This window comes from Tiliqua scincoides, chromosome 1 (assembly GCF_035046505.1).
Source record: "Tiliqua scincoides isolate rTilSci1 chromosome 1, rTilSci1.hap2, whole genome shotgun sequence".
NCBI classification, from domain to species: domain Eukaryota; kingdom Metazoa; phylum Chordata; class Lepidosauria; order Squamata; family Scincidae; genus Tiliqua; species Tiliqua scincoides.
The window spans coordinates 200,084,483-200,228,661 of record NC_089821.1 but is presented as its reverse complement, the minus strand read 5'-3'; the positions used below and the strand labels follow the sequence as shown (position 1 = coordinate 200,228,661).

The window sequence follows — 144,179 nt, the reverse complement described above, 5'->3', positions numbered from 1 at the left end:
GGCAGGAATGAGAGCCCTTTCTTCCCTGTTTGCTGTGTTGCTGGATATTGCTGGGAGCTAATGTAACAATACCTGTTTTTATGGACTGTTAGACTACCTGGAGCCTTATAGGTTCTCAGATTATCATAGCCAGAGGCAACAGTACTCATAGTTAAACACTCTGGGTGCCTTCTCTTTCAAATCTTAAAGCATTGTGCATATATTCTGTTGCAGTCCTAAAACAAGACATTGTGCTTGCCATCAACAAGTCTTCTACATGTTTGATTACTGTTCTTGCGTTCTAAGAGGTGGCCTTTCTCACTGGGACATCATCTGAGAACCTCATTCAGTGATCATTCCTGATTAAATTCCTTTTTTTTTAATCTGCTTTTTTCATTTGAGATATGAAATAAGATCCAATAACATCTTGTCATGTGTATTATTTTTTATGATACATATAATGCCATCGATGTACATAGTACTTTGCTAAGCAATATAAACAACCCAAAAACCTCACCCTATTCTTTGAAGAACTTACAATCTAATTAACTAACTTTTGACAGGAGAGAAACAACCAGGGCTGGCTCATTCATGAGGTTGAATTAGGCAGTTACCTGGGGTGGAAGATTGTTGGGGTGCCCTTCTTGGGTGCCAGGGGTGATTCTGCACAAATATGTACTGATGCTTTGAAGCTTGAGGCTGTGTACTACAGAGTTAAGCCACAATCTTTGCAAAAGAAGTGGCAGGTGAGGAGAGCCAGCAGATTTCAATTACGTACACACACAGAGAGAGGGGGGCAATATCTGGTTCACAACATGTACCTCGCCTGCTTGTTACTGATGTCTCAGCTTGTGAGTCTTCTTGCTTCTCTCTGTGTTAATGAATAACATGTCATGATGTTGTTCACTCTTGTAGGATTACTGTCTGACCATAAGGTTGTTTTTTTCTCTCTGACAGCCTGAACTTTTGAAAGCTTCTCTCTCCACAAATTGGAAGTTTACACATAAAAGGCAAAAGCATTTTTGAGAGTCATGTTCCAAACAACAAATATCTCACTGTATAATTAAAAGGATCAGGATGGAATGCAATGTCTCAGTTTTGCTTGCATCCATTCAGTAAGTAAATAAGCTGTGAGATAGCTTTCCTGTCTGAAAATGTGGAAGACCTTCCTGCTAAAGCTTTGGAATTCTTTTACTTTCCCTAAAATTGCAGCAGGTATTTCACCTGGGCAAACTCCAATGCTCTGAGCTGATCTTTGGTAAATGTCTGCAATTAGCACCAACAGTGCACTAGGCAATGTGCCAATGCAAAATGACTAGCAACACAAGTAAGGTCCTTCAAGTGAACCATCATTTTTCACAGGTAAAACAAATGGTCATGCCCCAAAGAAAAATTGACTGTTTTCCTGAAGTCTCAGGCTCCCGTCAGACTTGCAGTTGTTCTATGGGAAAACACATCTGTGAGTCTTATCCATAAGCGTCACCTCAATTCGGGAGTTTCTTTGTGGCAAAAGGTCTGCTAGTCCCTCCTCCAGCACCGTCAATCATCATTCAGTGGACTTTCTGGGTTTACATGTATCCCAGCAGCACTCGCTTGCAAAAAGGGGCAGGAGTTTCCTCCTGAGCGCTTGTCCTTCCAGAAAAATTTCTGGTTCAGGCATATCATGGGATTTGTCCCTCCAACTTTCACAAGGAAATTTTTTCCCCTTTGTTGTTCTGTTCTTTAACCAAGAAAGCAGGGTTTGCTGTTGCGGGAACCATTTCCAAAAAATTTGACTCCCCCTCCATGCTAGTGAGCAAGGATTTCCCCCATAAATGAATTGGCAGCATCTGTCGGTTTTTTGCAGTCATCCAGGACAACCAACCCTAAAGGGATGCTTGCTTGCAGACAACACTACTGACAATCACTGGGTGCCCCGGCAAACACACAGTTCATTTTAGGCTGCAATCCTATCCACACTTTCCTGGGAGCAAGCCCCAGTGACTATAATGGGACTTACTTCTGAGTAGACATGGTTAGGATTGGGCTTGACTAGCAGCTGGTCAAGTATGCCCCTGTGTTTCTCCCCAAACTTAAAGTTCTGGCAACCATCACAACCTGAAGACTAATTTTCAATGCAGTACATGAGCAAAAGGAGGCGAGTGGGGTGGAAAACTCCCATTCCACATGTTTGAGATTTTTGTAAAAATAAAGGTTTTGAATGAAAAGCTATGCCCCAAGTCCACACATTCATATAAATAAAATACCTTAAGAAATTTCATTAGGCAACTAATTAACGTCAGATGTGTCACGTTCTTCCCAGTAACCAGTCTGTCAATTGATGGAAAATTACTACTATTGCCTGGCTTCAGTTTGGTGAATCCATCTAACAACAGACACTCCAGCCTCAGGCATAATACATGATTGGCCAGTCCAACTTTAACAGAGTAGTTCTTTTCCCATATTGTTCTTGGACCCTGAAATCCTCCCCAAGCAAATTGATTGCAGGTTGTCTAGGACAACTCATCCAAATGGAACCAAGGAAGGGAGTCTGCGAGTTGATAGGCAGGGTCTGGATTGGCTCACAGGGCCTTCATTTATCAGGTATTCACTAATAATTAATATTTGTGAAGCAGTCTCCAATGCAGGTGGGTGTTGCAGCACCTTGTACAGGCCATAGATGAACTGGCCTGTGGCTCTATCTCCAAGAACTGAGATAGAGCCACAAGCAATGGAAATTTCAAATGCCCCCAGAGGCTGCAAAGAGATAAGGGTCAAACTGGCTCATAAGGACAAGCACACAAGGAGCACAGGTCAGCAGGTGTTGCCAAATGTACACAACCTCCACTATCCAAAGGTGATTTGTTTATGTAATATGAGGCTGTCATATATTAAGCTAAATGTCAGCAAAGGGATTGACCTTCATAGCACACTGAGAACATCAAGTGCAGTGGAAGTGCTTTCGCGAGGTTCATTTAGCACAATTGCTTTTCTGAACTAAAAGTACAAAACAAGCTTCCTTCAGAAAGTGTAAAGAAATTTCTGGAAAGGGTCGATAATGGGCCCGGCATCCTGATCCAGAATGCTTCTGGCAATGGCAAATCCTGCATCCCATCAATGATTAACCATTATACAGCATAACCCCATTCTGTGGCAAAATGCAATGTGAAGCTGTCTTCAGTCTGTCTTCAGATATTCAGCTATCTTCCATCTCAGTACATGATTGGAGGACTCAGGGTCCAATCCTATCCAACTTTCCAGCATCAGTGCAGCCACATGCAGCCCCAAGGTAAGGCAACAAATGTTCCCATATCTTGAGGAGGCCTCTGTGACTGCCTTCCCAACAAAGGAAGCAGTGCATACCCCATTGGCACAGCAGCACCACCACTGCAAAATTGGATAGGATTGGGCCCTCATGGTGCAACCTAGATCTAGGTCTGCGCAGTGTCTGGATGGTAACTATCTGGGAACTTTATATAAGGTGTCTTGAGATCCATAACTGAAAAATGGCAGAGTATGCATGTAATCGCTTAATAAGATATGCCTGCTCAAGGTTCCCCCCCCCCCAGTAGTAACCCAGTTAAGCAGGAAAGCTAAAATTTAAAGCCCTATACTGCTCTGGGCCAGGGTATCTTAGAGATCGCCTACTTCCGTACAATCCGGCTCGTCCTCTTAGGACATCAGAGAAGGCCTTTTTACAAGTGCTGCTGCCTAAGGAGATACGTGGGGTGGCGGCAAGAAACAGAGCCTTCTCAGTAGTGGCACCAACGTTATGGAACTCCCTTCCCCTTGATTTGAGAATGGCTCCCTCTCTTGAGACTTTTCGGCCTGAAGACCCTTCTATTTAAACAAGCCTTCTGAGTTCATGGCCTTTTTAAAATCTTTTCTACATCTTTTAGTATGTTTTTACAGGCTTGATTCCTTTATGATCTGCTGCTCGATGCTCTTTTTACCTGACTTTTTACCTGACTACTGTTCTTATGATATCTGTCAATGTGGTAATATGTTTTTATCTGTTTGTTAAATTATGTTTTAATTCTGCTTTTAACCTATTGTAAGAAGCCTTGGGTCCCTTTGGGGAGAAGGACAGGGTACAAATAAAGTTGTTGTTGTTGTTGTTGTTGTTGTTGTTGTTGTTGTTGTTAAAATCGCAAGCATACTTCATTTAACTCAATGGGACTAAGAGCCTAATCCTATCTGGTCGTTCTACTGATGGATCTCATGTTCCGTTGACAGAAGTTCTGGGCAGCCTGGTGTTGCTACTGCAGCAATGACACAAGGAATACATCCTCCTGCATAAATGGCTGGCAACAGCATGTACCTGCACCACTGGAACGCCCAGCCACCACCAGTGCTGGTACATTGGTGACAGAAGTGGGTCATGGGCCGGAAGGGAGAGGATTGGGGCAGTGATCAGGGCTGGCCAGGTGCATGTCAGGAGAGGGTAGGGGGCAGATATTGGCAACAGCAGCTCCACCGATATTGTATGCCCCCTTTCAGCCTCAACATGCCCCTGTGGGCCCACCCGGTCTTGCCTTACCTCTCTCTCTGCTATGGCATAGTGTTCTGGCAGTCCGTGTTATGCAGCAGAGCCCAAATCAGTGCCACTGCATGCTACAGACAGGTTGAAGATAGAACTAGACCATTGCTAAACCATCTTGAAGGTTGCATTACATGTCCCACTGATGTTGCATCAGTGCAAGAGGATTGCGTATTCGCTCAGTTCTTAATCTCATTGAGATCCATAGGAGTTAGAAATGCTTCATTTTGGCTGGATTGTGCCCCAGAGGGTTTAAAAAAGAACAATAATTCAAATATTACGCATTTGATTCTTAGTTCTTTAATAGGATCCAGAATTCTTCTCTGCAGCTAGCACTTCTGTTACAGGCATTTTCCCAGCATACAAACAAAAATATTGTTGTCTCTCTGAAAGTACAATTCCACCCTCACCCCACCCGTTCCCACATCTGGCAAGTCGATTGCATAAGGCAGTTGCTGTATGGAATGCGGCCCCATGAGTATCACTGGCACATTCTAAAACGTGCCTATGATGCTAAAGATGAGTGACACCATCACGGCTGCGACTACCTCCTCTGATTAGTCTGAAAGTATTATTGTATTGTTAATTTTCAATGCAGAGGATGAGTGTGCTCCTGCTGAACACCCCGCATGCTTCAAGCCTGGGAATACTCGTGCTATGCTTTACAGAAATTAAATGTGGCAGATAACCAGCACGACTATCTTTTTCTGCACCAGCAAAAATCTGCCATTCTAAGAGCCTTGTTCTTTTGCTTAAAATAGGGGGAAGAGTCCCAGAAAATAGGTCAGTGTATGTATGTGAAACATTAATGACCTAGATCAGGGGTGCCCAAACCCCAGCCCTGGGGCCACTTGCAGCCCTCGAGGCCTCTCAATGCGGCTCTCAGGGAGCCCCCAGTCTCCAATGAGCCTCTGGCCCTCCAGTGATTTGTTAGAGCCCACACTGGCCCGATGCAACTGCTCTCAGCATGAGGGCAACTGTTTGACCTCTCGCATGAGCTGTGGGATGAGGGCTCCCTCCACTGCTTGCTGTTTCACATCTGTGATGCAGTAGCAGCAGAAAAGGAAAGGCCAGCCTTGCTTTGTGCAAGGCCTTTTATAGGCCTTGAGCTATTGCAAGACCTTCATTCATTCATATAAGTTCATCTTTAACATATTCATTTATGTAAACGTATGTAAATTTATTCAAATTTGAAATGTAAATTAATTCTTTTTTTTCTGACACAGTGTCAGAGAGATAATGTGGCCCTCCTGCCAAAAACTTTGGACATGCCTGACCTAGATCACTGATAACCATACTCATATGGGGGTGCATATACAATACTCCCAATAATTCACTGTAGATTTTTTAGTTGGCATTAGTGTGCACTAACAATAAGCATCTTTGAAAACCATTAGATAATAAATCAGAACATCAGAGATAGAACCATCAGTATCTACTAGCTATAAGGTCAGCAACTGAACCTCTAACTATTGGAACTATAAAAAGTGTTACATGTTGAGGTTTTAGCCTCAGATTTTGTGCAAATATTTCACCAGTTCCCACCTTGTATCTTCTAGAACTAAAACATAGCATACTAACCTTGAAAGGGACAGAAGAACCCAGCCACCTGAAATGGGCAAAATGCACTGACAGAACAATCCTATGCACATTTTCTTGGGAGTAGGCTTCAGTGGACACAGATGAACTGCCATCTCAGTAAACATACAAAGGATTGCACTGAACAAATTGCAGAATGCAGTCCATGCTGTTTGGGGAAAAAAGCTGAGGCAGTTTGTTCCATTGCTTGGTTCATGGTTCAGAAATGATCCTACTGTTTAAGCCCTCTGCTTCTTTTCCTTTTCTGTAGGACATGGATAACACTTGTATTCTCCACCCACATTACTTTTCTTTAGACTAAAATACAGTGGGCCCTCCGTATCTGTGGGGGTTTGGTTCTGGAAACCCACACATATATTAAAATCTGCGGATGTTCAATTCTGCAGATGTTACACTGACAAAATATTTGCAGTGGTATGAATTGGTATTTGTCAGTGGTGTGAATTTGCAGAAATTTCGTTAATTTGCAGAAATTGCATAAATTGGTGTAAATTGCATGAATTTGCACAAATTGCATACATGGCCTGAACTTGTGTAAACTGTTAAAACATGCGCAAATGAGGCAACTGCAGGTTTGGGGGTGTGCATCTCAGCCAACTAAAACAGTGCAAATTGGGAGTGAGGCGAACACGGCACGTGCTGTGAAATGGCAGGGTGTGAGGCAAATGAGGGTATGCACATTTTTTAAAACACATTTTCAATTTACAGTTGATTATATCCTCAGGCACAGCGCCCATGGATATGGTGGGCCCACTGTATATACTTTGTAGCTCTCACTTTTCCCCCAATAACTGTCTGTCCAAATCATTTATTATCCTTGTGTATCTCTCCAGAATCCTTTCTAATTTGTCAACAAATTATCATAGGACTCACAACTGGACACAGTCCGTGGGGCTTCTAAGCACACAGTGATAATCAAATAAGAAACAAGGATGATACTTGTTCTGTATTTCACTATCTCATTGACATGCGTGATACAGAGCCAAATGAAGCAGAATGGCCACAAAAGCAATTATTGTTATTGCAGAATGCAATTTTCATTGTGCTGAACAGAGGGGGGTGGAATAACAGCTAACTTTTGTATGAAAATGAAATTCTAAATCACAGGATGAACCACAAAGACGCTATGCTTTTGACACTTCTGAGATTAGATTTGAAATTGATTGCATTTTACCTGGGTTTAAACAAGCTAGTTTTGAATTCTGGCACCAGAATAGTTCAGAAGATAAAAGTTCATGGACCATTTATTCTGTTAACTGGAGCAAATATTCCAAAAGATTTTTTTATTTTGAACCAAACTGGCTGTGAGAGGGAGCTACTTAGACCTTTTAGATGATGCTGGCAAGAAAACCTTCGCTGGAGGGGAACAACATTTAAAGCTCTGGTTTCAATTTGTGGGTCGCGCAGAAAGTCTATTTGTTTTGCTGCTGGGCCAACTCTTGTCATAACTATTGCTCCAAAACAGAACTAAGCATGTGATTAAAGCAGTTATCCATTTATCATTCGTTTACACATCATGAGCCGAAAACTGAGTTGACTCCAGTTCAGGGTCACCTGAACTGTCTGATTGCATATCAGTCTAATAAAAGTCAGGTGAGCATTATAAATGTAGAATCAGATTTAAAAAATAATGAATATGTGGTTAAGTTTGCTGTCAATGATCGTCAAAAAAATTAATTACTCCTTCTTTTGTACTTCTGTCATTTTGTTCATTCTTGCTGAGTTCATAGGTATGAAAATGACAGAGAAAGAAGAGCTAATGTTAATTGTGTCTGTCCAGAATCTGTTTTTGTGATGCATGTAACATCCTTCAGAAAAAACCAGAGCAGTAGTCAAAGTATTTTGTTGAACAGCTCGGGTAGCAACAAATATGGAGAGTGAGGTCTACCACAGCATGACATTGTTCTCAGACCGTGACTAGCCTGCCTGGAGAGAGCTTGAGTCCTGAATAAAGTCTGGGTTGGAACCACTACAAATTCTGGTAATTTAGAGCCACTAGGAAAACCCGAAGTGGATTTCTAAACATTACAGTGCATAAACCCACCTCTGACATAGCTATTTCTTAAAAAGGGAAGTTTGGCTTTTCTCCTCTATGGAGGAGTGAGAAAATAGCCAGTACTGCCTGGGCTTTTAGAGCAACTAAGTGGAATACAATAAAATAAATTCCATTCCCATGTTATGGTCTAGCCCCAACATTTAATGAAATAGATCCATCCATTTCCTTCCTATTTGAATTGTTCTGCTACAGCTTTCCAACAGAAAATTTCTCTCGGCATTCACATCACCTTCTCAGCCAGAACTGAACACATTTGGGCAGTAGTTTCTTACAAGCTCTATCCCATACTATCATCTTCAGGTTTCCACTCTTGTTTCTTCAGCTGTTTGGTTTTTTTTTGTTTTGTTTTTACAAGTGCCACTAAAGCTGCTTTTTTGTATATCTCATTGTTACAATTAAAATATAAATACTGCATTGGTGAGAATTTACAGTGCATTCGGGAGGGAGGGGGAAACCACCAAACAACATGTGCCAGACTCCAGCTTTGTTTGCTTGTGACATGACCTGTAGACATGACCTTTGACAGCAAGGTATGGATGGATCTCTCTGTTTCAAAGGTCTTTTGGCTGTTTGCACAACCTGCTTTGCTTCACTATTCCCTTAGAGATAATGTTGCCAAGTGGCAATGTGATCAAAGTCATATCTCATTGGAAACGGCTAGAATACAATATCAGTGACCTGAGGCATGTTGTCAGTCTGTAATGTCTGAAGTACACAATTGTGTGCTTTTGAAATCTATCTATAATGCTGTGACATATTGCATGTTTCAAGTGTAGTATTTCTGAGTACCCTGAGTGATAACCAGGGGGTGGAATCCAAGCCAAACACTACCTTAAATGATGCCCACTTGCTGGCACCTTGGCACCCATCCACCACTGCTATGCCAGTGTACACCTCACCCTGCCAACAGGTGCCTCACCATCCTTCTCTCCTCAGCTGCCATGTTTTGTAATGCGGCTGGCATGGAGTGTCCTGGGAATGGAACCTCTTCATTCCTGCTTTACAAGAAACAACTGGAGAGCCCAAAAGGAGGAGGTGTTTTTTTTCCTGAGTGTACTCAGGAAACCATCACATCTGTGGCAGAGATGTAAGGGGATGAGGTAAGTCCCATCGCATACTTCAAGGAGAATGCATGAGAAGAGAATGGGGCATGAGGTAGAATTGCTGGACAACAGGCCGAGGGAGTTGGTGGGTTTCCCCTGCCAGCTTGCCATTTTCCTCAGCTTGCTGCCTGAAGCAAGGGGATCAGCTGGTCTCATGGCTCGGACATCTCAGCAAGTGTCTACAACTCCCAGTAAATGCTGATCCCTATACCATCATATGTCAACTACAAGCATATTCCAGGGCCTGTATTGTAAAGGTGTGTGATCAGGAGCTCTTTACATTATGTTGGCCCTTTTGTTCCTGAAAAATTCACATGGAAGGACTGACTTGCTTAATGTTTGGCCATGCTTTTCACCTATGCACAGCCAACATATTGTAATTCCTTGGCACTTTGTACAGATAAAATAGCTTTGCTCAAAGTGTTTAGGATAACAGTACGCGCCTCTTCTCCTGAACTCACATAACTACCCATACGCAGCAAAACAATCCCTTCCCTCTGGTTTATGTTCTGATTGCACTTGAGTCATCCTGAGGGATGAAGGTCATCAATGACTTCTTGAGGTTGCTTTCCACCCCTGACACATCTTATAGCTGTTGTCACTTCCTTTCTGATGTTCATCTGTGGGTTGCCACAGTTGCCCCAAATCCAATATCAGGGTGCTGGGAGCTCTGGGGCAAAGACATGCACTGGGCCACCTCGACACCACATTGGGCATTACCACTGCCAGCAGTACTGAAGGCTCAGGAGTCAGACTGATCAAATGGGCTCTCTGGGGGGAATAGGTCCTCAGCCAGGACCCAAATTGATCAATCCTTGACATCACCCCTGAATGCCTCACAGACTATCTTCTTGCAAAGACCCCAGATGATGGTGTGCTTGCTATAAGTTTCTTCCCAGTGTCAGATTCAGTGATTGGCTTAAACTGTGTTATGGCACAACCCTATTGTGCCTCTGCACTGGCGGAACATCGCCAGCCCGGACTGTCCAAAATGTGCCGTAAAGCATGTTGGAACAGTGCAGAAAGTAGCACTGGCAGGAAGGTCAGTACCATCCCTCCAGCACCAGCATAGGCCTCCACACATGCTGGAGCAGGTAAACTCCACACCAGGCAGAGAAGGGGTTGGGGAAGAGTGGGAGGAGGATGGGGAGGGATGTAATAGAGTGAGGGAAGGGCAGGGGGATTGGGCAAATTGGTCCAGGAGGGGCTGGGATCAGCAGTGCTGGTGTGCCCCATATCCTATCCCCTTCCCAGGCCAGATGCACCAACTCTGATCCACTGGGACTTCCAGTGATTTCGTAGGCGCAGGTCCAAGTAGACCCACTGCTGCAGCTGGAGCTTTCCCTGAGGCAAGGGGAAAGCCTGTAGAGTGCAACACAAACTGCTCTGGCCCCACTGCATCCATGCAGGGAAATTTCAATTGGATTGGGCTGCCCACCTTATCTAAGGGGGGTTACATCTCAAATATGTGTGGTCCAGTAACCCTTCTCATTATTCACATTAACCAGATGCTTGTGGTCATTTCTTAGCCTATAAGAATTCAAGCTGCTCAAACACTTTTATACATTCTCACACTCCCGTACACTCCCCAAACAGTCCTTCTCAGTTTGCGCCTATGCATACAGCCAACAAATGCAACTGCTTCCCACTCAGATTCAAGCTGCTGTCACAGAGCAGCCTTTAGGTGTAGCTCTTGGCATCTGCACTTGCTCGTCTGGGTCATAAAATTTCAGAATGTGGTGAGCTGAGATGATTTCTTTCTCTCTTTTAAAGGCAACCTCTCACTCTGGCCCCCAAAGCCAGGCAATATGTTTCTTCAATAACTCATTCAATGGTTTTTAGCACAGTAGATAAATCTACTGTGGTATCACCTCTAAAGTATTGTACCTTACCATTGCCAATATAAACTTAGTTTTAATGGGTTTTTCCACTTCTTGAATAGCATATGCATAACCTGGGTTTAGTATTATCTGTCCCCAAAACTCAATTTGATGACGGCAGAAACCGCATTTTTTTTTCTTTATTAACAGCCAGATCCTATTGAGGGCCTGCTCCAAGGCACGCTGTTGCAAAGTACCTTACTACACTTTTGCAGCACTGGCAGGGCATGTGCTCTGCTGGTTCATGTAATGGATAGGAAGATCTGGGGGGCACCAGCAATCCCCAACTGCAATATTTTAAAATAATATCATTCCAATAGAGTTATGAATACGATTTGTTTGGCACTTTCAGTTAGAAGAATTTTCCAGAAGCCACTAAACATGTGTCATTAGAATACCGTTGCAAAGGTAGGGAGAAAATCTTCCACTATTTGGACACTGATCTTTTCTCTAAAGCCCTTTTCAGTTATTTAAATGCTGTAGCTCCACCTTACAGCATTTGTTTGAACAGAGCTATAGAAGAGCTCCTCCCAATGATCTGGGATGCTGGCCTTCAGCATCCCAAATCACGGGAAGACCTCTCTCTCTCTCTCTCTCTCTCTGAATATAGCATCTGTCTATCCAAACATTGTAAGCAAGTGAGTAGGGAAGGGATGTTCAGCACATATCAGCATGGAGACGGTGCTTGATGGGGCATAATTAATCTGTAGAACTCCTTGTCACATGATGTGATGGCACCCGGCCTATGCCTTTAAAAGGGGATTGGGCAGATTTGTGGAGGAAAAATCCATCACAGGTTACAAGTGATGTGATGAATGTATGCAACCTCTGGTTTTAGAGGTAGCTTATCTCTGAATGTCAGATTCAAAGGAGTGGCAACAGGATACAGGTATCTTGTTGTCTTGAGTGGTTCCTGAGGCATCTGGTGGACCACTATGAGATACAGGAAGCTGGACTAGATGAGCCTTTGACCTGATACAGCAGGACATTTCTAATGTTATGAGACATACATCCATGAACCCGTGTGTAGCTTCCACTAAATGTGAGCACCTGCAAAAGGATCATCCTCTGCTTAAAAAAAAAAAAATCTAAGCAGATTATACGTCCATTTTTCATTACCACAGGAACCAAAGGTATGCACCAGACAATTGGTTCTGTTATTTCTCAGGGCCAAACAAGCCATGACATTGGAATTCTGTGACTGGCACTCCGAATGTCATTTTCCATTTTCAAAAAGCAGCTACCAGCAGCAGCTACCAGCAGCTACTTTACAATTAGGATCAAAGCTATAGCATAGAGGGAAAGAACTCACTCTTTTCCCCATTCCTGGATTTAAACATCTTTTCCAAATCTACTGTAAGCCACAGAGGGAAAAATGTACGATCATAATTTTTCAGACCTATAATGTCACAGGGAGGTGAAAATTGCAAGTCATCCAAATCCATATGTCCACATCAGGCACTAGGAATTTTGGGTGTATCACTCATCATGATGTAGTAGGGGATGCATGCATCAAACCCACACTAGGTTGCCATGAGACCAGTTTCCTTCCTTGGGAAGCAAGGAGCATTGGAAGCTGCCTTATGTGGAACCCGTCCACATAGCTTGTCCAAAGTTTCAGGCAGGAGTTTTACCCTGTTCTACCCAGAGATCCTGGGAGCTGAGCCTGGGATTTTCAGCATGCAAAGCAGGTGCTCTACCACTGAGCCATGCCCTTCCTCAGGTAAGAGAAGGGAGTTGGGTAGAGAGGAAGGAACTGGTGATTGAGGACTTTTTTTACATATGTGCCAACAGGGTGCCATGCCTTTGTTCCTAATTATAGGACAGTGATTTTCAACCTTTTTCATCTCGCGGCACACTAACAAGTCACTAAAATGGTCAAGGCACACCATCAGCTTTTTGACAATTGACAAGGCACATTGTGCTGTCAATGGGGTCTCACATCCCTCAATGGTCCTATTGATAAATGACCCTCTCCCAAATTCCTGCAGCACACCTGGGGACCGTTGACAGCACACCAGTGTGCCACAGCATAGTGGCTGAAAATGGCTGTAATAGGAGGACAATGTTGGAAAACAAGTACCTTTTGTTCTCTACTGTACTTCTTTCCGTCACGAAGTAACATAGAACAAACTTGTAAATAAAAAACCAAAGCAAAGTCTTTATTGAAAACTTTAAAAGAAATTGCCTGCAAATTTTGCATACACTGCATGTGCACATGCATGTGTGTGCTTTTTACGGGGATTAGGATTTTCAGTGGCTAGTGATATGATTTTGTTATTCACTTACCCAGATAGCAAATCACTTCATAAAATAGGGTGGTGCCCCCCCCCCTTCTACCAATAGTGCAAACTAAAGGATAATGCATTTGCTACCCTCTCCTCCAATACAATAAAATACGCAATGGCATTGTGCAGTAATTTGGATATTTTACTGAGTATATATCCCAGCAATATATTTCATGCCTCATTTGCTAGAAAACTCATTAGATTAGTGCAACACCAAGCTTTAATGCAATAAGTTCAGACTCTCTCCCTCTCTTCTCCACCCCTCCCACAAAGTTGAACCCTGCTTGTTTTCATCCATGCTTGAATGAATAAATGGCAAACCTTGACTCTTCTGCTTGCTCTCTTCTCATTTATGTACCATTTGGTGATGGATCTCTATTTTGAGAGAATGGGAGGAGCCATAAAAGTAAATTGTGCCCTTGGGCTGATGAGATAAAGTCCTCCTTTGCACACTTTATATTTGCAGGGCACAATCTCTTCATCTATTAAACTCAACAGGAGTTTGTCTTTGATGTGCATCTAGGATTATGCAATCGTTTTCTGAACTTTCAGCACAGGCCAACTGCACACTTTGCTAAAGCAACTGAAGTAAGCAATTGTTCGTACAGAGAAACAATGAACAGAGAAGTTGAACCGAAGCATAATTTTAATTTATCCACAATCACTACCTTGCTGGAACAATTACTATTTCCCCATTGGTTCCCCAGCAGAGAAGCTCTATGCACTGATATTCCTGGAGGGAACAACTCTTCCACTTAACTCTGCCTGCTCTGAATGGCTCTGCAGGGGAAGGGAGGAGTGCTTACACCAGTGTTCAGTTCCCTGAAAAACAGCATTTTGCCCCCCCCCCCCATGCCAATGGCTGTACATAACCATTTTTCATGCATAAAGGCAGTATGGAGATGAGAGACTGATGAACCAGTTAGCTGGAATCAAAAGCAATTACAGCGCAATCCTATGCATGTCTACTCAGAAATTCTGAGTTCAGTCAGACTTATAGCCCAATACTAACTGGGCTTTACAACAGAAGAACAACTGCAATCCTATCAGCACTTACTGGAGACTAAGACCCATTGACTATCATGGGACTTAATCCTGAGTAGACGTGCATAGGATTGGGCTCTAAATGTTGCTGGATCATTCCATTTTACTATTTTGATATACAGGTTCAACCTTGTTATACACGGATTTGACTCAACACAAATGGTCACTGCAAATAAGAAGGAATGTGCTGATCCCTGGAGAAGGGGTAAAATGCATCCCTTTAAAATCACAGTTTAAAAAACTGCTTTTTACTGTTGCAGAGAGACAGTCATGCAAGTGATTACAGGTATAACCTAATTTTCCACAGATTCCGCAGATTTTTCCATCTCAAAGCTGATGAGAAGGGCCCTTTAAATTAAAAGAAAACAGTTGTAATACAAGAGATGACAGCTGCCTGGTTGACAATCCATCAATATTCTCTCTCCAGCTTCACTCCTTTCTTCCCCCTGAGTAATCTTATGAAAGAAGGCTAAATGGCAGTGATTATCATCCATTCTTTCCCCCTTGCTGGGGCTCCTGGTGAAGGGAGGGATTGCTGCCTCCTAGTGAAGCCTAAGTGCCTGGAGAGACTGATTGCCTCTGTGTGCATTTCAAAAGGTCAGCAAGGCTGTTTTGAAATCAGTGGAGCAAAAGGACTTTGTTTTTTAAATTGATTTGTAGTGTGTTTTTTGTCATCCACTTCAGTTCTTGTCATCCACCAGTGAATAATGAGACTCAACCTGTATAGTACACCACCATCTTCCTGCCACTTCCTAAGTGGATCTAAGACTGTTTTTTTATGTCATGTCTGACAACAGTGTGCCAGGCATTCCTCTAAATGTTTTTCTATTGATATCAATAGCTTCAGCATGAGAAGCAGAAAAAGAGACACAAGGGCTTCATTATTATTTTAAAGAGTCTTTTCAGGATTAGATGAAAAGCTCAAGGCTCTAAAGGAAAGTTATAATGCCCCAATCCTTGGGGATCTAGTTGTATGGTGAGTAGCATTACAACAACAGCACATTATATGACCAGCAGCCCAATTCTAAGCCTGCCATGACATTGAGGTGCACGAAGCATGCTATGGTGGTGGGGGGGTATTCAGGGGGTCTGCAAGATGTAAGGGAAAATATTTTCCCTTTGTCTCTAAACTTCTTGATGGCCTGTGGGTCTCCTCAGACCTACACCAGCAGTATAACTGGTGTAAGTCCAAGGAGGAAAAAGGGAGAGAACAAGCAAAGAGAAGGAGATAGGATCCTGGTACACTGTGAACTCTCATTGTAGGAAAATAGAGGGAGGAAAGCTCAGTAAATCACCTGAGACGGCTGGCACAGCTGGCACTGAGGCTTTGTATTCCTGGAACTCTGAGATGCTGAAAGTCTTATACAATTAAAAGCCTTGAGTATAAAAATTTAACAAAATGGATTGTATAATTCTTTTCAATTCATCGGTCTTTTGAAATAAAGCAACAGAAAAATGTTTCTGTTGGGAGGTTCAAACACACTTTACAATGTCAAGCCTGTAAAAACCTCTGCTAATTGGGTAAGAAGCACTTTTTCAAGTGGGTGCTCCTTTTTTTAGCAGGGGGAGAGTAACTGGCCCATCTCACTCCAGTAGTGTCTGTTCTAGTGGCTGTCTGCTGGTATTCTTTTGCATCTTTTTAGATTGTGAACCCTTTTGGGACAGGGAGCCATTTAGTTATTTGATTTTTCTCTGTAAACCGCTTTGTGAACTTTTAGTTGAAAAGCGGTATATAAATACTGTTAATAAAATAAATACTGTTAATAATAAGAATCATTCATAAATGGCTAACTTGACCTAATGGAAACAGCAGGACCTTTATGTGGACCTGGGTGGGGAAAGGTTCAAATTCCCATTTTGGCATAGCTTCACTTGAGCAAAAACACCCAGTCTAATGGCCCAATCCTATGTGAACATGTTTAACTCTTGGAGGCTCAGTATTGGGGGAGGGGGTTGAGGCAGGAATAGAGACATGGGATAGAAATGCAGGATCAATACACTGTGGCAGGGGATTCCTTCCCCACCCTTCTTTATCTTGTTTTCTCTGCTGGGGTGGTGAGGCACAGGTTCCACTTGGGTCTTTGTGTATGAAGTCCTCCTGGGCAGAATACCTGCAGGAAGAATTTTGAGAAGACAGATGTTAACATCAAAAGGGCGCAATCCTAACCCCTTATGTCAGTGCTTCCCAGCACTGACATAAGGGCAATGCAGCTTCGAGGTAAGGGAACAAACATTCCCTGACTTTGAGGAGGCCTCTGTGAGTTACACCCAACTGCAGGATGCAGCACATGTCCCATTGGCACTGCTATGCCAGTGCTGGAAAGCACTGACATAAGGGGTTAGGATTGCGCTCAAACTGTGTCAAGAAGGCACATTTTCATCAGACCACATTTGTATGTATGTTTGTTTTAAAAAAGCGTTTGAGTTCCATTTGGCTTTCTCTCAAGTATACATGCAGTCCTAAACACACTTACCATGGAGTAAGCCCTATTGAACTCAGCGGGATATATTTCTAAGTAAACCAGATTACATTGTAAATTATTTTAACTTAAATCATATTTAATTACATCCAGATCCAAAGCTTACTTAATGAGGAAATAAGAACCATTGAAATCAGTGGGATTTACTTCCAAAGAAGTAGATTTAAGATTAGGGTGCAAGATATGAGAAAATGGGCAACCCAGACACTGGGTATACTAATGTAAAAAAATCTACATTAATAGAAGGAAGAAATTGAATTACTGGGGTAAAACTGAAATATTCTGTGGGAAGCTTGTATATGAGGAATAGCAGTCATGAGTGGAATAATGGTATTGAGAAGAATCTGTTATCTCTGGAGAAAAAAGGACAGAAGAGCATTATATATCAATATGATTGATAGCGAAGAAACAAAGAGTGACAATGTGGAGGAAACAGAATAGTCTGTGAGGTCTAAGTTCACCTTGGGCAAGAATAATAAAAGACACTCTGTTGGGGCAACATGGAAGTGGTCTACTATGGATACTTGCAGTTTAATCTGATCTTTTTTATGTACGATAATGGGTTTTCCAGACTATGGAAATGCTGATGATCTAGTCTATTTGGATTTCAGTAAATCATTTGATACAGCACCACATGGGAAATTAATAGTTATGCTGGAGAAGATGGGGATTAATACAGGTACTGGAAGATAAGCAAATGGATAGATAAAGGCAAGACAAAACACAGGTCTGAAAGGCAGGTGTTCAAGCTGGAGAGAGGATACTACTCAATGAGAAGAGCCCAATTTATTCAATATTTTCATCCATGTCTTTGGTGACAAAAAAAAGGAACATGTTAATGGAATATACCAGGGCCCGAGATTTGGACTGCATCATGAGTCCTATTGAGGACTAGGAAATTACACAGGGTGAATAGAATAAAATAATGAATTGCAATGCTAGAAAAGGTTGCAAATGTAATAGCATGCAAACTGTAAGGCAATGCACGAAAACATAAAATTGCTTTATGCTTTACGTTGCTATGTGCTCAGTTAGCACGTGTGCTTTGCTATGTGCTCAGTTAGCAAAGAAAAGACATAGAAGCTATTAGGGAATCATAGTGTAATCTTATGAATGTCTACTCAGAAGTAACTCTCATTGAATTCAGTGAATGTCTACTCAGAAGTAACTCTCATTAAATTCAGTATACTTTACTCCCAGACAAGTGTGTATAGGAATGCAGTCTTATGGCTCAATCAACAGTGCAATGTCAGTGGGATGACAGTCATCCCCTGGTCAGCACAAGGGGACACACACACACACCAGAGTCCAGGTAACACCATGCTGGCATCACCCTCCCAGTAACATTGCCATTGTCCATGGATACCGAGACACACCCAGCATCAGTGGATTGGGGCCTGATGCCTGTGTGATGTCAGCCCACCATGCATGAAACCAATCACCACATCCACTGATCCCCAATGCCAGTGTTCAAAGAAGAGCCACCAAGGTGAACCAAGTAGGGGTGGGGGCAGGCACAGATCTAATGAGCGGTCATCACTGGGATGGTGCCCCATGATGGCCCCTAGGAATAGGTACCAAGGCAACAGTCACCACCACCAAACATGGGGAGATGCCACAATAGCATGACCCCGAAACACACAAGAAACAAGGATGCCACAGCACCCCACTTGTTACCAAAAGGGCTGTTTTGTTTAGGGGAATTATTACACTGCCCTTATTGGAACATTAGGATCGTAAGCCGGATAACAAGATGGCGTAATGCAGAGAAATTTCCTTTTGCTTAAAGAGGAGACTCAGAGAAAGATAACTTTCAATAAAAGATTATGGTTTATTACAAAATAACAAAGGTAAACATAACGCACATGTAGAAATAATATTTCTTGGTCCTAATGCTTGAATCCAGTGTATCTAGCTTTCATGGTGGTTGCGTGCGAAGAGTATTTGGTGCATCCGAAGAAATCAGAAAAAGGAAGGGTTGTAGGGAAGGATTTTAGGGGTCCCTGCTATGTCAATCCCAGCTGATAACTAAAGATGGGGAGAGAAGGGGAGGAAGAAGGGAAAGAGTTCCAGGCACGAGATAGTTACCTGTCTTGTAGAGCAGTTGGAGTGGGGGGGGGAGAGAATCCTGTGGAGAGGACCCTCTGACACAACACAAATGTGTTGAGCCTTGGAGAGAGAGAGCGTGTGAGTGGAATCCCTCTCTTATAAGGGGTTGGGAGGCAGACTGAACTGGAAGGTAACTTGATTGCTAACACAAAGCTGGATACTTGGAATAATGCTTTCATATGTATACATTTGAATGGGGATCAGGATGTATGTATCAGTTATCAGCAAAATTCAATCGGGGGTCAAGTTCCTAGAAGGGGGAACTTAACAACGACTGTGGAAAAAAATACAGGATGTAGGTACAATACAAACAGAATTTCAACACCAAAATCATTGAAGTCAGTTCAAGTCTGCATACAGCAATGTAGGAGATGCTTAAACAGTGATTGGATTAAAACATAAGACTTCCTCGCATAATGTGTGACTATGGGGGGGGTGGTGATGGTGGTTGTGTAACCATGAGCTTGTGGCTTGACCAAAGTCCTGGAAATGTGGCCTGTATGCTGGGAAAACAGTTTAGTTTGCGTGATATTACAGTCCATAATAGCATAACCAGATATATAGAGATAAAATCACATCTAAAAGGCAAAAGGGGGGATTATCACAGAACACTATCCCTTGCCTAATGATCCCTAACATGGAATTTGCCTTCTTTAAAAGGGGAATTTTCACGTAACACCCTCCCCAGGCCCTGCAAGAGCTGCTATGGTATAAGCAGCCAGTGGGGAAAAGCAGAGAACTGCTAGGAATCCCAGCACCCAGTGTTCAAGACCCTTATGTAATTCACTCAGACATGAACATCTAAGAAAAATCTTTTTGACACAGTGGAGGGAAGGGTGGAAGGTAGCTCTCAAAGAAGCAGACAGCCATGTAAAATAAACACACAAGTACTTCTATGGCAAATATTTAAATGCCCCACCTGGAAAGAGTCCCTCTCCTTGTAACTGGGATCCATCATAAGATGGGCCTTGAAGGGACTTATGTAAGGCAGGGTGCTGGTAGCCCACTGCTCAAGGTGCAGGAGGGGAGACAGTTTCAAGCCAAAAAGCCTAGTTCACCCAGCAAAACATTCACTTGTTACATGACTGGTCAGACAAAGTTGTTCTCTAACCATTCAGTCACAGCAGGAAACAGGCAAAGAGCACCCTAGCATACTGCATCACAGCAAACAGGCACAGCTGGTTGGGAGGCTATAGCACATGGACAATCAGGCAGGACGTGTATAGAGGTGAGCATTCTTAGACACAGCACTGGACCAACCGCAATAAAAATGATAAGCAAAGATCACTGAAAATTGTTAGGCAGCAACTGTTACCCTGCACATGCCTGATCTTGGAAGCTAAGCAGGGTCAGGCTTGGTTAGTACTTGGATGGGAGACCACCTGGGAATACTGGGTCCTGTAGCCTTATACCATAGTCTTTCAAGACTGAAGGTTCCCAACCAACAACTGAAAATTGTTATACATATCTTCAAAACTGTTATTTGCAATCTGGAGCACAGAACTCTGCACAATTTTAGAAACATCTCGTGATGCATATGGTGTATTTTCAACTTGAACATGCTAATTTTTATCACAAAGTCTGAGAAAATTGTCATTGGGACATCCTGAATTTGATATGAGGCATTCACCAACATTTGAAATTCTAAATCTGTCAGATAAAACACAATTTTAAATATTTCAAGAGTGCCAGATCCATAGCTTGTATTTAAATTTTAATTGCTAGGAAAACAGCCAAGGAATTACATCTCCAGCTCAATTTCAACTTATTTGCACACGATCCCCCTCATTTGACAACATTCCCAGCCATCTAGAAAGAAACTCATTTAATTAGCTACTAAACTAGCACTTTTAGAAGACAAAAGTTGATATTTACTCATTTAAAACAGCAAATACTCATTGCAAAAAACTTGAATATATGCATGACCAGCCTAATTCAAGCAACAAAAACAGAAGGCTTAACCTAGCCATTCCATAACACTATAACAAAAATAAATGTGAAATAACAGAACAAATCTTGTAATCTTTTTGTGTGTTTACAGGGCACTCGATGCAAACCCTCTGGCTTTCCAAAATACAGCAAGCAAATCACCTGCTGGTGCAGGTCAGCAGGTTTGAGATTAACAGCAGTAACTTTTCTGAAAAATATATGGCTTCCGTGGTAGGGCTTCCTTTAAATTAAAGAAGATTAAGGATAATGCTTTCTCCATAACTGGCACCCTTCACAGCAGCCTCGGCATCCAAGTCAACAGCTGTATGGATGCAGAATATGAACTAACCATCTTGCACCTAGGGAATCACTTTCAAGTCAGAGCGCAGGCACATTTGCGAGGTAGGCCTAGGGAACCATGCAGCGTTAATAGCAGTGAAGAAGGCAAGAAGTACACTGGGAACTTTAGGCTGTAAGTCCTCATAAAAGCATTATTTTAAAAAAATTATCTGAACATCCCTTCAGTATGATTAACATAGGAAAAATAAATCACTCGATTTTTGTTTTCTTTAATGTACCACAGGATTTTTCTGCAGTCTAATTTCCCCTGTGAAAGTCACCATTGGGAAGGGGGGGGGGGAATTGTGCATGGAAAACTTCTGCCTTTCCTTCTGTCAAGTATTTTTAAGCATTTGTTCACAGCCATTGTTACCCCAGTCTGTTGCTACTATGCCATCAGATTATTCTGAAGTTGAAAAGGTTCCTTGACTGTGTGATCCTAGCCAGTCGAGAATTATGACAATGATGTCATGGCATTGCTAAGTCAATATGATTTGACTACATAATGATGTCACTGAAGGCAAATGAAAGCCTCTCATTACCCTCACTCTGCAGCTGGAGGAAGATAAAAAGCATCAATGTTACTTAGGTCATGTGGCACTCCTTCCTTTGCCATGCAATGGTAAGCTTTAAATAGGTTTTTAACACGTTTTAAAATGGTTGTACTATTGCCATTAGCGCTTTATGAAAAGAGGCCTACCCCTATTCAGCTCAATCGCACACAAGTCTAAAATCATACTGAACCATGGTTTGGCATAGTTCTGCACAATGTTCATGTGCCTCCACAAGTGTGAATAGAGAAAGTTTTAAACTTCTGGCCAGGGATTTGCTGTGATTTCTGAACTTGGCAAACCTTGATTTATGGCTCAATCCTACTCATGCCTCTAAAACATGCATTCCAGTGGATGGAAAGGAAACAGCGAGGGGGGAGAACACAGCAGGGAGGAGGAGGAACGGGGGGGGGAGATAGGGTAGGGAGGATTACGGCCAGGTAGGGGGCAGTAGCAGTGCATACCAATATCTATCCCCTTTCCCAGACTTGATCCCCTGACCCAGATCCATGAAGACTTGCACCAGCAGTATAAGAGGTGTAGGTTAAAGTAGACCCAGTGGGCCAGTGCAAGCTTACCCCAGGGCAAAGGAACAAATGTTCCCTTAACACAAGGAGGCCTCCAGAGCCCAAAATTCCCCCATGGGATACAGCATGCTGCACGTTGGAGCAGCTGTATCGCTGCATGGGGAGTTGAGTAGGTTTGGGCTATTACTCTAACTAGAGTTTGCAAGCAAGCCAGGATATGAAACTGGGATTCTGGCTTATTTGCAAACTCTGGTTAGATCAAGTTAGAATTTGCTGAGTTCAGACATCATAGAAAACCCCAATTTGTTACAATACAATACAATAGCACCTTTATTGGCATATAATATAAACAGGAGACCAACTACAACAGTAACTAATAAAATACTTAGGCATAAAAAGAAAAATAGGAATAATACAGGAAAAAGGGAAAAGAAAAAAGAGTTCAAGGAGGGGGGATATTTTAATAATATGGGATAAAAAACTGGCAACTGCTAAAGTAATATTTGCCTGATTATCACTTAGTAAAACAAAAATAGGATCGATAAATGGGCCAGAAGGATAGCTTAGAAAGGGGCCCAAATACAGCTTCCTGAGTAGACAATGTGCTGGACAGTGGATTAGAATATGCTCGAGAGTGTCTGGCTCGAGATGACAGAAAGAGCATAATCTGCAATTCCGAGGAATGCACGAAAATCTACCATGATGGTACGAGGAAGGAAAAATATTAAAACGCGCGAGCATAAAAGCCCTTCTAAGAGAGGGATTTGTTAAGGTATCAAAATATTTGGAAGGTTGACCTGATAGAGGGCAAAAACCAAAGGAAAGAGGGGAACATACTGGATTAAGATCAGCAGACAAAATGGTAAATTCAGCTTCCCAAAGCCTAGTTTGAATTCCCCAATTTGTTCTAAACTAGGGTATCCCAAATTTAAAACCTCCACTAGCATGCAAAAGAGGGAGGAGAGCATGCAAGCATCACAAGGCTCAATACACTTTCACATCCATGTTCTGCCTTAACTAATGAATAAAGCGGAACTTGAAAAGAACTAGGGAGAACCAGCCCAAGCTGGCTTGACAACAGGAATGTGTTCCCTCTTCCCCCTGACATCTTTCCTTTGCGAACAGTTTCAGACCCTTTTGTGAAATACTGAAGAAATCACTAAAAAGTGGAGTTCACTTCACAGGCTCTGAATACATACTTGAAATGCAGCCTGACCCCTACATTTGGTCACCATTCATTTTCTCTGGCCAGTTCAGACAATAAGCCCTCCCAAATGCATACAGGAAGAGTGTGGGTCACATGCCTTCTCCCTTCACATCTTCTCCCATCCTCCACCCCCACGCCCGCTTAAAGAAAGTGGGCACTGGAAGTCTGAGAAAGAAAACAAAAGGCAAGTTCAGGTGGCAATCCAAACTGCTCTGATCATCATGGGGGAAGGACTGCTCACCCAAACCACTCAAAATGCACAGTTTAAATACTAAAAAGATTTTTAAATCACCCATTGAAGGACAATGTGGATGAACCCCCACCCATGATTGGAAAATGGCACCCCAAAAGGGGGGAGACGTGTACACCCCTCTTCTTCCTCCGTGAGTTTTTCAGGAAATTTGGAACATCTCCCAAGTCAGTTTTTTGCTCTGTTTCTTCTATTTCCCCTGCCCACTTCCAACAGTGCCACAGAGGGCCCACCCACTGTTGACAGGAAACGAAACCCAGACTATGTTGGAATTCTGACAATGTAGCACAAAATATCATCAAGTTTTTCTCTGCAAGAAGAAAGACAAAAAGAAACTTTTTGCAGGAAAAAATAATCCCCTGAAAACAATCAAGATTTCACTAAGCTGAGAGAAAGGGCACTTTCCCTCCTCAGCTGTCCTCAATCTGTTGCTTCTGACTTCTATTTATTTTCGTTGCTCTTCCTCAAAGAAATTGCAAATTAATAAACATTTGCTTTCTTTGTGGGAAGGGACCATCTTCTGTTCTGTTTATTTGCAGCTGCCAGGCTATTGAGTCTGTGACAATGGCCTCTGGAAGCTCTCTGATTATTATACAAATTAATAATAATAGGCAAAGTAATGAGATTTTCAAAATGAATTTTAAGGGGGCACTTTTGCATAAAGCTACCAAGAAATGGATCTGGTGAAGGTCAGGGAACTGATCCATGAGAGTTGGCAGACAAGATGGAAGAAAAATACCCTTCTAATTTTAGTTCTGGTTTTTGTGTGTGGTTTCCCCTTAAAGTTCCCTCTCTCTCACATCCTTGCAGCCTTTGTTCCTCTAATGCTGTACATGCTCTCCTGTATTACCCCCTCACATTTTCAACTACAGTCAAGTTTGTCCTACTGATTCTTCTTAGGCTCTTGCCCCATCTCTTGTTTCTCTTTAATTGTACATTCCCCTCATAGCAGCTGAGGAAAAGGTTTGCCAGCCCAAATTGAGAAGTTAACGCAACTGTTTTTAAAGTGCATGGCAAGGAGGATTTAAGAAAATGTCCCTAGGTGTCTTGGTCACAGATCCAATATCCTAAAATTCACTCTTTACATTTAGCTGGCATAAGAAATATATTGACCACTTTTCTAATAAAAAGTTAAAGCAAGGACCAAAGTTCCTCTTTCCTCCAAAACAACTTCCACTATGTTCAGTGAATGAGATTCCTCCTGCTATCTCTCTGGGTCCCTCTCAAGCACCCCCAACCTGGTGGCAACCTATATTAAACTGGTCCTTTTTTGAATGTTGCTGGGTGCAATTCTAATCAAATTTCCATCCCTGAGGTAAAGGCAGTGCAGCTCCAAGGCAAGGGAACATTCCCTTACCTTGAGGAGGCCTCTGTGAGTGCAGCCCAACTGCAGGATGCAGCACATACCCCATTGGCACAGCTTTGAGTGTGCTGGAACGTTGGTAAGGATTTGGGCCATTGTATTTTGGTTTTGGCTGTGAACTACTTTAGGGGTAACTATGTGAAAGACATCATATAAATGTAAATATAAATAAATTATTCTAAGAAGGAAACCTTCTGAGCTGATTTCAAAAACTCACTGGACCACTTTAGTGCATAATAGCTGGGGGGGGGTGTGAGAAGGCCCTGGCTCTTTGGATTCCCAGCTGCATAGTCCAGCCAGTAACTTATGATTAACCACAGGCATTCACATGATTTGGCTTTTAGCATGCCACTGCTAATGTCTAACATGAACATTGCTCCATTGTATACAGGGCAGTGGCTACATGCAATCCCCTCTCAATAAGCCAAAGAGTCCGGGTGTGAACACAGGCAAGATAAGATTTTTCCTGTACCTACTATGGTTGGCAACCTTCAGTCTCGAAAGACTATGGTATAAGCCTACAGCACCTGGTATTCCCAAGAGGTCTCCCATCCAAGTACTAACCAGGCCTGACCCTGCTTAGCTTCCGAGATCAGACAAGATCAGGCATGTGCAGGGTAACAGTTGCTGCTCGATATGCTGCAACTTTTAACAAACTTCTTTTTATGTTTGCAGTTCTTCATTTGCCTGTTGTTGGTGGAACTCAGTCAGAGCTTTGCCTGAGTCCTCCTGAACCCTTCACTACATGCTACAATATAGGCTTGGGGGAATTTTCCATGTAACTGCGCAAGAGGCTTCCAAAGATGGTCTCTCTCTCTCTCTCTCTCTCTCTCTCTCTCTCTCTCTCTGCATAGCTTTGTTCTCATGTTGACAGCAGATTCTACTGATTTAGGGCCTGACAAGGGTCTGACTAGGGGAAAGGAGAGAGGCACTGGCACCAGGGCTCCCCTCCACACACCCCCATCACCGCAGGGCTCATTCTCAGCTACGTTCTGCAACATTCTTAAACGATAAACAAAATAAAAATCACAGCTGCTTTTTGCTGGTACGGAATTTTTAAGCATTTTGCAGAGAATGACCCCTCAAGATATGAATCAATTTGCATATTTAAATAGAGGCATTCAGCATGTTTGGCATACATACAAAGCAACTCTTGGTGGTTTACAAATGATTCATCTTCACGCTTGCCTCCTGCAGCAAAATAAAAATTTTATTATTTTAGCATCCACCACAAAGAAAGCTTACTCAACTGTGCTGTTTGTATGGAAGTAGAAAATAAGCGTCAGTCAATAGAGGAGGGGACACTTCCTTCTATAAGATTTGCAAACATTGAAATGCAGTCTTGTAAACATGACTGACAGAGGAAAGACTCAGGGCCCAATCCCGCCCAACTTTCCAGCACCTGTGGAGCTGCAATGCAGTCCCGAAGTAAGGCAACAAATGTCCCCTTACCTTGAGGAGGCCTCTGTGGCTGTCTCCCTACCAAAGGATGCAGTGTACGCCCCATTGGTATGAGCCCTAAGCCCCTAGAAACCAGGATATTCAGTTTACAAAGTTCACTGATCAACCTTGGACCTCACAGTAAGAATTGAATCTACCTGATGTGTTGCCATCCAGAAGCACCCTGAGTTCTTCCCATAGCTTATAAGTGTTGCATGCGCCATTTCCACTCAGTCCTCAGTTCTCCAGGTGTCCCTGCAGAAATGATTCAGATAATATCACAGCAATTCCTGTGGACCTAGAATCCTGGAAGCTAGTAAAATGAAGCAAAAGCAGGTTGCAAATGGTTCTCTTAACTTCCGCAGCCACAGGCAGGCAGTAACAGATTTCCATAAACGCTTATGCCACCCTCCAAAAATGGCTGTTATCTCTCTGCTGGGTAAACCTTGGTCATGGAGGATATCTGCTGTCTCTGATGCACCGAATGTAATAGGCTGATTTATCACTGTCATGGATTTTGTATTATTTTCTTTTAAATGACTATCATTATTAAGGCACCTTTGAGATTGCATACATATTTATAAGTACATTATGCAAGGTTGAGGAAATCACTCCTGGACTTGTAAGAGAGCACTATTAGGACCATGAAGTTTTTACGGCTTATTTGGTGTTCGTTAAGTGGTGCTGGAGCTTTCCCATTCCCCATGTATGGTAATTGCTGCCTGTAACTGAGAGCATCTGCTGCTTCTACTGCAAAGGGCATTGTTTTCATATTGATTTGTCATTTTCTCTGGGCCAAATAGAAGATTTTTATCGTGATGACTAGCAACTGTGATGTTTATTTGAATGTATCACAGCAAAGAGGGCTGTCAAGGTGCCCTACATTCATTTCTGTGCATGCAAGTAACTGGATTCACAAAACATTTAATCCATCACTGTTCTCTATCCATTCACTTCCATGCAAATTTTCTAGTATAGCGGTTCTCAAACTTTTAGCACCAGAACCCACTTTTTAGAATGAGAATCTGTCAGGACCCACCGGAAGTGATGTCATGACCAGAAATGACATCATCAAGCAGGAAAATTTTTAACAATCTTAGGCTGCAATCCTATCCACATGTACCCAAGAGTAATGAAATGAATGGGGACCCACCTGAAATTGGTTCCTGATCCACCTAGTGGGTCCCGATCCACAGTTTGAGAAACACTGCTCTAGTAACTCAGATGCATGAGCAAGTCTGATGCAAAACTTATGGTAGTGAGGAAGTACTACCCATTGGTGCTTCCTGGACTGGTGGCTGTTGAACATTCTGTGAAACAAGCTGCAACAGAGAAAAACTATTTGCAAAGGCAAACAAGGTAGCAGCAGAGACTAGGTCAAAACAGACAAGGACCAGAGGCTGGCCAAACACAGGTGGGCGGATACTAAGGTCAGTGCTATAGGTTAAGGTTGGACAAATCTGCATGGCTACTTGCTAAGGGCCCAATCCTTCAACTTTCCAGCGCTGATGCAGCCATGCCAAAGGGGCATGCACTGCAGGCAGTCACAAAGGCCTCCTCAAGGTAAGGGAATGTTTGTTCCCTTGCCTCAGGGCTGCATTATGGCTGCACTGATGCTGGAAAACTGGATAGGATTGGGCTCTAAGACAACTTGCTTGGAATACTGGGCTAGATGAAAGCCAAGGGCTTTATAGGACCTGATGCATCCTCATATTGTATTAAAAAGTCATCTGATCACATTCAAGTACGTCGTTAGCTGACAGTGCATGGTTCAACATTGACGCCTAAGCAGCACAACTGACCCCATAGTCTTAACCCACTTCTGCCCAGCCCACAGGTGTACACATTTGGTCCCTATTACATATATGCAATGTTGGCCTGAAATGGCTTAAGCTTCATGGCACTGAAGCATGAGGTAAGGTGCAAGATACTGGCTGTAGTAGGTTCCTATAGCTGGTCTGTAGTGGTACAAAAGTACAGTATATTGTACACAGTACATAGCACACAATAGTACTCAGGCATGCCCAATTCCTTATAGGCATTCTTTTAATTAGCCATTTTTCTGTGATCTCACTCCACCATTTAATACTTATTTTTAAAAGGACAGCAGACTGCAGTCATTGCATAACAATAGATCCTTGCCTTCTCTATATTATTATTTGAAATTAGGGCTGTTAAAGCTGCACACTGTTTTTTGTGTGTGTGAATGTTTTCAGCAATGCCAAATTATTCTCTCATTGATGATTTTGGCCCTCCTTGCTAAAATGTTGTCAAGTGTTTACATTGTCCTTAATTATCCTTAGTAACATCATCAAGCTGCCAAATCTGATCAGCCAAGAAGTGTCATGGTGTCATCCAGTTTATCTCTGATTGAGTCCATCCATTGAATTATGTGATCCTGTAAGAAGGATCCTCAGGAAATGATACTCTTGCATATTAGAACAATTGAAGTGTTTGGGGAGATAAATTTTTCCCTGCATAAATTGCTAGTTTCATCCCCATAGCAAAGTGGCAATTATTCAGTATAGATGTATTCAAATGCTTTATAAAATTCACAAAAATCTACCAACTACCTTGACTTGCCATTAACGTTAATCATTATCAAGCAGTCTTTAAGCTTTCCCAGTGAAATGTTTTAGTGCTATCAGTAAAACAGGTCATTATACCCTGACCATTATAAATTGTATTCAAGGTTCAACAATTACAGAAGTACTCAAGCATAAAGCTGTTGGGGCCAAAGTTTTTACCACTTCCCTAAATGCCTCACATTCACTGCTTATATCATACATTGCATGGACATATAAGAACTGCAGTGGTGATTACTTAGGGCCTCTTCGTTTGTTGTTCAGTGCACCAGCAAAGTAGCTGATGATCGGTAGTAGATGATCAGAGGACTGGAGGAAACCCTAAGAGGAAAGGTTGAGGGAATTTGGTATGATTAGCCTGAAGAGGAAGCTGAGAGGGGAATACGATAACACTCTCCAAATACCTGAGGGACTGCCATATGGAACAAATTTTTTCCCAACTGCACCTGAGAGTGGAACAAGATCACATGGGTACAAACTTCAAGAGAGGAGATTCTATTGGACCCCAGAAAGAAATTCTTAACAGTAAGGGCAAGGGCGGTTGAGCAGTAGAAGTGATTACCGAGCGTGATGGTTCATTCTCCCTCACTGGAGATCTTCAACCAGAGGCTCGACAGGAACCTACCAGAGATGCTGTAAGAGGATTTCCTGCTATTGACAGGGGGTTGGACTAGATGACTTTGTAGTTCCTTTCCAACTATGATTCAATGAAGGAGTCCAAGACATCTTCCTATTTTCTCATTCTAATAAAATGAACTTGAAAATAATTTACTTTGGCTCAATCAAACTGTCTTTGTTCAAGGTGTATTCAGTAATATAAAGAATGCATACAACAAACACTTCAACTTGTACCTAATTGAGGTATATGGGTGGCATGGTGTCAGGAACGGGTGCAGCTGCCAGTTATGCGTGGTGGATAACTCATTGGTTGTCATGTAACAAGTAAACTGGCTCTCAGTTTACTGACAAAAAGTGGATAGAAGAATGGATGCTGTGATTGGGGGCAATCACAGAGGAGATAGGTGGGTACTAGCATTAGCAATGCACAGTCTGTCTGAGCATTATGTTCCGTTTTTGTCCTCCTTCTGTACATCACCGTCATTAGCTAAGCCCCTGCAGACAAAGCCTGGTTCTTGTATACAACTCCTTGTGTGTCTGCATAAATGTGATTGAGGTTTAATCAACTTTATGGATGCAGAACTTCTAACACAATCTCGCGCATTCTGTTTGCTGTATCTGACTGCATCGCTCCCGGAATTAAAAAGCAATAATAGGTTTTTGCCACTAAAAAATCAGCAAACCTGACTCTTAATGTAAACAAGGAGTGGATATTATCACAGCAGGATAGTGACTATTCTTTTAATAGCCAACTTTTACAGAACGGCACTTTGAAAACATTACATTAACATTGCATTGAACTTGAGAATTAATGTAATTTCAGTGATTTTACATCAACCAAGAAAATGGTGGTTTGGTAGAATTCAGAGAAATCTGTATTAAAACTAGTGACTTAGAGGCTCTAGCTACAGGATGTTATACAGCTATTCTACTTACAGCACTACTGGTAGTATTAATGAGCATGCTAATGGGGAAGTTGATAACTTTTAACTACTGTTACCTGCTGCACACTATTAAGTAGGAAAAAAGAGTGCATTAGATGTGCTACTAATTACAATTGGCATTTTCAGGTTGGGAAAGCCTTTAAAATCTGCAATCTAGGATTTTGTTTCCACCTTCACTCATTACTACTTAGTATTTTACAGACTCAGCTGTTTGACTTTGTAATAGTGCTATGAAAAGGATCTTTATTTCCAACAGAAGCACCAACTCACCAACTGCAGATATCTGCACTGACCTCGTATATTCGGTCATGTATTGCTGATGATGGACCAATGTTTTATTGTTAATGATTAATATGGACTTTGTATTGGCTTGTTATGTTCCACAATAGAACATGGCTTTTGCTTAATGGCCTTCACTAATAAATGTGAAAATGCTCTAAAAGCCGAAATCCACTCAACAGCTATGAAATGCGCCATAAAGAAGATTAAGCAAACAGAAGGTTTCCTCCTCAGTGTCAGTCACTGAACCCATGATTAATATTACGTTTCTAAGCTTTAATATCACCACACCATCCAATGCTGAGCTTTTGAGTTTCCATTGTACCTACGCATACGTTTGTGAACAAAAGATAGCTTTTATGAAGACTTGGTCTCTGGTGTGAGAAAGTGCCAAGACACATCCTGCACACCTTTCAAAGGCTGATTCATATCTGCCTAAAAACACCCTAAACCCTATCTTCTGATTTTAGAAACTGCAGTCTATTGGGAAACCTACAACAAGTCTCCGCTATTCACCCCCACCTCTGCTTACCAATCTAATCTGATGAAGAAATCTATAGGATTCAAGAGCTTGTTGTCCGAGTCCTTGTTATTCTTTGGTTTGTCTTAAAAAGCCATGAATGAACTTTGAATTGTGTATTTCTTCTATTGGATCAATGCTGCACAGTTTTACTGTAACTCAAACATGCTTTATTGGCCTTTTCTAAAATTCATCCTAATTATACTGTTCTTCAGTAGCTCCTTTCTGAATCTCATTTCAGATGGGTCATCTGAATCTCATGGGTCAAATGCCCCAATCCTATTCCCCACCAGCCTACATGGTGCATCAGCGCTAGTGGAACACATGCTGCATCCTATGGTAGGGGAAGGGCAACCAGGAGAGGTAAATAAAAATATTATTTAATTGTTTCTCCATAAGTCACCTGGCCACCAATGGGTCTCCTCAAAGGAGCCTCAAGGGGTATGTTGGGCCAGGAAAAGGGAGATAGGATCCTGTCATGCCTGACTACCACCAAAACCCACCACTCCCACTGTTGAACCACAGCACCCATCTTGCTCCCTTCCCCAATTCTTTCCCTTCTGCCCCCAAACCGTCCCTGGCCTGGCCTACTCCTTGACCTGATCTGCCCCAATCCTCCCCCAAACCACAAGTGACACTGACCTAACTGCTCCCACAGAAGTTCTGTGGCCTGCCAATACGGGCCCGTGACTTACCAGCTCCCACGCAGTTGGTAGCAAGTTAAAGAACAGCATTCCTATGGCACTAACAGTACTGGCTTGATGCTGGCAGTTTGCAGTGTGAATATATTTTTTATATAGGGCAGCAACCATATTCACAATTTTAATTTAAAAATAACTTGCCTTCTCATTTAGTTTCTTCTTTATGATATTTGTCAAGCAGTACACAAGGATGTTTTTGAAAGACAGATCAAATGAAATCCAATAAAAAGATTTAGCATGGAAAGAGCCATAGTGTTCTGGAGTCACAGTAATGACTACATTACAAATGGCTTAATAATTTTGAAAAAACAACTGGAAACAGTAACGCAATTACTTCTCTACAGCGCAGTGAGATAGAAATGAACAATATCATTTCAAAGTTCCTTGGAACTAGGTTTGGGCTATCAGCTTTGTTTGCAATGCACCTGGCATATTATAGGCACAGCAGGAAACAAATGGTTTTACCTTGGTGAATTTGATTAATTATATAGTCAAACTTGTTTATTAAGCTACCTTGGCCATTTGCTAAGAAAAGGAAAATGTTACATCCCATAGAATCATTTCTTCATTTGCTTGGCAATAAAACAAATCACTTTGAATTCCTTCATGCAGGGTTATATCCTAAGTTGTATCCTGTCCTAAGCTGTATTCAAAATAAGTTCTGTTCACACAAGCGTGGTTTTTGCCAAAACTCCCCATCACATCCCACACACAGCATGCTATCCTGATCCTCAGCAGATGTGGAAGGGGTTGAAGAGGAAAGGAGGATCAGTGAAAATCACCCTTTCCGCTTTGAGCAAACAGACCTTTTGTTCATAGTACAACTTCAGACAGAAACCATTGTAATTCATTCTGAAATATGGGAGTCTTTCAAAGTGGGAACATGTACCAAAATCCACATTGCTTTTGGAAGCAAAATTCATTCATCCAGGAAGTGCTTCATTGCTTTCAGCACCACACCAGTGAGTGTTGTGTATTCACACAACAGTTCAATCTTCCACATCAGTGTTTTTCTAACTGTTGGTCGGGACCCACTAGGTGGGTTGCAAACCAATTTCATGTGGGTCCCCATTCATTTCAATATTTTAGTTTTAATATATTAGACTAGATGTTACCATAGTATGTGACTGCATTTGAGGAAATGTTACGTATCTGTACTTTTAACAGTTTACTATGAAGATGCTTTTACCAACGATAGTAAATGGGCCTTACTCCTGGGTAAGTAAGGGTAAGTAAGTGGGTCGTGAGCCAATTTCAGGTGGGTCCCCATTCATTTCAATATTCTTTTAGCGATGATAGTAAATGGGACTTACTCCTGGGTAAGCGTGGGTAGGATTGCAGCCTGGGATTGTTAAAAATTTTCCTGCTGGATGATGTCACTTCTGGTCATGACATCACTTCTGGTGGGTCCTGACAGATTCTCATTCTAAAAAGTGGGTTCCAGTGCTAAAGGACTGAGAACCACTGCTCCACATATATTAGCCTGGACCCTCCAAGAACCTTATATAAATACATACTCAAGAGCTTCTTTTTATGTAGCCTTAAGGCTACCTAACCCATGGCACATGTGATTATGTATGCACCTGTGATGATATCCAATAAACAAAGAAAGCATTTAATACTAAGTAGAACAAGCCAAACAGCTGAAATCTGAAAAGCTAGACAAATTTTCCACAGAAATCCAGTGAGAAAACCATTTTCAAAACAAAATTTCCTCCCAGGTTTTACACATTTCTATGCAAACTTCTGAAAGTGTGCTGAGCTGTGATCAATGATCTGGATGTGTGGTGAGGCCATCCAGTAATTGCTTTGGCGCAGATTCAATGTTCATAGTAGCATTACATCCTGGTTACATCCTGCAACCCTTAAAAGATCATAAATCAGACCAAATCTGTTTACTTTTCCCTTTCTCATGCAGCGATTCTGGTGTCCTTCCCCTGGTTTGTAACAACAGAGGCATTCAACTATGATTTTCAAATAGTGACTGACTGTTCTGTTTTGGGAGGCATCATGTTCCTGTTGATGGCCTTTTGCAACCTTCAAAGCAATAAACATCAGAGGGTGAAATGAATTTGTCCATAATATACTTTTAATGGGGATGTGGCAGCTTACTGACAGTCCAATCCTAAGAAAATCCCTGTGCGGCAACACAGCAGTACTGGCATGGCTTTTGCTGTATTCCTGCAGGGGATTTTTGCTCCTGCAGGAGTAAGGAGACATTTTTCTGCTTGCTGAGGAGTAAGCCCCAGCAGCTGCTATGGGACTACTTGGACCTGCACTAGTTCAAGTCCACGCTGACATGGGAAGGCAGATCAAGCCTGGAAAGGGGGTCAGGATTCAGCATGTTCCACGACCAAATCTGCCCCTGCCTGGACCTCACTCCCTGTCCCATCACTACAAAGTTCCACCCACGTCTGTCCCATTCAACCCTCTGCACCTCCCTCCAACCCCTGCACCTTTTTACCTGAGCCAGCTGATCTTCGGCCTTCCACCAGCATGCAGGAAGCCTCTCTGACCTCCCCATCAGTGGGCCTGCAGCACACACCAGTAGAGGCTGCTTTGCAATTGCCTTAAAGCAGCCTCCACCAATACAATGCAAGTTACATTGGCAGCCACGGGGGGATAGGTTAGGATCCAGAGATCCTTAATTCATGTTTCTTGGGTACTAAACAGAGAATTTCTCTCCTTTTTTAAACTAAAAATATGTTAGAAAAATGTTTCTTGAAGTGATTGTTCACTATAGCAAATGTTAAATCATTCAGAAAGTACAAGGATTCAGAAACATTATGTACCCACTCACTTTTGACAACTGTTGACTTGGAAAATAAAAAGAAGCAATTTGAAAAATATCTTCTTTATACATAGTGGTGACAAAGATATCTATAGGAGGAGTAATCCCCCTCCCATCCATCTCTTACATTTTACCAGATATATCTAGATAGAAGAATGTTATATCTTAATGAGAACCAAATAGTTGGATACCACAGAGTACGTTGTATCACTCTAGCGGCTTAACTGAGAGCCAGGATGGTGTAGTGGTTTGGGAGGTGGACTTAGACTTGGAAGATCCAGGTTTGAATCCCCCTTCAGCCATGAAGCTTCCTGGATGACCTTGAACCAGTCACTTTTTCTCTGCCTCACCTGCCTCACAGGGTTGTTGTGAGGACAAAAGAAGGGGAGCAGCTGGTAGTATAAAAATGTGAACAATAAATAAAATTAATTGGCAATAGCTGAACAAAAGGCCCTATGGTTATGTCATTGTCATCTGTCTCCACACAAGGTATACACCACATTAGGCGTACATTAAGGGCCCAATCCTATCCAATTTTCCAGTGCTGGTGCAGCTGTGCCAATGGAGCATGCACTGCATCTTGTAGTGGGGCAGCAGTCACAGAGCCGGGGCTGCATTGCGGCTGCACTGGTGCTGGAAAGTTGGATAGGATTGGGTCCTCAGTGTGCAAGTGAAAAGAGAGCATGCCTAAGCACCATGCCTTCAGCATCCCATGTTCAGTGTCCCTGTGTAGAGGGTGCCACATAAGTACAATTGTATAGGGGCTTTTTCATGCAATCAGGAAGAATTATATCCTAGGATTCCCAGTCATGGGTAGGAGATATGTGTATGTAAGGGCTACTTACACATACATACTGAAGGAAAGGACACAGAGAATGTGGCCAATGAGCACAATTCTACTCCTCACCTGTGTATGCAGAGGGGAGAGCATTTGTGTCAAGTGTTCCAGCTGGGTCAAACAGGGGCACCTCACTTATGAGGAAGGGCTACAGCGTTTGGGGCTCTTCAGACTAGAAAAAATGGCATCTGAGGGAGGGCATGATTGAAATGTACAAAATTATGAAGGGGATGGATAGAGTGGATAGAGGGATGTTCTTTTCCCTCTCATACAACACCAGAACCAGGGGACATCCACTAAAATTGAGTGTTGGGAGAGTTAGGACAGACAAAATAAAGAATTTCTTTACCCAGTCTGTGAAACTCCTTGCCACAGGATGTGGTGATGGCATCTGGCCTACATGCCTTCAAAAGAGGATTGAACAAATTTCTGGAGGAAAAGTCCATCACAGGTTACAAATCATGATGGGTATGTGCAACCTCCTGGTTTTAGAAGTGGGCTAACTCAAAATCTCAGATGCCAGGGAGGGCACCAGGATGCAGGTCTTTTGTTGTCTCACTGGCATAGCTAGAGGGGGGCGGGGCACTAGGTTTTGCAGGGAGCCTCCCCACAGCATGCAAGCAGCCCCCCTCCCCTTGGGAGCCATTCACTTCCATTTTGCCCCCCCCAAGTGGCTCCAAAGGGGAGGGAAGGAGCCGCTTGAAGTGAGGCTCCCTGCAAAACTTAGTACCCGCCCCCCCCCCAGCTACACCAGTGTGTTGTCTTTTATGTTCCCTGAAGCATCTGGTGGGCCACTGTGAGATACAGGAAGCTGGACTTGATGGACATTTGGCCTGATCCAGGGGGGCTCTTCTTCTGTTCTTATATTTTCTTATGTTGGCACCCATTCTTCCACGTCATTGCCATACATGTATGTAAAGGTATCTGAAAAAAAGCTGTGGATGCAGGTTGCTATTTTCACCAGTCCCAAGCAGTATAGGAATACATGAGAAGTGGGAGAAAAAGCTGGGCCATGAGGCGAGCAGAAGCTGGGTTTGCAGGGCTCAGCAAGGGAGCTGTCCTCGTACCAGTAGCTAGCTGGAAGAGAATGAAGAGCTTTGAGAAGCTGGCTGTTCTGCTACTTCTAAATCTCACTTGAGTCTGATCCAAAGCATATGCTTCTGCTTCCTCCTTCTTCCTGAGTAGACCTGATTGAGGGAAGGCCTCAGGATGCCAAATGGGCACTGTGTCACCAGTTCTCGACTTCTACATGAGTTGGTCTTCAGCACTGCTCCTGAGGCCTTGGAGGTGATGAAGAAGGATCCAAAGCTGGAATACAGTTCCAACCAGAGGGGTTAGATCCCTCAGTATTTCCATGTCCTTGTGCAGGGGGTCATCTGAAAGTAGGTTTCTGTTGGTTCTCAGTATGTTCCCTGAGTATCTTGGTCCACGTTGGTGAACACAGGTTAGATCTGCTACCCCTCTCCCTTTGGAAGAGGGAAGTTATCATTAGGTTTAAATTCTATGCACATGTGCGTCCTGACATACCATCTGCATTGAATAACTCTCTTGGTATTTTTACTGATGTGCCAGTTTCAGACTAGTGAACTTTGTATTTCTGGGAAGACCTTGAAAAGCTTTGTTCTATCACCAGCAAATGAAGGGGTGGCTTAAAACTTAATTTTTCTCAGTATAAATCTGTGATTCTAATGATTATTTCCAGAGACATCGCAAAGGTGGGTTTCACCAAGTGCAGCACTTACCTGCAGCAGTTCAGTGTTCTGGAAGTGTGGGGGTGATTTAATGAGTAATCATGTTGCCCCTGACCTTCTGTGCTATCAGCATTGCATTAAATGTGAAAAGCCCACCTCCAGACCTCTTCCATTCAGCGCTCCTGGCTTATTCCAGATCCAATTGCTTTGTGTTCTTGTTGATGAGTGGCAAAAACATGATCATAGGCAAAGTGCACGAGGTAGCTCTAGACCCAGAGTAGGTTGAAGATGTCCAAACAGAGGCTTGGGCAGTGTGGTGCCACCTGGTGCAGCCTGTACCAGCTGCACCCCCCAGTGTGATGCCACTGAGTTTTTCTTAGCTACCTCTGGGGACTTGCCAAAGCACATTTCGTAGCGTGGGTTCAGGTTATCATTTTTTTCACAATAAGCAATTAATTGTTTATTTCATAAAGGGAGTCAAAAAGTTCAGGGTATGCTGTCCAAAAGACAGTTATTTCATCATTTTTAGTAGTAATGGGAGAAGACTGCTTCACCGTCAGATGACTCTTATGGAAGCGACTGCTGTGATAATACTCCTTTCCCAGAAAAAAAAAAAAAAATTCCCAGAAATGAGGTTGCAGCTAAATGTATTCATGGCTTGACTAATAACAAGTTCACATTTTGGCCCATAACCGCTTAAGATGATGCTTTCCTTTATTATCACTAGGGGAAAAAATGAAGGCTTGAAATGGGATCCAATTAAATGCATTGGGTACATATACTTTTATGTAGTCAAGTTACAATGTTTTATGTTTAATCTTTTTAAAAAGTTTGTTAGAATTTTTTTTTACCCCTTAGACCTGAAAGTTATATGGAAACTCATAAGCTTTAGTAAACTGTATGAATCAGGCAGCTGCATGGTATGACTATGACATATCATCAAAAATCTAACACCTACAGTCCTCTCCATAGTCATAAATGACAAGCGTATTAACATTTCATCTAGCAAAAAGCTTCAGGTTTTACTGTCTGGAAAAGAAACACAAATGAAAGGATTTCTGTCTTAGTCCATCATATTTAATGGTGCATGTGTGCTTAATGTTTATGCCACCATTTTTATACATCTGTTTGAAAAGAAGCTGCTGCAACCTAATGAAATTATGGATACTGAGCCACTGAAGCTATAATTCTGAAACCATTTACACAAGCACGGTCATCCCCTGTGCAGCTAATACTTGGGATTTTTCATAAGCAATGCTAAAATGCCTATTTCTTTCCAACTCTGAGGAGATGTCTGTTTGAAAGATTTGTGAATACAGTCAAGATGGCAGGTAAGAAAAAAGCTATTATTCAGTGGTTACGAAAGCTTTAGAACTGTGTCTTATTTGGATGTCTAGTAGATGCAGATTTTTCCATGTTCCAGTAACATCTTGATTTAATTTTCTAGATCAGCATCTCTCAAAGTGTGCTCCCAGGAGCCCTGGGACTCCCAGAGACTCCTTCAGAGCTCCACAAGCATGCCATATGCAACCAACATTTGTCCCCTGGCTGGTTTGCTTGCCCATCCCTCTTCCTCCGTGGCTTTCCTTCCTCATTCCCATCCTGTGGTTCTTCACTGGTATTCAGCATTGGGCTTGGTGCTCCATTACTCGGTGCACGTGCCAGTGCTCTGGGGCTCCCCAAAACACCTTTTAGAAGTTTAAAGGACTCTAGAGATCAAAAAGTTTGAAAATTGCTGTTCTAGATTCATCAGAATGTCTTAGAGTTTAAGGGCCACTTCTGTGAGTGTTTTGAACCTGAGTATAAAATACGTGCATGTTATGATAGTTATGAAAGGTGCATATGGCCACAAACAAATTTTCCCTTACCATCATGGGATTTCTCATGCAGGATCTGAACCTTTCCTGATTGCCATTCACATGTTAATAATCATGTCCACCTGTATGTTCCATACATAACTTCTATACTGAGGTGTTCATAGTCCACTACATGGCATCTCATCAGAAGCATGAGATTTTTACCCCAACTGGCAAAGCAGATGTATATCAAAGGTTTTGATTCAAAGACATTTGAATGAATGGGAACTGATTGCTGCTCGCTGACTTAAACGGCACAATACATTGGCCTTAAACCAGTGTTTCTCAAACTGTGAGTCGGGACCCACTAGGTGGGTCGTGAGCCAATTTCAGGTGGGTCCCCATTCATTTCAATATTCTTTTAGCAATGATAGTAAATGGGACTTACTCCTGGGTAAACGTGGGTAGGATTGCAGCCTGGGATTGTTAAAAATTTTCCTGCTGGATGATGTCACTTCTGGTCATGACATCACTTCTGGTGGGTCCTGACAGATTCTCATTCTAAAAAGTGGATCCCAGTACTAAATGTGTGAGAACCACTGCCTTAAACATTTACAGCTAATATTCTCTGGAAACAATCACTCTGCCTACCTAGCCCAGACCTACCTAGCTCCCTGAGCAGTGATGCAGTCATGCCAACTGGGCATATGCTGGGGAAGAGTTTCAGAGCAGCAGCAGACCTGCCATAGACGAGATGGGGCAAAAGCCCCAGGCACCAGCCACTAGGACCACGTGGAAGTCTCTCTGAGACTCCCGACGGGGGTGGAAACTGTGCTTCCAGTTATCTGGAAGTACAGTTTAAAGCGTCAGGGAACCTCAGAGGTTTCTCCAACATAGCTAGAGGTCACACGAGGCTCCGTGAGCCTCAGGTGAGGGGGACGGCTTTTCGAACAAGAGGGGGCAGTGACAGCCCACAGGGGGGTGCCATCATGGACCTTTGCCCTGGGAGCAGGGCTGAGGAGGTCCGCTGCTGTTTCAGAGCCCAATCCTATCCAGCTTTCCTGCACCAATGCAACCACAATGCAGCCCTGAGATAAGGGAACAAACATTTCCTTACCTTGTGGAGGCTTCCATGATTGTCCCCCTCCACTACAGGATGCAGTGCGTATCCTGTTGGCACAGCTGCACAGGAGCTGGAAAGTTGGATAGGATTGGGGCTTTAGACCCCAAAGGTCCCCTCTGCATAAAGGAACATTTGTTCAATTGCCCAGGGGTAAGTCCTCACTGCCTGAATAGGTCTACTCAGACCTGCACCAGCTAAATAGCCAGCTCTTTGGCTGGCCTAAATCTAAGTGAGTTCAATGGGGTATGTCAATCCTGGGCTGGGGGTTTAGGATATTAGTGCCACCACTGCTGCTGATATCTGCCCCCAGCCCACTGTTGGGAGACACTCTAGCTAACCACACTTCCTTTTCCACTAAATGCTCTCCCACCTTTGAATCCAAGGAGAGAAAAGGAGCAGCAGTGGTAGGAGCATCACGTGATAAGGAGGACAGCATTTGGTGTGCCATGTCAGGTGCAGCCCTGAGCATTCTGAACATTTGAAAATTTGTGTGTATTTACTCAATGCTACCTGAGTAAACAAAAATGGGAGGGAGGTTGGAAGATCATAATCTATGGCCAGTGTGGTCTGAACGTTCAAGAGAATTGTTTTGCCCTAATTTTGGCCCTCAGTAACCTTAGAACAGAAATTAAAAATAGATGCCCTTGTATGAATACATAGCTATAATATCCGATGAAAGGCAGTAAAGATACAGAGGTGCAAACTAGTTTGTTTGCTTTGTTTTCCTTATATTGACTGCAGCGACACATTTGTCCCACAGTCAGGGAGTGGAACAAGAGGGCATGCATGAATGATGCCAGAGGAAAGCACTTTTGTGTGCAATTCTTCAGAGACATTGTTCAAGAACACTTCATCCGTGGAACAGATTACCTCTAATTCTTCAAGGTCAGTGTCTGCATGGGTTATCTGCCAAGTAATTGTCAGTCACTTATGCCAGAAAGGACTGGGGTCATTTCAACGTTCAGTAGAAAACACAAACTACATTTTGTGTCATTTTCAGCTTCTCATGTGACACCGTTACAAAATTGTTACTTTGACAAAACATATTAGGAAAATGTACTATGCTGTCATTTTAACCGTGGGGAAAGCCTAGTGGAAAGCAAAATGATGTGGTTAGCAGTTGATTATTTCTGCCACGTGGGAAAACAAAGTTGTATCCTTTGGCTCCTATAAAAATAAGCTCATACTTTCACTCATTTTTAACCACTTGGTGCTCCTTCAAACAGATTTCACTAATACCGGAACTTATTTGCCAGGAGCCGAGTACCGCACAACCAATGGAGCTTCCAGGCTCCCTTCCCCTGACAGAAATGCTGCCCACAAAGGGTGAGGCAAGCCTCTAAAACTCATCTGTGTACACTGCCCTGAGCTCTTTGGAGGAAGGGTGGTATAGAAATGTGAAAAATCAATCTTCAGTGGCAGGAGAGGGGAATAGCTTGGTGTGTCGTTGGATACAGTACTGGATACAGCTCCCAGTACTCTCGTGGTGTTCAGGAGAGTACCTACAGATGCAGGGGGCTTCACTGTAGGGGGAACATCTTCAATGCGCAGTCTTTTGCGAGGAAAGCCTGACTTCTCCATGGCTCAATCTCGATTCCCATCTCAATCATGAAAAAGAACAAGGCTAAATCACTCAGAACTCAATCCTTTTGTTCTTCCTCCCCTACCAATGCAGCTGCACCAAAAAGGCATGAGGGGCATCCCTCCAAAAAGGCATCCCCCAAAAAAGTGGGGGGGGGGAGAGATCAGGAAGCTTTGGAGGGGAAAGGGGAAATACCCCTCCATAAGCCTCCTGCTCCACAATGGGTCTCCTCAGACCTGTGTCAGCTGGTGCAAATCCAGAGAGAAGGGGTGGGGAGGTTTGGAAAAGATGGATAGGATCCAAGGTGCACCACTGCTTCCGAACCCACCCCTCCAGTCGCCTCCCTACCATGTTACTCCCACCTCCTTCACTGACTTACTTCCCTTACTCAAGGAGGTCTCAACATACTGAAACTCCCCTGTGGGATACAGCGAAGGCTGTGTTGGTGCCGTTGCATTGCCGTGTGGAGAATTAGTTTGGATTGTGCCACCTCTGTTACTTCTGCAGCGCACAGTCTACCAAGCTCTCTGAAAACAGGGAGAAATAAGGAACAAATTGCTGGAACACGGAAAGGTTATAAAATGATGGAGCCAATGGCCCTTATTGAGAAGGTTGTCAAATATTTTTTACATAGAAAGTCTTTGTGGGTCACAAAACCTCTTTTCAACAAATGATGTCAACTTAACAAATACCTGTTTGCTTCACTTTAGAAAGATCATGCTGGGTAAATATTTCTACAAGAAAAAGTTTTCTGTAGTTATTTGCCTCCTATGGGAGACATTTAGCGGAATTCATTGCTTCTGCCAGGTTGCACAGATGTTACAAGAGAGAAGTGCAAGCAACTGGCCAGCTGCAGTTTCAGGAGATGTTTATCTAGGATTCTAGAAAATGCATTAAAAATTATCCCACAAAAAGAATTTATTTCCAATTAAATGGTAATACTCATATGGAAAGAGTAGCAACACAGGCAGTCTTCTGCCTCCAAAAAGATGTTCTGAATGGCATAGACTATGACAACTGCCCTCAGACAACTGTGCCCCAAACAGCACAACAGAGCCCCAGCTCCACCAGTGTGAGTGACTCCACACCAGTGTATCTTTACCACTGGTGCAGTGGAAGTACCCAAAAGGAGCAGATATGTGAGCAGAAATGGGAGGAGCCAGTGGCCACCATATTCTATACCTTTTCTGGACAGGAGTGGACATGCCCTAAATGTTGGCGGAACGTCACACCAAAGTTGGAGCTGGTGTATGTCCGAAAGCATCCATAAAAATCAATGGGAAAGGAAAACACACCCCCAAAATTCCAACTCCCACTGCCCTTTCCACCCTGTCCACTTTCCTACAGAGGAATGTAGGTTACAGACTACACTCAACAGTCAATTACTTGTTCACTCAGGTGGCACCACTTGCATCCACAGAGGGCCAAATCCTATCCAGTTTTCCAGCCCTGATGCCAATGGGGTGTGTGCTGTATCTTGAGGTGGGAGGGTAGTTATGAAGGTTTCCACAAGGTAAGGGAACGTTTGTTCTCTTGCCTTGGGGCTGCTCAGCAGCTACTCCAGCACTGGAAAGTTGGATAGGATTGGGCCCTGCATCCTCACCTTGAGACCATAAACTGCTGCTGCTGTTTATTCCTTGCTACTCTCTGTGTTTCTCTTTGCACTCCATAGGCAGCTTTCCCACAAGGGAAAGAGGACATAGCTATTCAGACCTCAAGGGAAAGTTAGGCCGCAATCATATACATACTTACCTAGGAGAAAGTCCCATTGAAATAACTGGGACTTACTCTGAGTAGACATGCATAGGATGGTACTGATCATATACTTGGCAGAAGTGACTGGTGTGATTCCAACTCTGCCTCTGTGGAGTTGCTAATCTACTTGTTCCAGTCAGGCCCCTGTGGTTTTGCGAACTCCATGACAGTGATATAACTGGTGTGTCCTGCCCTCCCCAACACTTGCTACTCTGCTGTCTGTCATACAAGGTGCAACAGAACAAAGGCTCTGATGGGATAAGACAACTCCACACTTGTGTTTCTCTTTCAAGTGCACTCCAGCTCTGATGCTAGTCAACAAAAACATTGACATGATTACACTTCTTGTTCCTTTATTGTCAAGTTTTATCAGTGAGTTTAAGAGGGGAGCAGGTTCTGCATGGCCTAGAGAACAGCTACACTAGATGTCGAGCATCATGTTTTGGTAATGATGCAATTGGCCACTGTGTGTGTGGGGGGGTGCCTGTGGGTGTTGATACAAAGGCAAGCTGTGTCATGTGCTTACATGCTAGTCTCCCAGTTGTACCTGTTTGAGGTCTCTCCAAGCCTATTCCAGCGGGAGCGCACAGCACAGGTTGGAATCTGTGGTCGTCCATGCATTGCATACTCTTCCGCTGTCTCAGCATTTTACAGGCAGGCTCTGTGCTCCTGATGTCTATGGCTGTATGCAGGGGAGGGCAGTTTGCAGTGCTGTCTCCTGCCACGGCTGAGTGGATAGAAAGCTACTTGAACACTGTGCAGAGTGGGTTTGGGGCCTGTCTACTCCCCTTCTCTTTTGCCTCTATCATGGATGTTTCAGGCAAGGTATGTAAAAGGTGGGTTTGACCTTGGTTTTATTCTTTCCCTTGGCTAGTCTCAAACATAGTTTGCCATGGCCCACATCCTGGATCTCTGTGCAGTGTGCTTCCAGTCTGCTGGCTATACCAAGTGCAGTCGGAGTTCACCTTGTTGCTCATACCTTGGGGAAAAAGTATTATCATGCAGATGAGAGTTTTCCCCACCCACGTACTTCAACCCTCACTCTGAGAGACCGTGTATGACACAGACCTGCCTCCTCTGGGGGGTGGGGGGTTGCTATAGTTCTTCCCTCTGCCTGTTCCTGTCACAATGGCATTTTTTCTCAGTGTGTATGTCTGTGAGTGGCATAAGAGGTCTTGAACTCAGTGTCAGAGGTTCCTGACCTTTTTCTGTTTTGCCCCCTTGAGACACCAGGGTGCCTACTGCTGAGGACAATGCTATGGCTTTCTTGGGTGAGACTGGTTGTGGGGGTAGGTGTATTGTGCTTACATGCTGTGGGCATCTCCCAATCATTGTATGCTGAGCCACTCATTTCATTTCTTGCCCATATAAAACCATTGTTAGGACAACACCAGTGATTGGTTTGTGCTATTGGTGTTTTCATGGATGCTGCGGAAGTTGGTGAGGGAATGGCTCTGTCTCTCTGAAGTTGCTTAGGTTCTTGTCTGCCCCTCCTCCTTTCTGCTGAACAGGGTTAGGATTTAATGAATGTTGCTTGGACTTGTTGCCAGTGTTGTAGGGGTGCCACGTGGGCATCAAAGAGCACCATTAATAAGCTGGGTGCATGCTTTCTAGCCCTTTATAGTGTTGTTATTGTGTAACATTAGGGTCTTCCATTACGAATGCATTTCTCAGTCTTGAGTATTTATTTCTTTTAGAACTTGGGAATACCCCAAGTTCCCTAGTGTGGACACTGAGATTCCAGAGTTTATTCATTATCAACAGCTTATGTTAGATTCCTGAAGATCAGCTGAAATGAACTGAGAGTATTCAAGAAACGGTATTCAAGGAACTGTTCCATGGAGGATTAAAGGATGCAGGTTGGCAGTTTCCATTCAAAGATACAATGTTCATATCCTGTTTTAATATTTATAACTTTCCTGTTGAACAGCATTTCGGAATAACTGATTTTCCATTCCCAGATATAATGTATTGTGTTGGGTGGTTTTTCCTATCATTTTTTCCCTGTATTATCCCCTTTCCTATTTGTAACCATCTGTGGAAAAAACATCATCCAGTAGATGCAGTATCGTCCTTTATTTGCTTGATAATTTTGCTGTAAACACCTGAACACAAGGAAGAGTTTTAACTCAGATGGTTCCTTATGCATTTTCAAATTCATTGCTCCAACAAAGGGATCTTACATTTTGTGCCTTTTTCAGTTCTGTTACACAAGCCTTCCCAATTCACGTGTTGATTCTGATTCATTATAATTTTTCCTTCTAGCTTGTCACAAGTCATAGGGAAATATATTGTGCCATCAATTCCATTCCGTTCGGTTTTATACATCTTACACATTGTACTTCAGTTACTTTGTGAGTCATTTTGATGCATGCATTTTTCACTAAAATTTGTAAGGTGCCTATGCTCCTCTACAGTAATGGGAAACACCAGCAGAATGACAGATTGGAAAAAAACAGACAGAATTCAGAGAAAGAAATCAGAGATGTATGAGACAAAATACAGAGCAGCACATCTTTTTACCTTAGTTTCATAAAATGTTCTTGCAAACTATGAAAAATGGCATCCAGTTTTAATTCAAGTTATAGAGCAAGCAAGATCCAACAGATTCCTATTCATATGCATCAGGTACAATGGATTTATTGTTTCGGCCAGAAACTAAAAAAGACAACAAATGCCATATGGCCATTCATAAATACAGAGACTTAAAAAAAAACTCCACAAGAATACAAGATACTTTTATATCATGAACATTGCATTTATTCCACAGACAGAAACTAAGTACTCATGGATAACAAAGTAAATCCAGGATTTAATGCATATCCTTGTTAAGAGCAACAATTTATTCCCTGGTTATACTCCAGTTAAAACTGTCAGTTTGAGTCCTTGTACAATTTATGATTGACTTCCATTATGCATGCCGAGCAGAACTGCCTTATACATGCTGGAAAATGTTTAGCCTCTCATTCACAAGAGGAAGAAAAATAAGAGCATGCAGGGGGAAAGTTTCATCATGGACCCCAATGGTTTTCTTTGTTAAACCTTCATTCATCTTATTATGCATTTCATTTTCCTTACATTTGGTTAAAGACTCACCGGTGGTTTTTAGATTAATTTTGGATTCTTATTTATTTATTACTTATTTTACAACCACCTGTGAGAGTAACACTGAAGCTCTACAGTGCTGCTGCCCTCTAGCTGGTGCCACGTTGACGGCCCAATGCTATGCTGCTCGTCTGCCCTGTGGTACCGAAATGGCCAGTGCTATCTTTTGCAGGGCAGGAAAAGCCGCTGGAAGCCTCTTCAGGGTAAGGAAACACTGGTTCTCTTACCTCAGTGGTTCTCACACGTTTAGCACCAGGACCCACTTTTTAGAATGAGAATCTGTCAGGGCTCACCAGAAGTGATGTCATGACTGGAGGTGACATCATCAAGCAGGAAAATTTATAACAATCTTAGGCTGTAATCCTACCCACACTTGCCCATTGACTATCATTTTTTAAAGTATATACAGAGTATATGTTCAAAGTACAGATCTGTAACATTTCTCCAAATGCAGTCACATACCATGGTAGCATTAAGTCTAATAAAAATAAAATATTGAAATTAATGGGGACGCACCTGAAATTGGCTCCTGACCCATCTAGTGGGTCCCGACCCACAGTTTGAGAAACACTGCCTCCCCTTGTTAGTGCCCCCACAGCCCCAATGGGGCTACTCAGATTTGCGTCAATTCAATAGCTGCTGTAGAACCACCATATTGGGATCCAAGGCTTGGGATGAGGGGGTAGGATTTGGCAGCAGCTATACCTCTGCTGCTATCCCAGCCCCCCTCTTGGCTCTGATCCATTCTCCAGCCCTCTCTCTGCCCAGTTTTGCCTCCTCATCACCCCCTCTCCATCTAGAAAAGCCTCCCTGCCAAGCAGCAGTTTACTTACTGCCTGATGTTCCTCATCCTTCCAGCAGAGACGCCCAGCATCCACCTACACTGGCCTCCCCACTGCCCTCTGTCTTGTTCTGGCTGTTTCAGTGTGCCTTATAGTACATTATGATGGTCATTGCCTGGGCAGAACATGAGTTAGTAGTGCTGTCTGGGTGGAGGATCAGGTTGTGTTTATACTGCCCAAGAGTAAACTATTTGTGTTCTGTTCAATAATGTGATACAGTTATTTCTGTTTCTTCCATTGCACAGTTTTTGGGCTTCACTGTTTTTGGGGGGGAATCTGTATTTCTTATCGCTGTACACCAGTTTATATTATCCAACTTGTTGACAGTTCCATGCATCTGACAAAGTAAGCTCTGATCCATGAAAAACTGTGGTACAAGAAACTGGTTAGTCTTTGAGGTATGATAAGCCTCCTTGTTGTTTTTGCCTCAGCAGACAAACATGGCTACCCCTCTGGAATTTTTCTGATCTAAGATTTTCCAGATGATCCAGGAAAAAGACAAAACAAGCCAGGGTTGTTGTTCTCCATATAGCCCTCTCTTATGTAAAAAAGTAAGCCGCCACATCCATCAAGTAAGCATCCTTAGGCTGGAAAATTAGGACTAGAAAACTCAGTGAAAGTCCTTGATATGATTTCGAAAGAGACAAATATTTGCAATTGTGTGACCTGAACACAGTCATCCTAGCTGACATTAATCAAGCACAGAGGCAGCCAACCCCCTGAGAACTGCTTTCTCATGAGTGATGGTACTAACTGAATTCCCAGAACTAGACTGGGAGTTGCCAGACAAAAATGACCTGTTATGACAAAGCATCAAAAGAGAGTCAGACTTCAAGGCTGTTGCAAAAAATGTCTATTTGCAAAAGAATAGTCAGGCCTTTGAGAAACACTTTTATGGCATGGAATATGTTTAACTCTGCAGCAATGCCAGACTGGCAGCAGCAATTCTTTCAAGTACAGGGACTCCTCCCAATTTATACCAGAAAATCTTGCTCTCTACCATCGTATTTGGGGCCTATGAGAATTGTATGCATGCTCAGATGTGACACACAAGAAAGTGAAATGTCAGTGCAAGATTGAATGTATTCCTAGATAGATTAGGAGTGGTCAACTGGCAGCTTCTCAGATCTGGCTCCGGAGACCCTAGCAAATTTTCACTAAGGCCAAACATTTCCCAGCTTCACTTACAAGGCATAAAAACTATGTTTGAGAAAATGTAATATGTATGTATACACATTTATAGAAATTATATCCAAGCAAATGCAGGGTCAGCCCAAGACCAAGTGTCTGACGCAGAATGCTAAATGCTGCCCCTCCCAATATGGTTATGTGTCAGCTCTGCTCCTCCCACTCTCTGGACTGGAAAAAGAAAGGGGAGATGAAGTGGAAGAGGACGTTAGAGGAGAATAGAATGGTGGGCTAGAGTAACTGATACTCCATGCCACCGCTCTTGTCTCCACACTTCCTTTCTTGCTCTGTTCCACTCTTTGTTTTCTAATCCACAGAGGGGAATGGAGGGGCAGTATAGACAAGAAGGGGATGGAGTTGGGCATCCCCTGCTAAACTGCTGCCTGAGGCAATTGCCTTATTTATAGAGGTGTTTGAAAATGGTGTTATTTTCCTTACTCAGAAGTAAGCCCAGTGTGTTCAGTAAAACTTAGGGTGTAATCCTAACCAACTTTCCAGCAGCAAGGTAAGGGCAATGCAGTTCCAAGGTAAAGGAACAAACAGTTGCGGACCTACCATAAGGTCCGATGGGGCAAAAGCCTAGGCGTGAGGCATCAGGACCCTGCGGAAGGCTCTCTGAGGCTCCCAACGGGGGCGGAAACTGTGCTTCCGGTTTTCTGGAAGCACAGTTTATAGCACTGGGAAACCTTACAGAGGTTTCTCTGATGCGTTCCTGGGTCACACAAGGCTCTGTGATCCTCAAATGAGTGGGGGAGGGGGCAGATTTCTGCACAGGGGAGCAGTGATAGACCGCGGGGGGGGGGCACCACTGCAGACCTTTGCCCCAGGCATAGGGCTGGGAAGGTCTGCTGCTGGGAACAAACAGTCCCTTACTTTGAGGAGGCCTCCATGACTGCCACCAAACTGCAGGATACACCACATGCCCCCTTGGCACAGCTATGTCAGTGCTGGAAAGATGATTAGGATTTGGGCATTAGGCTGTAAACTTCTCTTACTCAACAGAAACAAACACCTCTGCTCTTTTGGTTTCATGGAAGAGCTGGCCCTAAGCTAATGAGGGGAATCAATTTGTGTGGCAAAATTCACTTACACCCCCAGACTACCATTTGGAGAATAGAGTCATCATCATTGCCTATGTTGTTCATCACTAAGTGACAGAAGATTTCAGGAAGCTGAAGTATGCAGTTTCATTTCTTTATATGTCTGTGTGTACACTGAAGTAGACAAACTGAATTAGGAAATAACTTCCAGTAGGAGATGATGACATTGGCAGAGATGAACGCCCTTATGTAAACTTTTGGAGTCAGTGAAATTTAGAGCTGCACCTAAACAAGTATTCAAATCTCTGCTCACCCAGGTATTCATTGGATATCATGGGAATGCTCATCTTCCTGTTACAAGCCAATCCTGCACCACCAGACCGTGCAATGCGCCATGTGGGGTGGGGGTAGAGAAGTCCTGGAGATCTCTTTGAGGTAAGGGAACATTTGTTCCATGCCCAGAAATGGGACATTGCCTTATTGCCCCACCAGGTCTATTTGCATCAGTGCTTCGTTTTGCTGATGCAAGCCCAAGTGAACCCAGGAAGGTGGATTGAGACTAGGAAGGGTCCTGTGTTCAGGTCACACAATTGCTGCTATCAATGCCACTATCTGCCCAGCCTCACCCCGTCCCTGCCCTAGTCTCCACCTTGTTCTTCCCCTCTGTGCCCAGTTCCACCCCTCTTCCGCCTTCCCCCCCCCACCCCCACACTGACTTACCAGTTCCAGGGATTGTTGTTAGGCTGCTGGGTGCATGGCCATAGCTGCTTGCTGCTTGCAATAGCATCCAGGCTGCGCTGAATGGCATGTTGCCTTTTGCGAGTCATAAAGCATGCTGCATCACAAGTTCTGGCAGTGCAGCACCCCATAGGATTGGGCCATGAAATATGTTATTATGATGTGCTTTGTTATAACTGAGCAACAGTTTGCACATTAATGAGTAATGCAGAAACATTTATTATTGCTTTGCCAAAAAAGGTTCTGCTTTGTCATTTTTCTTATGATATATTTATACAAAGAACCTTGTGAGCACAATCCTTGGGTTTTTGTTAGTGTCTTGGGGAGTATTCTGCATAAAGATAACTCTAATCAAGAAAAGGGGTTCTCCCATAGTGTCTGCTGTATGACTCTTGGGCACTAGTTTCACCATCATTGTAGAAGATTCACGGCATAAATCTCAAAATTCATATACTAATCCTCTTCTATCCAATTTGTTTTTGAGCTTCATAATGAGCATTTAGATTTAGTGCAAAAAATCTGCAAAAACTGAACATTCAGATCTGAAATCTATTTCTCCTTACATGAAGCGGATTTCCTAACAAGAGAGGAGAAAGAAAAAATCCCAGCAATTGCAAACTGGGACTCAAGAGATGCTGCTGCTGGGCACTCTCCATTAGTTTTCTGACTACAGAAACGGGTCCCTAGCTGGCTGAAGCTGTGCTCTCTAATCAAAGAGATGTTACAAACTCCTATTGTTTCACAGTGAGATAATGAAACAGATGGTTATAAACTGGCCATAAGAAACCATTTTCAAAGTATACACTAAGAACAGTAACAAGGAACAGCATTTGATGTACTGAAGCCTTTTTGTGAAAAGAAAAAAAAATACTGTAACTGTAAAAGGCCATACAGAACTTCTGTTCCATGGTCATGTAGAACATGCAGTGTATCCAAGGATGGTGGAGCCACCTGTCACTTCCAAGGCTCATGGCTGCTGTTTTATGGTTTTCTGCTTTAAGGCTACTGTTTCATGTTGTTTGTACCTCCTGTTGCCCACCAAATGGAAGAGCCCTACACTGGGCAACTCTCCCTTGCTCCTGCAGCAGGAGCTTGTCTGGGCAATTGGTACCCTCATTGTCCCTTCCCCAGGGGAGATGTCATGCATCCACGTTGACAACCATCCATAGCCGAGGCAACTGCAGGTGAAGAAACCTATCAAGGTCAAAAGACTACCCTGTCTTCTGCTGAGGGGATCAAACCCCACCATTTATTTATAATTTGCTGCCAAGGAAGACGGCTTCAAAGCATCACCCCTGAATCTAACTTCCTTACTGCCTGACCCAGAGCCATGTTCCACCATAACCCCTTTGAGGCTGGGTTGCCCCCCCCCCCCCGAGGGTGAGGGGAAGAAGACTTCTATGGTCACAATTATAAGCAGGACAGACAGCAGGAGTTAATCTTTGCATAGCACCAAAAAGCAATTTTAGCAGAAATGGAGGAAAGAGAGATTCGATTGCTTACTAAAGTGAGGCTGCAATCCTTTGCACACTCACTTCGGAGTAAGCATCACTGAACACAGTAATTTACTTTTGAGAACAAGAAGTATACTTTAAGTACAAGAAGATGAACACTGCTTGTAGAAAAGTTACTTAAACAAGATTGGGACTGCCTTCAGAAGGAGGCCAAGCAGAAATGGTCACCACATGACTTAGGAATCAGATTTCCTGCTAAATTTGCCTTGTCTATCTATTTCAACGTGTTGACAGTTCCCAAGCTAAGACGGGCATATATGGTCACATGCTGTGATGCACTACCAACCGCAAATGAAAGGTTGTTTTCATAAGATACCATCGGAACAGTGCTACTGTGATGGTCCTTTGACTGAATTAGACACATCATCACATGTTTTCTTTCACTGCCTAAAATACACAACAGCTAGGAGTAGATACTTGAATAAATGGTTGCAAAAATATTCAATGCTCCCAGACCCTCCAAGACTGAAACTACTTTTAATTAGTTTTTGTAAAGGATGTAAAGGGCTGCTGCTGCTGCTGCTGCTGCTACTACTACTACTACTATTGCTGCTGCTGCTGCTATTATTATTAATTAATAATAACATATATTATTAATATAATATAATAATATATTATTATTATTTATATACCACTTTTCAACAAAAAGTTCACAAAGTGGTTTACAGAAAAAAATCAAATAATGACTCCCTGTCCCAAAAGGGCTCACAATCTAAAAAGATGCAACACCAGCAGACAGCCACTAGAAAAGACACTGCTGAGGTAAGGCGGGCCAGTTATTCTCCCACTGCTAAATAAAAGAGGAGCACCCACTTGAAAAAGTGCCTAAACATTGTATAGGGTGGCGGGTTTCTTGCAAGGATTCCATTACTCCCCTGGTTGGTTTCTGTGGCTCACAGTTTCAGAACCGCTGGTGTATATGATTTCAGCCTTATAACCCAATCCTATGGTCCTGCACCAGTGGATCTTTTGATCCACTGATGTGAAAGACCCAGTGATTATGGAAACATCATGCACGCTGAAGTCACTACTAACAGAAACAGCCAGAGGTTCCAGGCATGTACCAGCTGGACCCTCTGCTGGTGCCAATAAGTTGGCAGCTGGGGTGCGAGGGAGAGGATCAGGGAATCTGGAGGTAGGAACCAGGGGGCATGTTGGGGAAAAGAATGGATCTGGCGGCACTCACACATGTCAGATCCTATCCTTGTAACTCCGCCCCAGAATACCTCTGGCTGTCCTCAGATTTACACAAGCATCACAACTGGTGTGGGTTCCAGGAAACCCATAGGCAGCCAGAAGGCCTATGCAGAGGTAAGTAAAAATGTGTTTTACTTGTGTCTGGTTGGCCTTCTGGTTCCATCCCCCACCACAGCAGACAGCTCAGCCTCTGTTGGCATACTACAGAGCTGAAGGGGATTGGGCTGTAAGTAACAAATGTTTTCTGTAAAAGCATCAGAGCTGAACTGTAGTATATTCTACATATCATGACGTTATATTTCTATAGTAGATTGAACAGATACATAACATTCCAGCAAGCCCAAGTTGTCTACCATTTGCTCTTATTAATCTTTTATTGCTCTTGTACTGACCTACAAAGCTGAATTTATTCCAAAACACTATACCAGGTCTCCATGAGAAATCTGAAAAATAACAATTAAAGGATGAAGAAAACAAGCAAATTGTGCCCAAAGATATCAAAGTCACAGAGATAGAAATACAGGTTGAGACTACTTATCTATGGATTTTATATCTGCCGCGGATCTGGCTCAACATGGGTTTCCCAGACCTGTATCTCGACATGATCTCAACACAGACCTCAATACGGGTCTCCTCATTTGACCCAACCTGAAGCCTCCAGAGGCAACTAGAGTTGTGCTTCTTCCAGAGGCTCTTCTGAGGCCCACAGAGGCCACACACAGTCTTTACGAGTTCGGAATGGCGTCTGGAGGTCACAGAAGGGCACTTCCAGTTTTTGGCCGAAAACTGGAACTGCCCTTGTAGGACCTCCACAGGCCATTCTGAGGCATGATTTTGGGTGCATGATTTTGGGTGACTTGTTGATATGTTGAGTGACACGCATGGAAGACTCTGAAAAACAGAGTCAGGGCCCCCCTGACTCAGCACTCGTCCTGATGCATGCAGACTCAAGTCTGCCTGTGTCTGGGTGTGCTTGCTTACTGTTTTCACGGCATGAAAAACCTTGTGGGGTCATCATTGCAACCGGGCAAGCAGCAGGAAAGTTTCAGCTCGAAGGCAGGAAAGGGTTAATGTAATGAAAGGGGGAGGTGGGACTAGGCTCTCTTTTCCTGTCTCTGATAGGAAGGAAGAAACGGATGATCATTGGATAAAGGATGGGCATGCTGGTATTTTCATTGACCAAGGGAGGGCAGGAGGAATAGCCAAGGGGGTTCTTGCCTTATGATTGGCTTGGAAAGTCCAGGGAGGGGAAGAAGGCAGGGAAGGGGGGGAGTTCATAGCTATCACACTTTACACCACATGGCAAGTGGGGAGGAGGAACCCAGGCTGCAGTGGTACTATTTCTGAATAGGGTTGCAAAGGATTGGGTCATCCTGGTAAGCCTTACAGCTGATGCACTTGACCCTCCTCCCTCTTGCTGCTTTTGTCCCCGCTCTCTCACTGTCCTCCTCCTTCTCCTGCCCTGTTTACAGATGGGACAGAGCAGCAGGGGACTAATTAAAGAGAACTCTGACACACACACACACACACACACACACCCTGGCAGCAGCTCCATTTTTTCCATGGCTGACTTTTTAAAGGGGACAATTCAACTCAAGTCCTTTAGAGTCACAAAAGGGTGACTCAGCAACTTGGAAAGTGCCCAGTTATTACTCTTTTTCGAGTCAAGTCGCAGGAGGGCGGTGACTCTAGACTCAACTTGAGTCAAGCCCCACTGGACATTCCCATCCCTGGAATTAGGTATAGACATTGACAGCATCTGCCTGGGAGCTACCATTTACAGTGGTGACCTCTAAATTCAGGCAGAGGAGGCAGATGAGGGATAGGCAGTTTTTAAAAGGGACATTTCTCCCCTTGCTCCACATAACCACTACTGTGTTTTAATAAATATCTTATGATTGCAAATAACTGGGACAAAAACTTGCCCATTATAGCCACTCACATCATGCCATCATTCAGCTTCACAGATTGCACAGGCAGGATGTGTGGGGAGCAGTGGAGAGACTGAATTCCTGTCACTTTTCACTCTTTTTTTCAACTGTAGGGCAAGACATTTCAATGCATGAAAAGAAAAACATGCAACTGCTGAGCATAAAACTGCTGCAGTAGCCACCAAACTTTGGCAACCGTGTTGTTTTCAGAAAGTGATGGTACTTGAACACCGCAAGCTGCTTCAGATGTTTTAAAAATAATGTATCTTAAATGAGCATTCTGTAACGTTTGCAGAGATGCATTCTACACAGCAGTTGTATTTGAATTTACAGCATTACTGTTAAGAGAATAGCAGTTTTCCAGCAAGTAAATACTGCAGTCAGAAGCAGAAGCTATCAGCTGGAAAGATCCTTATATCTGGCCAAGAGAAGAACTGGTAAGCAATTTCTGTAGTGTTTAATTGGTGAGGACATATTGGAGACTATCAGAAAGGAAAACAGCAAAAATAGACTCCTTATTGAGAGGATATGGTGACTAAGAGTAGGGAAATAAGATAACTAAAGAGAAATACTGAGGGTACAAGAGGACTTTTTTTTTTTTTAAAAGCTTGGGAGATATTATCCAAATGAGCTTCCACAAATGATGACATAGAAAGCTAGTTTAATTAACATAAGCTAAGCTGGCAGGATTGCAGCCTTCTGCTGTGATCTCTAGACTTCCTAAGAAGGCAGTGATGCCTAAACTGTGATCTGGGAACCACTTGTGGTACACAGGATTCTTTCAAGCAAACCACCAAGACTATGACGTATAATGATATAATACACAAAAATGCTGAAAGCCTTTTCTAGAGCAAACCATGGTGAACGTTGAATGAAAACTCAATTTCTTGTAGTGTCATTACTTAGAAATAGCATTTCAAAACAACAAGCAAGGACAAGCCTGGTACCACCTCCACTTTCCTGTCACCCCAGGTGCTTGTGACAGCTGTGTCAAAGTGGAAAAGGACTTGAGTTTTCATTCAGAAGTCTTTCAATCTGCCTCATATGTGATGGCTGCAACACAAGGAGTCCACAAAGAGCAAGCAAACTGAGTAGCAGGCAGCAATATCATATACTGAATACGGTATACTGACTGTACATTCACATGAATAATTGTGCTAAAGTTAATAAAGCTCTTCTGTAGTCCCAGAGTAAAACTCAAGTCTAATCTTCCATTGGAAACACTATATACTGTACCGCCCTTAAAAATTAGGGGGGGGGGGAAAGAGAGATTATCATAAGGTTCTACCTGCTTTCTCATTCCTCACCACATGCTTCCTTAGCCATCTGGTGAAGAGTAGCTGCATGAAGACACCAGAGATGCTCTAGTAACTGTACCATAAAAGTGGCTTTAATGTAAAATACTTTGCAGGCTATTGTTAAACCATTTTATAGCTGTTCCTTTCATTTCTATGTTCATTACCCCACCACCATATAATTTACTGCTCAGCAATAGGCTTTGGGCACAGAGCCACATCTAATAAATGTGCAGCTTTACATAATTTTTCACAGAAAAACTTATCTTTGTAAGTTTGGTAAAATGTTGATTCATTCTTCATTGCAAAGTTTTAATTTAAAAAAGGACTTCATTCCCTCCTACCTTCTATTTCTTTTTGACAACCTATCAGCTGATGCTTGTCCTTTTATTTCTGGTGCTTCTCAAATCTTTTTCACAGGAACTTGGGGATGCTTGAGCTGAATCCCACATTTGCAACCCCACCTCTTAACTACATCTTCCCGCCTCCATGCCTAGCATAAATCCCACCCAAAGCTTCCTAGTGTCTCTGGGAATTGGTGGGGGGGGGAGCGCCTTGGGTATACAGTACAATATAGCAAGGGTGTCCAAACTTTAGGGCCACATCATCTCTTTGACACTGTGTCAGGGGCCAGGAAAAAAGCAAAATAATTTGCATTTCAAATTTGAATAAATTTACATACATGAATATATTAGAGATGAAACTTATATGAATGAATGAAGGTCTTACAATAGCTCAAGGCCTATAAAAGGCCTTGCACAAAGCAAGCTCACCCTTTCCTTCACTGCTGCTGCTGCATCACAGACATGAAACAGCAAGCAATGGAGGAAGCCCTCATCCCACAGCTCATGTGAGAGGCTGAACAGTTGCCTTCATGCTGAGAGTAGTTTTGTCAGGCCAGCATGGGCTCCAGGAAGTCTCCAGAGTGCCAGAGGCTCATTGGAAACTGGGAGCTACCTGCAGGCCAGATTGGGAGTCCCCAAGGGCTGCAAATGGCCCCCAGACCAGGGTTTGAGCATCCCTGCAATATAGCATCATTAGAGCTCCGCTACAGAGTATAATGTAGAGATCTACAAAGGTTATTTGTGTGGCAATATTAGGTGACTCACAGCCGAATCCTAGCCACACTTTCCTGAGAGGAAGCCTCATTGACTCTAATGGGGCTTACTTCTGAGTAGATATGCATAGGATTGGGCTGTTAGGGCCCAATCCTATCCAATACTCCAGTGCCAGTGCAGTTGTGCCAATGGGGCATGCACTGCATCATGTGGTGGGGCAGCAGCCACAGAGGCCTCCTTAAGGTATGCAGACATTTGTTCCTTTACCTTGGGGCCTTATTGAGGTTGCACTGGTGCTGGAAAATTGGATAGGATTTGGCCTTCAGGCTTTCCAGCACTGACCTAGCCACAATGCAGCCCCAAGATAAAGTAACAAGCATGCCCTCACCTTGAGGATGCCCCTTGACTGCCTCCCACTGCAGGATGCAGTGCACACCACATTGGCACAGCTATGTCAGTACTGGAAAGTTGGTTAGGAATGTGCCCTTAGGGTCCAATCCTATCCAGCTTTCCAGCATCAGTACAGCTGCGTGCAGTCTCAAGGTATGGGAACAAATGTTCCCATACCTTGAGGACACCTCTGTGACTGCCTCCCCACCACAGGATGCAGCATATGCCCCATGGGCATGGTTGCACCAGCAGTGGAAAATTGGATAGGATTTGGCCCTCAACCTTTTATACCAGGCTGCCCCTGACAACAATTCAGAAGTATTACCCAGCTCCAAATACTGCTGATTGGGGGCCAAACCCTATCCAATTTTCCTGTGCCAATGTAGCCATGCTAATGAGGAGGGAACTGTATCCTGTGATGAAGGAGCAATCACAGAATCTGCCTCAAGGTATGAGAACATTTGTTCCCTTACCTCAGGGTTCCATTGCAGCTGCACCAGTGCTGGAAAGTTGGATAGGATTGGGCCCTGGGTCATCCAGAGCACATTACAGCAGTGTCTGCAGTACTTGCTCCCTACCGTCATCCAAGGTTAAGGCTTAAGCAATTTCTGCCCAATGTTGCATATATGCAACAGGCATCAAACGTGTACACCTGTGGGCTTGGCAAAAATGGGTTAAATCTAGATGCTGGTGATGATGTATAATGCCTTAATCACAATGGGCCCAACAGAGCTAAGAGATCATCTCCCCCCCCCCCCATGTAACACTGCAACCTTGAAGGTCAACTGGGGGAACATACTGAGAGTTGTTCTCAGTGGCTGCCCTTTAGCTTTTGAAATTCTTCCTGCCTCCCCCCCAACTTTGTTGCCCCCCCAACTTTGCTCCCCCCCACAACTTCCAGAAATGACATAAGCCTTTTTAATTCAAATTGGCTCTGGATGGCCAAGGATCTAGAGGACACTGTGGAATAATGTGTACTATCTGACCCAAGCTCTTAGGGTGGAGCAGGCTACCAGTTCGATGAACAAGTACTCAGGCAGTACAGTCTGGGCATCTGTACAATCATGTAGAAGAGGGGAAGTTTGGCGGATGCCAGCTTAGCAATGGTATAAAAATGCTGTTTGCTACACATCTGTGAAAGGCATTGGGGCCTCATCCCTCTTTGCCTTTGGTTATCTCATGCATTGCCATCATTCTTTGCTTGACACAAAGATTGCAAAATGTTTCAAGGGAAAAGGTTCAGTGGGGATATGTTTTCTCTGCCACTCACACGCCCACTTGAAGAGTCACTGTTTGGTCTGCAACCCACAACCACAACCACTCCATTGTATTCTGTAACTAGGCGAGGCAGAGAAGGTACAGTCTGTGCCAGCATCATTCCCAGAAAGATCACACAGGTTTCATCTGTTACCTCAAAAACTGTAGTAAGTTCTGTCAGGAAATAAAAGATTCTTGGTTGAGGGCTGTTGATTCCATGGCCCTTCCTCCAGCTCACCTGCACTACAAAGGGTAGAGGTGAGGCTGCAAATGCTGTGGTATGGTAGATATACAATTCAGGAATACATGAACATGGTTTTTGGAACACTGCAATCCAGTGCATGCTTACTCAGAAGTAACTTCCATATTGTCCAATGTGACTCAGGCATTAGCACTGTAGTCTAACTCTGTTTTATTACCTGTAAGTCTAATGAAAGATCATGTGAGACTAAGGGGCGGGGAGGTCAAAGGACAGCAAGGACACTTAATAGATGTCATGGCAATTGCTGTTCAAACAAACACACATGACAGAGCACATTTCAACCAATCCCAGCTTCATAGTTCAGTCCTATTGTGCTGACTCAGAAGTCCCACTGTGTTCAAGGAGATAAGGCAGTCAGGCTGTATAAAACTGTACTCAGATTTCCCACTTTCTTCTATGCATGTCTCATTGACTCCCAGGTAAAAGGGTGAACAGGGCATAATAAGCCATAATTGGACTTGTGCCCAAATAAATAGGTGTAGGATAGTGTTTTAGGGCCCAATCCTATCCAATTTTCCAGTGCTGGTGCAGCTGTGCCACTGGGGCATGCACTGCAGCCTGGGGTAGGGTGGGAGCAGTCACAGAGGCCTCCTCTAGGTATGGGAACATTTGTCCCCTTACCTCAGGGTTGCATTGCAGCTGCAGCATTGCTAGAAAGTTGGATAGGATTGGGTCCTTAGACAGCAATCCTATCCACCTGGGAGTAAGGTGGCAACAGTGGGGCTTACATCTGAGGAGACATGCCTAGGCTTGGGCTCTTAGGCTCACAGCCTCAGTCATACCCAAGCCAAAATCTCCAGTCCTTGTCCTACCACAACTGCTACATGGTATCTTCCCTCCCCGCTGCAATGTGTAATCAATGTGTAATCAATAAACTGTGTGACATCTAGTTTACATCATCAGTGCTTTCTGGGCAGCCCCAGCGAAAAAAACATCCCATGGTCTTCAGAGGTGATTATCAGCCAGCTGACTTGGACGCCCACACCCATTAGTTCATGGGGTCCAATTTCTCTGAACAGACTCACTGACACTGCAATCCTAAGCATGCTTTCCTGGGAAGAAACACCAGTGGCATAGCTAGAGGGGGTGCAGAGCACTAAGTTTTGCAGGGTGCCTCACCGCAGTGTGCAAGCGACCCCACCCCTTGCAAGACAGTGCTTTGCACCCCCTCTAGCTACGCCACTGCTTATTTGTTATGTCATTAATTGACATTTCCCTTTTTTTATTGTACTATTAGCTTTTTTCCCTCCCTCTGCTTTGAGCCTCTGCACATTATGAAAGGAGGGATGTGTAAATAATGTTCAAGAAGTAAACACTTCCTAATAAACTTTCATAGTCTCACACTGCACGAATTGAATACAACCTGGAAGGCGATTCCATGCTCATGAGGCCGGTGGAAGGAGGATTCAGAGTCCAAGCCTATACATGTCTACTCAGAAGCAAGTTTCATAATGCTCTCTGGAGCTTACTCCCAGGAAAGTTTGGAGAGGAATGCAGCCTTACAGCACAAGCCTACATGTGTCTACTCAGAAGTAAGTTCCATGGTGTTCAGTGGGGCTTACTCCCATGAAAGTGTGGAGAGGACTGCAGCCTTAGCCTTGCACGTGTGCTGGAGGGGGTATCACACAGAGCTGAGGGTCACGATACAGGCACGCGCCTTCCACGGATGGGGGGGCTGGGTGGGCGGAGCTTCCCTCCGCGAGCCCCGTTCGTTAGTTTTAACTACAAAATCCCTCCCTCCCCCTCTTGCCCCTCCCTAGTTAGGCCCCGCCCACCCCCATTTCCCGTAACACTCTACCCCCTCCCCTTCGGCCCCGCCCGCTCTGTGATTGGTCCAGTCGGCGCCTTCCCCGTCAAGCGAGCCCTCCCCTCCCCCGACTCCATACTAGCGAGGCTGCCTCAGTTCCGCACTCCGTGCTCTAGTAAGCGGTTCGGCGGGAGTGCAGCGCGGCGCCTCGGAGGAGACGGAGGGTCTGAAGCAGCCGGGCACCGACACCGCCTCCTCCTCAGTGGACCCATAACTGGCTACAGCAGCAGCAGCAGCAGCAGCAGCGGGGCACCAAAATGGGCAGGGGCGGCAGCAGCTGACAGAGCCGGTGCCCTCGCAGCCCACCTCGGCGAACTTCCCTCCTCGGGCGGCCGCCGCTCGGCTACGAGTCGCTGCCGCCGCCGCCTGCCTGGAGCGAAACCAGAGTTCCCGCAGGGGAGCCCGTCGGGGGCGGCGGCGGCAGCGTCGAGGAGAACAAGGAAAGTTTCCCGCCGCCGCCGGCCGGAGCCAGGAAGCGCCGGCTGGTCCTGCCGCTGCCGTGGAGAGCCGCCCCGCGGTCGCTGGCGCCGCTGCCCCGCGGCCGGCGCGGGCTGTAGGGGGCGCCTTGCGCGCGGGAGGCCATGCCCGCCGTCAACCTGTTGCCCCTCTTCGGTAGCCCGTCGGGCGCGGGCGCTTCGGGCGGCTCTCTGGGCGGGGGCGCCTCGGGCGGCCTCGGGGGCAGGAAGGCGCCCGGCCTGAGCGGTGGGTTCCGGCTGACGGAGAAGTTCGTGCTGCTGCTGGTGTTCAGCGCCTTCATCACGCTCTGCTTCGGGGCCATCTTCTTCTTGCCGGACTCCACCAAGCTGCTCAGCGGCGTCTTCTTCCACTCCGCCGCCCTCCAGCAGCCGCAGCAGCAACCGGCGCCGCCCGCGCAGTGGGACCAGCGCGCACACGCCGCCGGAGGGGGGAGCAGCAGCAGCAGCAGCTATGGAGCCGACGCCACCGGGGCCGCCGCGGAGAACTTGGCCAAGATCCGCGAGGACCACGAGCGAGCGCTGCGAGAGGCCAAGGAGACGCTGCAGAAGCTGCCCGAGGAGATCAGCAGGGACATCCACCAGGACAAGGACCGCTTCCTGCTCCAGGACAGGCTGGGCAGGAAGGAGGCGGGGGTCGCCGGCTTGCCCGACCTGCCCTTCCGCAAGCCCATCGGGACCGTGGGGGAGGAACCGGCCGACCCCGTCACCCGGCAGAGGAGGGCGAAGATCAAAGAGGTGGGTGGCCCTTCCCGGGTGGGATCACACTGTGATACCACTCATACCATGACCCCCACAGTCCTTCCTGCGGTTTTTCTTACTGCCACCTGTCTTGGATGCGGCTCTGAGTCTGCTGCAGGTGGCCTTTGGGGGCGAGTAGAAACTTGTAATGAGGAAGAGAGAGTACACGTGTCCCTATCTGTAGTGTGGCATTCTGAGGTCTTCATCTGGCTGACATCATGGGCAGCTTTAAAGATGATTCAGCCTCATTGCCCGAAAGTCTTTCTCAAGGCTCCTGGAAGAAGAGGATTGCAGGTATCAACTTTTTCCTCTCCTTTGTAACCCTTGTTTGGGGGCTCCATCTAATGAAAAGAACAGGGAGAGGAGGGGAGCTTAATGGTGACAAAGGTATCTTGCTCTTTAAGCACTATCAGACCAGGCATGGAATCCTGGAATAACAGTCCTTGTCTTGCATGGGTTTGAATTTTATATCCATCTGAAGATGTGTCAGAAAGCCTCCCTGTATCCCCTATCAGAGCAAGTGCCACTTTAGATTTCAGTGTTGAAAAGCAACCTCTAGCTGGCATACAGGAATGCAACACGTATACCGAGAACTACATTATATAACTTTATAAAGTCTAATCTCTTTTTAAGATTAATCAAAAGGGATTAAAAAAAACCAGCCACTTTTTTTAAATTAGGAGGCTGTCAGAAAGTATTTGAATAACTCTTGGACCTTTTAGTTGTCATTTAGTGATTACCTTTTCAGATGCCCTTTTACAGCTTTTTCCTTTATCCATCTATTAATTCTGTATTGCTTAGTTTGTCTTGTGCTTTGTTTTCTTAAAGTTATTGAAAAATGCTTTTCACATGGACAGTTGTTCCTGTTTAGGAAAAGGTAGTAGGAATATTTGCACACAAGTACTTGGGACCCTATGTTGAAGAAATCATTACGTGATTTACGGGGCGCAGAGTACTATCTGTTCTTCTGGAGCTTACTAAAGGTTCTAAATTAGACCCAAAGTTGAAAAGGGACTTGTTTCATATTTGACACAACTCCTAATGTGTGAGATACTTCCATGTAGGGGAAAAATGTGAAATGCACATTTATCATAAATGATCATATGCGGGGGGGGGGCGCGATATGTGCATTCTATAATGTAAAGTGGCACGCACTTTGGACAAGAAAATGGAAGATGAAAATTTTGATTAGTCACAGCATGTTGATTAGCATAGCCAGTTACTTTTTTGTGCTTTTGGCATTTTTCAAAAATGATCTGGTTAACTAGAAAGCATGGATGAAAATTCAGAATAGGCACATCAGACTTCTACATAGATATGTTTACTAGCATGTTGTTATCTCCCAACTATGGTATCTATGAAGCTGGATAATTCAGGGACAGTTAGTGTAGACTTTGTCTCTGATTTTAGGAGTTGGGGGACTTGATGGTAGCAGTAGCTCTTGGGGATGTGTTTCAGTAGCTGCATGCCACAGTAGCAGCCAGTAAGATCCTATCCCTACTGGTTTGCATGCCTGCCCAGGTTTTCATGTTTTTTACACAACTGAACAGCTTGAACTTCCTAATCTATATAGTAAGTTGCCATTATAGGGATGAATCACTTGGTAAATCATCTAATTAAATTTAGAATCAAAGCTGTTACTGTTACTGACTCTTTGGTTGATACATCAGGCTTGTAATTACAAAAGTGTGATTTCATGGGTCTGTGATGTTTTACCTATGCTACCTTCTTATGTGATAAGGGCAAAGCAGTTGTTCAAGCTTCCATTCCAAGTGATTTGTGAAATAGGCTCAAGGCTACTTAAAAAGCTTTTGGAATTGAGGGTACCAGCAAGTGGTGCAGAATATTATACCTGTTACACTTTCCTCAGTTTCTGTCTGTCCAGTTTGTCTGTCCTCTGTGTACCTTAGACTAGATTTTTTTCTGAACAGATGGCAGTTAAGCAAACAAGCTAGCACAGTCTTGGATACATGTTCACAAGTCTTCTGAGACTGTGCCCTGCATTCTAAGAGGGTGCTATAATTTTTCATTCTTCATCTATAATTTAACATCTTCAGAGCAACTGCTAGAATCGTGTATCTAATTAGATACTGTTCAGACATGTGGTACTATAACTGATGTTGACTATGTTTGTATCAAGTGATAAAACAGGAAGAAAGGAGTGTGGAGGAAGTAGGAGATACAATCCCTGGTTAACAAACTATGCTTAGTTTGATTTTGTAACTGAAAAAAGTCATGTCTGTTAAAATTTTTGCTATAGAAAGTTCTCTCAGGTGTGCATTGCATAAAGAACAGTTCTCAGCTAACTAGGTTCATTGTATGTTTACTTGGAAGCCCCCACTGAATTCAATTGGGCTCCTTTTGTAGGTTTACTAGGAAGCTTGTCTTATGAGGCAAACTGTATGTTGCATGTGGGGGTATGCATTATTTGGTACCCTTCCAACTTGCATACTGTTCTTGGATTTTTTTTTGCTCCAGAATAGACAAATGATGATGGAACTCAAAGTGCTTTATGGTTTAGAGACTCATATTCTTTTCCCACATGTTGTTCTGTTGATCATTCTCTAACTGCACATTGCAACAGGCCAGTATAAATGAAGATTTTGTTCAGCTGTTACCTTGTAGTTGTAGTGGTCCTGCTTCTGAAGGATATGTGATGAACCTGGTAGATAACTACTTCAGTTCTGTTTGGCAACTTTTCTACTTTCCAATGCTTTGTACATCTTGTTGGAGAACTTTGGTTGGAAAATGCTGCAGACTTTTAAATGTTTTACAATAGTATTTTATTTGTAGTGATTTCTTCCAAATTCACACATTTGAAAACTATCTAGTCCATGGGCTGGAAGATTTCAATGAATATGGTTTGATTGGTCATAGAAGTAGTACCACACCATAAATGCCTTGCAGCCCACTTCAGGTCTGGAAGTAGTGTCTAAGTATGGAAAGGGTCTGGAGCTCATGCTTGGCATGAAATGTCAAATGTTTTCTTTAGTTGACAGCTCTAGATCACAAGACCTAAATAATTGCATTGGGCTGCTAGTCCATGTAAACTGTTCCACAAGTAAAGGACAAGTTCTTAATTTTACATTGGAGAGTATCACTTGTTTAGGCTGATACATTTCCTCAGTCCTATCTTCTGTAAACATGAAACTGTATATTCACATCCTGTATTGCCTCTTCCTTTCCTGTTATGCTGGTGTTAACTTTGCATGCTCACCCAGGCAGCCTTCAAAATTTGTTTCAGAGTGTGAGTATACAGTAAAGACTTTTTTGGCTTCTTTTGTGCAGCTTTCTTTGGGTTCTGGGATTTGCATAGTGATTTGTCCCAGACGGTATTTACCTTTTTTTATAAAAGTCATATATAGTTGTCCATACTTCCTTCACTCACAGAAGAACAGCCCCACTGGATCAGGCCATAGGACCATCTAGTTCAGCTTCCTGTATCTCACAGCGGCCCACCAAATGCCCCAGGGAGCACACCAGATAACAAGAGACCTGCATCCTGGTGCTCTCCCTTGCATCTGGCATAGCCCATTTCTAAAATCAGGAGGTTGCACGTACACATCATGGCTTGTAACCTGTAATGGATTTTTTCTCTAGAAACTTGTCCAATTCTCTTTTAAAGGTGTCCAGGCCAGGATCACCACATCCTGTGGCAAGGAGTTCCACAAAAACAATCACATGCTGAGTAAAGAGTGTCTCACATCATACCTTTTGTTGCAAACCTCTTAAGAATTTTGTGGTGTGCACTACTGTTCTAATGTGTGGGTCTCAGTGGCGTTGCTAAGGAGGTGTGGGGGGTGTGGGCCACACCGGGTGATGTCCAAGAGGGGGGTGACGTACACTGGGAGGGTGATGCGCTAAAATCATGGTGGTTAGGAGTAATACCGTCACGTTATATACTGTTGGATGCAGAATTTCAAGCAGAATGCAATGCAAAAAATGGGAGTGAAATATCTCCTTTCTATCAAAAGTTATTGGCAAAAAACAGAAAACAAAATATGCATGGAGCCCAATGGAAAGAGAAACCAAGGGGTATTGTGTGTTTACTCCCGAGTAGGTGAACATGCCTTAGTCCATCTGAAAGGGCAGGCTGAGAGGAATCCAACAGCACCAGAATTGTCCTGATCCAATGAATGTACCCCCCCAGAAACACCTGAGAAGGAAGTCCCTCCAAGTTGGTGAATGTATTGAGCCGTATGGAAAGCAAAACTAAGCCACGTGGTTATGTTTACTTGCGAGTAAGCAAATGTGCCTTGTCGCCTGGGCCATGCTCTGGACGGCGTGCTGTGGGCTTTCGGCTAGTGCTGGCTCAGCACAGACGCTGAGCTGGCACCAGTACTGACCTGGTACTAAGTGTTATGGGTGTGCCTTATGGCACGTTTGCAACATTCAGTGCAGGGTTGGCGCTAGGAGCTCAGGATTGGGCTCTTAGGCTGCGGTTTGTGCATATAAGAGTAAATTCAATTGAACACAGCAGGACAATTTGAGTAAATATGCATAGAGTTGTGCTGAGAGACTACAGTCCTATACATTCTTACTGGGCAGCCCAGTCCTGAGTTGCTTGGCGTGCGGGGTTGCAGCAGTGCCACAAATGGCTGCTGCTGTATCCAGTGTGCCCCAGGCAGCTGCTGCCACATCCTCAGGAGAAGGGGACTATTGTCCCCTACCCCTGAGTAAAGCAAGTAGCCCCACAATGAGGCTACTTGATTCTACGATGACACAAAGGTTGGTGTAGAATGAAGAGCCTCTGTGTTGGGCAAGGAGCCTGACAAGGAAGCTCAGGATCTGGTGGAGCAAAGCTCCATTGGTCCCGCCTCCCTCCTGTCCCATTCCCTCTCCCGGCACGCCTCCTTCCTTCCCTCCCTCTGCCTCCTCTGCCCCGGATCGCTTCCTCATCACCTCCCCCATGCCCCCTCCCACCTCTCTGCTGCCTGGCAGTCCGCCTTATAGCACATTTGCAGCAGTGTGCACCCAGTAACCCAGCGCACACTCTGAGATTGGACCCTGAGAGTCCCATTGCATTTAGTAGGATTTAGTTCCAAGTAAGTATGCATAGATTTGAGTTACACATGTTTTCCAACATTTCTTTTCTTAATTGACTGTCTTTTCTCCTGATTTGCAGTATATTATAGTTCAGAAATTGCTCTTAAAAGTTGTATAGAAGGGAAACGTTTAGTATCCAAAATCAAAGTATTGGAGGCAGATCCTGAATGAGTTTTATCTGGCCTGATTATCAGAAGTAAAATAAGGTATTAGTAGAGGTGTTTCAAAACTGTGTTATTCACTCAGAAGTAAGCCCCTTGTGTTCAGTAAGACTTAGGCTGTAATGCTATCTTACTCACCAGAAACAAGCATCTTTAGATATTAGGGAACCGAAATGCTCTGCATTTCTACTCACTACTTATTATAGTCAATGGTGCATACTCTCAGATAACAGTTGATATGATTGCAGCCTAACTGGCTTGGTACATACTCCAGAGAATAAATTTCACATGTGGTTGTGTTTTAACAATTATTCAGCAGTTATTCACACTAAAGCAAAAAAAGCAATATCAGGAAAGGGTTTAAACATAGCTTTGCTAGTTCTGATGGGTGAAAGAAACAGTAAGGCTTGCTTATGTGGTTCTTGTTCTCCACCCATCTGCAGCTTAGAGAAATGCACTTTAGAATACATACCTTTTTAAAGTTTAAATGTTTCAATTTAATAATTTGATGTCTAACCATTTTATTGAATGTGCGTTCTGTGTGTCTTGCTTAATGAACCTCAAGGTGGATTGCAGTAATAAACAACCATGCACACCTCTCAGAAGCTCTTAATCCCCTTGCCAATGTGTGCTTGCCTTCAGTTCTGCAGTTCCAGGGCAACTAGCAGTTGGAACAGAGTACTTTCTGGCATGGGAAGTAAGCTCCATGCTTCTTCCATTTCTAACAGCTGGACCAAGCTAGTCTTACATGTGATAGGTAGCAGGGGATTCAACCTTCCAGCAGCCTTTAGCCCTATGGCTGATGGCAGAGGCTAAAAGAGAAATTCAATGACACCTTGTTATTATAGCAAAGTTCTACCTTTATGGAAATTACTGGCAGCTTCTTCTGGATCTTGATGCCTTAGCAAACTACCATTTAAGATTTTACAAGATTTCTTTAAAAGTAAGGTTTGAATAGTAAGTGCAAGAACTCTACCCTCCTTCTCCTAATCTGATTTCCACTAATCATACAGTTTTCTAGATTACAAATGATTTTTTTTAATTGCTCTTTGTCTAAGGTTGAATTAGATATACAGGTATTTAGAATGTGGATCATCCAGAAAGAGCACAAGTGAGAATAGTCAGTTATTAGTGGAGAACTGTCAGTCTATGTATTTTTGGAATCTTAATTGGTCACTTCTGTTACACACCCACAGCTTAGAAGATGTATAGTAACTCAGTTCAAAGAAAGCTGAAAATGTCATGGCTTCCACTTCAACATAGTGCTTTAGGTTTCTATATGAAACCATTCTTCAACCCATTCTTCACATTTGAGGGGGGTCATAGGTTCAATTCAAAATGTTTAATGTTGGCTTGAGTTTGTTAATAGAGTAGACTTCTAATCTGGCACCTTTGGAGCCCAGATTGTGCCAGATTATCAAATATGCTGAACTGTCAGATGGTCCATGAAGGAAGTACAGGCATGCCCTGAGCTGAGGCACTGTTTATGTTGCTCAAGCAGCTGCAGCAGGTTGGACTGATTGCCATACCCCAGCTACCTGGGCATGAGCTTGCTGTACTTCAACCATGTGCTGGTGCTGTACTCAAAAAGTGCAGCAGCTGCTGTGCCAGAACATGCACCCAGAGCTGAGCCTGCCAGGGCACTACTGATTCCAAGTACATCCAGTGCCTCTGCAGAGTCATGGTGGCCAAGGAGCCTGGGTGAGAAGGCCGGGGCAGGAAGGTGCTGTGCAACAAGATGCCCTGTAAGCTTAGGAAGGAAAAGGGGAGTTGAGTTCTTGCCATTTTGGTGTTAGAATATATGGACTTAGATATCTGGACTGTATTTAGATTTTGTGTTACTCTTTGCAGTTAAGAGAGACTGACAAATAGAACTGACACTGTTTATTTATTTATTTATTTTTCAATCTACTATAATTCTGCACAAGTGCACAAGTGGTGGAAGAATCTATCCCTTTTCCAACAAGCATTGGGAAGAGACATAGTGTTGCCTCATTTGTATGGGCTTGGATGAGAAAAACAAATTCCTGATTTCTTCCTTGATGAAACTTTCGTGCAAGTGAGAGCCTGTTGAAGGCTGCGCAGGGGTCAGGCCAGTTGCACCAGCAAGCAGAATTGTGGATGCCTGTTTCCCAGGAGCTATGTTGCTAAACAGCAGGTAGCATTATAGAATCTTGAAATGCCATTTGTTAAATCTTTGTAGTTGTCTGGAGGAGAGAAAAAAAATTTTTAAATGGTCAGCTGCCAAAAACATCTCAAGTCTTCATTTCTAAGAGCTACTGTTCTTTGTATCATCAACAGATGTCCTTGCTGTTTAATAATATTGACTCCTGAAGTTTGGCTAGGCTGCCAGCCAGTATTGTCAGACTGGCTTGGTATTTCTGGATATCTGTTCAAGTGTGTGCACATGTGTATCATGATACATTTGCCTCCGGTGCTTTAAAGCACAGAGTACTAAAGCAAATAAATCAGTGATGAACCTAATGTATTTCTCCATTGATCTTTATGCAAACATTTACTCTTGTGTATCTGTCTCACATTGTCTGATCTCTCTCCAAGCTTGATCAGACACATGCTTCCAAGGGACTCTCATGTTTGTGCAGTTTGTAGAGCCACACTGACTTAGTATGAGCGGTCATGTCACATGTTTTACAAGCAGGTCTCTTTCAGTATTTATCTCTTGAACTTGCTACAGCACTTCTATGCAAAACATAGTGACTTCCTTGTGTTACCTGGTTCCCACAGTAGTTCATGGGTTTTCATGTGTGTGAGTGAAACTGAATTCTTTTCTATGGTTCTTATATCTGGCATTGAAGCAAACGTAGATGTCTGCTATACGATTAAATAAACTGGGTACTAATGTCCTATATAAAGATGAGGGTTAAGGGATAGTGATGTTTATAACTCTTATGATGCCTTCAGCAAACTTTTTTATTTTTCTGGTTTTGAAAAATATACTCAGACTAATTTTTGAAATGTATTTCAGTCTCTATCTCTAACTATGAAATATATTTTAAAGGCTTAGATTCTAAGTTGCCCATGCAGAGCAGAAGGCACTGCTATTTGCACAGTGGAAGGGGGATGTTTTTTACAGTCTTCCACAGCAGATCCCTGTACCTCATATTGTTCTGTTCTAGATGATTCCTCCAATCCTTAGAGCGTGTGTTGGAACACTGCGGAGGGAGGGAGGGAGGAGAAGAAAGTCTTGTTCTGCTTACTGAGCTCTGTTGTATTAGCAAAATGGAAATTATAATCTGAACCAATCGGCCTGGGGCTAAATACCTCTACCCCAATAGACTGCCAGGGCTTCAAAGTCCTGCTCTCCCCCATTTTTTCGGGGAATTCAAAAAGGAGCAAAAGTCTGCCTTGTGTATCCGCACTCTAAACAAGCATATTTAGGCTTCCCAACCCCCTGGAATTCACGACAGAGACAGCATTCTAGAATAGGTGTCTTCAGACTCCATCAGCAGCTGCTACTGTTCTGCTTCTTAAAAAATATTCCTCCCTTTTATCTAGTAGCAAAAAAAGACAATTTAATTGGTAGCCATAGGAGCGCACTTGATGAGACACTGGAAATGCAGCAGTGGATGGGGGTCCATTCTCTCTGGTGGTCCATGGGGGAACCATCTCATTGAGTGACGGCTCCTCCACAGAATACCAGAAAGGTTGGAGAATGGACCCTACCACAGCTGGCACTTCAGCAATCACTGTTCCATCAGAGAGGACTACCTACAGCCACAGCAGACACTTCAGTGGTCCATGGGGGAGCACTCACTTGGCGAGGCACTGGAAGTGAACAAAAATCATCATTTTCCTGGGACCTCACAGACCATTTCTCAGGGTCTCACGTACGGAACCACTGACCTATACCACCACCATCTTTCCATGTGTGCAAATGTATGTATTATATATGTCTTACATTGTTGCACCATAAATAAGTAAAAAGATATGTGGTCCATAAATCTTGTAGTATATGTCCTATGGAACACATATTAAAGTAAACTCGTGATTATTACAGTTATCTCTGGATTCCTCTGTCAAATTCCATTTTCACAGAACTAGTTCTGATGCAAAACTAGACCACGGTGAAAACAAAACATGGTGCTACAAGAATGAGCCTTCAGGGAGCCTTGGGTGCTCTCTTCCCTGTCACACAAAGCAGTTTGTTCTCTCCTTTTCAGGTTTGTGATGTGTTTTAATTTCCACCCCCATCCTGCCTTATAGGGCAAGTACAAACCTTAACTTGTCAATTCAACAAAAAGACAGAGAAGAGGGAATGTAGAATCCATCCAAGGGCTCCTCAAAGGCTCATTTCCAAATGCAGCACTAGCCCAGCAGTCAAAACCCAGAATGCCTGTCTGAGGTGTTAACTTAGAAATAGTAAAGAAATTGTCCAGTTTGTCCAGCTCTTGTCCAGTTTGGATCACATTGAGTATAAAAACTTCTTGTCTTTTGAAGTGTGATTGAGAAAACCATGGTGGATAGTGGGGAGTTGTGTTCTCTTTTCAGTTTCTTTTGAGATGTTGGTTTTATTTCTACTTTTTTAAAAAATGCTGTGTTTTATGCAAGTCTGACCCCTTATGGCTGCTCTGCCTTCATTGGACCAGGCAGTAAACAGTTTTTTTTTCAGTTGAGAAAATTAAAACTTCAAAGAGAATGTGTGATCTGTAAAATATTAGTGAGAAGCAAGTAAGCAAGTACTTACTACCCACTTGCTTAGGTCAGTTTGGCACTGGGAGGATGAACGAAAATGGCCAACGCCTGCTAGAGTTTTGCTGTCATCACGGTCTCTGTGTCAGCAACACGTTCTTCAACACAAAGCCCCAACATAGAGTCTCTTGGAGACATCCAAGATCAAAGCACTGGCACCAGCTCGACCTGATCCTTACCAGACGCTCCAGCCTTCCCAGCATCAAGATCACACGCAGTTATCATGGTGCTGCCTGCAACACTGACCACTCCCTGGTGTGCAGCAGAGTGAAACTGCAAACAAAGCGACTGTATCACACGAAAAAGGAAGGAAGACCTCACATTGATACCAGCAAGACCCGGGATCAGAGAAAAGTGGAGGAATTTGCACAAGCGCTTGAGGAATCTCTTCCAGGCCCGGCCGACGCAAACGCATCCAACAGATGGGAACATTTCAAGAATACCGTTTACAACACCGCCTTGTCCATATTCGGCAAGAAGACCAACAAGGTGGCAGACTGGTTTGAAGCCCACTCTGAGGAGTTGACACCAGTCATTGAGGAAAAGAGGAGAGCTCAAGCAGCATACAAGGCCTGCCCCAGTGAGCGCAACCTGCAGGTCCTCCGAACTGCTCGCAGCAAAGTCCAACAGACTGCCAGGAGATGTGCTAACGACTACTGGCTCCAGCTCTGTTCCGAGATACAGATAGCAGCTGACACGGGCAACATCAAGGGGATGTATGATGGTATCAAGCAGGCCCTAGGTCCAACACAGAAGAAAATTGCCCCTCTGAAGTCTGCCACAGGCGAGGTCATCCAGGATCGGGCGCAGCAGATGGAACGCTGGGTGCAGCACTACTCTGAGCTATATTCCAGAGAAAATGTAGTCACCGAAGAAGCACTGAACAACATTGAGTGCCTGCCTGTGCTGGAAGAGCTTGACAGTGAACCAACCCTAGAAGAACTTCACGTGGCCCTGGACTCCCTTGCCTTTGGCAAGGCACCTGGAAAAGACAGCATCCCTGCTGAAGTCCTAAAATGCTGCAAAGAGATCATAGTCACTGAGCTGCATGAAATCCTCTGTCTCTGCTGGAGAGAAGGTGGAGTACCTCAAGACATGAGGGATGCAAACATCATCACGCTGTACAAGAACAAAGGTGACAGGGGTGACTGCAACAACTACCGCGGCATCTCTCTCCTTAGCGTTGTAGGAAAGCTGTTTGCCCGAGTTGTACTAAAGAGGCTCCAGGTACTTGCAGAGAGCGTCTATCCAGAATTGCAGTGTGGATTCCGAGCCAACAGGTCCACCACTGATATGGTATTCTCCCTTAGACAACTGCAGGAGAAATGCAGGGAACAACGACAGCCACTCTTTATAGCCTTCATAGATCTCACAAAGGCTTTCGACCTGGTCAGCAGAGACGGCCTCTTCAAGATTCTCCCCAAGATTGGATGTCCACCCAGGCTCCTCAGCATCATCAGATCTTTCCACAAGGACATGAAGGGCACTGTTGTCTTCGATGGCTCCACATCAGACCCTTTTGCCATCCGAAGCGGAGTGAAGCAGGGCTGTGTTCTTGCACCAACCTTGTTTGGGATTTTCTTCGCTGTCCTGCTGAAGCAGGCCTTTGGAACTGCAACAGAAGGCATCTATCTCCGGACCAGATCAGACGGAAAGCTCTTCAACCTCTCCAGACTGAGAGCAAAATCCAAAGTCCAGCTGAAATGTCTGCGTGACTTCCTCTTTGCCGACGATGCAGCTGTCACTACCCACTCTGCCAAAGATCTCCAGCAGCTCATGGATAGTTTTAGCAAGGCCTGCCAAGATTTTGGACTGACAATCAGCCTGAAGAAAACACAGGTCATGGTTCAGGATGTGGACTCACCTCCCTGCATTACAATCTCTGAGCATGAACTGGAGGTTGTCCATGACTTTGTGTACCTTGGCTCAACGATCTCCGACACTCATTCTCTCGATACCGAGCTAAACAAGCGCATCGGTAAAGCAGCTACCATGTTTTCCAGACTCACAAAGAGAGTCTGGTCCAACAAGAAGCTGACGGAACATACCAAGATCCAGGTCTACAGAGCTTGCGTCCTGAGTACACTTCTGTACTGCAGCGAGTCATGGACTCTTCGCTCACAACAGGAGAGGAAACTGAGCGCTTTCCACATGCGCTGCCTCCGACGCATCCTCGGCATCACCTGGCAGGACAAAGTTCCAAACAACACAGTCCTGGAACGTGCTGGAATCCCTAGCATGTATTCACTGCTGAAACAGAGACGCCTGCGTTGGCTTGGTCATGTCGTGAGAATGGATGATGGCCGGATCCCAAAGGATCTCCTCTATGGAGAACTCGTGCAAGGAAAGCGCCCTACAGGTAGACCACAGCTGCGATACAAGGACATCTGCAAGAGGGATCTGAAGGCCTTAGGGATGGACCTCAACAAGTGGGAAACCCTGGCCTCTGAGCGGCCCGCTTGGAGGCAGGCTGTGCAGCATGGCCTTTCCCAGTTTGAAGAGACACTTTGCCAACAGTCTGAGGTTAAGAGGCAAAGAAGGAAGGCCCATAGCCAGGGAGACAGACCAGGGACAGACTGCACTTGCTCCCGGTGTGGAAGGGATTGTCACTCCCGGATTGGCCTTTTCAGCCACACTAGACGCTGTGCCAGAACCACCTTTCAGAGCGCGATACCATAGTCTTTCGAGACTGAAGGTTGCCAATAGTGAGAAGCAACCTTGGAAGAATGTGCTGTGTTCATCCAAAGAAATGCAGTATAGATGAGAAGATAGGCTTTGTGTCTCTCTTCAAGCCAGTAAAGGAAGGGGCTGGGTTACTTTGGTTCTGCACCCTTCTCCCCTCACAGTGATAATAGAAACAGTAACTGCCCCGTGAGGGGGAAGAAGAGAAGATAAAAGCAAGGCATACCCACTATTGTCTCTTTTTTATTGTAATGGTTTCCTGTTTTTGTTTTATGTAATGTACTAGGAGCCTTGTAGGCTAAAGGGTGGGGAAAACAAATACTTTAAAAAAAGATAAAATTACAGGTTTAATCACCTTGAAAATTGTGAGTAGATAGCTTTAAAGTGCTCTGGCTTAATTGATTTGTGGATTACAGCCACAATCTATCACCCTATCACAAGTTTAGCTTATTACTCTCTGATACTTGTCCATTAGCATATGTGAAGTGCTGGTCTCTGTTTCCTGTTCGACAGGTATAAATTTGGAACCTTGTTAGCAAAAGCTGGTGCCTTTATGGGGAGAGGGATACTCAGCCCCCAGAGGTCCAGTCTTAGGTATACTTTTCCAGGGATTATGTTGAAAGAGTGATAGTATACTAGTATGTATACTAGTGATACAGTATGATACTGTATGTGATATTAGTGATCATAGTGATCACTAGTAAGTGATCATGTGATACTAGTAAGTATGTATAAGAGTGATACAATACTCCTATGAAATACTCAGAACAGTATGTGTAGTAGCTAGGGAGGTATTTAGTCAAGCAGTTCACGCAGATGTTTCACTGACAGTTCTAAAATGAAAGAATGTGAAAGTTTCTCAAAGCTAACCATATTACAATATTTTGTTATCCAACAGAATCTTGCTGAACACTGTATAACCATAATCAAATTTCTGACTTGGAAATGGGCGACTATTGAGAGTTTATATTTCAAAATGTAGTTCTCTGAAATAGATAGATGTTTTAGCATCCTGGCTTCAGAAAGAGTTTAATACTTAACAATACAGTCTTTAGATAACTTTCTAGGTATGCATATTAGATTTGGTAAATAGCCTTTAATCCAATGTTTCTCAAACTGTGGGTCGGGACCCGCTATGTGGGTCATGAGCCAATTTCAGGTGAGTTCCCATTCATTTCAATATTTTATTCTTAATATATTAGACTTGATGCTACCATGGTGTGTGACTGCATTTGGGGAAATGCTACAGACCTGTACTTTTAACAAGTTACTATGTATATTCTTTTAACAATGATAGTAAATGGGGCTTAATACTTAGTAGGACTGGACCCTAGGATTGTTAAAAATTTTCCTGCTTGATGATGTTGCTTCCAGTCATGACATCACTTCCAGTGGGTCCTGACAGATTATTATTCTGAAGAGTGGGTCCTGGTGCTAAATGTGTGAACCACTGCTTTAATCAATTGGGTTTTCTTCTAAGAGCCAAATAAGTATGATGGTAAATACATTGTCTTGTTTGAGGCTTATTTTCAAATAGCAGCGGGGTCAGGAGAAGTAGAAATTTGGATCTGTTTATCCCACACCATTTTCTTTCCAAAAGTTATTTCCCTGAATATGCCATTTGCTACAGTTGCTCCCAGGTGGTTTTGGCATGGAAATGGTGGAGAACTGAGGGGTTAAACAGACTATTCCTCATGCATAAGAAAAGCCCTGTTAGATCAGATCAAGGCCAATCTAGTGGAGCATTGTTTTCCCACTGTGGTTAACCAACTGCCTCTGGGAAGCCAACATAGAGATAGACATGCTTCTCTCCTGCCTTTGCTGTTCTGCAATTGATATTGAGAGACATACTGCCACTGAAGTGGCAGATAGCATATAACCCATCAAGTCTATTGATATTCTTGGCCTCCAAGAATTTGTCCAGTTGCCTTTTAAAGCTAGTGGCCATCACCACATCTTGTAGCTATGAATTCCACAGGCTGGCCATATGCTATGTGAAGAAATACCTCCTATGTATCTAAAAATCTTGCCACCCTGTTTAGTGGTGTTGGCAAAATTGACCACTTCACTATTTACTCTAACTCCAAATCGTTAATGAGCAAGTTATAGGCACTGGTCCCAATAAAAAACTTACTTCCATTGATAAATTGCCCATTATTCCTGCTGTCTGCATCCTTGTCTTTCACCATTTACCTGTGCATAAAAAGACCTTGTCATGGCTAAGAGGGGACTCCCAAGAGATTGCAGCTTAGTAATTAGTGCGCTTCTCATTTTCCTTTGTTGGATAAGCAACTGAATGGGAGAAGTCTTGGTAGAATGTATCTATTGCCTGCAGGCTGGGGGAAGCTGTCTGGCCAAAAACTTACTCTTGGGAGAACTCTTATTGTAATCCCTCACAGTAGCAAGGCAATCCACTGAACAGGCCCATAACCAGGGACCAGGCAGACCAGGGCTTAAAACAGAACCAGGCTTTATTGGAAGTTTAAACAGAGGAAGAATGGTGGGTCAAAAGTGATAGCTAGGAGAATTGAATGAACCAGACAAATGAAATGGAAAATCTGACACATTCTAGCTAGCCATTTCCCTAGCTGTATCACCTTGCCTGAATGAAATCTCCAACTCTTCTTTTCCTAATCCATGAGTGGGTATTCCACAGAATGGATTCTCAGGCTGCTGGAATGGAACTACCCACAACTTCATGTGTGCTGGGAGTTTATATTTGCTGGAGTGGTGTCATGGCCCTTCCTAATTGGTGGAGTGAAATTGAGGCAAGGTGATCCTTGACCCTAGACTGTAATGTCACTGGATAGCCCAGTATGAGTATAAGCAAAGAAAGAATCATTTTAAAAGCCACACTGCAAAAGTATAGAAAAACAGAATAGAAGAGGCTATTTGACTTCATTTAAAGGCAAAATTGTATTCTCACAGAGCTGCTTAGGCGTAAGCACCTTGGAATGCAAATAGATAAGATAGGCCCCAGCTTGGCGGAAGTAGGACAGTCTGCCCGTGTGTGTTTATAGTTTTAAATTGTTGTTCTTCCATGCTTTCAAAGGAAAAGACACATATAGGTAAAATAGTCCTTGCCCTAAAGTGTAGCCAACATATATGGGGACATAGTAGTCATTGTAAGTCTTAAGCAACCTTTGCTACTTGATTTTAGAAAAGTCTTAAGAACAGACAAAAGCTTTAACATTGCAAGAAGGCTTCACAGGTGTTTCTATGTTGACATTAGCATAGAAGGCAAGAAGAAGACAGAAAAGCATGAAATTAGGGGAAAGCTTCTCTGCTCATTAACAGCTCTGCTATCAGTTGGCAATGTTCCTTGGCAAACTAAAAGCATCTAGCTAGCTAACCATAGACACCTGCAAGAGATGAACTTTAGAAGACAACACACATTTTAATTAGATAAGCATCCTTGAACAAGTCAAAGTGAGACAATGCTACTCCCCCTTTGAAAGTAATGAGAGGGCAAGAAGATGAAAGGGACAGAGTGAAAAGTATCAGGAAACTTCTGCTTTTGGAGACTGTTTGAATTGCAACTGAAATAGAGGCAGGCCATAGGGGACTAAAAGTTACTTGAAAAGTTTGAGAGCAAAGAAGCTGGCTGAAGACTTAGTTCAAAGATTACACTTTAGCAGGTGGTAGGCAACCACTGAAGAGGAACGAGGTCACTTCTTAGCAAGGATATACACCACTATGCCTGCCAATATCTTTTATGCTTTTTAGGGCAAAAGATATATCCCTTAATACCAATGTACTCAAGGTAACTGATCACAATAGTTATATAGAATTAAGACATAGAAATCAAAATGTTTGATTTTAGTGAAATTGTTAAAGGAAGTTTAAAGGTCTTTGCTTTGCAGAGGGCCCCACAGTGTTTTACTAAAACCAGAAGAAGAAATGCAGAAGAGATAAGATAGGTGGCTCAAGCAAGGCCATACTAATTAGGATGAGTCTGAAGGGGATGTATGCCAAGAAATGGGTCTGAAGTTCTGCCAAAGGTGAGGTCTTCACACATGTCTTTGAGCATTGTGTCATCTCTTAATGAGGATGGTACGGGGACCTGTCAAGGAAGCCCCTAATTGGATCGATGGATGCAAGTAAGGGTCAGTACTGGGTCAGTACTGGATAAAATATTATAGCAACCCCTGCTGGTTCTTGAAAACTTTGTAATTCAATATGTTTAATTGTTTAGTTTTACCTTTTATGGGAACTGTAACCTGAAACAAGCCTTTCAGGTGTCTCTAAAGTTATCTTTAAGAGTTAGTCCCATCTATGATGTCAAACTTCAACCAAAGGGAAGTTCAGATTTTCAAACAAAGGACCCAGAATGGTATAAAGGGTCCAGGTAACATTGGGAAATTGCTCTCAGTGCTTTGGACATGAGTCCCTTGAGATACCCATTGATTGCAATGAAATAAAGCCTGCAAACGATCACCCTTGAGTACTGAGTCTTGCTTTCTTGAACCTTGCAACAAAATGAAATGGAAAGGAATGTGAACCAATTGGCATACAAATTCCAACTTTGGAGGGAACGATCAGGAAGTACAGGGAATTCATCCTGTCCTCTAATTTCATGACTGTGTATACCACAGCCTTTGAGGGACTTTGTTAAAAACTTTGAAAGGTTAAGTTTACAGTCTCAGCTGAATTACCTCTACCCACAATCCGGTTGATACTTTCAAAGTACTCTTTAAGGTTAGTGAGGCAGACTTATCTTTTCACAAACCATGCTAGTTCATTCTTCTGTATGCATAATAATTTTAATTAAGCTTTCCACTAGTTTGCCTGTAACATTAACTGATTGGCCTGTAATTTCCTGGGACCCTTTTTAAATATCATTACATTGGCAACCTTCCAGTCCTGTGGCATGGTGGCTCGTTTAATAGATGGCTTATATATTTTTGTTAGATAAAAAGTTTCAGATTTGAGTTCCTTAAGCACTCTTGGGTAGATGCCATCTGGACCCAGTGACTTGTTTTTAATATGATGTGCTCTAGAGTCCCACCCCAATTCACTCCTGTTTGACTCAGTTCTTCAAATGATGTCCCTGGCATAGGTGCCTGTTCTACATTTACTGTGCTGAAGGCCAGAAGTAAAAAATTCTTTTGTCTTTGCTGTAATTTCTATATCCTCCTAAATTTTCCTTTTATTTCCTTACCTAATGACCCAGCTGCCTCTGTGGCAAGAGGCCTACCCTTGGTATATTTTAAAAATGTTTTTATTGTTTTGCCTTGATTTTAGCCATGTTCATCTTCCCCTCACTTTTCCTTCATCTCTCCTTGTTAGCTTCCATTTCTTTTGCCAAAGGTGGTGTTCCTTCTTGTTTTCCTCATTTGGGCAGGACTTCCATTTTCTGAAGGAAGTGTTCTTACCTTTACAGGTTACTTAACTCGACTCTTGAGCCATGATGGCTTATTCTGGACTTTGTGATCTCTTTCCAGTTTTCCTTTCCTGCGTTCTAGTTGAACCTAGTTTTTCAGTAAGTCCTGTGTGCTCTGGAGAGATTTGACCCCTTAGACTTCTCTTTTTTACTACTTCTCTAGTGAGGTGCCCTCTTTTGAATTCCAGTATGTCTGTTCTGAACTTCTCAATTTTGTATATGCTGAACTGGATAGCACTAAGGTGAACTGGATAACACTAAGATCGCTGTTCTCTGCCAATTCAACAAATTTACGTCTTGTAATAGGTCCACATAGGTCTACCACATAGGATTAAGCCTAGGGTCACTTCCCAGACTATCTGTTATAGGGCACAATCATTCAGTTTATCTAAAAGTTTTCTTTATCATAACCCAAAAGTGAATTTACCAGTCTATGTAAAGGTAATTGAAGTCCTCTATTAAATGCTTTTTTCTTTGGATTCCTTTTGTGATTCTTCAAGTCAAGATCGCCCTTAGCATTGATCAGGATGGCAGTAAGCTATTACATGTACTAAATTTTTATTTGGGCCTACTATTTCCACCCACTATGATACCTGTGCAAGAGTCTGGTTCCCCTAAATTTTCTATTTTTTTTAGATCCCATATGCAGAGCAGCACTACCCCAATGCACCCCTCCCTGTTCTTTCTGTTTAATTTGTATCCTGAAATAACCATATCCCACTTGATTTCTCACCCTAGTACATTTCCATTATGCCGAATATATCTACAGGCATTGTTTACTATAAGGAGGAGGATGTACACTAACCTCCTGCTCAACTTACTCAGATGTTTAAGTTGCCTATTTGCCTGCTTCTTGTTTACCTTGATGTTTCATCACCAGGACACTTTGTCACTCAAGTCCCTCATGCTTGCACATCATAGTCTGATTGGGCAGAGGGATACACGTCCAGGGCTTATGTTTGAGAACCATATCTAGTTTAGCTCTGAGCACAGTTTTGAAAAATCTTTACAAAGCTGTTCTGACACTGCCCTTCAGTTGCTTTTCTCAGTGTTGGGTTTTATAATAGTAATAATACAGGTATTTATATACTGCCTTTCTTAGTCGTCAGATTTCTCCTCAGACTTTAATTCAAGGCTGTTTACATAAGCAAGCTGTTCTGCGAGCAGGCTGTTCTCGTAAATCCCCGTAGGATTTTTACAATTGAAGAAAGGTTCTATCTTTCAAGAACCACACAACTTTTCAGATGGATCTTTTGTGGTCTGTTTTCACTTACTGGCCCCCAGATTCCTCCCAGGCAGGCTGACAAGCAGCTACTTCATCTCTCCAAGAGCAGGTTAAATAACTTGGCTCGGTTTGTCAGCTGCTTCAAGATCTCGCCATTGCCGGTGGCCTCAAACTGGTGACCTTCGGATGTCATCTTCAGGCAAATGGAGGCTCAACCCTCTAGACCAGACCTCTTTGGATGAGATGGAAGGCAGATGTGTGTTGGCGAGAAGTAGCTTGTCACTAACTTAGCTAGTGCTTGTGTACTATAGTCAGGTTTTTTGATAATCCCACTAGTTTTAGAATCAAACTATACAAGAGGACTTCTGTGTGCATGTATGCACAAGCATGCACACTTCATAAATAGCAGCCATTGGGGGCAGAAGCTAAGATGGATTGGGACCATGCCCATTTGCCCTTGCTCTGTTTTCCTGATGGCAAATCTTCTCCTGGAGTGGCTATTTGCTGCAAACTTCAGACTGTAACTGCAATATTCCCTACTCTGAGCATGTATATGAGAGAGATCACAATTAAAATTGTCTTATACTGAGGAGACCATTGGTCCACTGATTAGCAGTGTTTCTCTAGGATGTCAGGACTTTCCAGTCCTACCTGAAGATGTTTGGGATTGTACCTGGGAACTTTTGTATGCAAAGCATCTTGTACTGCTGAACTATAGCCCATCTCCTTTCAAAAGCAATAGTGCCAATATCCAGTGTATGACTGGAAAACAAGTCCTTGGGAGACAGGTATATGTGTTTACAAGTTACAAAATTTTTACTTCATTCAGATTCAATGATATTTATTGTAGAGCAGGAATTGATTCCTTTTTCTAGGAAAATTAACTTCAAACTTGAAGTTCTTAGCAGTTTCTGCTACGGTCCTTGTTTGTGCCTTCACGGTGACCCCACCTAAGTCATCTCAGTATATGTGAATCCAGAGTTTAAGCTGGTTTTAATGGGTATATTCTGCCATAGTTTCCTTGGCTTTCCTTCAGACAGCTTGCTTATAACCAAGCTGCAATCTCAACCAGACTTTGAATTTACATTGCATAACTGTGCAAACATACATTGCAGGTGAATAAAATATCCCAACTTTGCTAATAGTATCTTCACTTACAGTGCCTGTTGTCTTAGAGGGAAATTCTTAATTGGATTAATAGCCTGTGTGCTAAACTTCTTAATGAGAATTAATGGGTGTGCATTACAAATTCCTAATTAACAATAGGGAATAGAATTGGATAAAAAGACTGCCTGCTACAACTAAAAATACAACAGCATCATGATACTGTTAATGTTTAATGTTAAAGTATTATGTCTGTAATAAGATGAATTTAATTAGCCACTGAATTAAGCATGTTGATCCTTAGTGTACAGTATATTTCCTGCTAGTATTTACCACAGAGGCTTCTTGCTAAATCAACATTATAATCCTGCTTTCATTTCCCACCAGATGATGAAACATGCCTGGGATAATTATAAACGTTATGCATGGGGATTAAATGAACTGAAACCCGTATCGAAGCAAGGACACTCAAGCAATTTATTTGGTAAGTAATATGTGCTTTTGTACTTAGTGACATCAGCTGATTTACTGCTTTAAAGTTAAATTACATTGGCAGCGTGTGTGCTCTTAACCAGCTGTTGTGACATGTGCTTTCTTTAAATAATTACTTATTGAATATAACAAAAGTAGCATTTTTGTCTCAGTGTTGTCTCAGTCACAGTGTTGTCTCCATTTATGGAAAATATCACAACTCTAATTCCAGTACAATGCCACTATATAGTGCAGTTTATTTTTAGGATTTTTATCCCACCAGTGTAGATCCTTGGGAGACTTAAAATATCAAAATAAAACATTTCCATTGATCTGACAGTCCAGTAGATTTTTAACACCCTTAATATAGACAATACTAATTATGTACAATGGAGTGGAGTCCTGGGGTGCCCTCTAGCTTTGACAGTAGGCTCATTCAGTTAAATTCTCACTTCAGTTGCTTTATTGTAGCTTTTGTATATAGGGTGATGGTTTTTGGTAGAAACTTTACTATATGAGGAACCCTTGTTTAAATGAAGGATTAACTTCAAAGCTTTCTTGAAATTGCTTCCTTGTCTTTTATTTACGACATAATATATATGTCATAATATATATATATATAAATAAAACACACGCACACACACACACTTTGTATATATACTTCCTTGAAATTGCTTCCATGTCTTTTATATATTTACTTTGTTCATATGGTAGTGGAATCCTAGCTTTGCTGTTTCTGTATTCCAGCCAGAACCCTGAAGTCCTACCGAACAGTTTTGGTTTGCCAAGATTTTGTGGGCATTTTCCCTGGCTTGGGATAGAAAGGGAACTAGATGGTATAGCAAACCCAAAAAGGCTAGCAAAAAAAGCAGCCATGTGTCATCTTCCCTATCCTATTCAGGGATGTGGTGCATTCCCTCGCTGTGCTCCAAGTTTCTCTATCTTCATTTCACTTTTGTGGACACATTAGTGTGTGGTGAAAAAATCATCACTTGTTAAATATGACACCATGTTATGGAGGATAGTGAGAAAAGGAGACACACAGCTATCATTCTTTCTATCTGCGGTAACATACCCTAAATACTCACCTATAAAATTTTTGCCAAGTAATCAAGCTCCAATTATCATTTCGCCTTATCTCCGGGTCAATCAGAGCGCAGAGCCTTTCCTTTCTTGCTAAAGCAGGCTCATTAGAAGCAATGCAGAGATCATTTGTTTCTATAGTAACCTAGGAAATTCCAGCCAAAGTTAACCTTTTATTCTCCTCTTTTGCAAATGCTGCTGCAACCTGGTTCCTTTTTGCAAATGCATGCATTTTTTTTTAACACCAGGATGGGATCTTCCTTCCATTTGAAATAAAGTCCCAGGCTACAATTCAGTGCACCATTATTTAAAAATAACTCCCATGGAAAGCACTTGGTCTACTTCTGAGTAAAAAGGGTTGCAAATATATGCAACTGAATCTCTCTGCTGTGAATTGAATTGCACGTTCCCAGTTTGTATGTTATATGTAGAGCTTCTGGCTTAACACACCAGACACCTTAAAGGTGGATTTGATTCATGGATCTCCTGCAGTGGTTCCCAACCTTTTTCACTTGCATATCCCTTGGCAGCCCATTTCCATAAATTGTACTCTTCATGTTAGCAAAATGTTTATAATAATACAAGCCCTCAGCTCCTTTCTATGAAAACCCAGACTTCAACACATATTCTCTCTTTTTATCTGTTTGAAGAACAGAAGACTCTGCCTTTGCACTGTTTTGCGCCAGAAGTGTGCTGAGAAATTCTAGGTGATTGAAAACCAGCACAGTAAAAAAATCTGAAACAATTTGGAAAGTGATCAATCACTAGTTCATAGATGAATTGATGACCAAAAACTAGCTATTGGCTGGGCTTTCGTAGCCAACTAGCTACCTCCCTTCCTGCCTTGCTGGTCCTTGCAAAGCATTCTGGAGCAGGACCTACCTTTTTCTTCCATTAGTCCATTCTTTCTCAAGTATCTGATAGTGTTTACAAAACAGTGGTGAAGACCAGAATTTAAAAAGAATAGAAATGTATCTTATGACCTTTTACTATGTTTTTAATAAATTAGAGACTACAGTTCTTAGGTAACAATTAGTGGTAGGTTATTTTTCAGGATCTGGCCTCAGGTAAAGTCAGACAAAACTATAGTCAGACACCCCCCTAAGTTTAACCCCCGACTTATCTGAGGGTCATAGAAAATTCCATGATTGCTGGCTCAAAACCTGCCCTCGACTTATCTGTGGGATCAACTTATGGTTGAGTGTCTGCAGTAGCCCAGTTTGACAGCCCAATCCAATGCCAGGGCTATGCCTCCAGCCAGCACGCTACCCTGGCAACGGCTGTTATGAAAGTGCCACAAGGCACCTTGATGCTAGCAGAGAATGTGCAATGAGGCCAGCACCAGTCAGCACTGGGTCACAGTACAGGAAGGATACGGATGACGAGCGCGCGGCAGTGAGTAACCCCACTGAGCTGCAAGGAGGCTTTTTGGGATAGGGAAAAGCGAGGAGGGGGAAGAACGGGGTGGAAGGAAGGCAGTTCCGCAGGCAGGTTGGGCCCAGAAGGGATGGGAATGGTAGCTGAGGCTGCTGCCGGATCCTATCCCCCCCTCCTGAGCAGAGCTGGAAGACACAGATCTCTTTGGTTTTGCACCAAGTAAGAGGTTGGTTCAGATTTGAGTAGACTCATTAGAGCCAGTTGCATTCTGCACAGGGTAAGGGAACCAAGCTTCCCTTAATTAGACCTGCTGCACCTTCCCTGGCCCTACAGGATACAGCAGTGGCCATTTTGGTGCCACTGGGTGCCAGGGAGGGATAGGCTCTTAGTTTCATCCTGTAATCCCTAAATGTAAAATGTAGTGTTGTCCATGATTCCAAATCATGCTCCCATGCTGAAGCCTTCCAGTTTTCTCTCGGTTTCATTGGGGTAGATTGCATAGGTGCTGTATCTACATTGCTCATCTTTCAACCCTGTGCTGGCGGCCTGAGTGCAGGAGACTTCTGTTCATTAAGATGTTTATCCTTAATGTTTAACCATGCTCAGGATTGTGGTCTAATAAAGTGTATCCTGTGATACCATTCTAATAGAGGTTTTGAGGTCCTTTGTTGCCCATTCCTCTGGTAATGAATGCTTGCTATTTGGGAAGGATGAGTAAAAAGTAACTTCTGCTCAGGACTGATTGGGCCTGTTTATCATGGCAGAAGCCAAACCTTTTCAGGGCCATATCCCCTTGAAATACATCTTTTTTAGTGTCATATAAAAAGGCAATTTCTGCCACTAACAGAATGGTAGAGAAAAAATCAAAGGGATCTTGGTAGTTGGCTTTTTGGCTTGTCAGGTCAGCCTTGTATGTTAGAACTGTAGTCTGAAATATCAGTTGGAAAAAATTCAATTTTCCTTGGGACCTTGCATGCTTTGACCTTGACCCATGTTAATTACTCATTTTTGGCAACATAAATTGCAAACCAGATGAATACAGTTGAGGAAGGATCTAGTGCCAAACACAAGTGCAACAATGCATTCTGGCTCATTCAAGTTTATCCTGTGTAATCAGAAGAGTCTGTTTACTGCCTTTATGTTTTGTTGATGGAACCAACCACATGATGTGATTTATATGCATCACATGGAGGCCATGGTAGCATCTGGACATGCTGTACTATAGGCTTTTGGATTCAACTCATGCTTTGCTTAGACAAAATTTTCATTTTGGAAGTACTTGGATTGATAAGCAAGCACTGTAATTTCATACAGAAAACGGGATCACGTGCATAGAAAAAATGCAACTGGTTCATTTGACTATCACATAAAACTTGTCCCAGTCATAAGCAGATTAATCGCTATTGCTGCGGTTTTCAAACTCTCCAGGAGTTTGAAACCCACAGTAAGTCCTTGTGGGGGTGGGGGGAAGGCAGTGACACAATCCCCAGGATTTTGCTGCTCAGGGGGGCTGCAGGGACTGGGGTGTACTCACCAGTTCCTGCAGCAGCTGTTCTGGGGTGTCCTGAGGTGTCCAGCAGCTGTCCTGGGGTGCGAGGAGCCCTGTGTGAGTGCCTGCAGGAATCCCCAGGTCAGCAGAGGTGAAAGTGGAGCAATTGCACTCCACTTCCGCAAAACCAGAAGTAGAGCGTGATCGTTCCACTTTTGCTTCTGCTGACTTAGGGAGCCCTGCAGATGCTCACAAAGGGCTTCCCACACCCCAGGACGACTGCTGCAGGGACTTGTGAGTGCACCCCAGTCCCTGCAGCCCTGTCAGAAGTGAAAATGGAGCGATCCCGCTGCGCTGCCGGTTTAGTGGAGGTGGGGTGTGATCGACCCACTTTCACTTTGGAAGCATCGGGGATGCTCTAGTTCTCCCCCTGCAAATGTGTTTTGTGTGGGTTTTTTTTTAAAAAAGTGACCACAAGTAAATGGCAAATATTGTTGAGAACAGTCCTATTGTTTTTGGAAGCAGGATGCGATTACTGTAGTTGTTGACATTTATGATACTTATTGGCTGCTGCAAGCTCTGATTCATTTTGATCCCCAATAGAACTTGGTGGTTCTAGTCATTGAACCATTCTTTCTGACTATAAAACTGATTTGAGGGTTTGTGTGAGAATAACCAATTTGGTTTATGGAAAGATGAAAAATCTGCAAGTCATTATGAATGTAGACTGGCTGTCACTGTTTCCATGCAAGGCTATGAAGTAAAATTGTTTTTGCTCCAGCAACTTTGCAGTTTGTTACTTGTCTGTGACAAGTGATAGATCACTAAGGTGCAAATCTTTATGGAAAATGTACAAACCTGTATTAAAGTCTTCCTGCTTGTCCTGTCCCGTCCAGTTTTCATAGTACAGTACTGTACTGTGCAGCGGACTGCCCTGCTTGCTCTCTCTTTCTTTCAGCTAGAACACTTGGTGGGTCCAAGTCCCATGCTGCTAAACAAATATTGTACAAGTTTGACCTGCTGAATGTATGTCTTCCAGAGAGCAGGGTAGAACAGAAGCATGACAGAAGCAGACATGAAGCGCTAGGGATGGAGCAGGATGGGCATCCCTGTAATACTTATTTGCAAGGGTGAGCTCTGTGCACAGGTTCTTCACAGATGTCTTGCAATTTTTAGAAGTTAATTGTCTCTTACTTGATATGCCCTACCTTGCTTTTAGAGACTTATGACGTAAGCTAGAAGCTGAATTATCCTTCTGGAGCCAAAAACAGAAGTTTGTATTTATAGCTTGTGCTGATTTAATATAATAATCTATTTTAAATCCAATAACACTTCCATATGGCAACTTAACTAGTTCCAATATTTATTGGTAGATGAAATCTTTATCCTATTTGTACCATGATCATTTTAAATTGGATTACTCCATTTTGTCCTCTAAATCGGGTGTCCAAAGTTTTTGGCAGGAGGGCCACATCTCTCTGACACTGTGTCAGGGGCTGGGGGGGGAAAGAATTAATTTACATTTAAAATTTGAATACATTTATATAAGTATACTTACATGAATATATTAAAGATGAACTTATATGAATGAATGAAGGCCTTGCAATAGCTCAAGGCCCATAAAAGGCCTTGCACAAAGCAAAGCTAGCCTTTCCTTTGCTGCTGCTACTGCATCACAGATGTGAAACAGCAAGCAGTGGAGGAAGCCCTCATCCCACAGCTCACGCGAGAGGTCAAACAGTCGCCCTCACACTGAGAGCAGTTGCTTCGGGCCAGTGTGGGCTCCAACAAATCTCTGGAGGGCCAGAGGCTCATTGGAGACTGGGGCCTCTCTGAGGGCCACACTGAGAGGCCTCGAGGGCTGCATGTGGCCCCAGGGCCAGAGTTTGGGCACCCCTGCTCTAAATGATGCTATGCCAAGTTGCATGTTTGTCTCTTGGTGGCCTATCCAAATTGGTATTGGAGAAAAATATTGATGTAACATTGTTCAGGAGAAGCACACGATTAGAACCGACTGCTGTTTGCTCTCATGGTACAGTCTTCACAGTCAGTATGTTAATAATATGTATGCTTTTAAGAATATTATCACTTGCTAACACATTTTTCTGGCAAGTACCCAGCACTAGTTTCCTCTTCTTGACTGTGACCACAAGCTGTCTTATGTGCTGTAAGAATGCATATTATCCATTCTATTTACCTGTGGAATGAACTGTCCTCTATCCAGGGATCTCCAAACTCCGGCCTGGGGGCCAGATGTGGCCCCCATTGAGCCTCTATGCGGCCCGCAGCCAGCCTCTTGTCCCCTGAAAGCCCCTGGCCCACTTTGCTGAACATGACTGGAACTATGCTCTGGTTGCATCTGGAGGGTGTTCTAAGGACCAGAGAGGTTGAATGAATGAGTCCATTCATTCATTTATTCACATATCTAAGTTGCATCTCTATTTATATAAATTTTATCTTTAAATTTTTTTTTTACCCTCAAAATTGTACCAGATATTTGATGCAGCCCTCTGGCCAAAAAGTTTGGAGACCCCTGCTCTATGCAAACCAATCCAATTCATATTTACTTGAACATTTCAACAAGAGTTACTCACTTGTAAGTGTTTGTAAACTTTGCAGGCTTGAACAGACTAAGAAAATATAAACTGCAGGTTCTCATAGCATCCATAATACACAGATGTCTTTTTTACAGTGATTATTATAGCAGTGTTGTGTATTCAGTGTACTATTGTTTTTAAGAATTTAAAACACAGTTTTCCCATTCAGCAAGTTTTTGAACTTGCTTTCCCATTAAAATTGAGCATTTTAAGAATTCATCTAATTCCTCTTTTTATCAGAGTTTAGAATACTGAAACTTTCCTTAACCTAGGACAGCCACTTTCAACCCCTGTGCCGTGGCACACTGGTGTGCCGTGAATAGTCTGCAGGTGTGCAGCGAGAATTTGAGGAAAGATAATTTATTAATAGGGCTATTGGGGGATGTGAGCCTCCCACCAATAGCATGGTGTGCCTTGCCACTTGTCAAAAGTCTGATAGTGTGCCTTGAAAATTTTAGCACCATGTCAGTATGCCGTGAACTGAAAAAGGTTGAAAATCATTGATCTAGGATGTTAACCTCCACTTTCTCATGCCATTTCCGGTGAGTTGAGTAAAATATTTCTTTGTAGGGCATGCCTAGAATAGTTCAGTATTGGTCTTTATGGCTGGTTGATACATAAGTAGAGCTGCAAAATCTGAATTTAAAAGTCGTATATTTCCTGTAGTTCTGTTTCAAGAATCTGTAACAGGGTCTGAATAAAACGTTTTTCCACAAAAACATCTATCGTGCTTTCTAGATCCATTAATGTGCTTACTTTGTCAAATTTTTCCTGCCTTTTTAACGTGTTGTCCGTAGCTAGAGCACAGTTCAGTGGTGAACATTTAATAGGCAACACTTGATTTAAAAAAGCCTGTGTTACTGAGTGGTTATTTAGAAGAGAAATGGCAAGGGCAGCAGTTAATGTTGTGGTCAGAACTAGAGTACTGCTCTTTGAGTAAGTTTATATAGCTGCTTTGAGGGCCCTTAATCAGGATGGAAAGGCAAGGTATAAATTCAGTAAATGATACAGGTGTGTTGCTTAGTGACAGACCACATATGACAATGGTCAAAACACAAGGAAGAGGATCTTAATGAGGCAGTCTGGTCTCCCATGGCCTGCAGTAGTTTGTATTTACACAACAAAGAGGCTCTTGATGCAAAGAAAAGGTAATCTGTCTCCATTAGCCTGTGTAGTCAGCTAGTTTCTGGCAGGGAGTGCCTGTTTACACAACAAAGCACTAAATTTTTTGCTTAATGACCTGATTGTATAAAAAAGACTGAGATTGTTTCCCCTTTTTTAAGTGTCACACACCTGTAAGTATATTAACATACAACCAGGTTCATCATTGTGGCATCTGATATCGTAACATACTTGCATAAAAGGTAAGGAAACATTATGCAAAGGCGTCCCAAGAGCAGAATCAAGACTGGAAATACATTATAGATTATTTGAATAGTGCAGAGAACAAAAAAATGTAGCCCACATGGAAGGGAGTTGCAGGAGCCTAAGAGCAAATAGTTGTGGTTTAGGCAGCATAGCAGCAAAAATCACTACAAAGAAGTGATTGGGTCTAAAATAGAATAAAACAGGCTTAACAGTGAGAAATTAATTTTCCCAAATGCATGTTGTGGTAAAGCACAGGGAGTGGTGTGTGTGGAAGAAATAACACCCCCTGTACCCATCGCAGGTTTGAAGGTGGATGGAGTACAATTTGGAGTAAGGGGACATGTCTCCTTACCCCAAGTATTGCCCAGCCACTGCAACAGGGCTACTTGGATCTGCACTAGCAAAATAACTGGTGCAGATCTGAGCAACCTGTGTAATGCCAGGCTGCTCAGGAGGGGGTTAGGATCCAGCCTAAGTGCTGCACTCTAGTCCCACTGTTCTTCTGGGCCCATTCATGAGGCTAACTGAAGCAGTTGCCTCTGGGAGCAGATTGGCACAGAGCACTCACTTTTGTCCACCTGCTTGCATCTACTGATCCTCTCCTCCTTCTCCCTGGATTGAAAAAGGAAGGGGGACACAGATCAGAAGTGTAGAGGAAAGCATTGAGATGGGGTTGGAAGAGCAGAAGTGGGCAGCTTTGGGCTTACTGCCTCAGCCCTAGCTTAATGAGATATCTAGGCTTCAATCATATATGCACTTGTGTGTAAGTCCTATTGAACTCAATGAGTACTTTGAGAAATACTCAGCATATTTCTACTTTTGAGTAGGACTATATAGGATTATACAATATTCTGTAAAGCAAACAAAATCCAATACCTATAGGATTTTATTTTATTCATAAGGTAAATACACCTTGAAAGTATTTATTGCTTGAGAGAAGACACATGGAAATAGACCTTTTGTCTAATTGTATGAATATTCTTGGTTATAACAAGTTAGTTTTTTTATAGGTAATATTCAAGGAGCAACTATTGTCGATGCCTTGGATACACTATATATCATGGAAATGAAAGATGAATTTGAAGAAGCCAAAGAATGGGTGGAGAAAAACCTAGATTTTAATGTGGTGAGTATTAGTCTTTAATTCTACTGCTGCTTGCAGAAAGGCAATAAATGGCTGTTATGACTTGAAGAATATTTCTGAGCAGCCATCTCAGGAAGAGATGTCTTTGTTCCAAGCAAGTAACTGTTTTCATGTTATGCTTTTCCCTCTCTTACTATGTATGAGTGAGGTGATAGTTAACTTTAACTAGATTCTGCAACTACAAATGGGCTTCTGGAAGGCAATTTTAGCTTGAGTGTCTGTTTAAAATGCCAATAAATCTTTCTCATAAGAATTGAATTAATATAGATAATGGAGAGGAAGGTATATTATTTTGAATGGTTTTTTAAAACCCAACTATTTCCAGTTACAAGCAAATGGTGTCCTTACTGACAAAGCATTCTATCATGTAGTTGTTTGACAGATTATAAAAAGGCCTGCAAAATTATTCCTATCCAAGTGATAGTGGCAGTACAGAAATGCCATAATTCAGTTGCGTAGATCTTTTATAGAACTATTCTGGAGAAAGTGATCTGTAACTTTAAATTGGGGCTGTGTATGCTATTAGTTGCTGGTTGGTTTCTTCTATTAAAGCTTGAAAGAAGATATACTCTTTCAGTATCCAGCAATTAAAATGACAGCAAATAACTCCCTGATGCAGTACTGCAACTGGCATCACCTTCTTTGTTTACCCGATTCCTGCATAATGTCTCATGTAAAGATAAATCTTTCAGAAGACATTGCATCTTTCAGGATAGTGAAATTCCAAACAGATTGAAGAGTTCTAAAGGCAGTATGGTAGCAGATGCCTTATAGTGAAAGTGCCAAGTAATCCACATTGGACAAAAAATCCAAACTGCCATCACATCATCACTTATAAACTGTACTCCATGAACAAAACTACACTGATGCATGGGTAGTGAGAAGAGAGCTCAATTTAACGTTCAAGCCTCTAGAATCTGCCAAGGAGCGACTCTGTAAAAACATTTTTTTTTAGTATGCTTCTGGTTGCATCTTTAGGTTCAATTATACAGTCCACTAACTTGCCATATAGAACATATTGAGAGATAATTTGCTTCAGTTTAGTTTATTACTCAAAATAAGAGCTTCTTGAGTAATCTGGGACTTTCCATTACTGTTATCTGTACCTCAGGGTAAATTCAAGAGTAGCCATGCTATGGCATGTTACCCCAGAGGGAGAATCTATTCAGACAACCAGCACTTTTAAACATCTTTCTCTGCACTCTTAACCTCAGGGAGGTACAGTACTAGACTTTAGACTCCAAGATCAGCCTCCCAAGATTTAGCCTCCAAGTTTCCCCAGACCTCCCAATGCCTTATAAAGCATTAAAAACACCACTTCAACAGTTTCTCCATGAAACTGTTATTTCGGCTTCAGAGCTCAGTCTGAGCTTGGCAGAGGTTGGTGACAGACATCATCAGCTTCTTCTGAGCTCTAAATCCCCCCAGAGGTGAGGAGAGTGTTCACCCTATTGTTTCAGCTATCCATGGGGGTTCCAGAACAGAACTCCTGCAGATAAAGGGGCATGCATATACTGCTAAAGAAATACCATAGATCCCGCAAGTGCTAAACTTCTCAGTATTACATTTTTCTTTAGGTTGCTATAGTAGTTCTGCGCCTTTTTATTGAAAATTGACAATGTTAAATTGAAGTTGCACAGATGTTTCTTGAAATTCAAACAGAGTTGGTTATTACTAAGGGCCCAATCCAATGCTCTACTGGTGCCATGCAGTACAGCAGCACCAAAATGGCTGTGGGGCCAGAGCAGCCATTGGAGGTCTCCTCAGGATAAGGAAACATTGGTTCTTATACCGTGTGGCCCTGATGGGTCGCCTCTGAGCTGCACCAGCTATTTAGCTGTAACAGAACTGAGGGGACCCATGTTGGGCTCCAGCACTCAGGAGGGGGGGATAAGATTCAGCAGCAGCCTCTGCTGTCATTGGGCCACCCTCCCCTGCCCAGTTTAGCCCCTTCCCAGAATGCCTTCCTGCTACTCAGTGGGATACTTTACTGCCAGGTGCTCCAGATCATCCTTCCACCATTACAGAGGCCCATCATCAACTGATGTTGGCCTCTCCATCTTCCTGGCTGCCTCAGTGTGCCTTACGGTTATGGATAGTTGCAAAATAAGCAATGATTCAGAACCTGCTTCTGGAGTCCATAAAAAATCAGAGATTAGATCTTAAATGCTACAGTTCTGATTTCAGTTTTATGAAATTAATATGCTTGCCTGAAGCAAAGCTGAAAAATTCCAGAGTAACAATATAAACCAAGATGTTGAGTGTGTGAACCACAATAGGATTCCCAGAAAAAGAAAAGCCCTTTTGGTACAAATATGTCAACTTGTAACATTTATTTAAAATAAAAGGTATCTTTTTGGGGATTCTCACTATGGGCAACAGTGCTAGAGGTGCTGGCCACTAGTTTGTGTGGGCAGGTGCAGGGCTGACAGGTGAGCACATGCCTGAATTGGCAACAGCCAATGCTGTCTTGTCTGCTTGTGAGAATCCACATCCTAGCAGCTTTTTAATCAGAGTGCGCTATGCTCTACAATTTTATAGATTCATGGGGGGGGGGGGAGACTTGCAGGCTATGCAGCAACCTGCTGCTCCTTCCCTGCCCCCCTTCAAAAGTTTCATTGTTTGTGCCTTTCCTCTTCCTTGTTACCTTTGATTTAAAATATAGGTTGGTGTTTGAAAATGTTCTTTTAAATTGTGGTTGGTATTAAAAACTTGTGTTGAGGTATAGGTTTTCATCTTTATATAACATACTGATTTACAAATCTCTTAATTTCATTTTATGTGGCGGAAAGAGAATATTTTAAATTTGTGTTTTCTTTCAAAATGACTTTGTTTTCTGAGACTGAGTCATCATAGGGAAATTATCAGGCATAGTCTTCAATGGGTGTTTTCACTGTCTTATCCCTCCTTTACTACATCTGATGGCATGAAGTTCTTAGAAGTGAAGTAAAGTCACTTCGTCTGCTCCTCAGATATTTCTGATCTGCATGCTTTTCCAGGATGAAGCTAGCTTGCTATAATGAGCTTAACGGCTATCCTATTCAAGAGAGCTTTTAAAACTACCACTTCATACAATCTCTTGCTTAACTTGTTCTGCAAATACCCAAGTGGATTGTATAACTTAATGTATTTAGTATGAGCTGTGGTTTGTACAACTGCTAGAGATGGTAAAATCTGTCAGAAGATTTATTTGGAGCTAAAACTTAAAATGAGGATTCTTGAACTGATTGATAGTTTATTTCTTTAACTAATACTTGATAAAGGAACATATGCTGTCTTGGAGCATCCTTTTCAGTTCTCTCCAAAACTATTTTGTTTAAATCTGAAGAAGTTCACAATCCATTTAGCAAAGACAGCTCCAGTGGTATATAAAGTTTTTTGCCCAGGAACATAATCTCTGGTTTCTTCTGTCATCAATCAACCACATCATATATGTTGATAAAGACAATAAAATCTTATTGCTAATTGTAATTTAGAGAACTGAGTATGAGGAATTTGGTGGAGTCTGTCATTCTGGAAAGTCACAACTGAAGGTTTTCCAAAGTTAATCTAAAACTTTTGGCCATAGTCCTATTGGTCCTTTGCCAATATTGTAAAATATCACAGAGCAGTGGAGGTGGTAGGGACTGCAAAGTTTAATTGGTTTGAATGGACATTTCTTGCATAAGCAAGAGATTACTGTTATTGTAGCGAGGATCCCCCAAGAGACCTTTTAATTTTTTTGTATGTTTTCTGTTTAAGAGGTTGAGTTTTACTAATAAAAAGTCAAACTAATCATAAGTATCTATTTAGTTGGTAGTCCTGCTATTGTAAAACTTTAAGTCTGAATGGCTTCAATTTTGAAGCTTGAAACTGATGTGTAAGCAATTTAAGGAAAGAAAAGGCTTGACCATAGCAACTTTTGGCACAATTACCCAATTAAATACATTGTGCTTGAGTAGTTTGCATGTGCTAAACTGGTCTGAATTAAAAACAAAAACCTGTGCTCACTGTTGCAGCAGGCATAATTTTAGAGGCCTCTTTCATTCAGAAAAAAATGCTTCTTGAGATGACACGTCTTCTGCAGTGTTTATGTAATAAACATTTTAAATGTAAATCACTTGCCTGATAGGGACCTTCTCATCTATTTGTTAGATCTGTTTGATCAATTAATTGGTTCATCTAAGGCTGCAGCCTTAACTGTTTTCCCAGGTAACCCTTTACATGGGGGGGGGGATGCAAGGAGAAGTTCTGATGGCATTTAATGAGATATACTTATGGTATCTTGTTACATTCTAGCTTTACTTTCTGTTAGAGCAGGGGTGTCCAAAGTTTTTGGCAGGAGGGCCACATCGTCTCTCTGTCACTGTGTCGGGTGGAAAAAGAATTAATTTACATTTAAAATTTGAAATAAATTTGCATAAGTTTACATAAATGAATATATTAAAGATGAACTTATATGAATGATTGAAGGTCTTGCAATAGCCTATAAAAGGCCTTGCACAAAGCAAGGCTGGCCTTTTCTTTGCTGCTGCTACTGCATCACAGACATGGAACAGCAAGCAGTGGAGGTAGCCCTTATCCCACAGCTCACGCGAGAGGTCAAGCAGTCACCCTCACGCTGAGAGCAGTTGCGTCGGGCCAGTGTGGGCTCCAACAAATCTCCGGAGGGCCAGAGGCTCATTGGAGACTGGGGCCTCCCTGAGGGCTGCATTGAGAGGCCTCAAGGGCCACAAGTGGCCCCAGGGCCGGGGTTTGGGCACCCCTGTGTTAGAGGTTGGCTGAAGAAACCAAAGTTTCAGAGTAAAACTTGAGATTTTCTCAGATTAAACAAAAATTATCTGGGGGGGGGATTGAAAAGGATACTACTGTTTTTAAAAATAGCATACCATTTTGTGCAGTGCTTTGACTTATTCCATGATCAAAATGTATGAGGAGTCCATTCTAGATCCTAGAATTTGGGGGGTCATGCTGCCACTTTAGACAGCTTTTTAAAAAGCCAATTACATTAATTTGGCAGTGAGATAAATTTTACTATAAAAATATGAATTTAGTGGCATTGTTAATGATATAAGATTCACCTATAATGAAATAGTAGCTAGAGTCTATAATTATGATGTAATCTGGGTCTTTGCTCCATAATCAAAAAATAGACACAAACTTCTTGACACTACTACAACAAGAATATTATGAGGATATAGCTTATACAAAGTAACTCCAGCAGGTAAACTTGCCAGGTAAATTCAGTAATTTAAATTGCTTCCTATTAGTTCTACTACTTTGGAAGCTTAACTTTTCACTGTAATCATCCTTTAATATTTATACAGTGTCTAGAATAATTTAGCAGCTTTCTCAATTTTACTGTAATTTCTTTCAATGAAAGAATAAATGCTGGAAAGTCAACCTCCTCTTAGCCCAGCTGCTATACAATCATAATTGGGTCATAGGCATAAATCACTTTCTGCAATATTGAATAAAAACCCAAATACAAGTTGTTGGGATCAGTTCTTTAATGCTGCCATTATTGTAGAATGCCTGGAGTATGACTAGCACCTGTTAAAGAATAAATTTTATATTTTTGCAACCCTAAGGGGGTGCAGCTATGTGTTTAAAAGGTCAATATCTTGAATAGAAGATACTTCTACTGTCAGGAATCGCTTCTGTTCCCACAGAGACGTCTTGATGGTGGAAGCACTACTCAGGATACTGTTAAGTTTAGTAGCATTCTGCTTGATACTGAACTCTTCAAAACAAAGGCAGGAATGGGGGTGATTGTCTGTATTGCTTTACACAGATATGAGCTCTTCAACAAGAGAACCTGTTATTTCACAGTGAACCGCCAACCGTGCCAACCACAACAGTATTGGAAGTGAATGGATGGATTCTAAGTCATTCAAGAGTGACAGTCACTCTTGGTTATCAAAGACCTTCTATAAATTACTTTGTTGGCAACAGTCTGGACACATAGAATCAAAGTACACATTCACAAATTTATTCAATGAATGGTCTGGAATTTCATATATTTTTAGTTTTTTTTCTTAATTCAAAAATAAAGCCACTTTCATAAACTTCTAATAATTAAAATGCCACAGTAGGAACATGAAATCAGATCATTGCAATTTTAAAGCTTTCAGAAATTAGAGTCTTTACATGGTGTCTAAACGTTTGTATTGAAGTACTTTTATTCAAAAAGGGGCGACTGTTTTACAGTCCTTTACATATGGTGCAGGGAATTTCAACATACATTGAATTAACTGAAGGTTAGAGATAAAGGAAGATCACAGGTGGCACCAGATTCTTCTGGGCCTTGGGGCCTTCTCTGTGGCTCATCTACCTAGAGGACTTTCCCAAACCCCATGGTTCCCTTCATTAACTAGTGGTGGTAATCCCAAACTGCTCCTCTTCCCCTTGGCCAGTAGCTTCCTCCCAAAATAATAGTGCCTTGTTGGCATCCTTCAGTCTCGGAAAACTATGGTATCGCGCTCTGAATGGTGGTTCTGGAACAAAGTGTCCTCTCCAGTGCGCAAAGCTTGGGTAAAGTAGATATGGAGGATAGACTGTTACCCATGCAGCTAATCCCCCCCTCTCCATGTCGCTGAAATGGTCCAATGGAAAGGCAGAAACCAATACAGTTGGTTCCAGCGGCATTGCAGGAGTTGCCAGAACATGACTGTGTTCAGCCATGAACAGCCTCGGGGACTCCGGCTCCAGATTTTGCCTCGAGATTGACTCCTGAAGCTTTTTCCATAACTGGATGTAGCCACAAGGCAGTGGAGGTTTGGGATCAGAGTTTTCCTTCTCTCAGATGAGCTGCCTCCTCAGGCTGATGAGTCCCATCTACCCGGTGGCTGTTTAGTCGCCTCTTAGGACAAGTACAGCCAAACTGAGGGCCTATTCTTATCCCCCAGCCCCCAGGGATTCTGGGGGATAATAATAGTAACTCCATCTTATTGAAGGGACCTAGAAAAAAAATCTATTGACAGCTGAGGAGGATGGAACAACGAACTGCCATGCAAATAATTTATGGAAATAACAATTCACCAGGCAAATCTCTATTTTCACCAGGCAAATCTCTATATGTGACTCGTATAGGCAGGTATGTTTAGGAATGGGCCCTCGGGGTCATGACCTAAGATCCCACCTATGCTGCCAGCTCTATGGAGGAATTTCAAGAGATCCAAGAAGTAGTGGCAGAAAAGAAATTGATGGCTCACTGAACTGTTGAAGAAAGAGTATCAAGGAGAAAGCAAGAATTGAGCAAACAAATATAACTTCGTAGATTGGCCTAGAGAACAGGAATGCATCATCATGCATAGTTCATTTTTTGGTGATAATAAATAAAGCTTTTTTTAGCATCATAAGAATGAAACACGATAAGAAACAAATTTTAATATTCTGTAAGACATATTAGAAGGTCTTAATGCTATGTGGTGGTTTTGGTAACATCCTATTACATTTTTCATGCTGAAAATTAATTTTAAATTTAAATTTGTTTGTATTCTTAGAATGCAGAAGTTTCAGTTTTTGAAGTGAACATTCGCTTTGTTGGTGGGCTGCTTTCAGCATACTATCTTTCTGGAGAAGAGGTAAGATTATATATAATCATAAATCATAGCTTTGAAATTACACTAAGCAGTTACAGGATGAAGTTCAGACTTTTTCTAGGGTGACTGGAAATTAGCCAACAATATGCCTTGACAAGCAAGTGGGAAGAATAGTGCATTCCCTGCTTATTAGCAACAGTTGATCGCATGTGCCTTTCTGAAGAGCTTAGCTGTAATTCTGCATCTGGGGAAAGACAAAACAGATGTTCTTGATCCATGTTTTAACTTTATACCTTATATCTACCTGGGAAAACTTAAATGAAGAATCTGAAATCCATTATCTAAACGGATTATTACCTAAAAACCCAGCATAGCTGTATTGCTATGAATCCATTACCTAAAAACCCAGCATAGCTATTACCAGATGTGCTTTTTAAATACATGCAATATGCTTACAAGAGGGAAAGCTCAGGGAGCTTGTGTTCAGGATCCTATGTAGTGGCAAATGGCACAGCTATGTGGTCTGGTGAGGATGGATGAAGGAGGTGAGAGTAAAAGGTGGAGCAAAAGTGCATTTATTGTGGGGTTTACAACTGGAGAATGGGGCATCAAAAATAGAACAATGTCTACCTAAGCACGCCAACTCACTTACAATTAGCTAGATGGAGCAACAGCTATTTCTGACTTTTAGCTTGTTACTGGGCTCTAAGCATAATCAAGTTCTAATGTAGCCTTGATCAAGGAGGAAAGCAGTAAAAGAGCCAGAGTTACTTTCCTGCAGGGAAGGGGCACATTGAGAAGTGACCAACAAGGTTAGCTGTCCAGCCTGTGCTGACACAGCAGCTTCAGTTGCACTTGAAGATAGAGGGAGAATAGGGGGGAATAGGGGAATAGGTTTAAATCCTAAAAAGGGGGAATAGGTTTAAATCCTGACTGCTGATTGGTACAGTAGCCCTTGACTGGTGGGTGGAATTAGTGATAGCTTATCACAGCACCAGTAGGTGTTTGATGGGTGCTGCCTTTGTTTTTCACACATAGCTAAGGATGCAATAACTGGCTCAGAAGGTCTGTTTGCTCATTAACTCCTTAATTGAGTTTAGCCATGAAGTTGGTGAGGACAGCTAGAGTTGGGGATCCCTCTTATCTTGCTGAGTCTTCCCCCCCCCCAAGTCCAGAGGCCATAGATGGCTGTAGTCACAGGGTAAAAGTTGCTCAAGCAAAATGCAATTACTAGTTTTTAATTTCCAAGCAGACAAAGCTCCATTTGAAACTTGACACATCAGTGTTGGCACATTGATCACTAGTTGATCAGAAATGTGGCTGTGTTGGCCTGTGGACCTCTGTTTAATATTATTAGAACTGTATGTCACCCACAAGATGTCTCAGCTGAAACTGCCTTAGCATTTTGAGTTTGTGTTGCATAGAATCCAGCTGCCTTTTCCTGGAATTAAGGGGTCAAACCAGAATCAGGGTCTCATCACAGTTTTCCATAGATCACTATCCCAGCCTGTGCATCCCAGTCTGTGACTTTGAGGTAGTTTGGTATTTATCTCATCAGTGCTCTCATTGGCACATCTACGCATGAAACCTTTACAGAGATGATTTCTGTTGGTACTTGGATGTTGTGCATTGTGTGTACAAACACTAGCCATTCTGGACCATATCCTATAATCCTGCAGTGATAGGCTCTTTCAACCAACTTCTGAGATTGTGTCCCACCATCCAGAATAGTAACAGACTTGTTGATTGGGAGTGGGGAGCTTACTGTGGCCCCTTTGAAATTGGTGGGACTTGGATACCTAAAGAGAGCAAAGTTCCCATCAACTTCTAAAGCTGTTGTCTGTCTTCAAAGCATTAAGATTCTTCCTACCATCTGTTAACAGCCAGTTTTTGCCCATTAGTACTTATTCTACAATAGCCATGTACTGTGTGTTCTTGCACCAACCTTGTTTGGGATTTTCTTCGCTGTCCTGCTGAAGCAGGCCTTTGGAACTGCAACAGAAGGCATCTATCTCTGGACCAGATCAGACAGAAAGCTCTTCAACCTCTCCAGACTGAGAGCAAAGTCCAAAGTCCAGCTAAAATGTCTTCATGACTTCCTCTTTGCCAATGATGCAGCTGTCACTACCCACTCTGCCAAAGATCTCCAGCAGCTCACGATTCGTTTTAGCAAGGCCTGCCAAGATTTTGGACTGACGATCAGCCTTAAGAAAACACAGGTCATGGTTCAGGATGTGGACTCACCTCCCTGCATTACAATCTCTGTGCATGAACTGGAGGTTGCCCATGACTTTGTGTACCTTGGCTCAGCAGTCTTCGACACTTTCTCTCGATACCGAGCTAAACAAACGCATCAGTAAAGCAGCTACCACGTTTTCCAGACTCACAAAGAGAGTCTGGTCCAACCAGAAGCTGACAGAACATACCAAGATCCTGGTCTACAGAGCTTTTGTCCTGAGTCCACGTCTGTACTGCAGCAAGTCATGGACTCTTCACTCACAACAGGAGAGGAAACTGAACGCCTTCCACACGCGCTGCCTCTGATGCATTCTCGGCATCACCTGGCAGGACAAAGTTCCAATCAACACAGTCCTGGAATGTGCTGGAATCCCTAGCGTGTATGCACTGCTGAAACAGACGCCTGCGTTGGCTTGGTCATGTCGTGAGAATGGGCGATGGGCAGATCCCAAAGGATCTCCTCTATGGAGAACTCGTGCAAGGAAAGCGCCCTACAGGTAGACCACAGCTGCGATACAAGGACATCTGCAAGAAGGATCTGAAGGCCTTAGGATTGGACCTCAACAAGTGGGAAACCCTGGCCTTTGAGCGGCCTGCTTGGAGGCAGGCTGTGCAGCATGGCCTTTCCCAGTTTGAAGAGACACTTGCCCAACAGACTGAGGCAAAGAGGCAAAGAAGGAAGACCCATAGCCAGGGAGACAGACCAGGGACGGACTGCACTTGCTCCCAGTGTGGAAGGGATTGTCACTCCCGAATTGGCCTTTTCAGCCACACTAGACTGTTCCAGAACCACCTTTCAGAGCACGATACCATAGTCTTTCGAGACTGAAGGTTGCCAACCATGTAACAGTTTCACTCAAATTAAGCAGTTTGACTTCTGTGTCTTAATTCTATATAACTATTGTGACCCTTTTACTTTGGGTACATACTTTGGTTTGGTATCAAAGGTTACTTGGTCTCCGTGTATGTATATGTGTGTGTGTGTGTGTGTGTGTATATATATATATATACACACACACACACACACACACACACACACACACACACACACACACACACATATGCCTTTTGCTCTGAAAGACTGAAAGAATAGAATAAGTGAGCACCAGCAGGCAAGCATAGTGGTGTCCTTGGCAAGACGTGTACTTCTGCCAAGATGAAGCCTATCTCTTCGTTGCCTTAGTTGCACTATCTTTCCTAAATTCCAAAGTGTATTAACACAGCCTTTGAGGCCCCAAAGTCCCAGCTTCTGTGAAACTTCTGTGAAATTAACAAACAGCTTCAAACAGCTTTTCACTATTTTCTGTGTTTCTGTGCTTTAGCAATGTGGCTTTTAAGCTTTTTGCACAAATGGTATGCTTTTAAAATCAAGCAGCTCTTTAGCATTGTGTGTATGCTATAGTATTTCTGGGCTATCCAGTGGCTCTAGGGTCAAAGATCACTGTGCCTCACTGTGTGCTCCAGTTGCATTGCTAGAGGAGTGGAGAGCGCTAGGTTTGCAGCGAGCCTGACCATGGCTTGCAAAAGCATTACTAATTGCATGGAGCCTCACTGCTAGCTGATCAGAATCCCTCTGGAGCAGGGACATGCAGAGTGGGGGTGGCAGGTGATGCAGAACCACCCTATCTTAGTCCATGGAAAAGCACCACAGGTGCCCTGCCTGCTTACACATTAGGAGGCTCTCCTTACACCGGAGAAAGCAGGTGTAATGAGAGCCTCCTCAGGTGTAAGCAGGCAGGGCAGTGATGTTTTTCCATAGACAACAGGCAGTTCTGCCTCACCTATTGCTCCTGCACTGCACGAAGAGGAGGGGACCGCTTTGCACACCTGCGGTGAGGCTTCATGCAACATGTAGTGCTTTACAAGCTGAAGTGAGACTCAGTGCAAACCTTAGTGCTTTGCACCCAATCTAGCTACACTACTGGGCTCCGTTACTTGGGAGGAGGAAGTAACTGAATGCCTAGTGCAAATGGAACTACTTCTGAGTAGAGCTGCAAAGGATTGGGTCATCCTGGTAAGCCTCACATCTGCTGGGTGTGACCCTCCTCCCTCTTGCCCCTTCTGTTCCTGCTCTCATGCAGTCCATCCTACCCCTTCTGCTTTGTTAACAGATGGAATGGGGACTGCAGGGGAGTGTTTAAAGAGAACTCTCTCTCACACACACACACACACACACACACACACACACACACACACACCTGGACAGCAGCCCTGGTTTTTTCCACAGCTGCCTTTTTAAAGGGAATGACTTGAACTCAAGTCTTTTCACATTGCAGAAATGCTCTGGGTGACTCAAAGTCTGCCTGTTATTACTCATTTTTTTACTTGAGTCATGGGGCAGAGATGCCCGACTTGCCTATCCCTGGTAAACAGTGTGTTCAAACTTGAAACTGTAGTTTGAAAAATACCTTTCATTCAGCTAAGAAAATTCAACTGGAGCATAACCATGCTACTTCTCCAAGTACTGCATTTCTGGTACTGAAAGAAGATATGTATGTCCATGGGGTGGTGGTGGTGGTTGGTTTTTAAGTCCAACTTGGAAAAGTTAATCTCTTATTGATTTGATATCAAAGATCATTTACTTGTGGTTCCTTTTGCTGTTAAGTAAATGCGAGTTATAACTAATGTTGTCTAGTTTTCATTTTGCTACTTAGTGGCCTTTTCCAAAGAATATTGGGAGTATGCATAAATGTTACTTTGATTATAAATCTCTTTAGGCATTTCCAAATTATTGGTATTTGGGAACCTAAGTGGAATCTGAACATCTAAAATGGTTTTCCTAACTGTTGGTTCATGGTGCATGCCATAATCATGTTCATGATGCTCTTTATCATTCAGAGTGCATACCACTAAGTGGTGTTTAATAGAAGCACAAGACTGTTCATATTATTCAAGTGGATCAATAGCCAAATTACCCAGTTTTGTTACCAGCACTATTGAAATGTTTACCTATGAGCAGAAATGAAAGTATCAAAGATTTGGCTAAAACCTGGTCCATAATAGATTGTGACTTTTAGGGATGCCTGTTATCTGGTTACTGGAATTTGAAAGAGTTTCTTGGAGCATAGGGAAAAGACACCCATCTCTGATGGAGAAAATACAGAACTGTATATCGTGATTGAAATGAATCACTTCTCTTAAAATTACCCACAGGCCTATTGCCATCATCGTGGGTAGATCTGTGGAGTTTCCCAAGCCTTTTCCAGAATGTTTAGCATTCTTTACAAAAATTTAAAGCTACTATAAGCAATATGACAGTTGATGTTACCAACATTTTTACTACTGTATTTTAAAAATACAGCAGAACACTAATCAAAATGTTGATCACAACGTTCTGAAACAGTGGTTTCTACATTTTCTGACATGTGTGCCTTGTGTATTCAACATTAAGCATGGTACTTGATAGTTACACTCTTATACACTTTGGAGTGGTGGGGACGCAGTTGCGCAGCGCTGAGTCAATGAGCCTATTGACCGCAAGGTGGCAGTTCGAATCTGTGCAGTGGGGTGATCTCTCCTTGCTTGTCCCATCTCCTGCCAACCTAGCAGTTCAAAAACATGTAAAAATGCAAGTAGATAAATAGGTACCATCTTGGTGGGAAGGTAATGATGTTCTGTGCACTTGAGCGTCTAGTCATGCCAGCCACATGGCCACGGAAACTGTCTATGGACAAATGCTGGCTCTTCAGCTTAAAAATGGAGATGAGCACTGCCCCCCTAGAGTTGGACATGACTAGGCTTAATGCTGGAGGGAACCTTTACCTTTTACACATTGGAGTACATATTCAGCTCTTTCCTTCACATCTTAGGGTCAGACTATAGGTCAGAATTTTTATTTCGGTCATGTACACCTCTGCTTTGAAAAGGGACAGCCTTTCTGGATAATTAACTCCTCATCTGCTACATTTGAAAATTAGACCTGTGTTCTGGGATTTAGAGGCAGAATAACTTGGCTGTTGGTATCCTATGCATATGAGACATAAAATGGGACTGCCTAGCCTGCTGTATGCACAAAGGACCAACTTGCATGTGTAAGGACCAAGGAAAAATAAATGTTAAACTTTAATGAACGTGTGTCATGAGTGTTGCACATGGAACAATACAAATCCTAATTTCATTCAAGATCCAAGTGTGGCTTGCATATCAAAGTATTGCTAGTGGTCTCTGGTTTGGGGGGAAGTATTTGCAAGTTATGGCTCACATCATATGTCATTTAGGTAATTTCAAAACCATGATATGTATAATCAAGAATATATCAAAGGTCCATACAGATTGAGCCCACTTATCCACAGATTTTCCTTCCAAATCTGGCTCAATGTGGGTTCCTGGCCTCCTAATGCCTTTAAAGGGCATAAAAAATGTCACTTATGGTTTTCGGACAAAAACAAAGTCACTTTTTTGCCTGTGAGGAGCATTCTGAAGCCCACAGAGGCTGCGGGCTGATGTGTGCAGCCTCTGACGACTTCAGAAGCCTTCTAGAGACAACCAGAGCAGAGCTGTGGTTGCCTTTGGAGGGTCTGAAGAGGCTGCAGATTTTGGTATCCCCATGAGTTCAAGAACCTTTCCTGGTTCTCCCTTTCCTAGATTGCCTAACCATAGATTACTTGATTGTGGCTGTCACAACCATACAGAACAGGAAAGAATTAGCATACAAGAGGGGGCAAAAAGGCCATAGACCAGTGTTACATTACTGAGCCTCAATCATGTTTGGAAGATTGGGAATGTGACTTTGAAATTGAGCTTGTATCATAGTTCATATCTGTATTAGAAACTACTTCGTTTTGTCACATGATGTTTGCTTATTTTAATTTTATAGATATTCCGAAAGAAAGCTGTGGAATTAGGAGAGAAGTTGCTTCCAGCCTTTAACACTCCTACAGGAATTCCTTGGGCATTGTTAAACATCAAAAGGTAAAAGCAAATTAATATTTCTGTAGCAGTTGCAGAAAACAAATTCCTCTCTACTTGTGCTTTACATACTGATTCGAATTATCAAGCAGGCAGATTTTCCTGTATTGTCTATCAGCTGAGTTCTCAGCTTAACTGAATAGATAACCCTTGCATAGCATGAGGCAGTGCATCATAAGAGTCTTGCATCTTCTTTGCATATTCAGTACAAGTTGCAGCCATTCTGTCAGTTTAAATGACCTTTTTTACTCTCAGTAGGATGATGGCTCAGTCTCTTTAGAAGCTGAGTATCTTCAAGGAGGAAGAGAAACTGGTCAGGTCACAACATTGTTGGTTGAATGTTAATCTTCCTGCAATTCTGGTTCCATTCTTTTCCTCCAACTTCACTGGCAACTAGTAGTTGAACTGACCAGCTTGTTTTCATCTTGCACACAAAAGCATAAACTATGTTTTTGTGTGGAAGATCTAAACAAGCTGGTCAGTGTGTGTGTGACATGGGGGAGGGTATCATTTTTAACTTTGTCCCAGGCTCCAGGATGGCTAGCTACACTACTGAGCATTACTACAGGCATATGCAGGTTATCATTTTCTTTCTCACAGTAGGAAAGATACTTAGAGTGAAATCTATTGTTAAAGGCTTTATGCAAGAACCTAGCAAATATTTCTTTATTTCTCTAATACAAGTTTTGCGTTAATACTCAACCTGTTTTCAAGTTTGTATCTGCAACCCAGAAGAATAGGAATTTCTAGAAACTCCAGTACAGGTTGAGTCTCATTATTTGCATGGGTTCCATTCCAAGCACTCATGGGAATGACAAAAAACAAACTATAGCAAATTCATTTAAAAAACAAAGTTCCTTTGCTCCTGTGATTTAAAAACAACCTTGCTGACCTTTGTGATGTAAGATAAGAGTCATTAAGAAGACAGTCCATCAATTAGTCCTCCTTTAAGCGATTACAAAGGTGCTTCACTCAGCCCCTCCCTTCACCAATGCAAAGCGATCACCTTTCTTTCATGTGCTCAGGGAGAAGAGAGGGGTTGCCTGGAGAGAGAAGGATTGTTGGCCAGCACGTGTGCGCGCGCTCTCTCTCTCTCTCTCTCTCTCTCTCTCTCTCTCTCTCTCTCTCTCTCTCTCTCTCTCATATTAAGGAGGCTATTGTTAAAGGACTGTTCAGGTTTTTTTAACTGATTTTAAAGGGATGCATTTTTCCCTTCTCCAGGGATCAGCACGTTCCTTCTCATTTGCAATGGCCATTCGTGTTGAGTCAAATCCGTGGATAAAAAAATCTGTGTATAACTAGGCTGGACCTGTATTCTGCACAACCTACACTTAAGTGCCCTCCATATGTACCAGTTAGGGTCCAGGGATGTGTACTTATGTAGCTTGAAAATATCCAGGTCTTGCCAGTCTAGTGCTATTGCTCTTGCACAGAAGCACCACCAAAAGGCATGCTGCATTGGCACAGCTGTCCATAACTCAGGGAGCCTGCGTATTTCTAGTACCTGAACTAGGGCTTCTAATGCATATTTGATAGGGTGGATAAAAACAGATCTTACTTTTTAAAAAAGAGTTATATAAAACAGCCCTTAAAATATTTTGATTTTTATGATCTTGCTTATGCTCTGCTAAAGTAACTTTTCCCTTTGACTGGATGACTGTTAAATTAGGCGTACACCTTTGTTTGACAACTAGAAATAAGTTTGCACACTGTCTTACTCTTAAGACAACTATCTAGAACAGTAGTTCCCAAACTTACAATAGTCACAGCATCTTTCTTTCATGGTAGCCTTTTCTTTCTGGTGCTACCATCTTGGATCTCACAAGGACTTGTTCAATCCAAGATGGTGGCACCCAGGAAAGCGAGGGATATCCTGCTACACCCCTGTGAGTTTGCTGCACTGCCCTTAAGTGCCGCAGTGTGCAGTTTAGGAACCTCTGATCTAGAAGCATCACACTGCAGGTCCAAGAGGTCCCATGCAGGGCCAGTTTCGAGAGGCAAACAAGTACAGTAACTTTCCGTTCATGCCTTCTGTACAACATCAGTGCCACTCTTGATGCTCTTCCTCATACTTAGTGCTGTTAATGCATTTCCACATTTTCTGATGTTAAAATAACTTTTTAGGAAGAAACATGTAAAACAACCTGTTGATTGTGAAGGCTGAAAATGTAGAAGGGATATTCAGATCAGATTAGAAACCTTTATTGGCATCACAGACAACAAATAAAACAAGCAAAAAAGAAACGGCTAGTAAAATAGCCTAAAAAATCACACATCTTTTAATTCACACAGAGCTGCCTAAGACACACACAATTCCCCTTACACAGCTTCTCAATGATCATAGCTCAGATAGATAGCTAGCTAGCTCAAATATATATAGCTCATATTATATAAATCATGGTGATGTTTGTGCCTACTAAAAATCAGACAAGGTAGAAGGGATATTGTGTTAACATATAGCATGACATTATTGCCACCTAACCTAACATCTGTTATGCTAAGTTAAGGTATTTCTATCAAAGGAGCTTGTATAATGAAGTAAAAGGCAAGTACAGGTCCAGCCTTGTTTTACACAGATTTGATTCAACAAAAAAGGCCACTGCAAATGAGAAGGAATGTGCTGATCTATGGAGAAGTGGAAAAATGCATCCCTTTAAAAGTGCAGTTTTTGCCTATGTGCAACCTCCTGATTTTAGAAATGGGCTATGTCAGAATGCCAGATGCAAGGGAGGGCACCAGGATGCAGGTCTCTTGTTATCTGGTGTGCTCCCTGGGGCATTTGGTGGGCTGCTGTGAGATACAGGAAGCTGGACTAGATGGGCCTATGGCCTGATCCAGTGGGGCTGTTATGTTCTAAAGCTGCTTTTCTTACTGTAGAGACAGTCATGCAAGTGTTCATCCCATTCTTCAGCTGAACCAGGCAAAGGCGCCCCCCCTTAGCAATATGATCTTGGAGATTGTGTCACTGCCCTGGCACCTCTCCTGCAAAAACTTGGGGAGTAAATCACCATAAAGGTTTATGAACCACTGGTCTAACTTACTGTTGTTGCATGGATGGTAGAACAGTAAGCACTTATTCACGGCTTCCTGTTTTGGTGTTCTACTTGCTTTTTCTTTAGGGACCTGATCTAAGAGGAGTTCTCACTTGCATATACGATCTTTTCAGTTTTCTTTTATTTTATTCCCTCTTCCTGTGTTTAAGTGTTGGGAAAAGTGATTAATTAAACCCTTGGTACATAAAGCAATAGAAACATGAATTTTTTTACTTTTATTCATCAGTGCTATAACTATCTTGAAAGCTAGTAAAATATATGGATAAGGTTTACAGAAGTCTGCATATGCCACCTAATTGAGGAATCAGATAATGAACTGTTCTAAGTGCATGCATGCTTAAAAAGCAGTGGGCTCTCCGTTTTATGGAAATTACATTTTTTGTGTACTTATTCCTTGCACGTAAGCACTGGTCACTTGAAATGAAATTGCTATTATGCTAATTTTAGAACAGTACTGAATAATTAAATTAAAACCCACATTTTGTTTAGCTGTTGACATTAGGACTGCATGCTCATGTGATGTGTCATCTGTGTTGGTGAAATTGCAGCAGGTTGGGAGAAGAGAAGAACCACAAGACTGGGCATGCATCAGGCAGGAGCAGTTCTCTTTGCTTGTTTATTTGAAGGGAGCATAATAGCCATACAAAATATTCCCAAGGAAGTTTAGGACTGACTTTGCACCCACCGCTTTGAAAGATTTATGGATGAAGGGTTGTTCTCAAGTTTTGAATTTGGCAACCATGTGGCTCATTTTGCATAATTTTGATTCTTTTAGTCATGAGGCATGAGACTGATACTTCATCCTTCACCTCTAAATCTTGCTTATTGTCTATTCTCAGCTTGAGAATCTTTGTTAAGCATTGTCTCCATGCTATCAAGCTTCTCTCTGCAACCTTAGGATGCAACAATTTTAATTCCTTTGATTATAAGAAAAAAATGGAGTCTCCACAACCCATCTGGTAGTGGCTTATTCCATTTGCTGTTCCAGTTTTGCATCAGCCATCTTTCATCAGCAAATATAAAGAATGTTAATGAATGCCCCTCTAACAGTTTCTCATGAATCTGTTAAAGCAAGAAATGTGGCATGGTAAGAGCTAAGCCCTTGCACTCCTCATTGGAGATTCATTAGCTTCTTGTTGGTCTGAGTTGCTCCAGTACTAATTATATCAAGCTTTACATTTGTTGGTGACATGTCAAAATAAAGCCATATTGTGTAAGCTTCTTGACTCTGCCCAGAAATCATAACTGGAGGTGGGAGAAAATAACCAAATAAAAACACAAAATGCTGCTTTCTGCACTGCTCACTTGTCTGTTTTTTGAAAACAAACCATTTTATCTATTTAATGATGGAGTGCATGGGTAATGACTGGCTGCATTTGCTAACATACCACCTATTTCATCTTCCTAGTAAGTTTTTAAAATGGTTATAGTTTAATTATAATGTAAATTTTGAATAAAAACCACAATACTGCTTTCTACACTTCTGACTTTTGAAAGACACCAAACTAGTGAAAAAATATTTTTCTCCCACCTCTAGTAGTAATTATTGGGCCAAAATAGCTAAACCGATATCAAATATATGTAAAATTTTCGCATGGTCCTTTTTAAGAACTTTCCATTTGCTGTGTACTCTTTAAGCTAACATCTTCAACTGATTAAAATCATCCAGCCGTGTGCAAAGTCAGATTTTTACAATTTTGCACAAGAAACATGCTTTGCTGTAACACTGTTGAAAATTGCCACAGAAAATGAAATGTAAGGCCGGCCACTTTCCAAGCATAAATATCTAAAGAATATTAATGAATGCCTCCCTGGCAGGAGGAAAATGTAGATCTCATTCTCTGTACCTTTGGGTTTTTTTTCCATCTTTTACTGGCTGAGTTTTCTATCTTTCAAACTATTCCTCAAAATAGATTAATTGCAATTATTCCTTGGCATGGGTACTAAGAATTTAACTGTCAACCAACTAAACCAAAGGTTTCTCTGCCCTGGGAGTTCCTTCCCTAGAATAGTCTTCTACAGTGGAATCTCATTATGCACTGGGGTTATAGTCCAGGGTCTACTTTTAAATGCCCTGTGACAAGGTATAGGTATTATACTGTGTTTAGCCACTAGAAGGGATGAATAAGGGGATTTAATAGAATGAAATTCCATTATTCATCCCATCTAGTGGCTGAGTATGGTATAGTATCTGTACAATGCATTCTGGGTCAATAGTGGAAGAGCAAGAAACCAGTAAGTGGATCGTAAAGCTATTTTTAACCCCCAGAAGTTTCCATCTGGTGCAGTTTAACAGCATCAAGGTAGGTCCCATGTGAACCACCAGTGGTATGAGTACCACTGGTTGAGAAACACTGCTTTAGATCATTAGAGAAAGAGAGAGAGAGGCCAACCCTGGAACAAGCAGCTAGACTGCAGCAGCACCAGTTGGGGAGGGGGGAGAACTTGCTTCATCTTGACCTCTGCTAGCCAAAAATAATTAGAAAATCAAGAACACAAATGAACTGATGCACACAAACTTTCAATATCTGAATGAAAGCAAATGTCAAATAATCCCAGGTGCACCTCCAGCACAAAGGAACTGCAAGACTTCTGTCTTCACCATGAAGATGGAAGCATATTGGAAAGGATGCTGCAAATGCAGCTTGAAAATAATTTTTACTCTGAAAATACAAATGCATAGTTGAGTAAAGAGAGCATGGATTTCATGAAATGGTGAAGAGAAACCTAACAAGTCAATAAATGGGGATGGCAAAGGCAATTCAGGTGTTGCTATCCAAAACACAGATGGCTCTCATGTGAAACTACTTGTACTGCATCATTTCCAAACAGATTTTTCATTAGTGTTAAAACCATATTTTTCTTGCTAAATCATTAAATTAATGCATTGCCAAGGCTGAACTCCTATGCACACTTACCTGGGAGTAAGTCCCCTTGAACAGTGGTTTCAGAATAAACATGTCTAGGTTTGTTTTATTAAAGATGGTGTGACTCTTTTAACAAGTGATCCTTCATTCCTAGAAATAATAATAATAATAACTTTATTTTTATTTTGAGTCCCCGAAGGGACTCAAGGCGGCTTACAACATATTAAAAACAAATAAAAACATATTAACACATACTAAAAACAGCAGTCAGAGTAAAAAAATAGGTAAAAAGAGCATAGAGCAACAGCAAGTCATAAAAGAATCAGGCCTGTAAAAATTATTAAAAGATGTTAAAAAGATGTTAAAAGGCCAAGAACTCAGAAGGCCTGTTTAAACAGAAGGGTCTTCAGGCCTTGCCGAAAGGTCTCAAGAGAGGGAGCCATTCTTAAGTCAAGGGGAAATTTTGCTCTAAATATATTACTGTTGTGTGCGATAATTAGAGAAAATCTGTTTCTTCAGGTTTTTCACTTATGCTTTTTGCCGTGTTGGATTATAAATACCTTTTGAAGAAAAAAAAACTTGCTTTATTGTCTTTCAGTTGCAGGCATAATGAACTGAGCAGTAACTTCCAAAGCTAGAAAAGAATATTCATGATGGATGCTGATTTAGGTTATCATCACATCACCTGTGATTTAGGCTCTAAACCTCTGCTTGCCAATTTGAGAATATGCACCAGAAATTCAAAGGGATTATCTACATAGGACTGGGCTGTTTAAAGAAGCTCAGTGGAGAATAGCATGTGACTGTCATGTGTGGTTCTAGGGAGAAACTATAAAATTAGCCTGTTGTGGAAAGGGGGACAGTCTTTCTTGATGAACTTGAGTTCACACATTTAACTACCTGAGGATGGCAGTGATGCTACAGTATGTGGGAAGCACTGTCAGAGCCAAACATATAGATCACTATGTTGGTTTTAGATAGCTATATTCTTAATGATACTGAATACATACAGCATAGTCAAAGCTGTGCCCAGTGGGATTGAAAATACAAACACATGAAGTAAAACCCATTTTTCAGCTCAGTGCATTTGAAACATTCCTTATAATTTCCCAGATATCAAACGGCACTTTCTCGAAATCTCTGTTCTTTTGATACCTTGAATCAGCTGTTTTCTTGCACTGATCAGCTATATTTTTCCTATGTCAATGTTGTTCCATTAATGAAGTGTCTGCAATCAGCACATTACTGTATGGTTAGAATATATTGCTATCTTAACTTTCTGACTAAAATAAGTCAGAATTAAAACAAGTCAAAATTAAAAGTTAAACGTAAATCTTTACTATTAAAAGAATAATGTTGTGGATGATTTGGTATGTGATGTCTGTGTACCATGGTGAAGAACCAGGGTTCATGTGAACCTGCACAGTACCTATAGCTAGCATGTTATGAATGTGTGTAATACAGGTATCTATCAAGATCTTTAAGTATATGCTGCCTCTTCAGTCAGCTGCAGAAAACAGACTGTTAATACTGAAGAATGCGGTTCCCTCTACTCAGCTCTAACAAAAGCCCCACACATTCCCTTTTGCGCTCTTGAGGTTGTCGATATCATTGCCAAGCATTCCAGAGCCTTTACTATTCATTCAGCCATGGTAGGGCTCTGCACTCTCAGGGGTAAGACACTGCTGAAGAACAATCCATTCTTAAGCAAGAAAGCCCCTTGGTTTTTGCTAACAATTGTAACTGTCTTTGCATGCTTTCAGTGAACTCTTGCTAGAGCAGCCCTACAGGCTAGTGTATGTTTCCTGCCACTTAACATAAGAAGAGCCCTGTTGGATCAGGCCAAAGGCCCTTCTAGTCCAGATTCCTCTGTCTCATAGTGGCCCACCAAATGCTTCAGGGAACACTCTAAACCCGGGGCCAGATGCGGCCCACAGCAAGCCTCTATCCGGCCCACGGCCACCCTCTTGTCCCCTGAAAGCCTCTGGCCTGCTTGACTGACTGACTGCTCTGATTGCATCTGGAGGATGTTCTGAGGGCAGGAGAGGCTGAGTGAATGAGCCCATTCATTCATTTATTCATTCATCTAAGTTCCATCTCTAATTTATTTATTTAAATTTTATATTTAAATTTTTTTCTGGCTCTCGGCACTGCGCCAGATATTTCATGCTGCCCTCTGGCTAAAAAGTTTGGAGACCCTTGCTCTATACCAAGGGTGTCCAAACATTTTGGCAGGAGGGCCACATCATCTCTCTGACACTGTGTCGGGGGCCGGAAAAAGAAATGAATCAATTTACATTTAAAATTTGAATAAATTTACATAAATGAATTTATTAGAGATGGAACTTATATGAATGAATGAAGGCATGCAGTAGCTCAAGGCCTATAAAAGACCTTGCACAAAGCAAGGTCAGCCTTTCCTTCACTGCCACTGCTGCATCATAGGTGTGAAACAGCAAGTAGTGGAGGGAGCCCCACAGCTCAGGTGAGAGGTCGAACAGTCGTCCTCACACTGAGAGCAGTTGCATCGGGCCAGCAAGGGCTCCAGCAAGTCTCCGGAGAGCCAGAGGCACATTGGAGACTGGGGGCTCCCTGAGGGCCAGATTGGGAGCTCCCGAGGGATGCAAGTGTCTCCCAGGCCGGGGTTTGGGCACCCCTGCTCTATACAACAGATTCAACTTGTGTCCTGGTGCCCTCCCCTGCATCTGGCAATCAGAGCAGCCTACCTTTACCTTGTACATACCTACCATGACTTGTAACCTGTGATGAACTTTCCCCCAGAAATTTGTCCAATCCCCTCTTAAAGGCATCTAGGCAAGATGCCATCACTACTTCCTATGGCAAGGAGTTCCACAGACTAATTCTGCCTAAGTTTTAAATTAGGGCTGCAAAGTACCTATAGGTTTGTAGACTGTTACATAATCAGTATTTTATTTTTGGTTATTTCCATTAATTCAAGACTTGCGGGAGACATGCCCTGGGTACTAGGTGCCTGCCTGGAAAGTAAAGGGCCAGACCAGTAATATGGCAGTGTACAGGACTAAGGGCATGTGACCACAGATCTACAGACCAAGAAGGTTCCATCATTCACTGAACTCCCACACCCTACCCCATTGAACCATGGAGCACAATTCCCCAAATTTGGGCAGAGATCTGTTTACTCCTTAAATTCAAATAGAATTTCATGCCTCAGAAATACAGATGAAGCCTTCCAGTTCCATATCCTAGTAGACCAGCACATTTATTGTCTTATGACCATGGCGATCTCCTTCGCTTCCTGAGTTTTGAGGGGAAAACAGCAGGAAAGCTTCACATTACCAATATTCTTCACCAGCCTCATGATTAAGCACTGTCTAGGAGCAGTATAGTGACAATTCAAGCCAGCTACCATGTTTTCAGCTGGGGAGGGGCGCAGAACCTGGCAAAGGTCCTCATGACTGAGTCACCTAAAGCTGCGGTTTTCAAACTCTCCGGGAGTTTGAAACCTACAGTAAGTCTTGGCAGGGGCGGGGGTGAGGATGCGATCCCCAGGATTGCGTCACTCAGGGAGCTGCAGGGACTGGGATGCATTCACCAGTCCCTGCAGCAGCCGTCCCTGTGTGCGGGAAAGCCCTGCATGAGCACCTGCAGGGCGCCCGAGGTCAGGGAAAGGGAGAGTGGAGTGATCTGCTCTGCCACTGCAAAAGCGCAGGGCTCCCTGCACCCCCGGGAGGCTGCAGGAGGCTTGGGCAAGTGCACCCAAGCCCCTGCAGCCCCCCTGAGTGACACGATCCTGCAGATAGCACTGCTGCCCCGTCTCCTGGCTGCCCCCGCCCCTTAAGGCGGCAGAGGCCAGGACCCACAGGCTAGGGTGTCATGACGCCCCAGTTTGAATACCACTGGCCTAAAGTAATAGGATCCTAGGAGCCATAGGATCCTAGGAGCCAAAAATCTATTTAAAATACTTTGGCTTGTTTAGAGACTCATGATCTTCGTTCCACATCTGTTGTAGTTTCACTGACTTGACCCATTATCCTACTCAGCTGTTGTCCTGTCAAACTTTAACTCACTGGTGCTATCAAGACAGCCCCATTCCAGCCTCCATCTGAGAACCATTCCAGTTCAATAACACTCTGCAATAATACCTCTTCCTTTTCAACCTTCTCTCCTTCTGTGTCCCCAAATACTACTGAAACTGCTGAAGTCAGTGCATACTGGTCAGTCCACCTCTTGGGCCACTTACCTCTCAGTGCTCCTTCTTTTTCTCTTCCTAGGAAGAAAGGCAGTTTGACTCCCTTGCCTGACTCCTTGCATGTTAAGGGCTTGATTCATTAGCCTTATTTTTACTTTAGAGACCTTTCTGCCCAAGCAGACTCATTCATTCTTCTGCCACTGCAAGCCCTGCAGTGCAACACACTCGAACCATGCAGAAATCATCATGAGGATGCAATCTCACTAAAGACCCTATAAGTCTTTGCTATTTTTCCTTGTTGATGTCTTGTGAAGTCAAATTGACTGTACACTTCGGATTGTCTGTCTTTCCTTCTGTGAATGTGATGTGCATGAATGAGTTTTTTTTCTACTTTTTGCACTGTTTGTGTGAATGCTAGCTGTTGATTCTCTCCCCCCGCCCCGCTCTAGAACATGTGTGAGTGAGCGAATTCAGTTAGGCTCAACTGAACCCCATTTTTGTTTTTTATTTAGTTTTTGAGCACTTTTAATAAACATTAGCGTACCTTCACCCTATATTCTAAGGGGCCTACATGAGTGTGCAGACCTCTTCTTGTGTGCTGTGTCACAACTGACACAATGCCATCACTGAAAGCATGCCAATGATGTCATACATCATTGTCAAACTTCAAAGTTGCTGAGCTCTGTAGTGTGTGGAGCTCAGTTTGGAGCTGTGCAGCCACCTGGCAGTGCAGTTTACGAGAATGCTGCGGTCACCCTCGTTTCAAGAACTACTGCTGTGTCCCACTCCTAATGGTGATGGAGAATGAAAAGAGGAGTCATTGCTGTCAAATCCCTTGGTGGTGGCTTCTCATCCCCATGAACAAATAGGAGCATCCTTTCCAAGCCCTGCAAATGATACATTGGCCAATAGGGGTCATGTCAGTTTGTAGCTGGGAGTATTGTGAGCAGCAGCAACACAAGTCTGCTAGCCAATTTGTATCACTGTTGTCACCAGTATGGAAGAACTCAGGAAGTCAACCGAGTCCTTGGCTGGTGCATGACCTGACTAACTCCTTTTGCCATCCTGGTGATAGTCCAATCATGTGGCTTCACATCTTTTTGAAACTTGGTGTTTTGAAGATAGTGTTTTGCAAATTGTCTTCCAAATTGGTTAAATTCTTGCTAATAACCAACTTATTTGTTTTGGCTCTGATCTTTAATTACCTTCTCACATAAGTGAGCAGTGCTTCATTGGTGAGTATATCCAGGAACACAGAAAAATGATTTAGTATACAACTTGTCTGATTGTTTTGAACTTTTTTGAACTTTGAATTTTAAGCCACATCATTCTGGCTGGCCCTTTATCAGCACTTTATAGGAAATAGAAGACCATAAATACATGCACACTGGAGATCTACTAAAGTAGTCTAATGGGAGCCTGTCTACTAGGACTTGCTCTGATTGCAGACTAACAGTTTTTAAGGCTTTAATACTTTTTGTCAAACTGTTACACAGTGCATGACATTAAAACAGTTTTGTATCTTGTAATCTTGCTTCACTTTTCTTTATTTTAGTGGCATTGGCCGAAACTGGCCCTGGGCTTCAGGTGGGAGCAGTATTTTGGCAGAATTTGGAACACTGCATTTGGAGTTCATACATCTGAGCCATGTATCTGGAAATCCAGTGTTTGCTGAAAAGGTTAGATCCCTTAATATAACAGGTTTTTCAGGTAGCACATCAAGAATCTTTTGAAAACGTGATAAATAACTATAAGGTTTGGAATGCACACTTTAACCTTTGTCTTTCAGCTTTGGAACGTGCTGTTTGTGAAGTACAAATACTATTGACTATCATTTTCTAGCACTTGTATCACTTTATAGATGATGATAGAGCTCTTATACATTTGGATTGACTAAAAAGCGATCTGTTACTTATCCTAAGTTGAGTTTACACCACAAAGGAAAACAAAATTTAATATGGATTTTGTGTACAGGAAGCTTTGCCCAGTTGTTAGCATTTTCACAAGAGATGATCCTGTTCAATTTTTGTACAGTACTTTTATAGTGCCTACAAAACAGTAGCTTGTTCTATTGAAGTTGCTGAGCTGAAAGACATAAGGAAACAAATTGCTTGGCTATTGCTAATTACTCTGAATTTTAGCTCCAAAAAATGACTAATGGCCCAATGACGATGCCAACGGGGTATGCACTGTATCCTGCCAGGGAGTTTCAGGCCCCAAAGGTCTTCTCCAGGTAAGGGAACATTTCTTTGCCACACAAATGGGCTTACTCAGAGCTGCACCAGCTATATAGCTGGTACAGGTCTGAGTGGACTTGAGAACGTGAATTGAGACCAGGAAGAGGTTTAGGGTATTGATAGTGCCACTGTCACCAATACAACCCCTGTCCCTGCCTCAATCCGCCCTCCTCCCCATCCCTATCTCTGCCTCATTCCCTCTCACCCTGTGCTGACGTGTTGCTAGGGAATATGGACAGACTGCAGGTGCATGGATCCTGCTTATGGCAGTGACTAGGCTGCATGGAATGGCATGTCACACTTTGGAACAACTGTAAGGAACGTTACGATGCTGGAATACTAGTTCAGGAATCTTAAGGCCTTCTTAGGCTTGGGCCATAAGACTGCACTGTACTGTCTGCTTTGAAAGTTGATTTCAGTGATACTTAACCATGACTGTTTTCTCTTTTGGCCCAAGGATCTTTTAAGGAGTTCAGATTCTAACAGCAACTCACTAATGATCATTGGGCGATATCCTTCCTGGTATAAAATGCATTTTGTGGGAGGGGGAGTTGTAAGCTAATGTTAAAAAGCACATGGAAAGAGTTTTTCCTTTAGTGAATAATACTTTAATTCGTTTGTACAAATACATTCAGTTTTGTAAATGCACATGGAAACCAATATATTTTTAACCTTTTTGTTTTACTTTAGGTCATGAACATCAGGAAAGTTTTAAATCGACTAGATAAACCACAAGGTCTTTATCCCAACTACCTAAATCCTAGTAGTGGTCAGTGGGGACAGCGTAAGTACATCATTTCAAGGGGAAAAAGAAACAGTTGTCCCTTTGTAATCCAAAAACCATCTTTAAAAGCTACTTGAGCTACCTTGTCAATATGGGTCATTCATTCTTCCTTGACTATTTTGTGTTTTTATGTGTAAAACACTATCCACAATTGAATGTGCTGTGCACCAACAATATTGTTCCATGTTTTCTCAAAATTCCAGAAGGTACAGGTTTTCATAGGAAATTTGTTTGGGAAGTGGGTATGCTTGCTTTTTACTAAATATTTTCCAAAAAATTACCATTAGAGCATGAGGAGTAATGAACTCAAAGATCAGCTGCAGTCAAGCAAAATATCTTCTGTTACTATTAGACTAGCAGCACGTTATCTCTGAAGGTCACCCCTGGATTATTGCTATTGTTCACGTACATTTATTTAGCCTTTGTTACTTTGGCAGTAAATTGAAAGTGATTTGCAGCGTCATGGGTCAATTAGATTTGTCTCTAGCAATAATGGATATAATACCAGGACTTATTATTGATGAAACTCTGCTTGTGCTGTTTAGTCTGCAAATGTCAAGAGTTTCTTAGGTAATTCATTTAGGAAACTGTAAAGGTCATTTAAATGCTGCTATTCGAAGATCAGCCTTCCATCACAGAGAATGTGCTCCATTCTTTGAGGAAAGCTTTCCTCTTTGTATTGTGAATGCTCATTCAATTAATTAGCTATCTCTTTAAGGATTTTTGTAAGTGTTCTGTTAGAATTGTGAAATGCTACCTTGATACCACAAAACACTTTTCTGGAAAGTGACAGTAAAGGTTACATTTCAGAGAACTAAATACCAAGTCATAGTCTGATGAGAAAAGGAGTTCACTATAAAGGTGAAACATTGTAATAGGAAAAAAATATGGATTCTTTCCCTGCATGGTTTTTCCAGTTTGGAAAAAGGTATCCATATTTTTAAGGCATAATTAAAAAAAACAAAAAACAGAAAAAGGATTGGTGTGCTCATTTGTAAAGTTTTAAAATTTACTATATAATTGCTATAGAAATCACTTTTATACTTCAGAAGTAGGTGGTGGGTGGGTGTGTTTATATTAAAAGTGGAATTACTATAGAAACCTGTTCTCTTGTTTTTAGACCATGTCTCCATTGGAGGGCTTGGCGATAGCTTTTATGAATATTTGCTTAAGGCCTGGCTGATGTCAGATAAGACGGATGAAGAAGGCAAACAAATGTATTATGATGCTGTTCAGGTAAACGAGAGAGAACTCTGTGTATAATAGTCCAGTAACATGCCTCTAAAGAGAGAGTTTGGAGACAAAAATAATGCATGTTTTGTTTGCATAGTAGATACCTCTTTTTAAAGAAATTACTTTTGTCAGAAAATTAGGAATAGTGCAGGCAAATTGGGGAAAAATGTTATTTAGAATTCTTGGCAAGATTTAAAAATTGGAAAATATTATTCAGCTATTCGAATAACTTGACTATGCATCCCTTTATAAATATTTTTAGTAACTTCATGTATGTAGAAGATTTTTGTACAACTCTCTATGGATGTTGTCATTTTTTTACTCCCAGATATTTGAATCTGTTTCCCCAGAACAGCAAGATTATTTTAAGCCTAATCATCTGTCAAAATATGCAGTACTAACAAACCACACAACTCACCCTATGTGCTACTTGGTGAAAGAGGCAGTTCTTTCATTAATTTGAAGTGTGAAGAATTTGCCAGATCAAATTCTGTTTGAAATAGTCTGACATATTATCTCTTTTTCAATAGCTTGTTTGTTAAAATGTGTTTATCCTTCACTTACAGTGCTCATATAGAATAATTTCCTTGACTAAAGGGTAAATGTTGAAAATCTGTTTAAGTTGACCCTCTTTGGTTCTTATGTCCAACAGCCCAGTCCTAACTAGGGCCTGCACCAGCAGAATATGCATTCGACTGGCACGCACTGTCGCAAAAACACCATAAAGCATTTTGCAACAGCGCAAGGCCCAAATGCACTGGCAGGAAGGCTGGAGCTTTCCTGTGCAAATCAGTAGAGCAATAGAGGCCCACCAGAGGAAGCAATTCCAGAGCAGGAGCTGGTGGAGGGTGGGACTGGAAGTTGAATGGGGCAGGGGGAAGGCAAAATAGGGAGGCAACAGGGGCAGTGGGTGGATTGGGCCTGGGAGGAGGTGGAATTGACGGCGTTAGCACTGGATGTATCCAAACCCTGTATTCAGACCTGGTCCATCTGTGTGGATTAACACAGACTTGCACCAGCAGTATTGCTGGCACAAGTCCAAGTTGACCTGTTGCAGCTGCTAGGGCTTACCCAGAGGGTAACAAATGTGCCCTTACCCCAAGGAGAAGTCCAGCAGACAAAATTCCACTGCAGGACACAGCATAACCTGTGCCAACACTGCTGCATTGCCGTGTGGTGGGTTAGGTAGGATTGAGCTGCAAAATATATCTTTATACCTTTTGCTATTCTGTGAAAATGTATTTTCAGGGATTGTGTGTTTGTTTTTTTGGATTAAGCAAAATCGATTGATGTGTAATATTCTGAAATACTGTACTAAATTTTAACAGTTGTGCTTGAATAATAGGAAATGTAATAAGTAGGGATGCTTAATTCTTAAGCAACTTAAGAATTAACTACGGCCAAACTTCAGGAAGTCCCCCACAGCACCGAACCTCTACACATGCAGTTGCTCATCTTTTCTTCCCAAAACAACTCTTCATGGAATGCTACTTCAGCGCGCGCGCCCCTCCCCCCAAGCTTTGAGATTAGCTGTTTGAGGGACTGATACCAGAATAGGCAGACTGAAAAGCCCACATGCAGTCCCAGTCTCTGACTTTTGTTGGTTGATCAGTGAATTCCAATTTTCAGAACCCAGGGTCATGCAGTCAGGGGAGGTAGACTCTAGCCTGTCATACTCCAATGAAAATTGACTTAGGGTGCAATCCTAACCCCTTATGTCAGTGCTTTCCAGCACTGACATAAAGGCAATGCAGCTCTGCGGTAAGGGAACAAACATTCCCTTACTTTGAGGGGGCCTCTGTGAGTGACACCCAACTGCAGGTTGTAGCACACGTCCCATTGGCACCGCTATGCCAGTGCTGGAAAGTACTGACTTAAGGCGTTAGGATTGCACCCTTAGGCACACATTTATTGATTAACTCATCACTCCACACCTGTGGTCTCTCCCTCTGTAGTAACAGTCATGATGTCTGTTACTGTACAGGGAGAAACCAGAGATGTGGTAGCAGTGAGCTCAGCCTTCCCTCTGATTGTGGCTGGGTATCACCCCAGAATGCTACCCATAGCAAGTGCCTCCCCAGCCATTGACCTCACTGCACATCACTGTCAGAATCACATCACTAGGATTATTGTTGAACCTTGCAAATGCAATCACTGTACTTCAGAGCTGTAATTCTTTCCATAATAGCTATAAAGAAGTTTCTGTAGCTAAATGTGTATTCAGTCCTCACTTCCATGAATATGTATTTCATAATAAATAGGAAAATAATATATGTTAGACGTGGACTGTATTTTTTCTCAACTGGATTCAGTTAATGCAAAGCACTTCAGTTAGTGCTAGTAACAGAAGTGTTTAGCTGTCTCACATTTATTTATTTAGAAATGCAAAATTATTTTGATTTTTTTCCCAGTCCATAGAGACCCATCTGATCAGAAAATCTAGCACTGGTTTGACTTACATTGCTGAGTGGAAAGGTGGCCTGCTTGAACATAAAATGGGCCACCTCACTTGTTTTGCTGGTGGGATGTTTGTTCTGGGTGCAGATGGAGCCCCTCCTGATAAAACTGGACATCACATTGAACTTGGTGCTGAAATTGCCCGCACATGTCATGAGTCTTACGATCGCACAGGTAAGCACTATTTCAAGTTTGCCCTTATTTCATGGTTAGTGTTGAGCATTCATCTTGTATTAATTTTAGGCCCAATCTTATTCTCTTCCTCCCCTCCAGTGCAGCCGCACTGTATCCAGTGGGGTGGGGGGGAGGATTGTGAGGCTTCAGAAAGGAAAGGGGATTTAAATCCCCTTACCCATTCATAAGCCTCCCACCTCACAATGGGTCTCCTTGGAGTGTTCACTGGTGCATATCCAAGAAGAGAGAGGTTGTAAGGAGGTTGCTGCCAGAGGGGATAGATCTAGTAGGTGCCATCAGTGCCAGATCCACTCCCTTGTGCAGCCTCTCCATTCCATTTTCTCCCCCCCCCCCGGCCCCTCCACTGTGGCCAGCAACCTATGGGGGAAGAGCCTTCCCACCTGTTCTCCAGAAGCACACAACTCAGTGTGCTGCCAGAGTACCCTTACGCCTGCTTTGCTGCAACCAGTACTAGCAGAACATGCATTCCACCACCGGGGCAGCCCAGTAGGATTGGGCTGTATGTGTTGAATTCCTATTGCATGTAATTCCTGTCTTCATATATTATGAGACAGGAAGGGCTTAAAGTTTTCTCATGAAATGAGGATTCAGTGGTTGAATTTCTGTAAAATTGGAAAATAGTCATGCAACAAAGATGCACCCCCTTGCTGTTTCACTGTGCATTTGCCCTTTGTAGAGTGCCATTCATGTGGGTCAGATGATGATAAAACCTCTCTGCTAAAGTAGGCTGAAGCTATGATTGGTATAGCTGCTGTGTGACAATGCCTAAAATCTATTCTCTTATGAACCAGTTAAAGGAGTTAACTTCTTAAAAATGTGGTAGCAAGCTTTTTGGCACCTGCAGCAAACATTGAAATGAGTGCCTATAGCAGTTTGACAGACATGTGTGGAAAGCTAGACAGTCCTCCCACTCAGTTGTTTGCAAGTTTCCAAATATGAACATCTGCAAGCAGCCCATAACTCTGCTTTTGCTATGGAGAAAACAAGTTTAATAGATTTGTACACAACTTTCTAAAACTATGTACCTTAAGTCAATTGCTTTTAAATAAATGTTTTATATAGCAAAATAGATGCTGTAGAATTTCTGCATGTGACTACTATCTGTGTAGAATTGAACAGTTGCTTCAGGTTCCAAAGCAACCTGTACAGCAGGAAATGCTATTCTGTCTTGTGCGTGGTTGGCATATGCAAGCTTCCAGGCTACTCAGAACCCTGGCGGGCAGAACATCTAAAGCAGGGTTTCTCAAACTTCTTGGGAGTAAAACTCTCGAGGTAAGTTTGTGCAAGGGCAGGGGAAAAGGCAGCTGCATGATCCCCAGGATCGCAGAGCTACAGGGGCAGGGAAGCTTTTTTAAACCCACTTTACCAGCTTCTGGGTCCAGGGGTTGTGGGGAGCCCTGTGGAGCCCTTTACAGGGCTCCCTATGGCTTGTAGAAAGTGAAAATAGCTATTGTGAGTGACCCACATCCAGTTTCGCAAAAAAAAAAATCTATTCTCTTATTAACCAATTAAAAGAGTTAACTTCTTAAATGTGGTAGCAAGGTTTTTGGTACCTACAGAAAACATTGAGATGAGTGTCTCTAGCAATTGGGAAACTGGAAGTGGGCCACAATCACTATTTTCACTTTCAACAAGCCATGGGGAGCCTGCAGAGGGCTTAGACCCCTGCAGCAGGTAAGGTGGGTTTAAGAAAAGCCCTCCTGCCCCCACAGTGGCATGATCCTGGGGATCACATCACTGCCTTCCCACACCTTAAGGGGGCAGAGGCTGAGGTCCTCAGGCTGGGGCATCGCAATACCCAGTTTGAGAACCACTGCTCTAAAAGACAAAGAATTGTTTTTTAGTTAACAATTTAATCTTATTATGTTATTTCATCTTGTAAGATGCCCAGGTGGTCCTTCTGAGGGTCAAAAGACAGGATATGAATATTTTAAGTAAATAAAATTGAGTGAGATACCAACTGTTAGGTTTGGATATTAACACTCACTTATATGCATGAGCAGCTGAGACATCTCAGGCATCTGGGCACTTTCTTCTCCCCTCTAATGCAGTGAGCTACCCACTTCCTGTCCTTGTCTGAGAGAGAAAACAGACTATGATTTACCTTAGACCAGAACAGGAAGCAGGGAATCGCCTTGTGCAAGGGGAGGAGATAAACAAGGAGCCTCAGGCTTCTGCACTGTGTTCAGCAACCTATGATTTGACATAATATCCAAATCAACTTAGTCCAAAAATGTTATGTTGGATGACATCTTGATTAGTTCTTCTGTTTTTGCATCCATGGATGAAAGAAGTGTTCCTGTCATGGGAGAAGGTTCTGTTTACAGAGGGAGTTCCCAACAGCGAGAGTGCCCGTTGTTTGTAATTACCAAAGAATTCATTCTTATGGTTTCATTTTATCCATATTGGCTTTGGGACATTTTCCATCCTGCAGTTAATGTGTGATCTTGATTCATTTTCTGTTTTATAGATTTTAATATATGTCTTGAGGGCAGAAAGATGCGTCACCTTGCATATCTTGTTGGGATGCTTTTCAAAATATTGATGAGATATTGGACTGGGACTTGTACAACACTAAGAAATGCACTGAATGTGGAGCTTAGGAATGCAAAATAGTTTCTGTAATGCAGTAATAAGCTGATATGAATAATTGACATAAATTAGCCTGCTTCTGCATGTGAAAGAATTGGAAGTCCTTCATAAGAGTACTGACACTCTGTGTTAATGTGTCTAGGCATGAAGCTGGGACCAGAAGCCTTCAGGTTTGATGGAGGAGTTGAGGCAATTGCTACAAGGCAGAATGAGAAATACTATATCTTGAGACCTGAAGTTATAGAAACCTACATGTATATGTGGAGATTCACCCATGACCCAAAATATCGGCAGTGGGGTTGGGAAGCTGTAGAGGTAATCCTTTTTTCTCTTTTATTTTTAATGTTCAAACTTGATCTCTCAAATGCCATTAGGAAGCAGCTTAGAAAACTTGTATTTTGTAGATCTATATGTTCAGTGATAGCAATAAATACTGTAGTATGCTACTTAAAGAAAAGTACAGTAGCAACTGTATATAGGTTTGCATATACTTGAGGCTAAGTAATTATAAAATTTAAGCATGTAATAGAACACAGTGAATTTTGTAGATACTTCAGGACAGGTAAATGTCTTAAGTCTCTTTATAATAGTATTAAAATGCAAAAAGACCCAAAGTGTACACCACATTATTCTGAACTCACCTCATATTAAATTTATTTTAAATTCATTGAAGGATTTTATTTATTTATTGGAGGGGGGATGCTTGAATGTTTTTTGGATTAGGCTCTGATTTGGTTGCATTCTTTTGCAAGTTAATAACAGGTTAAATGGTACAGTGAGATCCTTCCCACTTCTTTTGTTTCTCCATAGAATAACAAAACTAAGGCTGCAATCCAGTGCATGCTTTCCCTAGAGTAAGGCCCACTGAAGACATTGGGACTTACTTCTGAGTAGACAAGCATAGGATTGGGCTCTAATTCTCTGTAAATTTTCTCCAGAGAAAATCTAATATCACTTTTGCCAGTTTAAAAAGGGAAAAAGTAGAATATTCTATGGTAAGTGCATTGATGAGAAATTACATTGGAACCATATTCATTTTAACTATTGCTATTTGATCAAGCCAACATAAGTTTTCAAGTCCATTTATTTGAATAGTTGTTTGAAGTTCAGACAAATGTATTCTACAAGGTGCTAAGTGCTTCATGAAATGTTCTATATAACTTCAGAGATTCAGATTGAGCCTTAGAAAACCGATTTATGGTTTTTATATCCTGGCACCCTTGTCTATATCAACTTGTTGAAGCTTTCTATTCAGTTGAATTGCAGCACGAAATTAGCAGCTGTGTATTATGAAATTTTTTAATATCCCTATGTGATATCTCAATTGTTTCATTGATCTCAGTAGTAAAAGCAAATAATGGAGGGGAGTGGATTTGGATGTGAATGTCTTGTCTCCTTTGCCAGTTTAAGATCTTGTGAGTTCTGAGTTTAATTTTTGCTTTGGGTTGCATATATTTATTCCTATCTCTTTTATACTTGTAACACTTCATTCTATTCAGCTGTGTTGAATGCTGTCTCAATACTGATAAAATATTAATTAGATATTTGCCTTATAAATAGCTGTAGCCTTCCTAATATAATTTAATAATTTGAATGAGGATCTGAAGATACACAGAAGCATGTTTTGAGGTTTCATAACCTGATCTGATTTAATATCATTAATGATTATTTTGTTGTTCTTTGTGCAAAGAGTTCAGCCAGTGTATTGTAATATTGGGAAACATAAAGATTATGGGGTAATGCCTTGAAAATAGATTACTCTTTCCTTCCAGTGTTACTGGAAACACGTCTCTTTCCTTTTGAGTACTTCAGCGTTCTCCCGTATATAATTACTTGCAAACACGTGTAATTGCACTGTTGAACTCAACAGACTAGAACTACCCAGTTGTGTACTTGTTCTTTCGATGAGACAAAACTGCAGTGAATTTAGAGAATAGCATAAACTCTGTTTCACTCTTAAGATAACTGGTCCCATAAAATATTTAAAATAAAGGTTGACTTAAAAATAATTGGCATAATAGGAAAAATATAATGGATTGGAAAGGTGTGGTTAAGCATCTGGTATCTGTTTTTCTAGTTTTATCCATTGCTCAGTTCAGAGCAATTTTGGTCCAGAAAAAATTAATCCTCTTGAAATGCAATTGAAATGGATGGGAAGTAAGATCAAGATAATTATGAAATACCCTACCAGGGAATTTAATACCAGGGCAGGAGGTCTGGTCTAGAGGGTAGAGCCTCCATTTGCCTGAAGATAACATCCACAAGGTCGCCAGTTCGAGGCCACCGGCACCATGCGACCTTGAAGCAGCTGACAAGCTGAGCCGAGTTATTCCATCTGCTCTGAGCGTGGGAGGATGGAGGCCAGTATGTGAAACCAGATCAGAAAGAAACATCTGAATGTTGTGGTTCTTGGAAGATAGAACCTTCTTTCAATTGTAAAAATCCATACAGGGATTTAATATAGCCTGCCTATGTAAACCGCCTTGAATAAAGTCTTGAATAAAGACCAAGAATAAAGTCTTGAATAAAGATCAAGGTATATAAATACCTGTATTATTATTAAGAACTACCCCCCACTCTCACAACTTTTCAGTGAGGGCTCAAAATGTTTTTGTTCCTTTTGGCGTTTGGGTGGTGAGGTGTTGATGTCTGTTCCTGTGCCTCTGTAATAATGCTTTGGCTTATATAGTTGCCATCCTCCAATGGTTTTTATTCTTCTTAATGATTTTATTTATTGTTTTATACACTGTATATTTTAGCATGGAATTTGTAAGCACCTTGGGCATTTGCTTTGGCATAGGAAAGGCGGGATATAAATATTTTAAATAAATTTCTATTCATTTCACTGAGACAGTTTGATGTTGAATGTGAAGTTTTCTTGTCAAAACAGCTTCATAACCCAGTTCACGATTTACAAATGTTGTTGGGTAATGTTTTGTTTATATAATTAGGATAATAATATACTGCACCTTTAAAACCACAGTCATAAGTATAGCACCTAAATTATTTATTTGAACTTGGCTAATCAGAACTGTATATTTTCTATAAAAAATTTTCGCAACTTAGGCATTGGAAGAAAACTGCAGAGTAGACGGAGGATATTCTGGCATTAGGGATGTTTACAGCAGTCATCGAAGCCATGATGATGTACAGCAGAGTTTCTTCCTTTCAGAAACACTCAAGTAAGTTGAAGAGTTTCACTTGTTTAAGGTTGTGCTAATGGTTAGTTAACTGGGCTTGGTTGAGGCAGTAGGCAACAGAAAAGAGCCCCAGAAATGTGCAAGCAAAATGTAGGTGTGCATAAAAACAAAGAAATATAGGAGTGCATAGGAAAAAAAAAAGTAGAAACAAGTGGGTGGGGGAGCAAACTGTTGAATCCTTGGGCTAGGACAGTGGTCTCTAAACTTTTCAACAGAAGGGCTGCATCAAATATCTGGCACAGTGTTGAGGACCGGAAAAAGAAATTAAATATAAAATTTAAATAAATACATTAGAGATGGAACTTAGATGAATGAATAAATGAATGGCCTCAAATGTCTAGGACTTCTCCAAGCACGCCCAAGAAATAAAGCACACACTTAAATGGACCCCCATTTCCCCACCCCACAAGCACAACTCTGGTTGTGTTTGGTCAATTGTGGCAGAGGCTCTCGGGATCAGAGGCTGGCCATGGGCTGGATAGAGGCTCACTGCAGGCTGCATCTGGCCCCCGGGCCAGGGTTTGGAGACCCCTGGGCTAGGAGATGCAAACTGGTTATCCCAAGTATTCTAGCAAAAAGATTGTTTGAACGAATATACAGTCGTTCAAATAAAAATAATAACACAAGGTAATCATGTGAATGCCATCCTGGGAGTAAAACCCAACCCTATTTTCTGGCCTCCCCCAGCAATATAGTTGCCAGTACAGTTGCTGGCAGCTGCATGCGCAGGCCAGCAGCAAGGCCACTGTTTCTCAGGGCAGGTAAGTCAGCAGTGGGGATGGGGAAGGGAGTGGGAGAAATGGAAGTGTTTCTGGGTGGGGAGGAAGGGTGGATCCAGCAGCAGTGGCACACGTCAGATATTATACGCTCTTTTTAAAACCTCTCCTCTTGGACATATGCCACAAAAATAGGTGGTATATGGCCAAGGAGACCCATTAGCATTTAGGCAGCCTACCAAGAGGTAAGTACACATTGTTCTTACTTGCCTCATTCAGGCTGTCCGATTATGACCCCTCCCCAACTCTGAACGCAGCACACGCCTTTTTGGCATGGCTACATCAGAGCTTGTGGGACTAGGATTGGTAGATAGACTATATTTAACTCTGTACTTAAAACATACTTCTGTCCAAGATTTTTTTTCCATAGGATTGGGACCAGTGTAGGTAATCGATAAAATTGAGCAACGAGACTTGGGAAGCGGGTTAGCAAAAAGTTTAGTTAGACACGGAGCAAAAGTAACAACCTGAGGAATGTTAAGGAAGAAACTATGAATTAGATTTTGGCACTAAACGGAATTTTCAATGCAGCTTGAAACCACTCTTAAAATTAGACTAAAATTACTATTGAAAGCACGCACACTCTCACTCAGAAGTACTTATGACTTTGGAATAGATAGAGACATTTCCTTGTTGTCTTTCTCCAGAGGAAGTCTGAAGAGTGCTTGAGAAAGTGCTTGTGACTTTATTGGAAGTGTCTCAACTTAATACTGTGAAAATGCTGTTTTCAATAATAATTACAATCTCTTGGAGGAAACTAGAACATCACGGCACTTGTTTGTATCAATCTGTCTTTTATAGGCCAGAGGGGAGCTTTCTGATACATTCCTCTTTTGTTCACACTTTTATATGCCTTGGCTGTTGAAGGATATCTTTGTTTCTTCCCTATTTGTCAGTTTGAAGCTTTATGTTTGTTTCCCTCAGTTTTTCTATATTTCACCTTAATTCATTTTCTTTAATTCAGTTTCTTTGCAGCTAATTCCTAACTTTTAAATTCAGTACACCATTGTTGGACCATTGTTGGTGTACTTGTATGGATTGTGTTAGATTTAGGCATAAATGATTCTGTTATAGCCCAGTCCTATTCAGATTCTGCACCAGCATTGCACAGACACCAGTGCGATGTACTTCATATCTTCAGTCTGTCCTGGCAGTGGCATGCTGATGAAACAAGGGCCAAATGCAAAGCCAGTACTGACAAACCAATGCTGCTACAACCCTTCCCTTTGACTCTGAAGGAGCCAGTCACTGTATCCATTCAGTCCTGACAGCCAAAGAAACATCTCCAGGATGAATTGAGCAGAGGCTGGGGACCCAGTGAGCAGCCTGTGCTGGGAGGGACCTTTCCAGACATTAGGAATGAATAACATAGCCACAGGCTTCACCCTCAACTATGAGGAAATGCCCCTCAGACACTATGCACTCACAACACATGGACATCACAGCATCCTCACTTCCTGCAAGAATTACAGTGGCATCAGCAGCAAAGCAGTAAAAGCAAATAACTTCCAGAAGCCCCTGCACACAGGGTTCAAATCCCCCGATCTCACTCACACACAGACACATACATCCAAGGAATACCTTTTGAGCAGAGCAAATGTAGAAAGATAGCTCCCTTTCAGCTACATGATGCAAACACACAAGCCCCTACATCCCAAAGATTCAAGTCCTTGGGATCATCTGCCAGCTGGAAGGAACCCTTATACCAAGGAGAGGAACTAGGACCAGTCACAAGCCTCAACAGCGTTCAAGCAAAGGGGTGACAATGGCTCACTGCACAAAGCCCAGGCTGGGAGCCAGGCAAGATGGGTTTGAGCTCTGTCAAGGGACTTGTCCTGACTCATAGGGCATTTACCTTTTGTACGACTGGCCAAAAACACCCATGGCAGGGCCAAAGAAGACAGAGAAGTACCGCAGATACTCGCCTATAAGTTGATCCCACAGATAAGTCAAGGGCAGGTTTTGAGCCAAAATCATGGAATTTTCTATGACCCTCGGTTAAGTCGGGGGTTAAACTTAGGGGGGTGTCTGTATAGTTTTGTCTGATTTTACCTGAAGCCAGATCCTGGAAAATAACCTACCACTAATTGTTACCTAAGAACTGTAGTCTCTAATTTATTAAAAACATAGTAAAGGGTCATAAGATACATTTTTATTCTTTTTAAATTCTGGTCTTCACCACCTTTTTGTAAACACTATCAGAGTAAGTGCACTGTAAATTACATACCAGTAAAACAGTGGTTCCCAACCTGGGATTCATGTACTCCCAGGGACACTCAACAGGACCTTTAGGGGTACTTGAAAAAGAATGGAATGATGCCAGAAAAAGGCAGGTCATGCTCCAGAATGCCTTACAAGGCAGGAAGGGAGGTAGCTAGTTGGCTGTGAAAGCCCCACCAATAGCTAGTTTTTGGTCATCAATTCATGTATGAACCAGTGATTGAAAACCAGCACAGTAAAAAAGCTGGAACATAATATGAAAAGTGATCAATCACCCAGAATTTCGCAGCACACTTCTGGTGCAAAACAGTGCAAAGGCAGAGTCTTCTGTTCTTCAAACAGATGAAAAGAGAATATTCATACTTGAAGTCTGGGCTTTCATAGAGAGGAGATGAGGGCTTGTATTATTAATTACAAACATTTTGCTAATATGAAGGGTACAATTTATGGAAATGGGCTGCTAAGGGATATGCAAGTGAAAAAGGTTGGGAACCCCTGCAGGAGATCCCTGAATCAAATCCACCTTTAAGGTGTCTGCCATGTTAAGCCAGAAGCTCTACATATAACATACAATTTTAACACATAACTGGGAATATGCAGTCATTTTAACACATAACTGGGAATGTGCAGTTCAGTTCACAGCAGAGAGATGCAGCTGCATATATTTGCAACCCTTTTTACTCAGAAGTAGACCCACTGTTTTCCATGGGAGTTATTCTTAAATAATGGGTGCACTGAATTGTAGGCTGTGACTTTATTTCAAATGGAAGGAGGATCTCATCCTGGTGTTGGAAAAAAAGACCTCTGCCAAATGCAGGCATTTGCAAAAAGGAACCAGGTTGCAGGAGAATAAAAGGTTAACTTTGACTGAAATTTCCCAGGAAAGTTACTGTAGAGACAAATGACCTTTAGCAAAAACCAAAACCAAATGACCTTTAGCTTTAGCAAGAATTGAAACTTTTCAGAGTTGAAAGGCTCTGCCCTCTGATTGACCCGGAGATAAGGCAAAGTGATAATTGGAGCTTGATTACTTGGCAAAATTTTTAGGTACTATAGGGTCTAAAACCCACACTGGACACTCCACAAAGCTGCTTGCTAACCACCCAACCACAGCAGGAGATATACCAAGAGCTCACCTTATATCATGGCAGCAGAGCAAAGAGACCTCATGATTGCTATGATTGCTCCATCCTCCTTGACCCCAAGAAATCATGGAGTGAGGATGCTGCAGATCCCAAGAACAGAGGCCCCTCATCCCCACAGTGTCCTATCCTGAAGCCAGCAGGGTCTGAAACAGCTGTGGGCGGGGGTTAGAAAGATTCAGCAAGAGCAAATCCAGCCAAAGGATTTTGTGAACTGTATCAGCACAGGGCAGCATCTTAAGGGAGAAACACACAAATGGAGTGGCCAACCAGCAGGGCCTGATAGCCAAGTAACAGGTTCCTGGCTACACCAGTTGGTTCACTGTCTGCCATGGAGTCTGCAAAAGCAAAAGGGCCCTAACTGAAACAAGTAGCTCAGCAAACCTCACCAAGCAGGAGCTGGGCTCCCACCTGTTATTTCAGGCAGTTTGTAGGCTTCCCTCCAGATCTGCATGGTGTGTTTACCTGTGGTTCAGCTGCCTTTGAGGAGCCAGGTGAAACACAGAGTAGCAGTAAATTGACAGCAGCATAACCAACACTTGTTCTCTGGCTTGTGAGGGATGTCTCTTGATGTTTGTGAGGGAAAGTGGTGCTACTAGAGTGCACATGTAGTGGTGCCCTATAGGGGTTGAAAGCGCAGCAGCTGGGGACATTGTTCTGTCACTTTTGGCAATGGTGCAGTCCTGAAAAACAAAAATTAACAGCACAATCCTGACAGGCCCTTGGGCCAGCGCAAGTCCTTTTCTCCAGCCCAGGAGGGTCGCAAAAGGCCTGCAAAGGCTGATTTAAGCCTTCATGCTGACGGAGGCACCAAACCTTGCGTCAGCCAATGCAAGACTCTGGGATGGGTGTGGAGGAGGTGGGAGGGAGGTGTTCTATGGTGGGGGGGGTGAGCAGCCCCAGGGGTGGGTGGGTGGAATGCAGGGGGTGGTGCTGGGACCCAGCAGTTATGCTGGATCCCATCCCCGTTCCCGAGCAGTGCAGAGCAGCTTCAAACCTTTCCACTCTCCTCAGACTTGTGCCACCTCAGGAGGTGGCGCAAGTCCGAGGAGACCCATTGAAGCCAGGGTGGCTTATTTGGAAGTTTCTCCTTACCTCTGGTTGAGCCACTTTGGGCAATTATTCTGTGCTGGATACAGTGCAAGCCTCCTGGCTTGCCTGTTGCGGCGCAAGATAGGATTGTACCCTAAAATGAGTGTTTGGCCAGCAATAGCAATGATTGTAGCCCCTGGCATTTGCTAAAAGGGAGCCGACACTGCCTACTTTTAGCTATTGAAAAAGGAGCAGATGGTTAGCCAACACCATCTGTTAGATGGTGCCTGCCCCCGGGGGCTGCTCACCCTCTCCCTGCCATAGAATGCTTCCCTCCTGCCTTCTCCACACCCACCCCAGAGTCTTGCATCGTCTGATGCAGGACTTGGTGCCTCCATTGGCACGTATGCTTACATCAGTCTTTGCATGCCGATTGCGACCCTCCTGGGCTGGAGCAAGGGATGTTTAGGCATCACCAACATCTGTAGATAGCAGAGACAAATCCTGAGGCGTCAGGAGAGAGTGACATGAGATAGAGATGCAGATCAGTATATTGTGGCATGGAATTCCCTTCTCCCTCCTTTGCTTAACTGTGTGGGTGCATTGTGCTTGCTTTCCATTCTTCCCTTCCCCACTGTTCCATATGTGGTTACTCCTACCTGTGCCAACTGTGTCACTGGTGTAGTATTTTTCTGGCATCACAAGGCATGTCCGTTGTCTGAAGAGGGGTTTGGATATGCTATATGTCGAATCTTCCTCCCACTTTGTCCCAGTTTCTCCTCTCCATGTATGCCAGTGCAACAACAGTCCTGGCAGTGTAGGAGTCTGTATACCAAAGGCATGTCAGTGTGGCATTTTTTCAACATTGTGTTGGTAGTGGGCCTGCTTTTATGCTAGCAGGACTGTTGTTGCACCAGCATGCGTAGAGATGCACTGGCATATCTCTAGGATAGGACCAGGTCTTTACTATTCATTTCCAATTCTGCAATCTTTTTACAATTTTTTTTTCTTTTCCTTGCCAGATACCTATACTTATTGTTCTCTGAAGATGACATTCTTCCATTTGAACATTGGGTCTTTAACACTGAAGCGCATCCTCTACCAGTTCTCACAACAGAAGACAGGGGAAAGAAAAGAAAAAACAAATAAAAGAACAACAAAAAAAAACAAATTTTGTTTGGGGCACACAATGCAGTTCTAAGTTTTGAATTCATTTTTTGCAGTCTGATATCTACCCGTACAATATTTATCAGAGGACCTAAAATCATTAATTGTAATTAATGTTATTTATGTTTTGGTAGAAAAGAGTAACATGTCTTCTCTAAATTTTGTTAGGCTGCAAGTGTGTACCTAGCCAAAAAAGATGGAGAGGTATGCATGTTACTTGTATTTTGCTTTATTTTTGACTGCAAAATTCTTTCCTCCTCTGTGAGGAGATGTCTGCTTTAAGCTGTAAGACTTTGCTGTGTTGCAAAAAGCCATAAAGAATTAAGTATGAAGAGCTTTTTCTTTTTTAATCTGTTAATGTGGTTTGTCTGATCATTAGAGACAAATCTAACTGTAACAGCCTCTTCTTATGCGGGTCTATCATTAATTGGTAATTTGAATATTAAGAAGGTTTACTGTTTGACATAAGAATATTTTTCATGTCATCTGGACACACTGTTATGTTAAATTGTGGCTTGTCTTGAAATGAGTTTGTTAGAGCCTCACATAACTGCAAATTCATTCTAATTGCAGGTAAATTGGTATCCACTTTTTTTCTATTTCTGTATTTAGTTTTGCCGGCAGGCACCAAACCAAGACCATGGAAGCTGCTATCTAGGCACATCTCTACTGATAATAGTGTATGTAACTGTCCTCAAAGCTCTCTGTCAGTACAAATGTAGCTTCAGCAGAGTTGGCATCTAAAGACAAACTGGTTCCCTGTCAAATCTGTAATTCATTGTACAAGATGAGGTGGTCTAGGATGTGAAATCCTTGATTGTCAGTCTGAGCCTTATCCTATGTCGAGATGGGAGAGGCTGATTCTGTACATGTTGTTTCAAACATTCCATTTAACATAGTATGGCACCTATCCAGGTACCAGGAACAATGTCTCTGAGAAGAGGAGCAGCATCACATCCCAGAGGGTACCATGTTTCAGTAATTCACATTCAGAAGTAAAAAATTGCCACAACTGTTTTAAGCACTTGTATTTTTAAAAAGAAATGCAACTTTGTTCCTCTCTTAAATCAAAATGACTAAACTTAAATGTTGACTGGCTGATATAGCCTAAGATTTGTCGATAACTGTTTAATAGTGTTCTATGGGTACAGAGGAGAAACGGCTGCTATTCCTGTTCACCATTTGAGATACTGTCTATGGGCAAAGTGGCTTGAATGTCTGATGTTAGACACAGCTGCTTAGGGTGATTTTGTATGAGCTGTCCTTTTTAACAACTGACTTCCTTGCACAAATCAAAATGGAAATTGATTTTGTTAATGGTGAGGCAAACCTTCTAGAAATGTTTAAATACTTGGAAAAATTCAGTAGGTTTGGAATGGTAAATAGGAGGAACACTGTGAGAAGTTTAACTGTAGAAGTTTAACTGTAGAATTAAACACAGGCCAGTCCTAAAGATGAAGTATCCCCAGTGCAGCACATGGCACTACTTGATATACCATGTTGATATGTATCATCATATACATATGTGGCATCCTGTGAGGAAGCTGTAATAAATAAGCAGAACTGCAGGTCTTGTTCATGCTATCTCTTATTAGGACTAAAAGCTAAAGCAGACATAGATGACTTCTTAGTGTCTGAGCAGTACATAAATTATACAATCCAGTCATATGTAATCTACACCACATCTCAGTACGGTAGATGTTCCTGGAGCTACAGCATTAATCATGCTGCCCAAAACATCATAGAGCTACTTCTAAAAGTCATGTCATGGTGCCGGTGCCCACAAGATTGGACCATAAGAATGAAATCTATTAGCTCTGCTGGCAGCCTGAATGAGAGCACATAAGCAAGCGATCTGCTGAGGAGTTTTGTTTCTTTGTGCCTCTCTATGCTAAATTTCATAATCCCATCCCCCCCCCCAAAAAAAAATTGAAAAAGATATTCTGAGGGGTCAGACATGGCAGCTGAAAAATCAAATCAGCACCAAATTGTTATGAGCTGGCAGTAATGCTCTCTCCATCATGATTATTATGTATGAGTAACAGAATAAGATTTTCATTCAAATAATTGGAAATGCCATTAGTATGTGGTGGCTCAAATGAGGCCCCCACAGAAGTCAACATAGTAAAAGTATACCAGTATAACCCGGAGAATGGAGCCAGTAGGGTTTTTTCTTACTTACCTTGAACTGGTGTCAATTTCTGATCCTGAACATCTACTAATGCCTTTCCATAGTTCACAAAATCAGGTTAAATGCATTGAAAGATACTTCTGAACTTTTTCATGCATTCATTTTTTGTAGTTCTATGTTTGCTTAATTTTTTACACATTTATCTACCTCCATGCTAATTTTTCTTAATTCCCAGTTTGAAGCCTGAAGAGCTGAAAAATTAATATGATAAATGTTAATGTAAGCATTGTTCCACTGTTTCTTCCGAGATGAGTAGTATACTTTATTGTTTCTGTATTTGAGCATCAGGGAAAACGTAGATTTGGAAGTAAACCAGGCACACTGTATATGTAGAAGTGACTCAAGAGAGCCAATTAAGTAAAACTGAAATTTAAACTTTTTTCCTCCATATGTTACCCTTTCTTCCTCCAGTTCAATTTCATATTTGTACAAAAGGAAGTGCATAGGATTGTACAGTGCTCACCTAAACGCTCAGACCTAAGTCATGCTTTGCCCGCTTACCTGAATGTAACCTTAATTGAACAAAGAACTACAGCCTTAGTTACTTTCACTTAGGCTTTCATTTAATTGCTCAGTGGAGTCCTTGTGTTCCTCAAACAATGACTATTTCAGCATGTCTTAGGAAGCACTGCTTTTGGATTCAAGATAAAATGTTACTGCAGAGTGAGATTAAGGGTGCAATCCAAAGGGTGCCTTGTGCCGGCCCAAGTCCCTCGGGCCGGCATAAGAGGGTCGCAAACATGCTGTAAAGCACGTTTGCACCTCCTCGTGGGGAAGCCAGGCCGGCTCTCTGAGAAGCACTGGCCTGTGGAGGCTGGCATAAGCCTCCGCCGCGGCTTCCCTGCAGCCGCTTGTGTCGGCGTGCTTGTGCCGGCACAAGCAGCAAAGGTAGGCATGGGGGGCGGGCAGGAGGAGGGAAGGAGGCGTTTCTGGGTGGGGGTGGGCAGGCGATGGGTGGCCCCAGGGGCAGGCGTGTGATTAGCCGGAGGTGGGGCTGGGACCCAGCAGTTATGCCAGATCCCAACCCCCGTCCCCACGGAGAACGGACCGGCTTCAAGCCACTCCGCTCTCCTCGGACTTGTGCTACCTCCAGAGGTGGTGCAGGTCCGAGGAGACCCATTGGGGCCAGCTGCCCTTACCCAGGGGTAAGGGGAAGAGTTTCCCCTTGCCTCTGGCTGAGCCGCTGCTGCCCACAAACCCGCATTGGGTGCAGCACAAGCCTCCTGGCTTGTCTGCTCCAGCACAGGTTTGGATTGCACCCTAAATCTCCTAAGTTTTGAAGCAATTTATGATGGCTTTTGCAGCTACACAACAGCTGTGTAAAGAGTCATGCAGATGTGAGGAGGTACAGAGTCGAAATACTGCTGTGCGTGGTTTTGCATCTTGTCATGAGAAAAGATAAGTTTGCTGGTACTAATTGATGGCCTTTCCTTTTAAGCTCAAAGCACTTCTCAAAACTCATCGTGGAAAAAGCAAATACAAGGCAGCAATTACTCATGTGGACAAAGAATTACATGCTGCTAATAGCTGTAAAGCTACTAGTGCCACCACATCTTAATGTTGCAGTCTGTATAGCAGTTTCAGCTCAACAGAGAGGTGACTTGTGTCTGTTTCCTAAGCTTAAATTATTGCTTAAATTGAACACCACCTGTACTTTGTGTAGGAGCTGCCATTGATGTTGTAGTCTCTAGCACCATCATGACTTGTCTGTCTGGAGTCATTCCACCACAAAAGCATAGTTGCATACAGTTTCTCCCAGTGCCACCTTGTGGATCCATACAACTACCAGTTCTTTCATTAATTCAGTCCCTGCTAGCATTATCCACCCTAATGAACATTTAAAGAGCATGAAATACCCTAATCTTTGAGATCCAACAAGAAGGGATAAATCCCCAAAGGCAACAGTGGCCTGTTGGAATGCTCCACCTTTTCCAAAACAGTACAAATACAAATGACAATTACCTTTATTGCAGTTTAGATTGTTCTCCAATATAGTGCTTCATTTCTGTCTGAAGATTTGGCTTGCAATTATTCCAATCCATGTTGGATAGATGTTTTGTAATACCAGCAACCCCTTGTTTCAGTGTCAATCAACTTTTTCCCTTTTGCTTATAAATGCCCCATTAAAAACAGTTATGTCAATCTCTACATTACTGCTCCTTTCTTTCTCATAAATAAATATAAGTGTGATCCGTTATGTTCACTAAGAAAACAAATTGTCCCAATTCTAAACGAAGACCACAATCCAAATAATATTTTGCATTCATTTAATAGATTTTCAAGCCTTCCAAGAGTCTGCCCACCACTGGATTTGAGCAGCCTTTATAAAACACCGTGTTCCCCAAAGTGTGCTGACATTTAAAGGCTTTAGAAAGGAATTATTCCCATCACACTCCCTAATTCTAGTGTTTATTTTATGGGTCAGCCATAGTTAGCATTTTCTATTGCCTAATATTCCCCTTTGCATTGCCAAACTCCAGTGTGTGTTCCATTTGGTGCCATTTTGGGGACACTTGATGCATTGTGTGAAGTGGTTCCCGTGCTTCTGTGGCCCTTACTTCTGCCCATTGCTATAAACAGAGTGGGAACAATAAATGTACAATGCCTGTTGCATTTATACGTCGGTATATTTTATTCCATGGAGACAATTCAGTGACTGCATAACCAAGTGCAGTCCCTGAAAAGTCAATTGACATATTTAGACCAGCTTCATATTTTCTTTCTGAGAAGTTGTCATTATAGTAATTTTTCATGAGTGTTATAATTTGAAAGAGCACAAAGTTTCTATGGTTCTATAACTGATAAGGTAATCAGGTTGTATGTAAAAGCTGCACTATAAAGTACCTTTTTGTAAAGTGATGTAAGTAGACAAGAAGATTGTATTACCTATAGAACTGCAAAGTGCAAGAGAAACATGTTTTATATATTCAAAAGCCGTGACGATGTGTGTTTAACACAAAAACACCAAAGTATAAAACTTCAGAGTAATCGCCATTTAAAAATTAAGACTGCAATCCTGAAATTATTTACAGTAGCGTAAGTAGCTTCAGAATTTACTTTTAGTAGTTCTTGGCAGTTGTCACACAATCGAGTTGGAAATGACACTGTGTTTTCCTGCAAGTTCAATACAAGATAACAATAGGGTATCTGAACAAATGCTGACCACTGTGTATGTAATTTAGAAATAAGGCAATTTTAGTTTACAAAGCGTCTCTTCCTGTTTAGACGGTGTCTAAATTTTCATGGCTTTTCAGCATATCACAACGCAGTTGTTTAAATATATATATATATATTAAATCCTGGAAGTTACTGATTTAAATGCCATATGTGTTGTATGACAGCTCTATGATTCCCCAATGACACCTTGTTGGTATGGTAAACTTATCATGCGGTCATTTTGTGTATTAATGTTTTTATTTGTGCATATCCCATTTAAGTCTTTTTCCACCTTTATAGAAATCACTGAAGTTGGGAGAGATCAAAATGCTTAATTTTTATGAATTATATTTGTAAAAAAAAAATCAACTCTATTGTGAATAAAGCCTTTTAATACATCGTGTTTTTTGACAGTGTTTATTCCTCTCTGAGGTTACTGGCCATGCAATACATGTTTAAGGGTCCAATCCTATCCAACTTTTCAGCACTGGTGCAACCTCAGTGCAACTCTAAGGTAAGAGAACAAACGTTCCCATACCTTGTGGAGGCCTCTGAATGCCTCCCCATCACAGGAAGCAGTGCATACCCCATTGGCACAGTAGCACCAGCACTGGAAAATTGGATAGGATTGGACCCTAAGAAAAGCCAATAGGTTGCATTCAAACCTTTGATACACTGCCGTCCATAATTTGAATTTCCTTTTAGGAGAGAGAGCTGCATTTGTCAAGGGGTTTGCAAGTATAACAGGTCCTTTTATGAGTCCAGCTGTCTTCCCATGAGTAGAAAGATTTCTGATAATGGAATGTCACTGCATCAAAATTTGGGATACAACCCAATAGCTTTGCTACTACTGTTTTATATGAAAGGAAGAATGTGTTTGCTGACTTACTGTGCAGGAGATAATGAATTGCTAACTAAATTCGATATACTTTATTACTTACAACTGTCACAACAACACTTACTAAATGAACATTGTTACTAATACCAAATTGCTTCTCAGTGAATCAGAGCATGGGTCCAATATTGTGTATTCCATCTGATAGCAACTCTCCAGGATTCCAGGAACAGGTTTTTCCAATCTTATAACCTCAGATCATCTCCAGTGGATATTCTAGGAATTAAACCTGGCACCTTTCACACTTGAAACCAGTATTCTTCCATTTAGATATGACCCCACTCCGTTCAGTTCTGCTATTCAAAAGCTGTAAACAGCTCCATGTGTCCATTGCTGGTGGTTCTCTGTATCCACCTCACATCACTGCAAAATTAGGTAGATGCATCTAGGGAAAATGGCACCATGGCAAGCACTGAAATTGCACCCCTGTCCACACAGAGAAGGGAAGATCATGGGGTGGAAAGCCAGCTCCGAATATATTCATCAAACTACAGAGGGGGAAGAAGCCAGCCCTGTTTCACCAAGTGAATTTATGCAAAAATCTGTGGATGCTAAGCCAACTTAAAAATGAAAAATAATGTTCATTTACCTCTTTTTTTTTTGGAGATCCCCAAAACTGGTGCAGAAACAAAGCATCAGTAGAATATGGGTAAATCCACATCCACTACCCTCATCAAGTAGCTCCCAGTGCAGATGTCCCACTTGTCACACCCTAGGTACACCCTAGGTGGATGGTTTGCAGCAACTGGCACTCTGCATGGGATGCTGCTTTATAAACCATTCTCCATTGCATGAAGCAATCTCCATGTGGTCAGCCTTAATGGCCGCACTTCTACAGCAGGAATGTACAAGCAAGTCTGGGTTAAAGAGGCACCTCTCATGGGAGCATCTGTTAATTGTTCATGAACATTACTGCCTTGTTGGATCAGACGGAGGTTCAACTAATCCAGAACTTTTTTCCAGCCCTGCTGAGTCACATGGTTCTGAGCAGATGCCATGGACACATATCATAGGAGCCTGGGGATTAGTGGTGAAGCTATTGGTTGTAAACAAGAATAAAACATTGAGGGAGGGGGAGGGGTTCTAGTTTTCTCTGAAGCCGGCTCCTGAAAAAACCTTTGCCATGAAATACAGGTGTGCCCCCTTATCCTTGGGGGTTCCATCCCATAACCCCCTGCAAGTAGCTGTAACCACAGATACTGGCAAGTGCCTATCCCTGCAGTCTGGACCCTCCAGAGGCAAGGGGAGCCTGGCTTCCTAAAGCCTTATAAGGCATTAGAAAGTCACTTCCAGTTTCTCCATGAAATCAGAAGTCATGTGTTTTGAACTGCCCAGCTCAGTCTGAGCTGGGCAATGGTCATGCACAGATGTCTATGGTCTCTACTGAGCTCAGAGGACCCTCCGGAGAGGGGCCATGGACCTGATCCACAGATTATTATTATTAACATTATAACTAAATCCACAGGTACAGGAGCCTGCTGTACTTTATTTCTTTGAACATCTCTGTTTCCTAGCTGCTTCCCAACATAATACTGGGACAGTGCAGCATTTCTGAATCTAAAGGATACAATCAAGTTT

The 144,179-nt window shown here is 42.5% G+C and overlaps 1 protein-coding gene and 1 pseudogene across 2 annotated transcripts; one reads left to right on the top strand and one right to left on the bottom strand.

Moving 5' to 3' along the window:
- Positions 1-25,738: 25,738 nt before the first annotated feature.
- Positions 25,739-25,858, bottom strand: LOC136637105 (5S ribosomal RNA; annotated as a pseudogene).
- Positions 25,859-62,091: 36,233 nt separating this feature from the next.
- Positions 62,092-142,087, top strand: MAN1A1 (mannosidase alpha class 1A member 1). Of its 2 annotated transcripts, XR_010793699.1 has the most exons (13): positions 62,092-62,721; positions 83,423-83,519; positions 92,431-92,546; positions 100,049-100,129; positions 107,142-107,236; positions 118,880-119,003; positions 120,252-120,345; positions 121,466-121,581; positions 123,990-124,209; positions 126,965-127,137; positions 129,889-130,004; positions 136,215-137,039; positions 139,989-142,087. XR_010793699.1 is itself a non-coding variant. In XM_066613872.1 (12 exons), exons 1-12 carry the CDS (start codon positions 62,092-62,094, stop codon positions 136,339-136,341), a joined length of 1,989 nt encoding a protein of 662 aa, XP_066469969.1. In that variant the 3' UTR covers positions 136,342-139,438. The 2 variants fall into 2 exon arrangements, 1 of the variants encoding a protein (XP_066469969.1); XM_066613872.1 differs by lacking the exon at positions 139,989-142,087 and having other exon boundaries at positions 136,215-139,438.
- The last annotated feature ends 2,092 nt before the right edge of the window (positions 142,088-144,179 follow it).

Coding starts and splice junctions, on each gene's coding strand:
- MAN1A1 (XM_066613872.1), top strand. CDS start 62,092: ATGCCCGCCGTCAACCTGTTGCCCCTCTTCGGTAGCCCGTCGGGCGCG. Junction 100,130..107,141: donor ACTATCTTTCTGGAGAAGAG/GTAAGATTATAT, acceptor TTAATTTTATAG/ATATTCCGAAAGAAAGCTGT. Junction 120,346..121,465: donor TAGTGGTCAGTGGGGACAGC/GTAAGTACATCA, acceptor TCTTGTTTTTAG/ACCATGTCTCCATTGGAGGG.